Source organism: Ovis canadensis, chromosome 7 (genome assembly GCF_042477335.2).
Source record: "Ovis canadensis isolate MfBH-ARS-UI-01 breed Bighorn chromosome 7, ARS-UI_OviCan_v2, whole genome shotgun sequence".
NCBI classification, from domain to species: Eukaryota; Metazoa; Chordata; class Mammalia; order Artiodactyla; family Bovidae; genus Ovis; species Ovis canadensis.
In genome coordinates this window covers 28,299,727-28,443,905 of record NC_091251.1, presented here as the reverse complement: position 1 = coordinate 28,443,905, position 144,179 = coordinate 28,299,727, and the positions used below count along the sequence as shown (strand labels likewise).

The 144,179-nt window shown below is 44.6% G+C and overlaps 1 protein-coding gene across 19 annotated transcripts; it reads right to left on the bottom strand.

Annotated features, from left to right (window-relative positions):
- Window positions 1-39,874: 39,874 nt before the first annotated feature.
- On the bottom strand, window positions 39,875-112,342 carry NOX5 (NADPH oxidase 5). 19 transcript variants are annotated; one of them, XM_069595506.1, is made up of 19 exons: window positions 112,239-112,342; window positions 111,762-111,980; window positions 80,803-80,926; window positions 79,111-79,261; window positions 74,425-74,635; window positions 72,931-73,165; window positions 71,426-71,579; window positions 71,070-71,248; window positions 69,708-69,890; window positions 67,936-68,068; window positions 64,282-64,424; window positions 61,183-61,380; window positions 59,286-59,330; window positions 58,746-58,870; window positions 58,383-58,467; window positions 57,717-57,816; window positions 50,150-50,316; window positions 41,047-41,119; window positions 39,875-40,263 (listed from the first exon to the last, which is right to left on the bottom strand). In XM_069595506.1, exons 3-19 carry the CDS (start codon window positions 80,920-80,922, stop codon window positions 40,142-40,144), a joined length of 2,424 nt encoding a protein of 807 aa, XP_069451607.1. In that variant the 5' UTR covers window positions 80,923-80,926; window positions 111,762-111,980; window positions 112,239-112,342; the 3' UTR covers window positions 39,875-40,141. The 19 variants fall into 19 exon arrangements, 15 of the variants coding, with proteins under 15 accessions (XP_069451607.1, XP_069451591.1, XP_069451592.1 ...); XR_011258076.1 differs by lacking the exons at window positions 39,875-40,263; window positions 41,047-41,119; window positions 111,762-111,980; window positions 112,239-112,342 and adding exons at window positions 43,167-43,533; window positions 43,761-43,799; window positions 48,873-49,193; window positions 94,060-94,207 and having other exon boundaries at window positions 61,183-61,377; XM_069595490.1 differs by lacking the exon at window positions 112,239-112,342 and having other exon boundaries at window positions 111,762-112,058.
- Window positions 112,343-144,179: the final 31,837 nt, after the last annotated feature.

Below are 144,179 nucleotides of genomic sequence, written 5' to 3'. Positions count from 1 at the left end.
GAGTGAAAAAGCTGGCTTAAAACTCGGCATTCAAAAAATGAAAATCATGGCAACCCGTCCCATCACTTCATGGCATCCCGTCCCATCACTTCATGGCAAATAGATGGGGAAACAATGGAAACAGTGACAGACTTTATTTTCTTGGACTCCAAAATGACTGCAAATGTTGACTGCAGCCATGAAATTAAAACACACTTGCTTCTTGGAAGAAAAGCTATGACCAACCGAGACAGCATATTAAAAAGCAGAGATGTTACTTTGCCAACAAAGATTGATCTAGCCAAAGCTATGGTTTCCCCAGTAGTCATGTATGGATGTGAGAGTTGGATCATAGAGAAAGCTGAGCGCTGAAGAATTGATGCTTTTGAACTGTGGTGTTGGAGAAGACTCTTAAGAGTCCCTTGGATGGTAAGGAGATCCAACCAGTTCATCCTAAAGGAAATCAGTCCAGAATATTCATTGGAATAGGACTGATGCTGAAGCTGAAGCTCCAATACTTCGGCCACCTGATGTTGAAGAACTGACTCATTGGAAAAGTCACTTCCCCTGACCCTGGGGAAGACTGAAGGTAGGAGGAGATGGGGATGACAGAGGATGAGAAGGTTGGATTGCATCACCAACTTGACAGACATGAGTTTGAGCCATCTCCAGGAGTTCGTGATGAACAGTGAAGCCTGGCATGCTGCAGTCCGTGGGGTCACAAAGAGGCAGACATGACTGAGCAACTGAACTCAACTGAACTGATCAACCATGTGTGGGGCCTCCAGCAATTGAAACCCACCTCACACACGTTTAACACTAAGAGGGCTGCTCCCCACCATAGTCAGGACACTACAGAGGCACTTCTGGTGGGAGGTGGCCACTCTAGCAGAGGATCCCTAAAGACCCTTTGAATCCAAGAGCTCAGCTTTTCCTTTCAGCTCAGTACAGTTGGCCCCAGGTCCCACCTGGAGCAGCTATAAGTTGGACTGCTCCATTTCTGGTTTGAATTCGTCAGAAAACTAGCACATTGGCACAGGGGCCCTGGGAACAAAGTGGGCTTGTTTTTGCCCCACCTTGGTTACACACGGGGTGTGGGCAAATAAGCTAAAGACACCTAGGATTTCAGCTACTGCAGCGACAATAAAGTTTCATCAGGGAGAAAGCAAAATGTGCCTGCTTGGCTCTAAAGACGCACAATGTTTATGAACCTTCTGTGACTTGGCAGGGACGGCAAGCTGGCGGCAAACACACAAATGTGGAAATGTTAACGCGGCTTCGTGACTTGGTTTTCTCTACGAGGTTGCTGCACTTTTATAGGCAAAGACTTGCTCTCACCTCTCTCCTGTTAAACAAGGCCTCCTTCGGCCCTTGACAGCTTGGAAAGAAAGATAAGGAAGGAGAAGAAAACTTGATTTTGTTGTGTTCTTGCCTGGGGTGATCCCTGGGTATTCCTAAATATGATCTTATTATCATATTAACCCTCATCATAACCCCCAAGACAAGCATTTTCATCATCCCAGTTTTACAGATGAAGAGACAAAGGCCCAGAGAAGTCTCCTGCCTTGCCCAGAGGTTGAATGATTAGGGAGTCGCAATCTTGGCCATGCAGGCAGGCACGTGTACGTGCTCAGCTGCGTCCGACTCTGCGACCCCAAGGCCTGCAGCCCTCCAGGCTCCTCTGTCCATGGGATTTCCCAGGCAAGAAAACTGGAGTGGGGTGCCATTTCCTCCTCTAGAGGATCTTTTCTTCCCACACTTATTTTGCTGGTTGAACTCTTTTTTTTTTTTTTCAATACAAAGAGGTACCAAGAAGCAAACCAAAAATGAGTTAAAATCTCCTTGGTCAAATCAGCTTTCTTTGACATTAAAAAAATCATTAAATATACTTATTTCATCATTTTATAATATATATGTGTATCAAACCATTATGTTATACACCTAAAATGAATACAATGTTATATCAATTATACCTCAATAAAATTAGAAAAAAAAAATCTAAATTTAGAAAATGCAAGCAACAGGAAATTTTAAAAATTAAATGCTCTTCCCCTGTATTGCTCTCCCAAAGGCAATCTTTCCAACATTTTCTTGGGATTCCTTCCAGTAAAAAAGAACATATGTAATCTGATATGTATGACTCAATTTTGTTTTTACACAAATGGAGTCGCCTGACACTCCTGCAGCTTACTCTTTTTTTGTTTTATTGTTTTTTACCCAGTAACCCATCTGAGAGAATCTTTCCATTTCAGCACAAAGCCATCCACCTTTCTTTTCCTGAACATGTAGGTTTCATATACTTTGCTCTTTGGCAAATCTGATTTGGATCTCTTTCTTATCAGACTCTCTATAAATTGGCCAGTTCTTGGTCAACTTTATATGTTCCAAATATGTTTTCCTTGTTTTTTTACTGTTTAATTTCAAATCCATGGAGGTCTTTCTTGTTTCTAGAAGTAGTTTGAGCGATTGCCTCACATGGACTGCGGGCATGGCAGAGGGGAGCTGTATTGCTTTCTATTGCTGCTGCAACAAATCTCCACAGATTTAGTGGCTTCAAACAAATCAAATGTAGTGACTTACTCCAGTTCAGGAGTCTGGATGTCTAAATAGGGTCACAGGGGCTGTGTTCCTCCTTGAGGCTGGGGTAGAGGTGAAGAGCATGGGGAGAATCCACTCTTTCACCTTTTCCAACTTCCAGCTGCTGCTGCTGCTGCTGCTAAGTCACTTCAGTCGTGTCTGACTCTGTGCGACTCCAGAGACGGCAGCCCACCAGGCTCCCCCGTCCCTGGGATTCTCCAGGCAAAAACACTGGAGTGGGTTACCATTTCCTTCTCCAGTGCATGAGAGTGAAAAGTGAAAGTGAAGTCGCTCAGTTGTGTCCAACTCCTAGCGACCCCATGCACTGCAGCCTACCAGGCTCCTCCATCCATGGGATTTTCCAGGCAAGAGTACTGGAGTGGGGTGCCATTGCCTTCTCCACAACTTCCAGAGATCACCTTGTTTATGGTCCTTTCCTCCACCTTTGAACCCAGCAACATAGCATCTTCTTTCCTCTCAGGCTTCTGTTCCCCTCCTTTCATCTTTTCTCTTTCTGAGATGCTTATCGCCTCTTTATAAGGGTCCTTGTTATTGCATTGGGCCATCCAGATAATCCAGAGTAATCTCCCCATCTAAAAAACATAAATTTAATCACATATTCACAAATCTCAGGCATTAGGAGAATCTTTGGGATGGGGACAGGAGGAATTATTCAGAGAAAGGGAAGAGGGAGGAAGAAGCAATAGTATTGCTCCAGGGCAAAAGCATAGCTCTCCCTCCATCTCCAGAACCCAGGAACACTCTATACTTGGTGTGACCTAAGCCTCATCACAGACCTCTTCTTGCAACCCTACCTAAACGGAGACATCCTTACTCTTCAAGGCTTGTCACATTACCATGTCTGTTTCCTATTTGCCTCCTTGCCATAGGGCACAGGAACGGGTTATGGAAAGCAGACACCTGTGCTAGGAAATTAACTCCCCCAGCTGAGTTTTTCCCCCTTCACCAGGTTATAAGCTCCTGGAAGCCAGGGGTCAAAGCCTAGGCTTTTGTTCAGGGACTTCCCTGGTGGTCCAGTGACTAAAACTCCATTCTCCCAGTACAGGGGGCACGGGGTTCCATCCCTGGTCAGGAAACTAGATCCCACATTCCACAACTAAGAGTTCACTTGTTGTAACTAGGGCAACTAAAGATCCCATGTGCTGCAACTGAGACCTGGTACAGCTAAATAAATAAATAAATAATTTTAATATTCATTTTTAGGCTGTTGTTGCACCCCAGCACCTTGAATGCGATTGGAAAGAAAAGGAAGGAAAAAAGGAAACGGTATGGGGGGGTGTTGGGGGTGAGGGTGGGGGCAGCTGCTTCTCCCAGGCCCAGCAGCTCTCCCTGCTAAGTCCTGGGCCAACGCATTCTCTCCCTCCTCACTTGGGTTCCCCCTCCCCTGGGGCCCAGCTTGACTCCACTAGCCCCTTGGGTGACTGGGTCTTCTCAGAGGACGGGGCCCATAGGCAGGTCCTGGAGCCACCTGTGAGCAAAGACCTCGCAGGAAGATTGTGCCCTATTTTCTACTTAGGCGGATGATGGAAACAGGAGAGCAATAAAAACATTTACCATGCAGTTGAAGCTCTTCGGGGATTCTGCTGGGAGGAGGATGAGGGGAGCAATGGGCAGTTTCTGAGGTGGGGAGGAAGTTCTGCTATTGTGTCTTGTTCAGGTCCTTTATCTCAGAGGCAGGGGAGTTGACAGGATGACTTCTCAACATTTCTTCCAGCCTGACACGATCATAACCTCCACATCCCCACCCCTGTAAAGCTGCCTCAGGCCTCTTACTCTGAAACCTCCAGCCTTGAGACTCCTTGGGCAGATGGCCATGAATTTTTTACCCTGTGATTGTAAAAATAGCACATACCACTTAAAATAACATAAGCAGGAAAATATGATAGCCATAATCCAGATATTCAGCAGGAACCATAGTTTCCATTTAAGCCTATTTCCTTTTGTGAACTTGTAAGTCCTGTAAAAGGCTTCTTTCTGGGGTCTTCTGGGAGTTCAGTTCAGTTACTCAGTCATGTCCAAATCTTTGCAACCCCACTGATAGCAGCACACCAGGCCTCCCTGTTCATCACGAACTCCTGGAGTTTACGCGAACTCATGTCCATTGAGTCAGTGATGCCATCCAACCATCTCATCGTCTGTCATCCCCTTCTCCCACCTTCAATCTTTCCCAGCATCAGGGTCTTTTCAAATAAGTCAGCTCTTCGCATCAGGTGGCCAAAGTATTGGAGTTTCAGCTTCAGCATCAGTCCTTCCAATGAATATTCAGGACTAATTTCCTGTAGGATGGACTGGTTGGATCTCCTTGCAGTCCAGGGGATTCTCAAGAGTCTTCTCCAACACCACATATCAAAAGCAACAATTCTTTGGTGCTCAGCTTTCTTTGTGGTCCACCTCTCACATCCATACATGACCACTGGAAAAACCATAGCTTTGACTAGACAGACCTTTGTTGGCAAAGTAGTGTCTCTGCTTCTTACTATGCTGTCTAGGTTGGTCATAACTTTCCTGCCAAGGAGTAAGTGTCTTTTAATTTCATGGCTGCAGTCACCATCTGCAGTGATTTTGGAGCCCCCCAAAATAAAGTCTATCACGATTTCCACAGTTTCTCCATCTGTTTGCTATGAAGTGATGGGACCAGATGCCATGATCTTCCTTTTCTGAATGTTGAGATTTAAGCCAACTTTTTCACTCTCCTCTTTCACTTTCATCAAGAGGCTTTTTTGTTCCTCTTCACTTTCTGCCATAAGGGTGGTGTCATCTGCATATCTGAGGTTATCGATATTTCTCCCGGCAATCTTGATTCCAGCTTGTGCTTCTTCCAGCCCAGCGTTTCTCATGATGTACTCTGCATAGAAGTTAAATAAGCAGGGTGACAATATACAGCCTTGACATACTCCTTTTCCTATTTGGAACCAGTCTGTTGTTCCATGTCCAGATCTAACTGTTGCTTCCTGACCTGCATACAGATTTCTCAAGAAGCAGGTCAGGTGGTCTGGTATTCCCATCTCTTTCAGAATTTTCCAATTTGTTGTGATCCACACAGTCAAAGGCTTTGGCATAGTCAATAAAAGCCCAGTAGATGTTTTTCTGGAACTCTCTTGGTTTTTCTATGATGCAATGGATGTTGGCAATTTGATCTCTGGTTCCTCTGCCTTTTCTAAATCCAGCTTGAACATCTGGAAGTTCATGGTTCACATATTGTTGAAGCCTTGCTTGAAAAATTTTGAGCATTACTCTATGAGTGTGTGAGATGAGTACAATTGTGCGGTAGTTTGAGCATTCTTTGGCATTGCCCTTCTTTGGGATTGGAATGAAAACTGACCTTTTCCAGTCCTGTGGCCACTGCTGAGTTTTCCAAATTTGCTGGCATATTGAATGCAGCACTTTCACAGCATCATCTTTCAGGATTTGAAATAGCTCAACTGGAATTCCATCACCTCCACTAACTTTGTTCGTAGCGATGCTTTCTAAGGCCCACTTGGCTTTGCATTCCAGGATGTCTGGCTCTAGGTGAGTGAGCATATCATTGTGATTATCCAGAAGACCTGTGAGGAGATACCCAACGTGTCTTCTGGAAAGAGGGTGTCAATAGATCAGCTGGCTACCTCTGTGTGTCCCCAGTGACACATGCTACTTTTGTTCCATCCCCCACCACTCGGGATGGGCTTAGACAACCTTCCTCTGAGGTCTCCCTGGGCCCTTAGGGAAGATTTCAGCTCCATACTGAATGAGAACAGATCTGGGGTTCTATTTGGCAGGGATGGGAGGAAGGTGGGGTAGGCTATTGCATGAACCTCCCCAAAGTCTCCTACTTGGAGAGGAGAACTCGACCCCTTTCCTCTCTTCCTGTTGCCCCTCTGACTCTTCACCTCCTTCTGCTCATAAATCCAGCTTATCCCCTTCTGGGAACGACCTCTCTTCCTCAAATAAGGAATTCTTAAAACTACACCTATGCCTCCCACATTCCCAGCCTCTGGCTTCAAATGACCAAGTCTTTTCCCAAGCTGCCAGCTGTTCCTGGTCCAGAGAGGAAAAGCTGGTTTTCCTGGGAGGTAGTGTGCAGGGGGGCAAAGGGGAGCCCTGTGTTCTGGTGTGCAAGTGAGGCAGGCAGGGAATGGTCTTCCACATAGCTGCTTCACCCAACAGTGCATCTAAGAAAGAACCTACCTCCCTACACCAAGACTAATTTCTTCCAGGAAAAAACCCCACAACCATACAAATAATATTTGACCCACATAAGAAATTAATATTCTTCCCATTACGGTACTCGTAACTCTATTTCCTGTGAGCAAACACCCTGACCTTATTAGCCCAAGAGAACATTTACCTTCTCTCTGTCAAGGTTAGATGACAAGATATCCTTCATTAACTTGACAAAAAAGCATATGGCTTTAATTGCTTGGAAGAGAAATAGGGGTGGGTGTGGGGCGATGGCTAGAGCAGGGTGACACGTCTCCTTTCAATCTATCACACGTATCTTTAACAGACTTGAAATCATACAGTTTTGTAACATTCCACTGTAGAACAGAAAAAAGTGGAATTTTTAGGGGAAGAAAGTCAATGTTTCAGGATTATTCTTGCTAAAATAAATCCTTATGAGGCCTAATAAATAGCTTAGGAATGGCTGGAGACTTTCCAAAGAAATTGCTAATAGGAAACAGCCTTTTTAGATTGGGAGTGAGGCTCTAAGGTATCAAATGGTGTGCAGAAGGTGTTGATGCCAGCCCTACTGTAACCACATAAGCTGGGTCAAGGAACATATCATAGGAGGACCAAGGTAGAAGTGTTAACCAGATACAAAAGACTCATTACCTGCCTGATTGACAGCAGCCACCAATCTGTCCCCAGTGAGCAAAACTGGAGACATTTCATCTGGACACAGGCAGACAGTTGTATTACTGGATAGGAGTGGACAGGCCTGGGGCCAGCAAATTTCTTACTTTGAACTCTGACCACCTCTGAGACCGTGTAGCCCTTGGTTCTCAACCCTGACCGCATTAAGAGAAAAAAACAAAGAAAATCCCCAGGACTTATCACATTCTGATCAAAGAAAAAAAATTGATCTTTTTGCTCTGGAGAATCCTAGAGAAAGACAATGCTCTCTGTGTATTCCGCCCCCCCCCCCCCCCCCGCCCCAGGTTCATTACCCAAGAAAGCATTCCTGGAGGCAGGAGACAGGGGTGGGCTCTAAGACCTCTAATTGGCCCTCCCTTCCACCCCGGGGAAAATTAGGAATCTATGTTCCTTAGGCAGAGCTTGGCAGGGATATCAATAATTTTACAGAGCATTTTATGCCCAGGTTTTTTGTTTAATTGTTCTTAATCTTGCAAAGCCTGTTTTCAGGTCTCATCATCAGTGAGACTTGGTTAATGAGACAGGAATCTTGAAGTGGCAAGAACTCTGCTTCTGGTTGCCTCAGGTCTTCCTGGAGGTCTCCATCAGACTTTCATCCAGATACTTACAGAGGACCTTCCAGGGAAGCAGTAGGGAGCTAACTGTCCCATTAGGACCCCCTATGCCCTTCCCAGAAGGCCAGCCTAAACAGAGTTGGCTTGGACGCAGCAGCAAGCTGCAGAAGAAACCCAACTCCAAATTCAGTTCAGTTTAATCACTCAGTCATGTCCGACTCTTTGCGACCCCATGGACTGCAGCACGCCAGGCCTCCCTGTCCGTCACCAACTCCCAGAGTTTACCCAAACTCATGTCTATTGAGTCGGTGATGCCATCCAACCATCTCATCCTCTGTCATCCCTTTCTCCTCCTGCCTTCAATCTTTCCCAGCATCAGGGTCTTTTCAAATGAGTCAGTTCTTCGCATCAGGTGGCCAAAGTATTAGAGTTTCAGCTTCAGCGTCAGTCCTTCTAATGGTTACGTCACAGCTTCCCACAGCCTTCTCTGAAATAGTCCACCTCCTCCTGACCCTCCCCACCAACCCCCCGGCAACATCTAATCAGCCAGTAAAAGCTATCAACACACCCCCCAAGTTTGTCTCCGATCCACTTCTCTTGCTCCCTGGCACCAACTTCCCAGAGCTGGAGCAATCTCCTCACTGGTCTTGTTATTGTAGTTGTTCAGTCACTCAGTCATGTCCAACTCTTCCTGACCCCCTGGACTGCAGCACGCCAGGCTTCACTGTCCTTAACCACATCCTGGAGCTTGCTCAGATTCATGTCCATTGAATCAGTGATGCCATCCAACCATCTCATCCTCTGTTGCCCCCTTCTCCTTCTGCCTTCAATCTTGCCCAGTATCAGGGTCTTTTACAATGAGTCAGCTCTTCGCATCAGGTGGTCAAAGTATTGGGGCTTCAGATTCAGCATTAGTCCTTCCAGTGAATATTCAGGACTGATCTCCTTTAGGATTGACTGGTTTGATCTCCTTGCAGTCCAAGGGACTCTCAAGAGTCTTCTCCAATACCACAGTTCAAAAGCATCAATTCTTCAGTGCTCGGCCTTCTTTATGGTCCAACTCTCACATCCATACATGACTACTTGAATAACCATAGCTTTGACTATACAGACTTGTGTCAGCAAAGTAATGTCTCTGCTTTTTCATACAGTATCTAGGTTTGTCATGGCTTCTCTTCTAAGGAGCAAGTGTCTTATTTCGTGGCTGCAGTTATCATCCACAGTGATTCTGGAGCCTGAGAATCTAAAGTCTGTCACTGTGTTCATTGTTTCCCCATCTGTTTGCCATGAAGTGATGGGACCGGATGCCATGATCTTCATTTTTTGAATGCTGAGTTTTAAGCCAGCTTTTTCACTCTCCTCTTTCACCTTCATCAAGAGGCTCTTTAGTTCCTTGTTGCTTTCTGCCATAAGGGTGGTGTCACCTGCATATCTGAGGTTATTGATATTTCTCCAAGAAATCTTGATTTCAGGTTGTGCTTCATCCAGCCCAGAATTTTGCATGATGTACACTGTATATAAGTTAAATAAACAGGGTGACAATATACAGTCTTGATGAACTCCTTTCCCAATTTGGAACCAGTCCATTGTTCCATGTCCATTTTTAACTGTTGCTTCTTGACCTGCATACAGGTTTTGCAGGAGGCAGGTAAGGTGGTCTGGTATTCCCATCACATAAAATAACTTTCCACAGTTTGTTGTGATCTACACAGTCAAAGACCTTAGTATAGTCATTGAAGCAGAAGTAGATGTTTTTCTGGAATTCTCTTGCTTTTTTTATGATCGCTGGTCTACCAAACTGCAAGCTTTCTGCCTCAGTCTGTTTCGAGGCCACAGACAGCATAGTCTTTCTATGCTTAACTTCTGATTTGAAGATGGCATCCAGTTAGAAATCCCCCTTTCTATTACTGGAAATAATCTAAAAGTGAAAAGGAGCTGAGAAAGGAAAAACTCCATTTTGAGTGCAAGTAGGAGATGCTTAAAACACAAAATAGGTAGAAGAGCTGCCCCCAAATCAGAGGCACTCAGGTAATTCCTGGTGGTCCAGTGGTTAGGTCTCCATGCTTTTACCATGTTCAATTCCTGGTCAGGGAACTAGGATCTTGCAAGATGCATGGCACAGAGAAAAAAAAAAAAAAGCAGAGGAAGCGGAGTGAGGACAAGTTGCCGCAGAGTCTCAGGGACAACCTGCAAAACACTCATCAGAAGGCAAAGGGCACGCCTCGCGGTGCACTATGAAAGGCCTTGTTTGCAAGAGCAGGAAGCAGGTGCATATGCTGGTGGCTTGAGTTCTGCTGGACCAGGACTAAATGAGGCATCATGCAGGCAAGCTCTTTGTAGGAAGTGATCTGTCTCTGTGGCAATAGGGGAGCAGAGGCTTTACACTGGGAAAAGCATCACCACTGGCTGGAGACAATTCAGGCGACGGTTGCTAAGATTAACCCTGGGTCATAAGGAAAATTCAGACCACCTAGAAGGCAGCCTTGGCCACTCTCAGACAGAAGGTCCAAGGGAAAGGAAAAAGAAATTACCTGCTCTAATGATGAATCATCTAAACAAAGATTTGACAAGAAAAAAGGAGGGAGAAAAAAGAGAAAACAACAGCAAGGCAAAGGCGCATCAAAAAAATATTGCCACAGAGCATATGAAAATTCTAACCAGAAAATTAAGAAAACATAGTGAAGAGACCTCAGGAAAGAGATGGAAATGATAGGAGGAAATGAATCCTGAGCTGACAGAGCTCAGGGAAGAAGTGGAAGAAAAAAAAAAAGTGTAATCTTCATTCTGAAAAAGAAGTCTAAAATCTGAAGGAGAAAAAATTACTGTTAGAAGATCAGTAAGAGATTTCTGGTTCAAGATGTTGGAGTGGAAGGATGTGCACTCATCTCCTCCTCTGAGAGCACCAAAATCACAACTCGCTGTTGAACAGCCATCGGCAGAAGGAACCTACCAAAAAAGATACCCCATGTCCAAAGGCAAAGAAGAAGCCACAGCAAAAGTCAGAAAGAGAAAGCAAGAGAAAAAAGAGAAGTCAGAAAATTAAAAGAAAATAGAGAATTAGAGAGAAAAATGAGAGAAAGACAAGACAAAGAAGATCTGTTGTACGTGCATTCAACACCTCTGAAAGGACGCAGAAGAAACTGGCAACATGATTTGCTTTTAGGGAGGAAAATTAAGTCATGGGGGTCAGTGGATGGGTGGATGAAAGAAGGGCCAGGATGGAAGGGCGAATTCTCCATCTTTTAACCTTTTGACCTGTATGAATGTATTAGCGCCTCAAAAAAAATTCTCACTAAGCAATCCTTACAACCCCCCCAACACACACACACACACACACACACACACACACACACTCTCAAGTCTGATTGTATAACTCTCTTCACTTAAAACCCTACAATCGTTCTCATCAGTGTTAGGATAAAGAGCATACATTTCACAATAGTTTATTAGTAGGGCAACCGTAGAATCTACTGCCCAACAAGACATTACGAAAAACCACACCATAATTTATTTGGCTGTGCTGGGTCTTAGTTGCGGCATGCGGGATCTAGCTCCCTGACCAGGGATGGAATCCAGGCCCCCGGCATTGGGAGCATGGAGTCTTAACCGCTGAATCACCAGGGAAGTCCCAATAGTGCACTTTTGAGGTTGAAAGGAGATGAGACAGATGTAACCCAAGACTAAGGTCACTTATAAGGCAGGTCACGATGTGGCACTTACTGCCCTCTCCAGCCTCAGTTCTCACCCTAGCCATGCTCCAGACCTGCCCACACATGCGCTCTCCCTACCGTAGTGTCTCTCTTCCAGTCCCCCACTGTCTCAGGGATGAAGGGCGATCAAAATGAGGAACTTGCTGCCTCCAGGCTATCCGGCTCTGCCCAGGAATCGGGAACCAGGCTCTAGCACACAGCTGCCTGCCTGTGTTCAAGATGAAATGTCTTCAGATCTCCACCCAGGGACAGATTGATAGCTAGCTCAGGGATGTCTTTTCCCATCCGGACTTTGAAAAACTTAATTTATTGGGCTGTGCTGGATCTTAGCTGTGGCATAAGGAATCTTTAGTTGTGGCATGGAAACTCTTAGTTGTGGCATGTGGGAGTTCCCCGACCAGGGATTGAATCCACACCTCCTGCGCTGGGAGAACGGAGTCTTAACCCCCGGACCACCTGGGAAGTCCCTTTGCATCTGATTTTATACGTTTACCTTGGCTCCTCCTTGGCTCCACCTCCTGTGCAGAGCCAACTGCAAGAAGACCCTTCTGTACCGTTTCAGCCATGCCTGGCCTCTGTACCTTCTGTGCACAGCTGTGACAAGCCGGAGCCACACTCCCAACCTCCCAGCATGAGCACTCACTAAGCACTTGCTCTGGAAACTGTAATTCCCAGTGTGCAATTTGCATTAGCAACTTCATTTTAAAACCTCATCAAGCTACCAGGTGCTACCCCAGCACTCCAATAGGCAAACACCCTAAGAACTCCCCCATTAAAAGACAAGGAAATGTTTTCCTCCTTCAGCTCAAGATTTCCAAAATTGTTACATCCCTACATGTGGACTTGGAAAAGAACTGAAGAAGGAGGAGATTGGGGCCCTAGGACACCTGCGCAAGAGCACGGCTCTCTTCCTGTGACTGGACTCTGAAGCCCCACCCACTCTAAGAAGTTGAAGGGAAGACCCCCCAACTGGCCTCAGTGTTTTGCCGGAAAGTTTCGTCTCAGTTTCAAAGGATTTGTTAACGAAATAAGCCACTTTTACGTACAAATAAATAACACAGATATTTATTAGAGAATTATCTAGCTTCCTTTCAACATACTAACATTAAAAGAAAAGAGAAATAGAGCAGAGAATACATCACCAAACTGGGTTTTGACCAACATCCAGACTCAAACATCACTGGGAAGTCCTGTGTCACAGCACGTCTGAAGTCCCAATTGGAAAAGAGTCCCAGGCAGCATGTCCGCTCCGCGGGTGAGACTTCCAAGATTGCATTTCAGGGTTCCGGCTTCTAATCCCAGGACAGAGGCAAACTGATCGCATCATCAATCTGTCACCAAAATGCAAGCCTGGTTTCATGTTAATGCTGCTTGTTTTGTTGTGTAAAACTTGGAATGTAGTTAAGCCTGGGGATTGGTTGGCCAAGGCCCCTCCAGGGTCTCAACAATCTCAAGATTCCTCCCCTACTTTAACTTTGGTGCTGCCAGTCTTGCCCTAACAGCAGGCAGTCACTCCCAGTCAGGGCAGTGTCCAGGCAGGTTAGAAGCAAGGTCAGAGGCCTGCTCTGCTTTGTCTCTGAAGCCTAAACAAGACTATTCACTTAATGTCCCTAATACTCAGCTGGAGCTAGCCTCACCTCTCCCTCCATCAGCGTCTTCATAAGGATCAGAGGTGACATAATTGAAGTTGCGAGTCCTGTACGTTGCACGTAATAGGCAGCCATGATGGTTGTCCCCCACCTTCTGCCTTCTGGTATCCCTCATCTAGAGAATCTGATTGTGTCCTCAGGACTTCTCTATAGCATTACTCAATAAACTGGAATCGGCAGCCCTGCTGATTGGGACACTGGTTTGCTGGGAATGGAGCGGTAGTGTTGACATTTGCAGAAAGCTTTCTTGCTAAACTTTAAACACTGCTGGTCTAATTCAGCTAGCCTTGCCTGCTAGTGATATTCCTATAGCTATGATGGACACGCTGACTTCTATCAGACGCCCGGGGAGAGGGCAGGATAATTGGCTCCTTTTAGAGTTCCAGCAAAGTTAGATAGACACCAAGTCCATTTTACCAGGAGGGGAATTAACATATATTGAGTGTTATCTGTCTGGCACATAGGAGGAATTCAATAAATATCGACAACCTGAATAATGTGAAGGAATAAATTAATTAATTGCACAGGCCAGGATGAAGTATGCATTTTTACTTCATACTGTTTGTCTTGCTAGGTATGAAAGGCAAACTTCAAATGCTGTATTTATTTGGGTGCAGTGGTATGTCAGGCCCTTTGCTAGGTTCTGGGTACATAACTATATGCAAAACCAAGCCTCTCTGCTTTCTGAGACCTCTCAGTGAAGAGAGGGTGACAAAGAAGAAATGGGAGGATTACCTGTATTGGTCAGTCTCCTGAGGCTGCCATAACAAAATACTATAGGCTGAAAACCTTAAACAGCGGGCATTTATTTCCCCAGAGCTATGGAAGCTGGAAGGGATGAATTTAACTCAGATGACCATTATATCTACTACTGTGGGCAGGAATCCCTCAGAAGAAATGGAGTAGACATCACGGTCAACAAAAGAGTCCGAAATGCAGTACTTGGATGCAATCTCAAAAACGACAGAATGATCTTTGTTCATTTCCAAGGCAAAACATTCAATATCACGGTGATCCAAGCCTATGCTCCAACCAGTAACACTGAAGAAGCTGAAGTTGAACAGTTCTGTGAAGACATACAAGACCTTTTAGAGCTAAGACCCAAAAAAGATGTCCTTTTCATTATAGGGGACTGGAATGCAAAAGTAGGGAGTCAAGAATCACCTGGAGTAACAGGCAAATTTGGCCTTGGAATGCAGAATGAAGCAGGGCAAAGGCTGATAGAGTTTTGCCAAGAGAATGCACTGGTCATAGCAAACACCCTCTTCCAACAACACAAGAGAAGACTCTACACATGGACATCACCAGATGGTCAACACTGAAATCAGATTGATTATATCCTTTCCAGCCAAAGATGGAGAAGCTCTATACAGTCAGCAAAAACAAGACCAGGAGCTGACTATGGCTCAGATCATGAACTCCTTATTGCCAAATTCAGACTTAAATTGAAGAAAGTAGGGGAAACCACTAGACCATTTAGGTATGACCTAAATCAAATCCCTGATGATTATACAGTGGAAGTGAGAAATAGATTTAAGGGCCTAGATCTGATAGATAGAGTGCCTGATGAACTATGGATGGAGGTTTGTGACATTGTACAGGAGACAGGGATCAAGACCATCCCCTTGGAAAAGAAATGCAAAAAAGCCAAATGGCTGTCTGGGGAGGCCTTAGAAATAGCTGTGAAAAGAAGAGAAGCGAAAAGCAAAAGAGAAAAGGAAAGATATTCCCATTTGAATGCAGAGTTCCAAAGAATAGCAAGGAGATATAAGAAAGGCTTCCTCAGCAATCAATGCAGAGAAATAGAGGAAAACAACAGACTGGGAAAGACTAGAGATCTCTTCAAGAAAATTAGAGATACCAAGGGAACATTTCATGCAAAGATGGGCACAATAAAGGACAGAAATGGTATGGACCTAACAGAAGCGGAAGATATTAAGAAGAAGTGGCAAGAATACACAGGAGAACTGTACAAAAAAGATCTTCACAACCAAGATAATCACGATGGTGTGATCACTCACCTAGAGCCAGACATCCTGGAATGTGAAGTCAAGTGGCCTTAGAAAGCATCACTATGAACAAAGCTAGTGGAGGTGATGGAATTCCAGTTGAGCTATTTCAAATCCTAAAAGATGATGCTGTGAAAGTGCTGCACTCAATATGCCAGCAAATTTGGAAAACTCAGCAGTGGCCACAGGACTGGAAACGGACAGTTTTCATTCCAATCCCAAAGAAAGGCAATGCCAAAGAATGCTCAAACTACCACACAATTGCACTCATCTCACACGCTAGTAAGGTAATGCTCAAAATTCTCCAAGCCAGGCTTCAGCAATATGTGAACCGTGAATTCCCTGATGTTCAAGCTGGTTTTACAAAAGGCAGAGGAACCAGAGATCAAACTGCCAACATCTGCTGGATCATCAAAAAAGCAAGAGATTGCCGGGAAAACATCTATTTCTCCTTTATTAGCTATGCCAAAGCCTTTGACTTCGTGGATCACAATAAACTGTGGAAAATTCTAAAAGAGATGGGAATACCAGACCAGCTGACCTGTCTCTTGAGAAATCTGTATGCAGGTCAGGAAGCAACAGTTACAACTGGACATGGAACAACAGACTGGTTCCAAATAGGAAAAGGAGTACGTCAAGGCTGTATATTGTCACCCTGCTTATTTAACTTATATGCAGAGTACATCATGAGAAACCCTGGGCTGGAAGAAGCACAAGCTGGAATCAAGATTGCTGGGAGAAATATCAATAACCTCAGATATTCAGATGACACCACTCTTATGGCAGAAAGTGAAGAGGAACAAAAACACCTCTTGATGAAAGTGAAAAAGGAGAGTGAAAAAGTTGGCTTAAAGCTCAACACTCAGAAAACTAAGATCATGGCAGCCGGTCCCATCGCTTTGTTAGGTAGGTAGAATAGGGAAAAGGAGTCCAAAATGGTGGTAGCTAAAAGACAAGGAAGGGAAAAGCCCGCGAAAATAGAACAAAAGAAGGAGTGAGGACCTCAGGTAAAACAAACAACACTCCTGGCTGGCCCAATTTACATAGGACAGGCCCAGGGAGAGATAAACATATAAAAAGAGGAGCCAAAGCTAGCTCTCTCTCTCTCCTGCTTGCTGGGGTGCTCTTCTCCTCGTGTCTTTGGATCGACATGCCCTCACGCCTCGAAGATGGATTTTCCTGCTATCTTCCAAATAAAATAGAGCTGTAACACTGAGCTGAAACACTGATTTGTCTAAGAGCTATATCACGGTCCATTCGAGACCTGAGAGCTGTGACATACTGAGGGGGCTTTAATGTCCGTCACTCCAAATCTTTGTTGTGATGAGACAAAGAACCGAGGAACATACACTCACATGACAACTTCATGGGAAATAGATGGGGAAACAGTGGAAACAGTGTCAGACTTTATTTTTTGGGGCTCCAAAATCACTGCAGATGGTAATTGCAGCCATGAAATTAAAAGACGCGTACTCCTTGGAAGGAAAGTTATGACCAACCTAGATAGCATATTAAAAAGCAGAGATATTACTTTGTCAACAAAGGTCCGTCTAGTCAAGGCTATGGTTTTTCCAGTGGTCATGTATAGGATGTGAGAACTGGACTGTGAAGAAAGCTGAGCACCCAAGAATTGATGTTTTTGAATCGTAGTGTTGGAGAAGACTCTTGAGAGTCCCTTGGACTGCAAGGAGATCCAACCAGTCCATCCTAAAGGAGATCAGTCCTGGGTGTTCTTTGGAAGGACTGATGCTAAAGCTGAAACTCCAGCACTTTGGCCACCTCATGCGAAGAGCTGACTCATTGGAAAAGACTCTGATGCTGGGAGGGATTGGGGGCAGGAGAAGAAGGGGACGACAGAGGATGAGATGGCTGGATGGCATCACTGACTCGATGCACATTAGTCTGAGTGAACTCCGGGAGATGGTGATGGACAGGGAGGCCTGGTGTGCTGTGATTCATGGGGTCGCAAAGAGTCAGAAATGACTGAGAGACTGAACTGAACTGATGGAAGCTGGAAGTCCAAGGTCAAAGTTAAGCCATTTGGGTTTCTAGTGAGCACTCTCTCCCTGTCCTGTAGATGGCTGCCTTGTCACTACATCCTGATATGGCCTTTCCTCAGCATGTGCAAGAGAGAGAGTTCTCTGATTTCTCATCATCAGTCTTTCTCAAACTCTTACGAAATTTTGAGAAGGGAATACTTCCACACTCATTCTGTGAGGCCAAGATTACCTTGAAACCAAAGCCAGATAAGGACACCACAAGAAATGAAAACTATAGATCAATATCCTTAATGAATACAGGAACAGAAAGTTTCAACATAGTGTCAGCAAACTGAATTCAAGAATACTTAAGAAGGATTATAAACTACAACCAAGTGAGATTTATGCCTGTATGCAAGGATGGTTCAACATATGCATATCAGTAAATGTAACACATAGTAATGAAACAAAATATTTTATCACATGATCATCTCAACAGACGCAGAAAAACCACGTGACAAAATACAACATCCTTTCATGATAAAAACTCTTCGCAGACTGGGTACATAGGGAGTATAACTAAACATAATAAAGCTCGTACATAACAAATGCATAGCTAGCATTATACTCAATGGAGAAAGTTTTCCTTCGAAGATCAGGAATAAGACAAGGATGTCCATTTTCACCATTCTTACTCAATATAGTATTGGAAGCCCTGTTAGAGTAATTAACTAAGACAAATAAATAACAGCCATATAAATTGGGAAGAATAAGTAAAACTTATCCTTTCAGTAAGTATTACTTATACAGAAAGGCAGGTGACATGATCTTGTATATAGATAATCCCAAAGACTCTACGAAAACAACGGTTAAAACTAATCAACGATGCCAGTAAAGCTGCACCATACAACATCAATAAGCAGAAGTCAGTTTTATGTCTATTCACTAAGGATACAATATATGAAAAGAAATAAAAATATCCCTTTCACAATAGCATCAAAACAATAAAATACTTAGGAAAAAATTTAACCAAGGAAGTGAAAGATCTGCACAACGAAAACTATAAGACTACTGAAAAGAAATAAAAGACACAATAAATAGAAAAATATCTGTACTCACGGAGCAGAAGAATTAATATTACTAAAATGGCTATAGATTCAAAGCAGTCTCCATCAAAATATCAATAGTATTCTCCACAGAAATAGAAAAAAATCCTAACATTTATAGTGAACCACAAACGACCCCAAATAGCCAAAGTAATCCTAAGAAAAAAGAACAAAGCTGGAGGTATCACACACTTCCAGGCTTCCCTTATGACTCAGTGGGTAAAGAATCTGCCTGCAATGTGGGAGACCTAGGCTCAATCCCTGGGTTGGGAAGATTCCCTGGAGAAGGGAACAGCTACCCACTCCAGTATTCTGGCCTGGAGAATTCCATGGACTGTATAGCCCATGGGGTCGCAAACAGTCAGACACGACTGAGCAACTTTCACTCACTCACACACTTCCTGATTGCAAACTGTACTACAAAGCTACAGTAACAAAAGCAGTAGAGTACTGGCACAAAAACAGACACATATACTAAGAACAGAGCCCAAAATTAACTCCAGCTTACACTCTCAACTAGTATTTGACAAGGGAGCCAAAAGCATCCAATGTGGGTAAGACAGTTTCTCCAATAAATGGTATTGAGAACACCTGGATAAACACATATAGAGCAATGAAATTGGACTACTATCTTACACCACTCACAAAAAGTGAAGTGAAGTCACTCAGTCATGTCCAACTCTTTGCGACCCCATGGACTGCAGCCTACAAGGCTCCTCTGTCCATGTAATTTGCCGGGCAAGAGTACTGGAGTAGGTTGCCATTGCCTTCTCCAGGGGATCTTCTCAACCCAGGGATCGAACTCTGGTCTCCTGCATTGCAGGCAGACGCTTTACCGTCTGAGCCACCAGGGAAGTCCCTCCACTCACAAAAAGCAAACTCAAGATGGATTAAACACCTAAATGTAAGACACGACACCATAAAACTCTTAGAGGAAAACACAGACAGAGCACTCTGACATAAATAGCAGCAACATTTTTACTCTCCTCAGTTCAGCTCACTTCAGTCACTCAGTCGTGTCTGACTCTTTGCAAACCCATGAATCGCAGCACACCAGGCCTCCCTGTACATCATCATCTCCTGGAGTTCACTCAAACTCATGTCCATCAAGTCCGTGATGCCATCCAGCCATCTCATCCTCTGTTGTCCCCTTCTCCTCCTGCCCCCAATCCCTCCCAGTATCAAAGTCTTTTCCAATGAGTCAACTCTTCACATGAGGTGGCCAAAGTACTGGAGTTTCAGCTTTAGCATCAGTCCTTCCAATGAACACCCAGGACTGATCTCCTTTAGAATGGACTGGTTGGATCTCCTTGCAGTCCAAGGGACTCTCAAGAGTCTTCTCCAACATCACAGTTCAAAAGCATCAATTCTTTGGCACTCAGCCTTCTTCACAGTCCAACTCTCACATCCATACATGACCACTGGAAAAACCATAGCCTTGACTAGACGGACCTTTGTTGGCAAAGTAATGTCTCTGCTTTTCAATATGCTATCTAGGTTGGTCATAACTTTCCTTCCAAGGAGTAAGCGTCTTTTAATTTCATGGCTGCAATCACCATCTGCAGTGATTTTGGAGCCCAAAAAGATAAAGTCTGACACTGTTTCCACTGTTTCCCCATCTAATTCCCATGAAGTGATGGAACCAGATGCCATGATCTTAGTTTTTTGAATGTTGATCTTTAAGCCAACTTTTTCACTTTCCTCTTTCACTTTCATCAAGAGGCTTTTTACTCTCCTACAGTAATGGAAAAAACAACAAAAAAACAATTGGGACCTAATTAAACTGAAAAGCTTTTGCACATCAAAGAAAATCTAGAACAAAACAAAAACACAACCCACAGAATGGGAGATAATATTTGCAAATGATTTGACCAATAAGGAATTAATCTCCAAAATTTACTAACAGCTCATGCAGCTCAATATCAAAAAAAGACCAACCTAATCAAAAATGGGGAGAAGATATAAAGACATATGTCCAAAGAAATATACAGATGGCCAAGAAGCATGTGAAATGATGCTCAACATCACTAATTATTAGAGAAATGGAAATCAAAACTACAAAGGGATATCACCTCACACCTGTCAGAAGGGCCATCATCAAATAGTCTACAAACAGTAAATGCTGGCGATGGTGTGGAGAAAAGGGAACCTTCCTATACTGTTGGTGGAATGTAAATTGGTAGAGCCACTGTGGGAAACAGTATGGAGTTTCCTTAATAAACTAAAAGTCGAGCTATCATAGGATGCAAGAATCCCACTCCTGGGCATATATCCAGAGAAAACCATGATTCACAGGATACAGGCATGCCAAAGTTCATTGCAGCACTGTTCACAGTTTCCAAGACATGGAAACCACCTAAACGTCCATTAACAGATGAATGGATAAACATGTGCTACAATATAAAATAGACTATTACTCAGCCGTTACAAAGATGGGCCTGGAAATTAACATACTAAGTGAAGTAAGTTAGACAGAGAAAGACATATACCGTATAATATCACTTATATGGAGAATCTGGAGAATCAAAAAATTGAGAGTCAATTCTTAGATAGATTGATAAGAAGTCTAGGGTCCCCTAGAAGGAGAAAGAGGTCTGGGGCTTTCAAGGAGGAGATAAGGGTCTGGAGTTTTCAAGGAGGAGAGAAAGGATAAACTATTTTTTTTTACATTCCTTAGTCTCAGTCACATAAAACATTTTTCTCTTTAAGTCCAGAGCTGATGTTTACACAACAAAACATCTCAGCTTAAACTCTGTACTAAGGACTATATCCTGTCACCCTGTTTATTTAACTTAGATGCAGAGTACATCATGAGAAACGCTGGGCTGGAAGAAGCACAAGCTGGAAACAAGATTGCCAGGAGAAATATCAATAACCTTAGATATGCAGATGACACCACCCTTATGGCAGAAAGTGAAGAGGAACTAAAAAGCCTATTGATGAAAGTGAAAGAGGAGAGTGAAAAAGTTGGCTTAAAGCTCAACATTCAGAAAACGAAGATCTTACATGCTCAACTAGTATCTGACAAGGGAGCCAAAAGCATCCATTGTGGATAAGACAGTTTCTCCAATAAATGGTATTGAGAACACCTGGATAAACACATATAGAGCAATGAAATTGGACTACTACTATCTTACACCACTCACAAAAAGTGAAGTGAAGTCACTCAGTCATGTCCAACTCTTTGCGACCCCATGGACTATAGCCTACAAGGCTCCTCTGTACATCTGGTCCCATCACTTCATGGGAAATAGATGGGGAAACAGTGGAAACAGTGTCAGACTTTATTTTGGGGGGCTCTAAAATCACTGCAGATGGTAATTGCAGCCATGAAATTAAAAGACGCTTACTCCTTGGAAGGAAAGTTATGACCAACCTAAATAGCATTTTGAAAAGCAGAGACATTACTTTGCCAACAAATGTCCATCTAGTCAAGGCTATGGTTTTCCCAGTGGTCATGTATGGATGTGAGATTTGGACTGTGAAGAAAGCTGAATGCTGAAGAATTGATGCTTTTGAACTGTGGTGTTGGAGAAGACTCTTGAGAGTCTCTTGGACTGCAAGGAGGTCCAACCAGTCCATTCTGAAGGAGATCAGTCCTGGGTGTTCATTGGAAGGAATGATGCTAAAGCTGAAACTCCAGCACTTTGGCCACCTCTTGTGAAGAGTTGACTCATTGGAAAAGACTTTGATGCTGGGAGGGATTGGGGGCAGGAGGAGAAGGGGACAACAGAGGATGAGATGGCTGGATGGCATCACTGACTCGATGGACATGAGTCTGAGTGAACTCCAGGAGATGGTGATGGACAGGGAGGCCTGGCGTGCTGCGATTCATGGGATCGCAAAGAGTAGGACACAACTGAACAACTTTCGGACACGACTGAGCCACTGAACTGAAAATGAATGATTATATAAAAACAATGTATCCTGCTTGAGGACATGTTTCTCCTTCATAAGAAACTTCTCAGTTCAGTTCAGTTGCTCAGTTTTCACTGTCTTCTTTCACTTTCATCAATAGGCTCTTTAGTTCTTCTTCACTTTTTGCCATAAGGGTGGTGCCATCTGCATATCTGAGGTTATTGGTATTTCTCCCGGCAATCTTGATTCTAGCTTGTGATTCTTCCAGCCCAGTGTTTCTCATGATGTACTCTGCATAGCAGTTAAATAAGCAGGGTGACAATATACAGCCTTGACGTACTCCTTTCCCTATTTGGAACCAGTCTGTTGTTCCAAATAGGGTCTGGTAAGATCTTTCTATAGTTGATCCCTAATCTTGTTAATTTAAGATGCATATTGTGGGAGTGGGTCTGGTCAAAGTATATGAGGCCTTGCTAAGACTAGCGAGGGGTGCACTCTCTGCCCCCTTCCGATGTCTGTCAGAAGCATTCTCTGTCCTTTTTCACTGTAATAAAAATTCTGCCATACCGGAGCTCTGAGTGGTCAAGCCTGGTCCCTGATCCTGAAGCTGAATTTTCTTCTTCAGAAATCAGGAATCCAATCCTGTTCACTGTAAGCTATCAAAATCATGTAAGTAATCCTAATTCATAAAACAGACTCAGAGACTTAGAAAGCAAACCTATGGTTACCAAGGGTTAACCAAAGGGGGAAAGATAAATTGGGAGACCAGTACTGACATACATATACCACAATATTTAAAATAGATAACCAAAACAAACACTAAAGCAAAATAGATAACCTCCAAGGACCTACTCTATAGTACAGGGAACTCTGTTCTGTATTCAGTAAAAACCTAAATGGGAAAAGAATTTCAAAAAGAATAGATACACGTGTAAGTATTACTGAATCTCTTTGCATACACCTGAAACTAACACGATATTATTCATCAACTATGCTCTACCCAAGCATCCCTGAAGAAGGAGAGCACCCCCAGGCTGATTTAAGGGGATTGATTGAATCAAACGCAGTCACATGATTTAAGGGGTCTTTTTTTTTTTTTTTTTTAAGGTTGTTCAGGAGACTAAGAACACCTGCCGCTGCAGATTTTGCACGAATTCACAGTCGAGCACTCAACAGTGCAGTGATGAGCAGGCCCGTGCCACCCAGCAGACCACAGCCGATTCGGAGCTCGAGACTCTAAAAATGGCAGAGCAACTTTCCCAGGAAAGAGGACAAACCAGTTGTGAAAAAGATCTTTCTTTTCAAAATGCCTGGGAACTTGATCGGACACGAACTTGATGAGCGTCCCTGTGGCGTCTAAGAGGACGAAAACTAGGAAGCGGGAAGCGACCGGAAGGAAATACCATTCAAGTGTTTCCTCTGTCACCAGACCTTCCAAAACCCAGTTATCACCAAGTGAAGGCATTATTTCTGTGAGCTCTGGGCGCTGCAGCTTTTTCACACCACCCTTCGCTGCTATGGCTGTGACCAGCTGACCAATGGCGTTCAGAGAAAGAATTGATTATTAAACTGGAGAAACATTGAGCTGCAGAAGGGGGTAGTGCTTCTGATTTCCCAGAAGACCCCGATGAGAGTCCAATTCCCATTACTTAAAATTTCCCATTAGTCTCAAATCTCAAATGTTTTGTTGTTTTGGAAATCTTTAAAAAAGAAGACCCATTGACTTAACGGTGTACAGGAGAGCTAAGAAAGTAGAATGGCTCAATGGGTGTCTAGAGAGTTAAGAAGGCAGATGGATTTAATGGAGGTCAGGAAACCTAAGGGGTTTGATTGGTAAAATGGATGCCAGGAGATTTAAGAAGGATGATTGATTTATTGGGGGTCAGGATATTTAATGGAACTGATTTAATCAATGAGAGTCACATGTTTTAGGGGCTGGTTTAATATGTAGGTGTCACATGATACCAGCATGTTGATAAAATCAGTGAGGGTTACCTGTTTATGGGGACTGATTTAACAATAGGAGCCGTGTGACCTAGCAGCTGATTGAATCAGCCAAAGGGGACAGCACCTATATAAAAACTGTGTATATGTGTCCACAAAGGCACTTTGTGTATACAATATATATACACAGCTGTGTGTGTACTGTGTCCAGAAAGGCACTTTGGGTACACAACGCATATACACAACAGTGTACCAGAAGGGGTGCACATGGGGAGCCCAGACCCATGCCCACAGGCAACAGCACCCTCCCTAACCTCTCATCATTATTTCTGGTATTTCCGGTTTTTGCTACTACAAACAAGGAAGCAATATTATTGCTGCCTAACACATCATCCCAAAATTTTGTGACTTAAAACTATAATAAATATTCAACATGGCTCACAGTTTTTGCCAGACAGGAATTTGGGAGCTGCTTGGCTGGATGGCTTCTGGCTTCGTGGTTTTCACTGGGTTGCAGTCAGAATGTTGGCTGGGGCTACAGTCACTGAGGTTTGACTGTGCTGGAGGGTTGACTCCCTCCAGGGCTGGCAAGCGGGTGATGTCTGATGGTGCCATGCCATGTTAAGGTACTTAGCATGTTGTGTCTGACTATGACACTATGGACTGTAGCTTGCCAGGCTCCTCTGTCCATGGGATTCTTCAGACGAGAATACTGGAGTGTGCTGCTGGCTGTCTGATGGTGCAGAGCCCTAATTCCTAGCTCCCTAAGTGGCCCTCTCCACGAGGCTGATTGAAGGTCCTCACAGCATGGCAGCAGGTTCCCCCCAGAGTGAGTTATTCAAGAGAGAACGGAAGCAGCAATGCATTTTAAGACCTAGCCTCGTAAGTAAGTCACACATTGTCATCTCTGCCTCATTCTGTTCATTAGAAGTCAGTCACCAACTCCAGCCAGTTTGAAGGGAGGAGTGTCAAAGAGTTCGCAAACTTGTTTGAAAGCCATCAGTACTAGCCTTTTATATAATCTTTATGTACTTGTGTGAACACATCCTTATAACAGACTTTCTGAACTAGAATTGTTGGATCAAGTGACATGTTCACTTTTAATTCTGATAATTCCTCTATGTGTCTAAAGCTGCCCAGCAAATATTTGCTCTGTTATTCGTTTTAGCAATGAATCTCCCTAGTTTTATCTAGGCACAGCTTGAGAAGGTGTTTCCCACATTCCCTTGCTATGGACAAGGGAGACAGGTAACTGACTTCTGGCCAGTGGGACCTATTGTGTGAGATTTCTGAGTCATGCTTTTAAAAGTAGCCATTGGCCTATTTCCTCTTTCCCTGTTGAGAATGCTGCTTGGAGAGCAGATGTGGTGGTGGTGGGAGCCAGCTTCCACCAGGTGGTGAAGACGGTACCTTTGGGGATGGTGGAATGATGTATAGAAAGAATCTGGGCCTCTAGATAACCTCAAGGAGCCAAGCTACACTTCTTCTCAGGACATCCTGCCAGCTTAGACTTTTGTATGAAAGAAACATAAAATTTCTATTTTAAGCCACTGCTGTTTACTGATGATTTGCCTTCAAAAGAGAATTCACCCACAGCATATGCATATCCATTCCCCCATCCTTGCCCACACACAATATTCTCAACCTTTAAAAATTTACCACTCTGATGGACCCCCCCTCCCTGCACGTACAACTTCATCATCCCCCTCCTTTGCAGCTGAACCAAATACTAGGAATAAGAGGAGGGATGCTGACCAGAAAGCCTACCACAGTCAGGTTAATAGAAAATACAAAGGTAAAATGTTGCTGTTGAGCAAAGGAAACTATAAGCAAGGTGAGAATACACCCCTCAGAATGGGAGAAAATAATAGCAAATGAAACAACTGACAAAGGATTGATTTCCAAAATATACAAGCAGCTCATACAAGTCGATACCAGAAAAACAAACAACCCAATCAAAAAGTGGGAAAAAGACCTAAACAGAGATGGCTAACAAACACATGAAAAGACGCTCAACGTCACTCATTATTAGAGAAATGCAAATCAAAATTACAATGAGATATCACCTCACACTGGTCAGAATGGCCATCATCAAAAAGTCTACAAACAATAAATGCTGGAGAGGGTGTGGAGAAAAGGACATGCTCTTGCACTCTCGGTAGGAATGTAAGCTGATACAGCCACTTTGGAAGATGGTATGGAAATTCCTTTAAAAACTAGGAATATAACCACCATACAACCCAGCAATCCCACTGCTAGGCATATATCCTGAGGAAACCAAAATTGAAAAAGACTCATGTATCCCATTGTTCATTGCAGCACTATTTACAATAGCTAGAACATGGAAGCAACCTAGATGCCCATCAACAGATGAATAGATAAAGAAGCTGTGGTACATATACACAATGGAGTATTACTCAGCCATAAAAAGGAACACCTTTGAGTCAGTTCTAATGAGGTGGATGAACCTAGAAACTATTATACAGAGTAAAGTAAGTCAGAAAGAGAAAGATAAATATTGTATTATAATGCATATATATGGAACCTATAAAAATGACACTGAAGAATTTATTTTCAGGGCAGCAGTGGAGAAACAGACATAGAGAATAGACTTATGGACATGGGGAGAGGGGAGGAGAGGGTGAGACGTATGGAAAGAGTAACATGGAAACTTACATTACTGTATGTAAAATGGATAGCCAATGGGATTTGCTGTATGGCTCAGGAAACTCGAACAAAGGCTCCGTATCAACCTGGAGGGGTGGGATGGGGAGGGAGATAGGAAGGAGGTTCAAAAGGGAGGGGATATGCTGCGATTCATGGGGTCACAAAGAGTCGGACATGACTGAGCGACTGAACTGAACTGAACTGATGGCTGATTCAGGTTGAGGTTTGACAGAAAACAACAAAATTCTGTAAAGCAATTATCCTTCAATTAAAAAAAAAAGTCACTGTCAAGAAAGGTCCTCTTGCAACTCTAAAGTACATGTCCGTCACGGAAAGAGGCTCTGCAGAGATGCTGTGCCTGCCCTCAAAGGCATGACAGCTGAGCTGGGGACAGCAAATATCTGAAAAGACAACCAGCAGGGCAAAGTGGAAGGGTCTGGCTGTCCAGTTATCGGGGCTGAGCCAGGGCCCTGGAGAAGGGAGCAAAGATGGAGGACACTAGCCTCCCCAAGGCATGGTTCACGAATTTCTCATGCTACTCTGGCCAGAAGAGGGGCGGAGGGAGAGGCCCAGCTGGGAGAAAGCTACAGCAAATGGTGAATGGCACAGGTGCTGGTGTTAGCGAGCCCACACCACATTCCATCCACCACGCTTCACTCTGCGGACAGATGATGCACTGAGTGCCTCCTGGAGCCAGATGCTGCGGGCAGTGCTGGGAAACCCACTGGAAACTGCAGTGCCCAGAGCTTCCCTTCAGGGCGCTAAGATGGACAAGTCAAGGCTGGGCCACCGTGTCCTCACCTGCAGAGAGGGGCATCTGCTGGGAAGACGGAACGGAATAACACGTGCATGGGATGGTGCCCACGGCCCTAGGTAGCGAAGGCCCAGTACAGGCAGCTGCAATGATTAAGAAAAGCCATGAAATATCATGATACAACCTATATGTGGAATCTAAAAAAAGGATACAAGTGAACTTATTTCTGAACAAAACAGAAATAGATTCACAAACAAAAAACAAATTTATGCTTACCAAAGGGGAAAGCAGGGGGAGGGATAAATTAGGAGTTTGGGATTAGTATATACGCACTATTATATATAAAATAGTTAACCAACAAGGACCTATTACACAGCACAGAGAACTATACTCAATGTTTTGTAATAACCTATAGGGAAAATAATGTGTGTGTGTATGTATCTGAATCACCTTGCGTACACCTGAAGATAACACAACATTGTAAAACAACTAGAACCCCCAAATCTCCTCTCTGCCCTTTTATTCCTTCACTGGTGACTCCTTCAAACATTGGGTTAATGCCCATCCCTGCCTAGGGGAAAAAAAACTACAAAACTCTGCTTTTGTAAAAGAGCATTCTCCTTGAGAAACAGCTGATGTAGTTTTACGCCCTGATTCCGTTTCATTAACGCTTTAGTGGGGGACATACTGTGTTTGATTAAACCAGAGGAATGACAGTCTAATTGCGAAATTTTAGGCATCAGTCAAGCTAACTGCGGACACCTGGCCCAACTGCAGGTGCTTCTCTGATGCTGTTGAAACCATAACTTTTAGGAACTGGCCCAGGCCTCTCCTCCTCTCCTCCCCTCCCCTCCTCTCTCTTCTGTTCTCCTTCTCTCCTCTGTCTCCTGTCTTCTTCTTGCCTAAACAGCCATCCAAATCCCTGATGACTCAGTGTGGTCGCGTTTCCACAGGCAGGTGCGCATCTTGTTAAGTCACATTACAAATAAATCACTTGGCCACACATAGTCAATGCACCAATCTGTTACTTTTCTCTGCTCTTCAGGAACAGACTTCTCAAAAAGCACAAGACGGTTGGGTGAAATGCAAGCGAGGAAAAGAGTAAGATGGAGTGGGCAGAGCCCTTCTGAGCTGGCCATCTAACTTCACGTCTAATCAGAGAGAATCACTTATGTCTGCAATTATGTCAACAGCTCAGCATCGTGACTGCTGCCTGGAACCCATGATGGTGAGCTGTGGAAGAAATAGGTTTGGAGTGGAGAGGTGGTGCTTGTGTTTACTGAAAACCCATCATGTGCTAGGTCCTGTGTGTACTGGATACCTACTATGTGCCAGGCCCTATGCTTGCTTTTGCAACTGTTCTCTTCCAAGGCAGGGATCAGGATCCTGATTGGGGTACCCTGGTCAGTTTCACCTTTCAGGGTCTTGTTTCTGCAGACTAGAAACATTATACCATTCTCTAATGATTCTGTCTGGTATGATGGAAGAGTCTTGGGGTTGGAGAGACCTAGCTCCACCACTGTGGGCAGATGACATAACACCTCTGAGTCTCAGTGTCTTCATCTCTAAATAGGTATGAAGATTGGATCAGATGAAATAACGCATCTAAGTCATCTCATAAATAGCAGCTAAATATGATGGTGTTTAATCTCTCCTTCATAACATACAACTTCACCCTCTTGGAGATTTTTATAATTTTTACAGGTTAGGGTGGCAATGCTCCCAGAGCTCCGTGTGCATACATGTGTTTCTTATAGTTTTTTTTTTTCTTATAGTTGATTTTTAAAAAAGAAGTCTGAAGAGGAGAGAGCTGAGTCTTTTATAGAAATCTTGGTGCTTTAGAAAACCAGACAAACCTCAGTGAAATGCCACTGGGCATTCTGTCAGTGAACCAGGCCTCCCCATGGACACACCCTGCATGGTGTCCCTCCACACTGGATCTGGGCTGGTCTGTGATTTGTTTTGAATAATAAGGTGGAAGTGACCCTGGGCCTAAGCCTCAAGAATTTCTGGAAGTGTCTGCCTTTGTGTTTCAGGGAGGCCATGAGCCAGTGTCTAAGAAATCTGGTCTCTGTGATGTAGAGATGTTAGCACAGGTTCACATGCTGCATGGCCAAACAAATGGAAACGCTGGAGTTTGGAGCAGACAAATGTTTGTTTCAGGGCCATGCTACAAAATGGGTGGTTCGTGCTGTGGCTGGCTCACACCCAAAAAACCCCAAGTCCCCTGAAAGGGCTCCTTGAGGGGTTCCAGCAAAGTATTTTTTAAGGGCCAGGTGAGGGAGGGGATCACAAGGTGTGTGATCAGTTCACGCACAATTCTCTGACTGGCTGATGGTGCGGTAACAGGGCTGTGTCTCAGGGGTTAGCATTATCAGGCCTTAGGTTCCAGGAGGCCTGGGGCCACGAGCTCATGATCATCAATTAGTTAACATCTTCCATTTGAGGGACAGGTTCACACCTGTAAAACAACTCAGGAAATGCACATCAAATACTGATATCTAAGTATTTCAGAGAGGCGCCAAAGCAGAGGATATGGAGAAAGGCCTGTCTGCTTGCTTAGAGACAGTATAGAGAGAGTGCATGGAAAAAGAGAGGCCCTGAGAATCTATGGGAGGAGAGAGAGAGTCTCAACTTAGGCCAGCCCTCCAGCCACCCCTCTGTCAACTTAAAAAATGTGCGCAACCTAAAAGTTGAGAGTTACGTTTTACTGGAGGAAGGTTTTAGGATGTCAAGCAGCGAGGCAGCATCTCAGTTAATCCTGAGAGAACTTCTCCGAGGAGGTGAGGGGGGAGCCAGGATATATAGGAGTTTGGCAACAAACAGCAGGTGGTCAGACCGTCTAAAGATTATCATTAATTAAAGAAAGCCAGATTATCTCGAGGAATTTAATGCTTTTCTATATACGGGAAGATGCTCACTGAAATCATTCCTTTAATGCACACCTCAGCTATCTGGGGCCAGTATCCTGTGTTTTCATGGGGCTTCCAAGCTGGCGCTAGTGGTAAAGAACCCACTGGCCAATACAGGAGATGTAAGACACATGTGTGTGACCCCTGGGTCGGAAAGATCCCCTGGAGGAGGGCGTGGCAACCCACTGCAGTGTTCTTGCCTGGAGAAGTCCATGCACAGAGGAATCTAGCAGGCTAGAGTCCAAAGATGGAGAAGCTCTATATAGTCAGCAAAAACAGGCCAGGAGCTGACTGTGGCTCAGATCATGAACTCCTTATTGCCAAATTCAGACTTAAATTGAAGAAAGTAGGGAAAACCGCTAGACCATTCAGGTATGACCTAAATCAAATCCCTTATGACTATACAGTGGAAGTGAGAAATAGATTTAAGGACTAGATCTGATAGATAGAGTGCCTGATGAACTATGGAATGAGGTTTGTGACATTGTACAGGAGACAGGGATCAAGACCATCCCCATGGAAAAGAAATGCAAAAAAGCAAAATGGCTGTCTGGGGAGGCCTTACAAATAGCTGTGAAAAGAAGAGAAGTGAAAAGCAAAGGAGAAAAGGAAAGATATAAGCATCTGAATGCAGAGTTCCAAAGAATAGCAAGAAGAGATAAGAAACCTTCTTCAGCGATCAATGCAAAGAAATAGAGGAAAACAACAGACTGGGAAAGACTAGAGATCTCTTCAAGAAAATTAGAGATACCAAGGGAACATGTCATGCAAAGATGGGCTCGATAAAGGACAGAAATGGTATGGACCTAACAGAAGCGGAAGATATTAAGAAGAGGTCACAAGAATACACGGAACGGTACAAAAAAGATCTTCATGACCCAGATAATCATGATGATGTGATCACTAATCTAGAGCCAGACATCTTGGAATGTGAAGTCAAGTGGGCCTTAGAAATTATAACTACGAACAAAGCTAGTGGAGGTGATGGAATTCCAGTTGAGCTATTTCAAATCCTGAAAGATGATGCTGTGAAAGTGTTGCACTCAATATGCCAGCAAATTTGGAAAACTCAGCAGTGGCCACAGGACTGGAAAAGGTCAGTTTTCATTCCAATCCCAAAGAAAGGCAATGCCAAAGAATGCTCAAACTACCGCATAATCGCACTCATCTCACATGCTAGTAAAGTAATGCTCAAAATTCTCCAAGCCAGGCTTCAGCAATATGTGAACCGTGAACTCCCTGATGTTCAAGCTGGTTTTAGAAAAGGAAAGGAACCAGAGATCAAATTGCCAACATATGCTGGATCATGAAAAAAGCAGGAGAGTTCCAGAAAAACATCTATTTCTGCTTTATTGACTATGCCAAAGCCTTTGACTGTGTTCATCACAATAAACTGTGGAAAATTCTGAAAGAGATGGGAATACCAGACCATCTGACCTGCCTCTTGAGAAATCTGTATGCAGGTCAGGAAGCAACAGTCAGAACTGGACATGGAACAACAGACTGGTTCCAAATAGGAAAAGGAGTACATCAAGGCTGTATATTGTCACCCTGCTTATTTAACTTCTGTGCAGGGTACATCATGAGAAACGCTGGACTGGAAGAAACACAAGCTGGAATTAAGATTGCCAGGAGAAATATCAATAACCTCAGATATGCAGATGACACCACCCTTATGGCAGAAAGTGAAGAGGAGCTAAAAAGCCTCTTGATGAAAGTGAAAGAGGAGAGTGAAAAAGTTGGCTTAAAGCTCAACATTCAGAAAGTGAAGATCATGGCATCTAGTCCCTTCACTTCATGGGAAATAGACGGGGAAACAGTGGAAACAGTGTCAGACTTTATTTTTGGGGGTTCCAAAATCAGTGCAGATGGTGACTGTAGCCATGAAATTAAAAGACACTTACTCCTGGGAAGAAAAGTTATGACCAACCTAGATAGCATATTCAAAAGCAGAGACATTACTTTGCCGACTAAGGTCCATCTAGTCAAGGGTATGGTTTTCCTGTGGTTATGTATGGATGTGAGAGTTGGACTGTGAAGAAGGCTGAGTGTTGAAGAATTGATGCGTTTGAACTGTGGTGTTGGAGAAGACTCTTGAGGGTCCCTTGGACTGCAAGGAAATCCAACCAGTCCATTCTGAAGGAGATCAGCCCTGGGACTTCTTTGGAAGGAATGATGCTGAAGCTGAAACTCCAGTACTTTGGCCACCTCATGCGAAGAGTTGACTCATTGGTAAAGACTCTGATGCTTGGAGGGATTGGGGGCAGGAGGAGAAGGGGACGACCCAGGATGAGATGGCTGGATGGCATCACGGACTCGATGGACGTGAGTCTGAGTGAACTCCGGGGGATGGTGATGGACAGGGAGGCCTGGCGTGCTGCGATTCATGGGGTCACAAAGAGCTGGACACGACTGAGCGACTGAACTGAACTGAACTGAGAGTAATGGGGTCACAAAGAGTTGGGAACAAGCTGAGTGACTAGCATACACATACTCCATAGACTGTGGGCCATCTCAGAAGTCAAGAGGCCCTGAAATATGGGGTTGTTAGTTTTTATGGTCTGAGTAATTCCTTAGGCTAATGACTGAGAGGATTATTCCAACTATTTCAGGAAAGCAGCAGGATTTCTAGAAATTGGACCACTGCCCACTTTCTGACCTCTTATGGTCAATGTCAGAACTGTCACAGCACTGGAGGTTGGTCACTTAGATGCTAATGTATTACAATGAGTGTATAATGAGGTTCCAGGTCTCCTGAAAATCATATTCCGCCATCTTGAACCTAGCTAGTCGTAACCAGTTTTGGGCATGTCCTATGGCTATGTCATTCTTTTAAAGGTTGTGCCCTGCCCGCTTCCCTCCTGTTTCAGCTGGATGTAAAAATAATGGGACTATTACAAAGTCAGGTTTCAGGTCTGCAGGGGGGACCTCAGAAAAGCTGGTCATTTCATGATCTTTACTTTCTCCATCCCATTTGGTAGAAATAATACAACTCACTTCCCTGCTGACTTACATGCACTCGTGACTGTGGAGCCTCCTGGGGGAGGAGGGGGTGCCAGAGTATGTGTAGGACCTGTGTGCAGAGAGACTTTTTAGGTCCCCATCAAAGGTAGCTTGGGGGGTAGGGGTGGGGAATTGAGGTTGTCAGGCCTTTTGTGTACTGAGGAGAAAGGTTTAAAAGATTAGAAGTGTAGCTTCAGCAGAGGTAACTGGCTGGTAATCAGCAGGTTAATGACTCACGGCAGGGATAATGCAAGGCTGGAGCCAGGGGGCAGAAAATGACTTGGAAGTCTCCCTCTCTCTGCTCCCCACCCCCTAGTGTTTGGTGGGGCTTTGCAGTCTCCTACCTAGGAAGGGCTGAATCCTATTTGTCTCCTTAGTTCTGGGAGTCAGGGCCAGGCCAGAAGCTGACGGGTGGCGCCAAAAAAATACTGACTTGTAAAAAATAATGAGCCAAAACAAAAAATAATAATAATAATGAGCAACCTTGCCCTTCCCTTGAGGAATAAGAAGGGGTATAAGTGCAAATTGAAGGGGATAGAAGGGCAAGTGATCCCCACTCTATGCAGAGGAAGGCTGAGGGCCAGGGGCATCTTTTTTCAAACTTTTAGGATGCCACCTGAGCTTGTGGGTCCACCCAGCCTACTACACTTAGAATCTTAGCATACACAGATTTTTACAGATACTGAATCAGTTAGGAATATGTTTAGTTGTAAGTAACACAACTCCCCTGATAGCTCAGTTGGTAAAGAATCTGCCTCAATGCAGGAGACCCTGGTTTGATTTCTGGGTCAGGAAGATCTGCTGGAGAAGGGATAGTCTATCCACTCCAGTATTCTTGGGCTTCCATTGTGGCTCAGCTGCTAAAGAATCCACCTGCAATACGGGAGACCTGGGTTCCATCCTTGGGTTGGGAAGATCCCCTGGAGAAGGAAACAGCTACCCACTCCAGTATTCTGGCTTGGAGAATTCCATGGACTGTATAGTCTATGGGGTCTCAAAGAGTTGGACATGACTGAGCGACTTTCACTTTCAACACAGCTCCTAACGGTGGTCTAAACAATAAAGACATTCCCTCAATCCACAGAGAACTACTGAGAGGTGACTTCGTGCCTGGCACTGTTCTGGGAGCTAGGGACAGAGCAGAGAAAAGAAACTTCCTGTCCTAGAACAAGAAGGCAAGCCCTGGTGCAGGCAGAGGCTCCACACAGCCTGGAGTGCCCGGGCCTTTCTACCTTTGTCCTCCACTCACCCGGTGTACTGGTTTCTGCCTCCTGGTCCTAGGATCACTTGGGATGGCCAGGAATCTCAACCAAGACAGGAAGCACAAGAGAGAGGTGGCACCAGCCTCTCCTGCTCCTTTTATCAGGAAAAGGAAACTTTCCCAGGATCCCCAGCGGATTCTCACCATCACCTGAGAGAAGAGGCACGTGGCTGCATCAGCGTCCTCAGGACTAATTAATCTGGTCATATCACCTGGGGTTGCCCAGCACAAAGTCAGGGGTCAGCTTGCAGAGGAGAAGAGGGAAGGATTTTGGGGTCAGGTTATCTTGCTCCTTACTGTTCACAGGGTGAGGCCCTGACAAAGAGACAACTATCCTATTGCAAATCTTAAGTAAATAGTAAAGCAATTAAAAATAATACTGGAGGGACTTCCCTGGTGGTCCAGTGGTTAAGACGGCCTTCCAATGCAAGGGGGTGTGGGTTCCATCCCCAGTCAGAGAACTAAGGTCCCACATGCTGTGGAGTGCAGCCAAAAAATTTTTTTTCATGTTAAAAAAAAATGACATTTCTTTCTTTAATACAACCCAAGATGGGGCAAAAAGTCTTTATGCTTACTAAGCTCTTTTCCAAGGGCTCTGTAGGAAATGTGAGGGTGGTGGAGGAAGGATCCAGTCTTGGGGAGCTCTCAGGCTAGCTGGAAATGACGCACACACAGCTGAACCACCTGGGACCACGAGAGAGTGAAAAGGCTTTGGCAGGATCTGAACACACGGTATCAAATAGAGGCACAGGTAAAGGCCGTCATGGCCCAAGGCTCGCTCACAGCCTGCCCTGCCCGCACCCCTCTGGGGAGCATGTCACGGCTCCTAACCCTGTGATCCTATAAGCACCAGGCCTCTCCCCAACCCCAGCCATGGCTGATGGGATCAGACGTGGACCCTGAGCCCAAGGCAGCCAATCCATACCTGGCAGGAAGGACGTGAGCTGGGCCACTCAAGTGCTCTGTCTTGAGAATCTGAAGAGACACAGAGACTACTGCTCAGGGTGAGAGGTCCTGATACCTCGTGGTAAGAGATGTGTCAAGAGACCACACAGATCCTCAAGAAGGAAAGGACAAGGATTTCCCTGGTAGTCCAGTGGTTAGGACTCTCTGCGTCCACTACAGGTTTGATCCCTGGTCGGGGAACTAAGATCTTGCATGCCTTGCTTCACAACCAAAAAAAAAAAAAAAAAACCCACCTTTTTTAAAAAAGAAGGAAAGGGCAGCCTCACTCCTAACTTGACCCATCCTGAACTGGGGTTGGGGTTGCCATTCCATCCTGACCACCAATGTTCCTTTTATGAGGGCTGGTTTGAACAGGTTTTGTGCCTCAGCTTGAATGGTATGGTGGGGGAAGACTTCGAGCTCACCCCTCAGCCCTGTATCCACCGCTCTCCCGTTCCCCAGTTCATCCCCGCCTCTGCCTTAGGCCAAGTTCTCTTCCACCAGCTGCTCGGCTTGCATGTGTTCTCCCCTTCATTTCGTTCACTGCAGACACTGGTCTTTCTAGCATGACCCTGCCAGGCCCTTGCTGTACATCTTTGAGTAGCTCCTCATAGCCCAGCCTCCAGTGATATCTGACTCCCTCCCTACCTATGCTCCTGACCTGCCATCCAGTCACCCTAAGATTAAACAGTCACACCTTTATGCCTTTGAACATGCCTGGACTTTTGTGTACAAATACACCCTCCACCCATTTCCCATGCCTCCTTCAAGATCAAGGTCAGGGGACATCTCTCTCCAACCCTAACTTTGATTCCCCTCTGCTTTGGCCACCACAGCAGCTCATGAGGCCCTGTGCTGGCATTTACTCCCTTGCATTGGCACCATACTTGTTTGTTACCTGGCGCTATACCTGTGGAGTGAATGAATGAATGCGCCTCAGCTCACTTGACCGGGTTCTGTTGGGAGAGTGGAGTGTGAGGAGGGGACTTTCCTTTCTGGGAGATTAGCCTCAGTCCAGCCTAGACAGGGGTGTCAGGTACTTTCTGAGGCCCTCCTGCCTCATGTCCCAAAAGACCACCCATCTGCTTGCTCCCCTGGTGACACAGGGACAGCCTCATTGAAACTGGCCTTCTTGTCCTCAACACTGGATGGAAATCCCCCAAGAGCACTCCTGTTTCCCTCTTCTAGAGAAGAGGCGCACAGACAGAGCTAAAGAGCCAAGGGCAGTGAAGCACTCAGATTTGATAAACAGGCAGGAGATTTCAGGAGCAATCAGGGGAGAAAAGAAGATACATTATCCCCGGAATTCACAACGCAGAGCTGAAGAGCTGGAGGGGCTGTGATTCCATCTTCCCGTCTTCCCGGGCCTCCTGCAGCCTGGGGAGATTTGCTGCTTTGGGAAACGATGCACTGATGTCCACATAGCCGGTCAAGGCTTCCCCGGGGACATGGTGGGTGGCGGGCAGTGTTTACGGACTCCTGGGAGCCTGCTAGTCCTCCCTGGGAAGGAAGGTTGTTTATCAGGCTCACAAATGTGTTTAGTGATAATAAACCTGAAGACAGAGGGCTGCAGACCCCTCCTGATGGTAGAGGGGCAACTTGGAAGAGGGTCCTTATCAGAACCGGACCATGCTGGGACCCTGATCTCTGACTCCAGCCTCCTGAACTGTGAGAAATAAATTCTGTAGTTTATAAGACCTCCAGGTTATGGTATTGTGCTATAGCAGTCCAAACAGACTAAGACAGAAATAACCAGCACTTGTTAAAACTTACTACCTGCCAAGCACCTTATACACATTAATTTATTTAATCATTTTACCATTTCCCTATCTGACAGGTACCATTATTATTGTTGTCTCCATTTTACAGATGAGGAAACTGAGAGCAGACCTTGAAACCTTTTGTCTACTTTGTTCAACTCCAGCACCTAGAACCTAGGAATGCGACAAACTCATCCAGTAAGCAGCACCGAAATGTCCTCTAACGCAGAGCCTGGGGCCAACAATGGCCCAGATGGTGGCACAGTGGGGCCATGGGGATGCGTGGAGGCTTAGATGCCATCGAGAAGTTCTGCCTCTCCCTCCTGTCCTTTTTCCTTCCCTACATATTTTCCAGGGGCTTCCTATTTGTGGAACGTGTGCACAGAGAGGAATCAGATTTCCCTTCTGCCCCAAGTGGGTTATAATTATAATGTAATAAGCAGTGACAACCTATGCAGAAAAACTACAGTAAAGTAATTTTTTAAAAACCCAAACAGGAGCAAACAGTGTGCTGGAAAAAGTTTGCCATCCTCAAATCGGCTCACTCATCCAAGGAGCCTGCATGGGGCTAAGCCCTGGGATGCAGGGATGAGTGTGAACTGGGCCCCCTTCTGGTGGGACAAGGCTTCCTCCCTCAGGGTAGCAAAGGCTTGGGGAGAGCAGCTGAGCGGAAGAGGCTCTAAACTTGAGGCCTGCCGCCCGCATCCCTCTTCCCTCTGCTCCAAAGGGTGCTTTCCCCAGAGCTGGCCCAGTCCAGTCCAGAGGGCAGGCTCCAGGGCTCCGGCCTGTTGAGGAAAGCAGGTCAGTAAGCCTTGCCCCAGGCCTTGGGGCTGCTGGTCCCCTTTCAGTGCCCCTCTGGCCTCCCTCCCGCCCTCCGCGGTGCCTGGCAGCGGGCCCCAGCTTCCCCGGGCTGGCTGCTCACTCGCACACAGGGCCCAGAGCTGTCCACAGACAGCGCGGCCACCTCCCCGCACCCCAGCCCCAGAGCTCTGCGCTGTGATGGATGGCGCTGCTCTGCTCCTGGTCCCAGAGAGCTCCTTTGAATAATAACTTGGCAAAATTACTCTTTTTTTTTTTTTTTTGCTTTCCCTATTTCTGATTCATTGGCTCTTTCTGAGTCATTCATCTCTTTTGAGTTAGAGGAAGAAAGAAGAAGAATGAGGAAGAGGAAGAGGAAGTATCGCAGGGTTACAAGGGACCCTGAGTCCCACCTCCTTATTCTACAGGGGGAGCTGGAGGCGGAGCGTGGATTCCTATAGGAATCCTGACCTCCACTCATAGAAGAGAAGCAACTGTGGGAGGGATGGGAGACCGGGAGGCAGGGAGGCAGGGATCTTTCTAGGGACTCTTCAGTTGCACCTTGAAGGCAGCTGCCTACTGTATCCACATGCAAGGCTGGTCCAGTCTGCCGGCAGAGATCTTGGAGTTTCTTTATCCTTGAAGGGGCAGAGCAGAGCAGGGAAAGGGAGTAGAGACAGACGGGGCTTCCAGTGAGTTGTGGCAGCTCACCAACACCAACACATGATCACCTACTATGTGCCAGGCATGGAGGAGACAAAGATGCATAGACACTGTTCCTACCCTCAAGGGGTTCACAGACAGGTACAGGTAAAGCTGATGCCTGCGGCAGGCGCTGTAGGGGAAGTAGTCCCGATGCGATCACACAGAGGAGGTTGTTCTGCGCCGGGAGGGAGCAGCAACCAGGTCTTCACAGATGAGCTGATAAAATGTTCTGAGATCTCAATCTGAAGGTGGGGAAGAATGCTCCAAATGTCAGGCACTGCAGAAGCAAAGGCGTGAAGGTGTGAAATGGCATAGTGTTCCGGGCAACGCTGAGTTCTACCTCATTTTTAGAATATGCAGGTGAAATGGATGTTGGCCAGACAGAGGAAGAAGGGCCAGTCTGCAGAACTGAATCAAGTGCTCGTGCAGGAAGGCCTGTGTGCCAGTCTTGGCAGTCTGATGACTGTGACAGGACAATTATCCAACAGGAAGGGGTCTAATCAGATCTGCAACAGTGTGGAGGATGGATCAGGCCTGGAGAGGCTGGAGAAAGGAAGACCAACCAGGAGATCATATAATACTCCAGGCAACAGTCTATGGAAGGACTGAACCGAGGCAGGACCGACACAGGAGGGAATGGATGTGAGAAACACGTTGGCAGCGCCTGGTGGCTGGCTGAGGGATGAAGATGGGGAGACAGAGGAATCAAGGGTACCTGGCTGATGCCACCAGCTGAAACAGGGATCACAGTGCAGAAGCTTTCACGAACCACTGCCAAGCACCTGGTAGATGGTAGTGCTATTCCAGACACAGAGACAGAGACAAATAATTCATTTCCCTTGGATGTACTTCTCTATTCTTTAAAGACAAGCTTAATCTGTATACACATATGTCCAAACAAGTTTGGGAGAATCTCAGAACTTTGTTCTTTTACCAAAAAAAAAAAAAAAAACAAACCCATTCCCTCCCTCACTTCCTCCTGCCCCCTCTCCGCCCCCCACCCCCACTGAAACCCACTCCCTGATTTATTTTGTTTTCTCCAGGAGGCAACACTCATGCAACTGGGGTGATTCCAGGTGGTGTAGGATTAGGGCAGCTAATTTGGGGCCACTATCACAGAGCTAATGTTGGGAGGCGGGAAGCTTCCTTGAGAGTGGTCTTTCTCCAGCCATCTCTGCCTTTCTGCTGGAGTCTTCTTCCCCCCTGGGATGGATTTCCCTGTAAAAAAAATGTCTTGTCTGAATTAATCTTATTTTTAAAAGGAGAGAGTCATCATGTTGTAAAGACAGATCATAAAAAGATGCATCAATCTGTCAGGAAGACTGGTTAATGTGAGTATTTGTTTAGCAGAGTCAGTGCCCCCGAAGCAGTCTTTCTGGACCAGCCCTGGGCCTGGAAGGGCCTTTAATTTGAATACTTAGAGCACATTTGGCCGGCAGCTTTGCATTCTGAGTCTGGGCACTGGCGCAGCCTTACTCTGTAGAAGAGGGGAGAGCGCCCCCAGTGTAAGGGGCCCATTCCCAGGGCGAGCAGTGCCCCAGACACTCCTGTTGGAGAACTAATCAATATGAGGGGTCTTTAGAAGACACTTCAGATGCTGTCTCCATTCTGCATTATTCTTTTTGGGCTTCTTTTATTCCTATCAGGCTTCCCTGGTGGCTCAGCTGGTAAAGAATCCACCTGTAATGCAGGAGACCTGGGTTTGATCCCTGGGTTGGGAAGATCCCCCGGAGAAGGGAAAGGCTACCCACTCCAGTATTCTGGCCTAGAGAATGCCATGGATTATATAGTCCATGGGGTTGCAAAGAGTCAGACACAATTAAGTGACTTTCACTTCAGACGCTCTCTCCATTCTGCTTTATTCTTTTAAAAAGGACGCAGATAAAAACCGAGTAATATATGAAGTGCATGGTATAAAAATTCTATGCTGTGAAACATTCCATGGGTAATACAGAAATACATGAAATAGAACAGAGAGCACTGCTCAAAGTGCTCCTTTACCTCCTTCCAGTTGACCACTGGGCACTGTTAGGTGTGTGTCCTTCTTACCCTCTTCCAACACATTTCTATTTACCTGCCTGATACACAGACACTGTTTGTTTTTTGTTAGATGGAATGGGAACACATCAAAACATGGCATTTGAATTTTTAATTAACCTTCTATTTTGGATTTTTTTAATACAGCTATAAAACTAATTCACGTTTGTCATAAAAATTTCCAAATTGATAGAGGGGTAGAATATAAAATGGTGAAAAAAACCAACAACCTAACACCGTCCTTTCCACTCAGAGCAGATATAACACATCTCTGTGTAACTTTTTGGAAAGACCATGCATGTAGAAGCGTTTAAATGCGCACACGTTCATCTGTTCATTGAGGGAGGGAGGGCTCCGAGAGGTCGCAGGGCAGATCAAGGTCACAGAGCAAATGCAGAGGCCGCCTCCTAGATCTCAGAGGGCAAAAGCCTTTCCACACTGCACAGTTCTCGGGAGTTTGCCCGCAACTGGTCTCAACTGGAGTGCCTAATCTCTCCAAGCTTCAATACTTTGGCCACCTGATGCAAAGAGCTGACTCATTAGAAAAGACCCTGATGGTGGGAAAGATTGAAAGCAGAAGGAGCAACATCACTCATTATCAGAGAAATGCAAATCAAGACCACAGTGAGGTACCATTTCACACCAGTCAGAATGGCTGCGATCCAAAAGTCTACAAGCAATAAATGCTGGAGAGGATGTGGAGAAAAGGGAACCCTCTTACACTGTTGGTGGGAATGCAAACTAGTACAGCCACTATGGAAAACAGTGTGGAGATTCCTTAAAAAATTGCAAATAGAACTACCTTATGACCCAGCAATCCCACTGCTGGGCATACACACCGAGGAAACCAGAATTGAAAGAGACACATGTACCCCAATGTTCATCGCAGCACTGTTTACAATAGCCAGGACACGGAAACAACCTAGATGTCCATCAGCAGATGAATGGATAAGAAAGCTGTGGTACATATACACAATGGAGTATTACTCAGCCATTGAAAAGAATACATTTGAATCAGTTCTAATCAGATGGATGAAATTGGAGCCGATTATACAGAGTGAAGTAAGCCAGAAAGAAAACCACCAATACAGTATCAGTTCAGTTCAGTTCAGTTCAGTCACTCAGTCGTGTCCGACTCTTTGAGACCCCATGAATCGCAGCACTCCAGGCCTCCCTGTTCATCACCAACTCCCGGAGTTCACTCAGACTCATGTCCATCCAGTCCATGATGCCATCTAGCCATCTCATCCTGGGTCGTCCCTTTCTCCTACTGCCCCCAATCCTTCCCAGCATCAGAGTCTTTTCCAATGAGTCAACTCTTCGCATGAGGTGGCCAAAGTACTGGAGTTTCGGCTTTAGCATCATTCCTTCCAAAGAAATCCCAGGGCTGATCTCCTTCAGAATGGACTAGTTGGATCTCCTTGCAGTCCAAGGGACTCTCAAGAGTCTTCTCCAACACCACAGTTCAAAAACATCAATTCTTCGGTGCTCAGCCTTCTTCACAGTCCAACTCTCACATCCATACATGACCACAGGAAAAACCATAGCCTTGATGAGACGGACCTAAGTTGGCAAAGTAATGTCTCTGCTTTTGAATATGCTATCTAGGTTGGTCATAACTTTTCTTCCAAGGAGTAAGCGTCTTTTAATTTCATGGCTGCAGTCACCATCTGCGGTGATTTTGGAGCCCAAAATACTAACACATATATATAGAATATAGAAAGATGGTAGCGATAACCCTGTATGCGAGACAGCAAAAGAGACACAGATGTATAGAATGGACTTTTGGACTCTGAGGGAGAGGGAGAAGGTGGGATGATTTGGGAGAATGGCATTGAAACATGTATACTATCATGTAAGAAACGAAGCGCCAGTCTATGTTTGATACAGGATACAGGATGCTTGGGGCTGGTGCACGGGGATGATCCAGAGAGATGGTATGGGGTGGGAGGTGGGAGCGGGGTTCAGGATTGGGAGCTCATATACACCCGTGGTGGATTCATGTCAATGTATGGCAAAACCAATACAGTATTGTAAAGTAAAATAAAGTAAAAATAAAATAAAAAAGAAACACCAATATCGATAAACATATGAAAAAATAACCTTTAATAAAGAAATACAAATCAAAAAAAAAGAAAGCAGAAGGAGAAGGGGAGGACAGAGAACGAGACGGTTGGATGGCATCACGGACTCAGTGGACATGAATTTGAGTAAGCTCGTGGAGACGGTGGACAGGGAAGCCTGGTGTGCTGCAGTCCATGGGGTCACAGAGTCGGACGCAACTGAGTGACTGAGCAACCTCCACCTTGTCTGCAAGGCGGCTACACTCCTCAGCACCGTCGGCTCTCAGTGTATAACAGGCTGCACGTGCGGGGGCTGTCAGGCGGTTTGTGTCTCTGATGCTGCTGTCCCCTCCAGAGCTGGCGTCACAGCAGAGCAGCGTCGTGGAGGCTGACAAGGCGATTCGTTCAGTGGGCTTGTGTTCTCGCTTTTGTTTCCCAGATTACCGTGACAGTTACACGAGGAGAAGCGGCCCCTCCCCTGGGGGGGGCTATATCCCCGTGAGGCCCCTCCCCTCTACAGGAGGCCCTGGGGCCACAGGCCTGACCTCTGGAAGCTCCCAACTTGATGGAGTGGGTGGTACACACCCTAATAACCTGCCCTGATCTCGAGCTCACCTGCAGTCCCTTTCTGTTCACGTAGAGGACTGCCAACACCTGGGTGGAAGGAGAAAAGTCAGCCAGTCGCGGGGATGTGCTTGTTTCTGGTTAACTGCAGGTTAGCCCCGATCTGAGCATCTAGGAAATATCCAGGTGGACGGCCCGGCTAATCTGTACACCCACATATTCGATCCTGTCACCTATGATGATGTGAGGTGGCAGAGCCTGGGCCAATGAACTCCCCCCACCCTCCAGCCAGCCGCCCCAGACCTGCTCTGACCTTGCAACTGGAAAAGAGGAAAGCCCAGAACTTGTACACTGGGTGCAGGGATGGGAGGGGTGTGGTGTGGGTGTGTAGCAGAGGGTGGGGAGGTGGAGGGCCGTGTGTGTGTGTGTGTGTGTGTGTGTGTGGTGTGGTGTGGGTGTATAGCAGAGGGTGGGGAGGTGGAGGGCTGTGTGTGCATTTGTGTGTTTGTGTGTTGGGGTAAGAGGCTGGCAGCTGGAGAAATTGATTTTTTTTCTTTGCCATGCCTCACGACACGTGGAAGTTCCCGACCAGGGATGGAACCCATGCACCCTGTGCATAAGACTCTGAAGGTGTGTAAGACTCTGAAGCACAGAGTCTTAACCACTGGACCACCACCAAGTCCCAAGAAACTCTAATCTTGAAAATGAAGTTTCTTGGCTTCATGGTTCTGTCTGAGGGAGAGTTGCCTCTAGCAGAGAGCTTTGGGGGGCTTTCTTCCCTGGCTCTTTTGGATTCACTACCATTCAGAAACCAGTCTCCCTCCCAGCAAAACAAACCCTCTTGAGATCGCTGGTTCCGCAGTGCCCTCCAGTGGGTAACTAGAATATGTCTGGAGAGAAAGCCTTGGACACACATGGTCACAAGTCATGCCTGTGGATCCTTCAAGGATTTTAGAATCTAGGTGCAAGTTCCTCCACATGCTCCCACGCCCTTTGGAAGATAAAATTCTATATGAAGAGTTGGCTGTTTGCATACAGTGGCAGATCAGTGGAAATCTGTAATGAGAGAGCAAAGGACTGCACTCTGGGGGACCAGTGTTTCAGGAATATGAACAGTTGTCCTGGGCAAGCTGTAAGATAGTGGTGACTGTGAGTGTGTATGTGTGTGTGTGTGTATATGTGAAGTCCTGTTAGCACACACTAGAATGCTCTGCCAACTCTTGCCACATGACTTTGCTATATTCTCTTTACCAGCCCCCCATCAGGACACCCTCCTAGCTTACATCTACACTCCACTGAGTGACAGTTGTTTTTTTCCCCGAGCTTTCCCAAGTCTGATGATAAGGCGAAAACACAGACTCAACAGGAAGAAATGGGCTCCAAGAGTGTGACCCCAGGCTAGTAAGTTAACTGTTCTTGGTCCGAGTTTCTCCATGGGAGTTAGATGTCCACCGGGGTCCAGCCCCCGCAGGATCCAGGGAAATCCGAAGGAGAAATGGCGTCGGCAATTGATTTAGAGAGAAATAAGGAAAGAATGTTGAAGATAAGAAAATAGAGGAGAGAAAGAGGCTGATATTCCTTGGTTTACATAGAAAGCCAATAAAACTCTGAGACAAGAAGTTTGCCCTGTTCACAGAGGCCACAGGTGCCCTCCCGGTCTCCCCAGGGAGTGAAGACGCAGAACGTCTTCCCGTTCAGGTCTTAGAAACCTGGGCAGATAAGTGAACGCAGGGAGCCTCTATGCTCCAAGGGATCAGCCTGAAAAAGAGAAGGAGGGAGAGGGAGAGAGAGAGAGAAAATGATTGATGCGGGGTGACCAAGCTTCTTTGAGTGAGGCCCAATAGCTTTATTTTTAAAAGGTTACTTTGCCTTATACATAGAGGGAAATGAAAGATGCAAGGTCATACAGAGTCAGCCAAAACATTCCAGCAGTTTTGCCCTTATTGAAACCAGGTTTTTTTCTGCATACCTTTACCACGAATGATGTTGTGTACAGTATCTTTTGGCCTTGGAGGCCTGTGAACATTTTATGACCCTCTTTTGATGCTGCTCAACCAGAAAACTTATTTTCCTTCAAAGTGTTTTTTCTTTATATTTCTAATCTATGTCAGCCTCAGAAAATGCTAAACAGAGTTACATTTTTTTACAGAGCAAAGGTGCAGTGAGTTACAAAAAAGAACCAATTAGCTCAAAGTTCTGATGTGGTTAATTTCAAGGCTATATTTGTTTTTCTTACATTCTCACTATGTTAACTAATGTACTCCCAGGTGCACAGTGGATAAGAGATATGGGAACTTAGCAACAAGCATTGGCCCAATAATGAAATCCTACACCAGCACTAGCACTACTCTAATAACTTTTAACTCTTTGAAAGGCTCTATGATTTAGGCTTTCCATGCCTCTCACAGTTGGGAGGCTGTAAATAATCATATGTGTAGCTGCAAGAGTCTGGATATACCTGCCAAGCAAGCTAGAACGCTAAGAGGGGGTTTGATTTGAAATATTCCTCTCATGTCCAGGAGACTTATTAGCTATAGCCCTAAGTTGATTTTCTCCAGAGAAAGGTGGTCAGGGTTAGCCCCTGTTAATGTCAGAGGAGTTGGTGAAAGTCATGAAACAGTAAAACAGACAGATTCTGGTTTTGGGGTAGATGCTCGAGAAAGCCTAGGGAGCCCCTTGAGTCCTGAAGCCTTGCTTAACAGTTCTCTTCCACATGACCTTGTCATGGGTGGGATCTCCTGTGGTGGCTCCTGGCAGATATCTATCCCAGGCTTGTTGGAAATTAAACACAATCGTGCACAGAGACGCCAACACAAGGCCTCACAGATATGCTGACGCCCACCCCCAGGAGAGGCCCTGTGAACCTGGTGGCCTTCCTTCCTGCCCTCCGTGCGGCTCGCGTGGCCGCCTCCTCCACCTCCAGGCTGCCAGCGGGGTCCCCCTCTCCCTCGCACCCTTCCTCCTGCTCCTCCTGCATCTGGAATACGACGTCCTGGGTCCCATCTTTTCTCTGTCTCAGTCCTCCTGCTGTGCTCTGCCCTCTGCCCCAAGCTGTGCTTCAGCATCCTTATCCACCAGTCCTGTGTTCTTGCTGCTGCTGCTTTTTTCTTTTTTTTAAATATTTGGTTGTGCTGGGTTTTAGTGGTGGCATGTGGGATATCTTAGTTGTGGAATGGGAACTTTTCGTTGTGGCGTGTGGGATTTAGTTCCCTGGCCAGGGATCACACCTGGACCCCTGGCATTGGGAGTACAGAGTCTTAGCCACAGGGCCACCAGGGAGGTCCCCTTTTGCTGCTGCTGTTTGAAAAGCACTTCTCTCACCCATGCCGTTTCATTGTCGCCCACAAGATGACTCCAGAGTCCTCCAAACTCCCCTCACCTGCTGTGTCCCAGGTTCCTCTCTGATGCCCAGCCCTTTATAAGAGGTGTCACCATCACGGTCGTCACCTTTACCTGTTCTGTGCCCAGGACTTCTAACCCACAGAAAAGAAAGGTATATTCTACAGTCCCATTGGAAAGTGCCTGATTCCAACTCCCAGAAAGCTGCTCTGGGGAGGAGAGTTTAGACTGTCACAGAAGAGATGGAACACAGCAAGACCAGCTGCCAAGGCGGAGGACATGCAGCAACTGTGAAGTCCCCAGAGGCTTGCAGTGTGGGGCAGAGAGAAAACACCCAGCTCAGATCTGAGGGGTGAGGCCAGCCCTTCTGCCCCTGCCTACCACCCAGGACATCTCCTCCCCAAAGAGTCTCCCAGGGGAGCGTCTGTATTTGCTGTCCTTGCCATCGACTCCTGTCTGGACAGTGAAAGAAACAAACAGAGGCTCCAACACAGACATAAAGGAAGCTATGAAGTAGAGAATGGGCTTCCCTGATAGCTCAGTTGGTAAAGAATCCGCCTGCAATGCAGGAGACTCTGGTTCGATTTTTGGGTCAGGAAGATCCCCTTGAGAAGGAACAGGCTGCCCACTGCAGTATTCTTGGGCTTCCCTTGTGGCTCAGCTGGTAAAGAGTCCGCCTGCAATGTGGGAGACCTGGGTTTCATCCCTGGGTTGGGAAGATCCCCTGGAGAAGGGAAAGGCTACCCACTCCAGTATTCTGGCCTGGAGAATTCCATGGACTGTATAGTCTATGGGGTCGCAAAGGGTTGGATACGACGGAGTGACTTTCACTTTCACGAAGTAGAGAGAAGATGCAGAGACTCAGATGCTGGAGCAATAAAGAGCCACCCAGGGACAGAGGATGAACGTCCTGAGCACTACTGGTAATGTCTCATTTCACCCCCAGCAACTGTGATCAGGCAGGTGGGGCATCAGGCCCATCCTTCAGATGAAGAAACAAGCTTGGGGAGGTTTCCAGGGCCACACCACTGGGGCACAGCAGAACTGAGCTACAAGTTGCAACCTGCCAGATTCCCAGGCACAGGACTTCTCTGTGACCCCCATGGAGAGACACACACAGAGACTCTGTCTCCATCCCACTTCTCTAATGACTCAGTGTGTGGAGAGAAGGGAAAAGCATCATGCTGAGCAAGGAAGGGACACACACAGGGGAGAGATACAAAGAGATAGGCAGAGAGAAGAAAAAGGACACAATATACAGAGAGATGGGAAGACAACAACATAAAGAGAAGGGAAAATTAGCTGCTCATCGCTCCCTATGGACATGGATTCTGGATAAAACACACATTCCAGGTCTCAACCCCAGATCTGCAGAATCAGAATTTCTGGGCATGGGTCCCAGGAATCTACCTTTAAAGAAAGTTCCTTTGAGTAGTAAGGTGTGCTTTGAAATGCATCAGAAAAACAGGATAGCCTGGATGAACAGAGGGAAGGGGAGATGGAAAATACGTACTAAGCCAAACACAGCAAAATGTTAACTGAGGATATCCAGACAGTGGGTAACACTGTTCCCTGGACAAGTCTTTAAATTTCTGTATGTTTGAAAATTTTCATAATAAAATGCTGTGTGTGTGTGTAAGTTCCAGAATGACTGTGATGATCAGGTGGGTCTGGGACAACTGTAGGAGGAGGGAAGATGTCCTCAGAGGACTTCTGGAGAAGGGGTTGGTCTGGGAAGGCCCCCTGTGCCCCTCAACCATGTCACCTCCACCCCTCTACCCCCCAGCCAAGTCTGCCCAGCCTCACAGCAATTCCCAAACTCACAGCAGCACCCCACAAGGCCCTGCCCTCTCCCTGGGCTCTCAAGGAAGTCCGTCTGCCTCCTAGGGCCTCCTGTTCTGCACGTGAAGCTGGATTCACTGGGTCCTCTTGAGGCTGGTCCCTGCAAGGCACTAGCAGCAGTCTGATCAGGCTGGCAGGCAGTGGGTTGGGGCAGAGCTGGGAGGGGCAGGGCTAGAAGTTCTCTTGGAAAAACTTGAAGCTGAACTGCTCACAGTGGCCCTTGAGGATCTTGGCCAGAGCTGGGGAGCCACAGAAGAAGACCTGCACTTTGCCTTTCTTCTCAGCAGCCACCTTCTGGAACACCTAGAGTCCACAGAATTGGGGAAGGGCAGAGGGAGAAGAGGGGGACTTCGGACCCACCCAGTGACTCACCTAGTGGGGCTGAGGATATAATGGGCCAGGATGGCTGTCCTCCCCATGAGGAGCTCCAGGGCATAGCTGCTTGGTTTTGGCCATTAGTTTAGAGGCCATATGCTCAATGCATAACCTGATCCAGACCCCAGGGAGGGCTGGACCAGAAGCAGATAAGACCCAGGCCCTCCACTCAAGGAGTTGCATCCACGGGGGAGACATGTACTAACCAGCTGCAGTGCTGGGGGGCAATGGCAGAGTCCAGCAGGCACACTGATCTCCAATGCCCCAACTTCACGCCAGCTCACAGGCCTCCACTGAAATGCCTCTGTCCTGAAGTCAGGCTTTCTCCCTCAGGGAGGACCATTTTTAACCCCAGGTTCCGCTTAAGAATTGCCTTGCCTAAAGTTTTCTTGGAGTTCAAGGCCTGCTGGCATCCCTTCCCCATCAGCTCTTACCATCTAAACATGGATCACCACAGTAGTTTGAAGTGCAATACAGTCTGGTCATTTCAGGCAAACACTACACCCCAGTTGGTAAGTGCTCAGGGAGGAAAAATAATAATAAAACCAATCTGAGGAATATAATAGACTGGGATAAGGCCTGATATCTCCTCAGAACTCTGTCCACTAGGGCCTTTGGACTCTGGTCTGCAGGGTATTTGCAGGCTGGGAGGGGCCTTGGAGGTCCTATGGACTAACTTCCTCTGTGATCAGATGGGGAAACAGAGGCTAGTGGTAGAACAAAGTGAGGTAGTGATGGAGCCAGAATGTAGGTACCCTGCCTCCCATTCCAGCCCTGAGGTCCTAGCTGGACTCTGGCTGCTTGGCCCAAATCTCCCTAGCCAGTGCCTTAGGCTCTCAGCCCCACTAGTCCCTGCAGGCTTCAGGACTCCAGGCGGCCTTTACCTTGTTCCAATCAGGCCGCCCAGGCTGGGTGCGTGCCTGGAGGCCCGTGATGGAATCCTTCTTCTCCTTCTTGGCCAGGAGGTCGAGGGCCATCTGCAGACCAATGGCCTTTATGTCGTTCTTGCTCAGCGCAGAGGTCATGTACATGTGCAGCTCCAGAAATCGGCCTACATGGTGGGAGCAGAGGGCAGGGCTGAGGGGCCAGCACCTGTGACAGGGAACAGGGCAGGACGCCAGCCACTCTGCCCCAGGGCTCATACAAATATTATCAGCTAACGTGATCATCCAGTACCTCCGTCTGACCAACACCACAGAAGGGAAAGATGGCCACCTTGGGCTGCTTGAGCTGGGCAGGCCCTAGGCACAGCATACGCGAGTTACCTTATCGCCACTGTCCAACGTAAGCCTTACAACCACCCCAGGAGCGAGACCTCATATTTGAGTGTGTGCATGCGTACTAAGTCACTTTAGTCATGTCCAACTCCTTGCGACCCTATGGACTGTAGCCTGTCAGGCTCCTCTGTCCGTGGGATTCTTCAGGCAAGAATACTGGAGTGGGTTACCATTCCCTTCTCCAGGGAATCTTCCCGACCCAGAGATCAAACCTGTGTCTCTTATGTCTCCTGCACTGGCAGGTGGGTTCTTTACCACTAGTGCCTCCTGGGAGGCTCTCTGACATATATCCACTACTATGTATAAAATAGATTTGAACTGTGGTGTTGGAGAAGACTCTTGAGAGTCCCTTGGACTGCAAGGAGATCCAACCAGTCCATCCTAAAGGAGATCAGTCCTGGGTGTTCTTTGGAAGGACTGATGTTGAAGCTGAAACTCCAATACTTTGGCCACCTGATGCAAAGAGCTGACTCATTTGAAAAGACCCTGATGCTGGGAAAGATTGAGGGCAGGAGGAGGAGGGGATGACAGAGGATGAGATGGCTGGATGGTATCACCGACTCGATGGACATGAGTTTGAGTGAACTCCGGGAGTTGGTGATGGACAGGGAGGCCTGGCGTGCTGCGGTTCATGGGGTCGCAAAGAGTCGGACACGACTGAGCGACTAAACTGAACTGAACTGAATGAGAAGCTACTGTACAGCTCAGGGAGCTCTACCCAGTGCTCTGTGGGGACCTAAATGGGAAAGAAATCCAAAAAAGACGGGATATATGTTCACATATAGCTGACTTACTTTGCTATACAGTAGAAACGAACACAATATTGTAAAGCAACTATACTCCAATTTAAAAAATTTAATGCAAATGACCCTAAGAGGGACACACTGTATTTCACACATCACTGAACTTGAACAGTGCTGGTGGCGCAGGAGGGAAAGAGATGCACCATAAGGGATGCCCACCCGAAAGAACCCTGATCCTTCCCCCTCCTGCACAGTCACTACCCCCCACATGGGGGTGAAAAAGGAGATGAGGAGACACCAGGGTGGGAGGGAGAAGGAGGTGCTGTGGAGGTCTTCACTCTCTCCAAGACACTTGTGTTCAAGACAGTCTTCCCATTTCTGGGACACTCCCTTAAGGAAATCATCCAAAGAAAGGGGGGTGGGAAATCTATGTGCACATGTATATTAATTGCAGCTTTACTTGTGATAATAAAGAATTAGGCATAAATAAAATGTTCCGTAGTAGGGGCATGGTTGAATAATTTATGGCAAACCATTAACTGTACTATTCATTAGATAAGTCATTAAATACTACTAGGAGAAGGCAATGGCACCCCACTCCAGTACTCTCGTCTGGAAAATCCCATGGATGGAGGAGGCTGGTAGGCTGTAGTCCATGGGGTCGCTAAGAGTCGGACATGACTAAGCGACTTCACTTTCACTTTTCACTTTCATGCATTGGAGAAGGAAATGGCAACCCACTCCAGCGTTCTTGCCTGGAGAATCCCAGGGACAGGGCAGCCTGGTGGGCTGCCGTCCATGGGGTCACACAGAGTTGGACACGACTGAAGTGACTTAGCAGCAGCAGCAGCAGCAGCAGCACTGATACATTACTACTATTAAATTTATGGGGCAATTACTATGACTATTATTACTTCTAATATCAAATTTATTGAGCAGTTACTACTACTGCTGCTACTAATCTTAGTACTATTTCTGCTACCGCTAACTTTACTGAGCAGGTATTAAGTTCCAGCCCCTGTTCTAGGTGCTATACAGATGATCTCTCATCCAGTCCTCATGACAATCCTATGAGGTAGGGACTTAGTATCCATATTTTTCAGATCAGGAAGTAGAGGCAAAACAAGGTGCTCAAGGTTCTAGAGTTATTTGGGGTTAGAGTAGAAGATTCAAGTCAAACAAAATGACTGAAGCTTAAGCTATAGACATTAAAAATTATAAGCCACAAATTCTTTAACCCAAACCTTGGTATATAATTAAAGTTGAAATCAGAGGCCATGTGCTTCAGCTGCAATGAATAAGAAACCTTGCAAAAAATTTGAGGTAGCAAAGCTGTTGACTCAAGTGACTTTGAGAATGCAAAGCAGTGGGTTCACTGTTACCCTTTGCTTACATAGATTAGGAAGAAGCAAACAGTAAATATTTATATACCAGCAACCAGAAAATTTAAATTAAATCTAAACTTCCCCTGAGGCTATCATCATAAAAGTAAGTTTCTTATGAATTAAAATACTTAAGCATTTAGAACAAAGTCAATGCTATATAAATATTTGCTTTAATTATTATTTACAAGAAAGGGCAAGAAGCTTTACTGCAACATCTAGGGTTTAATTGTCATCTTCCAAAGACTGTTGACTTGTGCTTTAAGGCTTTGGATGTTTGTTATAGTAAACTACATGTGTTGGAATGTTTTTGTAGAAAACTATGTTTAATTACTTGAGCTTATAAACTATGTTTATCATAGGACTTTGAATTTACTCATGGCAACCCTGTGATAATTAAACAGCCAAGTAATATCTAGTTCCAGTGAACTCAACAATATAAAAAAACCTCACCAATTCTCTTGAAGTTAGAAACATATCTAAAAATGTTCCTTCTTCTATAAGATTTTCCACAAGTAAAGCATAACAAAACAAAATAATGACTAACAGATTAACTTTAAGTACAGTACAAAACCTCAGTATCCACAAAAATGTCCCAAGAGGACTACTGTGTATCCCAGAGAAACATGTTATCATACAGTGCTCAGTAAAAAACGTGGGGTACAACACTTGCTGGGTGGGAGACTGTAGGGGCTGGAGGAGGACTTTAAACACTCCAATTTAACAAACATATAAAAAAAAGGACCATCCACAGAAGAATCTGTACATGCCAAGCAAGATAGTCTTTATCTTAGACCACTTTCTGAACTTTTTGATTGCCACCTCATCAGGAAAAATATTGAGCACACACCACAAATAAATATATATGTTCATCTCTACTTACAGATTACATCTATTAAAAATCAGTATTGGAGCGAGTTCCCTGGTGGTCCAGTGGTTAAAAACCTGCCTTCCAGTACAGAGGACGTGGGTTTGATCCCTGGTCAAGGAACTAAGATCCTGCATTCTGTGGGGTGACTAAGCCTGCACTCGTGTTTACTGAGCCCGCACACTCTAGAGCTGGGGCTCCACAACAAGAGAAGCCTGCCTACCACAACTAGAGAAAAGACCCCATGCACAGCTAAGACCCAGTACAATCAAATACATAATTAATTTAAAAAAATTTAAAAAAACATATTTGAGTAAAAGGAATCATAACACTCTCCTTGAACAACCAGAAATATGAGCAAGATATATAAAACAATGGTTTCCAGACACTGATCAACAAGTTGTGCAGAACTGTCTTTGCTGAGAGAGGAAATAATGAAGTGTGCCTTACGACCGACTGGTGTCAGCCTCACTGAGTTGAGGAGACCGATACTGGAGTTCAGAGAGGCCAAGAAAGCTAGACCGTGCCAGGCACAAAACTAGAAGAAAGGCACCCGCAGACAAACAGAGAGAGAAAAGGAAGAAGAGAAAGAGGAAGAGGACGGGGACTCACTCACTTTAGAAAACTGCATCAAGTTCCCCCTCAGTCTTCCGCAGAGTGTTAGTCTATTACACACGTGAAAGAAAGCTACCAGGGAACAAGAGGCGCCACAGTGCCTGGAGCTCAAACAGAGCTGGGAATAATCTGCATTCCACCATCAGGGATGCAGAGAGCTTGTAATATACAAGGCAGTAGAATGAGTCCTCAGAGATGTAGCACCTTAGCTCTGGGGCTGAATTAGACCCACAGTAAAGGCTGCTCTGGACTCACCCTAACAGAAGTTAAAAGCAAGGCTTGAGAGTATCCAAATCATCCTAAATAATGTAACTGTATACCAGAACACAGTATAGTACTATTTAGAGAAATACACAAAATCCAGAATAGGACAACATATGATTCACAATGCGTGACATCCAGTAACAAATTATCAAGCATGCAAAAAACCAGAATACAATTCATAACCTGGAGAAAATTAGTGATTAGAAACAGATCCAGAAATGTCAGAGATGATGGACTTAGACAAAGATGTTACAACATGTATTATAAACACGCTTGAGAATGTAAAGACAAAACAAAGGGCCGTGATGAGGAGAGCAGCAGGAGACATAAAAGATACCCAAATACCAGTTCTGTGGAAGAAAAACACAATCACAGAAATGAAAAACACAGTGGTTAGGACGCATAGCTATTCTAGGTCTTTTGGTTTTTACATATTAATTTGAGAATCAGCTTCTCGAAACCTACTTTTAAAAACCTGCTGGGACTTTTACTAGAATTAGAAGGATCTCAGGTGGCTCAGTGGTAAAGAATCTGCCTGCCGATGCAGGAGACGCCAGAGACATCCAATTCGATCCCTGGGTCAGGAAGATCCCCTGGAGAAGGAAATGGCAACCCACTTCAGTATTCTTGCCTGGAAAATCCCATGGACAGGGGAGCCTGGAGGGCTATAGTCCATGGGGTCATAAAGCGTCAGACAGGACTGAGCACCGCACTGTACTGTACTATACTGCCGAAGAAAAATGTACTTGAAACCACAGCAATAGAAACTATCTAAAATGCGGCATAGGCTGAGCGGAAAAAACCAACAACCAGATTCCCAATAGCCTGTGAGATATCAGTATAACACCTGTGTAATTGACGTGACAGGAAGGGGCAGGGGAGACAGAAAAAAATATGCAAAGAAAGAATGGCTGAAATTGATCCAAACTTGATGAAAACTCTAAGTCCACACGGCCGAGAAGTTCAATAAACTCCAAGTACAAGAAATATATATTTAAAAAATTTCTTGGAAATGTTTTATAGTTTTTAGTGTTCAGACCTTGCTTGTATTTTGCTAAGTTTATCCATAAGCATTTCATGCTTTTACTATTTTAAAGATTTTCAAATACTAATTATTTGTTGTTGGAAAAGATCCTGATGCTGGGAAAGATTGAAGGCAGGAGGAGAAGGGGGTATCAGAGGATGAGATGGTTGGATAGTATCATGGACTCAATGGACATGAGTTTAAGCAAACTCCAGGAGACAGTGAAGGACAGGGAAGCCTGGCGTGCAGCAGTCCATGGGGTCACGAAGAGTTGAACACGACTGAGTAACTGAACAACAACGACAAATAAAAATAGAATTGACTTTCGCATGTTGACCTTATATCCTGGACCTTGTTGAACTCATTATAAAACTAATCTAAATAAAGAGCTAAAACTATAAAACTCCTGGGAGAAAACATAAAAGAAAATACTTGTGACCTCACGTAAGGCAAAGATTTTAGATAAGACACAAAACGTATGAATTCTACAAGAAAAAAAAATCTGATAAATTGGACATCATTAAAATTTCAAAATTTTGTTCTTCAAAAGAGAGTTTAAGAAAATGAAAAGACAAACCACAGACTGGGAGACTGTATTTATAAAATGCACACCTGGTTATGGACCTGTTTCCAGAATATATAAATGACTCCCAGAGCTTAATAAAAAGAAGAAAAACATTGGATTTAAAGAGCAAACAAAATATTTGAACAGACACTTTATAAAGAAGGCATGCACAGCAAGACCATGAAGATATCTTCAACATTATTAGTAATTAAGGAAATGCAAATTAAGAGTATATTGAACCTAAAATAAAAAATAAATTAAAAAAGTTTTTTTAAGTATTTTGAACCTAGAGGGGTGGGATGGGCAGGGAAGGGAGGCCCAAGAAGGAGGGGATATATGGATATTTATGGCTCATTCACACTGTTGTACAGCAGAAACGAACACAACATTGGAAAGCAATTACCCTCCAATTTCAAAAAATTAAAAACAAAACAGACAAAAAAGAGCATATTGAGACACCCCTATACACCCACTAGATGAGCTAAAATGAAAAAGACTGCCAACATCAAATAAGGCTGTAGCTGATGAGGTTGTAGAGCAGCTGGAACTCCATTACTGATGGAGATACAATATGTACAGCCACTTGGGAAAAACAATTTGACAGTTTCTTATAAAGTAAAACTGAGCACATTCCATACTACCCAGCAATCCCAATTCTAAGTATCGACCCAAGAGAAATGGAAATCATATGTCCACACAAAAACTTTCATAGTCAAAAATGGCTAAAAAGTGGAAATAACTCTAATATCCACCAACAACTGAATGGAAAAACAGATTGTGGTATGTCCACAAACTGGAACACTTCTCAACAACAAAAAGGAATTAACTACTTACTGAAAGATGCATTGTTATGAAATTCTAGAAAAGGCAAAACTATAGAGACTGAAAGCAGATCGCTGGTTCCCAAGGGCTGTTAATTGGAGAGAGGGTGTTGATGCAGAGTGAGACAAGGGAGCTTTGGGGGGTAAAAGAAATGGTCCATGTTTTGACGGTGTTCCCTAGGCTCCCTCATGTGACCACCCTGCTTGTAAGGTTATACAACTGGACGCATTTGTCAAAGTGCCATTATATTTATTGGACACTTAAATTGATGAATCTAACTGTACATAAATTATCCCTCAAAAAATTTTAAAGAAGTGTGAATAGGAATCATCTGAGAAGCATGTTAAAATGTAACTTCTCTAGCCCTACTTCCAGAGAATCTGATTTGGAAGGTCTGGAATGAGGGCTGGGAATCTAACTTTTTAATAAGTGCTCATTTTGAACAAAAAGAAATGTCATTTAAAAAAGAGAAATGGGTGGAAAGTGAAAGTCGTTCAGTTGTGTCCAACTCTTTGTGACCCCACGGACTATACAGTCCATGGAATTCTCCAGGCCAGAATACTGGAGTGGGTAGTCTTTCCCTTCTCCAGGGGATCTTCCCAACCCATGGAATGAACCCAGGTCTCCTGCATTGCAGGCGGATTCTTTATCAGTCGAGCTACCAGGGAAAACAGGCTATGCATTTTTATAAAATGTGAATAAGACAAAAATATCAGAAGGAAATCCTTCATGGGTTTTTTTTCGCCCCTCTCTTAAGTTTCGCAAATTATGATGTTTTATCGGGGGAAAAAAGCAGCTCCCTCTCCCCTACATTTCTGATAGAATAAACACTTTCTTACAGAGACCCTCCACTCCCCACCCCCGCACCCCGTCATTCTCCACCTCTCCTACCCTCCTGTGGCTCCTCCGCCTGGTCCATCTCCAGTTTGGTCAGCAGGCTCACAAACCACTCGAAAGACTGCTGGTCTCGGTTAATCCAGATGAAGTCCACCTAGGGAGAAGGGCCCAGATCAGGGTGGGGGGTTACCTCATTCACTCTTATCTGTGCTCATGTGACCACCCTGCTTTTAGCACAGCACACACTGTCCACTATCATTCCCATTTAACTGGGGTGGTGGGAGGGGAGTGGGATGGGGGTGTAAACCGAGGCTCACAGAGGGGAAGAATGAGGCTACAGAGCAGCATGGGACCAGAACTTGGGTTCTAGACTGCCAGGTCAGGATTTTCTCTAATAATCTATTGCTCACAGCAAGCAGTGTTCTGAGCTCTTAAGCTTATTAAGCCAGAAGAACTCTTTTTTAAAGAAACTCTTTTAAGTGGCTTACACAGAACAATGAATTTTCAAATGGCGAACATTTTCATTTTTAAAACCACCATCAGGTCACAGCTAGCAAGCATCATGGCTGTGACTGCATCCCGGCTGCCTGACCTTCAGGCTCTGTGTTCTCTAATGACATGCCTGCCTTGGTGGGGCGGGGGCGGTGGCGGGCAGGAACTAGCTCTGGTGTCTGGGGAGAAGCTCTGGAGTCCTGCCTGTAGGAGGCAATGCTCACTCACCTTGTGGAGTTTCATGTCCTCGTCCTGAGCACTATCCATCCAGGAGTGCTGGCAATTGGGACAAACGTGCTTTCTCTTCTGGTGTCTGAGGGGAGGGGATTTTGAGTTTGGGGTGAGTATGAGATTTCTCAGGACCCCAGAGAACAGTGCAGGGGACAGGGAGGGAGGGTGGGGTGGCAGGGGGAGGGATGAGCCCATGAGGAGGGGGAGGGATGAGACCCAAAAAAAAGAGCAGGAGGAGGAATAGAAGAGGAAAAGAGGTCAAACGGGAGATGGAGACAGGTAACAAGGGAGCGGGGAGGGGCGGGCATCTCTCAGGATTCTGCCCCAGGATACAGGTAGGACCACAGCCTGCCCACCCACCTGTATAAGATGCTCTGCAGGATGGAGGCAAAGGGCGTGATGCCAATGCCTGCACCAATGAGCACAGCATGCTCGGAGGCAAAGATCCTGCGAGTGGGGGTCCCATAAGGGCCATCGATGTAGCACTGCACACAGAAGGGGTTAGAAGAGAGGGGCGGGAGGTGTGGGGGGGTGGGAAATGGGCCCCAACACATTAGACCCCCTGTATATGTAGGCAGTTGCCTCCTGGGCTGGAACCCAGGAGTAAGTGGCTCCTGCTCAGAGCACTGTTCACACACTGCACTCTGAGCTCGAGTCTGGGGGCACCCTAGAACTCCCACGTGCAGATGTGGTGAGAGCAGGGTCCAACCAGCACAGCCGTGTACCCTGCGAGGGTGGGCAGGGATCTGATTCCCATTATCTGGAGACCTAGCAGTCAGGCTGTGGGGACTGAAGAGCCCAGGAACTGAGCGCCCCAGCAAGCCCTCCCCGTGGGCAGAGGCTTTGCTTCCTCTGCTTGGGGCAGCGGTTTTGGTCACGGCCACCCCCGGAACCTCTCACCTTGATGTTACAGAACTGGTGGTTCTCAGAGGACATCTCGCAGACCTGCAGAGCACAGAGCAGAGAGAGTGGGTGGGCCAGGCATTTCTCAGAGGTTTACTCGCCCTTGCAGTCTGAGAAACCTTACAAAAAGGGGATTGCCTTTTCCCCGCAAACCATTCCAAGGAGCATGGGGTGCTTTTGAGGGAAAACATCAGTGATGTGCTGGTAAACTGCCTCCTCAGAAGAAAGGACCACCAGAACCAAAGTCCTGCTCGTTAGTGTCGAGATTTCTGCTGTAAATGCTGTCATCGTGGCTCCCACCAATGGCTGGTTTTAATAACTGGCTCCCCCCGACCCACCTCATGCTCTAGAGCCCTTGAGCCCCAATTACTGAGCTGGCACGCTGGAACTACTGAGCCCGTAAGCCCATGCTCCACAACAAGAGAAGCCACTTCAATGAGAAGTCCCGGCAGCGCAACTAGAGAAAGCCCAAGCAAAGCAATGAATACCCAACAATAAAAAATAAATAATAACAACAATTTTTTTTTAAAAAAAAAGGCTCTCAAAATTCCCGAAAATTTAACATCGCTCTTGTGGTCCAATACAAGTCAGCTTCAGCTGTGACAGAACACTCAGCCCAGCCTGCCTCGTGGGCTCAGCTACATCCGCTTGCTTTCATGTTTCTAGACACACCCCTGGCCTTGAACATGCTTCCCCTGTGCCTAGAGCACACACTTTCCTTTTCCTCAGCTGGCAAATTCCTGCGCATCCCTCAGTGTGCACCTGGCTTAGAGTGGCCACCTTCCTAGAGTCTTTGCCCAGCGGCTCTGGGCAGAAAAACCAGGTGCTGGCCTGGCTCACAGCTCACCCCTGCCCTGGGGACCCTGCTCTGGGCTCACTGATGGGGAGCCACCTGAGGACAGGGAGCAGCCTCCTCTGTCTACTCTGCCTGACTCCTCCAGCCCTGAGCACAGGTAGGCCAGAGTCCCTGAGGTTCATGTGCTTCCTTCCTGAAGATGAAGAAAACAGACCCGCAAAAGGGCTTCAGAGGCCTGTGAGAGCTTCTCTCTGGTTAGGAGTCACCTTCACAGTCATCCAGGCAAACCCCTCCTTTCACAGAAGAGCAGCTGAATCTGGGAGTGTGACAATGACTCACTCAAGTTCCCATAGAGCTGGGGTGGAACCTGGGTCCCTGTCTGCCTGTCCTGCGCTCACCACGTCACACCACGTCTCTCCTTCATCCAGCGGCAACTGAATTTTGTGTCCTGCACGGTGCTGGCCTTGCACTACATAACTACGTGATGGTTATTTTAGGAGGTGCACTGTGAGAGGACTACTCCTCTGACAGTTTTTAAAAAATCCTTCCTATTGCAAGGAGAAAGCCTTACAAGATGGTTATTATATCCTCTTAACTTCTAACACTTACTATTCCCTCTTCTTTTTTTTTCCTTTTAACAAAGTGAGAAAGAAAGAAATGGAGAGCATGACAGAGACAGAGAAGGAACAAGCCGAAGAGAGCAGCTTCAGGCTCAAAGCCTCATTTAACAGGCAGAAACATCTGGCAAGAATTTAATAACATTGTTTTTGCTTTTAGACTTATCTTTTTCTATGGCACATGACATTTATTTTCCATTAAACATGCTAATCTAAAGAGAACTTTTAAAATACAATTAAGTTTAAAGTAATGTTGGGATGTAAGAAGAAATACTCAGTGGGAAATATTACCTATGGGAAGTAAATATGGTAAAAGTTACAAAGGTGCCTGCCATACAGGTGAGAGGCTGCAGAAACACCATGAGGCGTGGGGTCCCTCCTGACTGTGGCCCTCTCTTCCAGGTTCCAAGGACCCACCCGCCATTCCTGGGAGAAAAATCTTTGGCTCTCCAACCTCCAGCCCCAGCTTCTTCAGCCTTACCAGGGCCGGGTCCTGGGCTGTAGCTTCCCTCTGTGCCTGAGTCCTGTCCTTTGTCCCCGTGTTCACCAGGCCTTCGTGTCCCTGCCATGGAGCTCCCCGCGGCCGGTAGGATGTCAGCTCCACAATCACCTCCTTGTTGGAGGCTACTGCATCCTGTGCTGAGGCTCCGAAATCGATGGGCTGGCGCTGCAAGTCCTGCTTGGTTTCAAAACAAATATTGCTTTATTATTTAAGTCATGTGTGTGTTAGTCACTCTCGTGTCCGACTCTTTGCGACCCCATGGACTGTAACCCACCAGGCTTCTCTGTCCATGGAATTCTCCAGGCAAGAATACTGGAGTGGATTGCCATTCCCTTCTCCAGAGGAACTTCCCAACTCAGGAATCAAACCCTGGTCTCCTGCATGGCAGGCAGATTCTCTACTGTTTGAGGTACTAGGAAGTCTATTTAAATCATAAATCATATATATGTGTTAGTATACAATACAGTATATAACACATATATAACATATATATGATTTATGATTTAAATAGACTTCCTATACAGTATACTAACACATATATATGGAATTTAGAAAGATGGTAATGATAACTCTCTATGCGAGATAGCAAAAGAGATACAGATGTATAGAACGGACTTTTAGACTCTGGCAGAGGGAGAGGGTGGGATGATTTGGGAGAATGGCATTGAAACATGTATACTATCAGGTAAGATACGAATCTCCAGTCTATGTTCGATACAGGATACAGGATGCTTGGGGCTGGTGCACGGGGATGATCCAGAGAGATGATATGGGGTGGGAGATGGGAAGGGATTTCAGGATTGGGAACTCATGTACACCCGTGGCAGATTTATGTCAATGTATGGCAAAACCAATACAGTATTGTAAAGCAAAATAAAGTAAAAATAAAAAATTTTTTAAATAATAAATCATAAATCAATACAATTTTTTTTAAAACTCAGAAACTACAGAATTTTAAAGGATAAAGTAAAAAAGCACCCTGAATCAGAAACACAACTTCTCTAACCATTTTCTCTGTCCTTCCAGACTTACACACACACGCTTTTACATAAACAGAACATACTGCTTTGTAACTCGGCGTTTCCCACTTACTACATCTTGGCTAGCTTTACATCCTAATGCATACAAATTTACATAATCTTTTTTAGGCAACTTACTCTTCCATTAGAAGGGTGATTGGTAATTTTTTAAACTGCTTCCCTATTGTTGGGCATTTTGATTATACTCATTTTCTCATTACTGTTAACAACCATGGTGTATAAAACAGCTCTTTCTCTTGACTCGGACTTATTTTCTTCACGGCCTTTATTACCATGCGACACATTATGCATCTATTGTGTAATGTACTGTCCACCACCCCCTCCAGACTGGAAGCAGTGACAATGGGTATTTTGCTTATTGATGAATCTCCAGCATTTAGGATAGTACTTGGAAAACAGTAGATCCTGCGCTCAATAAGTGAAGTGAAAGCTGCTCAGTCGTGTCTGACTCTTTGCAACCCCATGGAGTCCATGGAATTCTCCAGGCCAGAATACTGGAGTGGGTAGCCTTTCCCTTCTCCAGGAGAACTTCCCGATCCAGGGATCAAACTGAGGTCTCCTGCATTGTAGGTGGATTCTTTACCAGTTGAGCTACCAGGGAAGCCCTAAATATTTGCTAAGTGAATGAAGGAATGAAGTGGTTAAGGAGCTTGCATACATGTCCAAATAGCTTTTTAGGATTAAACTCCTAAAAATGGTATTACTAAGCCTGGGTAGGAAGGCTTCCCTGGTAGCTCAGATGGTAAAGAATCTGCCTGCAATGCGGGAGACCCAGGTTCCATCCCTGGGTGGGGAAGAGCCCCTGGCGAAGTGAATGTCTACCCACTCTAGTATTCTGGCCTGGAGAATTCCAAGGACAGAGGAGCCTGGTGGGCTGCAGTACACGGGGTCACAAAGAGTCAGATCCGATTGAGCAACCAACACTTTCACTTTTAAGTCACTGTGTTTAGATATTTAAAATGCAGACACATATAGCCAGACTGTCCGCCAGAGAGTCTGTGCCAATTTACTCTTTGGCAGTGGTGCCTAAGACCCCAAGGAAACACAGCTTTTAGTATATTTGCCCACCAATTCTCAGCGTGCCAGGACTCGCCTGATTTTGAAAATCAGCTTCCTCCTGCAGATTTCCCCTGATTAACAGGAAAGAACACCCTGTCTGTTTCTACCTACCTCTCCATTTCCCCAAGTTCTGCTCTTGGCACTGTTCTAGAAGGGCCCTCTGGTCTGGCCAGGCAGGATTCCACGTGGTTTTCTTCTCTGGACTTTATATTCCACAAGGGCAAGGCAGGGCTGGGTCAGGCCTGGGGGAATCTCTTCCTTTGACCTTCAGCAGGGTTTCCACGTATTAACCTGATTCCAGGCCTGGTGGCTCAGCCTACTAGTGTTCAGACACCCTCAGCCTTCTACATTGATTCCTGCTTCTTCAAGTGCTGCTCTGATCTTTCTGCATTCCTCCCAAACCTCTCAGAGCCTGTATCCAATGGCAGCTTGTCAATTGTATGGGTTTCATCAGGGCTCAAAAGATAGTTAAACTCGTGGTGGTGATGATGATGGCGGGGGTGGTAGTGCTGATGGGGATAATGAATGGTCCACTTGGACCACGCTGCCCAGTTCATGCAATACTTTACATGCATACATTCCATGGGTCCTTAAAACAATCATGTTAGAAAGGAGAGCCAAGGACAGGAACCACCTCTATTTCATAGGTGAACAACTTGAGGCTAGTAAGGCTAAAGGGTGTGCCCAAGTCCATACAGTTAGAAAGTATTAGAGCAGAGAAGTAGACATGGATTTTTCTCATCTCAATTTCTCCCTCTTTGCCTTGTCCCCTGCCTTCTAACGGAGCACACTGGACCAGGAAGGATCAGGTGTGGTCCAGCTTCAGGGAGGCTCTTGGACCACACATTCTGAATTGACCTACCTTCTGTGCAGTCCCAGCCAGTGTTCACAACTGCTCAGGGCTTGCCAGCTACAAAGGCAACTTGGTCCCCATGGGTTTGTCACCATGGTGGACCCTTTCTCCCCTTCGGTCACTTACCCGGGGCTTCTTCTGACTCCTCTTCATCTCCAAGCTCCTTGAGAGCCTCTTGGGACCACATAACACTGGGTCTGATTTCTTGAAGGACTCAAACAACCTGTTGGTCCACTGACCCTCCGACCGGATGTGTAGCCAGATGGTATCTGAGCAAGAGACAGGGCAGGAGGAAAGGGGTCAGTGCTGGCCTCCAGCAGGGACAGGCCTGTCTCACTGGAGGGACTGGGACTTGGCATCAACCCCTTACGCTCTCCTCTGAACGCCCTTCCTCAGGTCCAAACTAGCAGCCACAGCCATGAGACTGGGAGAGATGGCCTCTCTGATGCAGACCTTGCAATCTTTCTCAGTGAAGTCAACTAAGGGCTCAGTTTCCTCTGCCAAGGCAGGGGTCCGAGTGGCCCTGAGCACACTGGGGGCTCCCTAGAGGTGGGGGCCCTGCCTCCTCCATCAAGCCAGGGTCTCACCAAGGTTGGGAACCATCTCTCTCCCACATTCTATGAGATGCCTGTCAATGGTTCTGCACACATTAGGTGCTCAATCAATAGCGGGACCAATAGCTTTCACTGCCCTCAGTGTCTGGGAGACAGTGGGTGTTTGCTTAGGTTCCCTATTAAGGGGATGACTGGTAGAAGGCTGTTGAGGGGTACCAGAAAGAACACACGTTAGAGCAAGGAGGCCCCTAAGAGACTTCCTGGTCTGCAGTGCTCATCCTTTTTATTTAAATCATGAACTCTTTCGGCAGTCCTGTGAAGGCAAGGATAAACTCCTTCTCAGAATAAGGTTTTTAAATACTTTGAATAATATATGTAGAAATTATGAATGAAACCAATTATAATGAGACAGTTACCAAAATAAATTTTTTTTAAATTTTGATTTAAAAATACATGTGTTTTTTTGTTAACACATGAAATAATGAGATGCAGCAGGAATTGCCTGGTCACTGGCAATGTGAATTAGCGATGAGCATGAATGGCATGTCAAAGTATGGACAACAACCATAACACGATATGAAGAAGAATCCATGGTTTTCATTTCGAAAAAGTCACAGGGGTCGGTAATGCTACTGTGATTTGTAACCTGTATTTATAACAGAAGAAAATGGTAAAGCTCAGTCAGAGGTTGGTAAAAACAAATGTGTCCCATTTTTTTTGCCCATCTGCATTCCTGAATGAGGTGAGGCATGCTCTCATAGCGCTTCCCTTGTGGCTCAGCTGGTAAGGAATCCGCCTGCAATGCTGGAGACCTGGGTTCGATCCCTGGATTGGGAAGATCCCCTGGAGAAGGGAAAGGCTACCCACTCCACTATTAGTGGAGAATTCCATGGACTGTATAGTCCATGGGGTCTCAGAGAGTCAGACATGACTGAGCCACTTTCACTTTCACGCTCTCACAGCTTTGTGAGGAGGGGACTGAAAAAGTCAGGTCCTGGGACCCGGGCTCCCAGGAGCCTCCCTGGCACTTCCTCCCTCTTCAAGGTGCAAAGCAGCAGGAGGGCTGCGCTGTGCCCTGTCTGCACAGATGCACCCTGAACTGCCTCACACAGTGACTCATATGGAGGAGGACTCGTAAATGTCAGCTGAATTCAGTCAGCCAGAGTTGCCAGCCTAAGTCCCACTCCTGATCCTGGAAACCAGCTCTACAAAATCAGAGGATTTATTTACGTGGACTCATTTACTGCAGGGGACTCAGGACTAAGAGATTCCAAGCAGAGACCCTAAAGAAACCCTTCAAGAACTGGTCAAATAGAGACTTCCCAAGAGAGGTCCAGTGGCTAAGACTCCCAACGCAGGGGCCCCAGATTTGACCCCTGGTCAGGGAACTAGATCCCACATGCCACAGCTAAGACTGAGTGCAGCCACATAAATAAATAAATACTTTAAAAAACTGGTCAAATAAATTACACATCTACATTATAATCCTGTTACTATTAATACACTGGAATAGCATGCAGCCACGAAAAGGAAAAGTTCTTCTTTTAAAAGAACTGACATGCAAAGATCTTCATAACATATTATTCATGGAGAAAAAGTGGATGGCAAAACAGTGTAATCTCTTATATGCAAAACCATAATCCCTTATATGCAGAATTATCTCTATATCTGATTATTCATAGAGATACATCAAGATCTGGAAAGCTATTCACCAAATGATTGACAATAGTTTTCCTTGGGTAGAATTATTTGAGGGATTTTAAGTTTCTTTGGCACCTATTTCTATACTGTCTGAATTTTCTGGGAGCATATCTGTCCTTTATGAAACAGCAAAAAAAAAGGGGGGGCGGAAATAAAAATAGGAAGAAAATAATCCACCCTCTCTAATCCTCACCCCCAACCCATTGTAAATCCAGGCTACCACTCATGTGATTCCAGGGCCGGTGGGTACAGCGTCTTGTGGGAACCCTGGCCTTGGGTCTGTGCCCTGAGCTGTGAGAGCTGGGCCAGGGATGGGGCCTGGGCTGGGGTGGGAGGCATCCTGAATGGAGCTACAGTTTTTCATGGAGGAGGGTCAGAGAACCCTGGCAACCAGAAACCTTTACCTCTCATGAAGCCAAGCAAGGGTCTGGCTGCAATAGGCCATACAAGGCCTCCCGGGTCAGAAGCACTTCTTGAGGGACTTCCTGGTGGCCCAGTGCATTCCATGTTCCCAATGCAGGGGCCTGGGTTCAGTCCCTGGTCAGGGAGCTAGATCTCATGTGCCACAACTAAGAGTTCCCATCCCACAACTATGATTCAGTACAACCAAACAGATAAATAAAAATAAATATTAAAAAAAAAAAGCAGCACTTGAGATGGGAAGGCCAATCCTTGGCCTGGCCTGGAGATCAGAGTTCCAGGTTGTGGCCCCACCAACAGCCCAGGACCAGAAGGCGGGCACGCAGGCACATGCATGGGCGGGGGTCAGAGGACAGCTGGGCAAAGAAAGGTTGGCTGAGTAGTTCTGTGAGTGCTGGGCACAGAGGATGGTCAGGGATGGGGGAAAAGGATGCGACGGATTCTGTTGCCTTGGGGCTCCCCAGATCTCATGCCCACATGGAGTGGGAAAGGCTGGCTTCCTGTCACAGCCCTCTGGAAATGCCCTGGTGCCCCTTCATCTGAGCCACTACTCCTTTGCTTAAGACCCTTGCAGGCTCCCACCTGCCTGCACCATTCCACTTTTCACTCTGCATTCGAAGACCTTCCTGACCCCACACTCCTCTTACCAATTTTGCTGGCTACTTTGGTCCTCTCTCTGACCTTCTCTTCCTCCCTCACCTCTGCTTCCTTCCTCCCTACTCCACCTGACCTTCAGCCCAAACGACATCAGACCCTTCTACGTTTGCAGGTTTCATGCTTCCCCTTTAGCCTCCACCCCAATGCCCTTCCCTACCTAGTAAATTCCTACAAACCCTTCAAGATTCAGCTGAAATGCCACCCTGCCCACTTCCCCAACCAGATCAGGCCCTCCCCGGTGACCCTCACAGAAGCCAGTATAGCCCCAATCACCCCATTTAGTCAGCATCTGCACATCTGCCCCCGTGTTCCAGAGGGAGATCTGGGAGGCCGAATTTGTGTCTCGGATCTTGTTTGCCTCTGTGTTCCTGGTTCACAGCCTTGCTTGGCACATAGCAAGGACGCAGTAATACCCCCCAAGGGACTGGTGGAGTTGGTGCAGGCCTACCTTTTTGCTCAGGAGCACTGCTGATGGTGAAGGGATGCCACTCATAGCGTGCGATGCTGGGGATGTTCAGATACAAGTAGTCACCAGGTCTGTAGTGGAAAAGAGGGGGCCTCTTGATGAGGAGATGAGTGACCTGCGGAGAGAAAGAGACCAGGGTCATCCGTGCAGACCCAGAGCTGCCAGGGGCCCCAGGACCACAGGCTGGGCCATCTTCCACCATCACCCAGGCCAGCCTGGCATGAGACCTTCTGTGTCCCTGAGTGGCACTCACCCTACTGCACGTGGGTAGTAGGTGGCCACTGGAGAAGGGGAGGCAGGCTGTGTCTGAAGCGGGGCTCATGGTGTGATCCCACTTCTTCTGGTGTAAATACTGCTTCTGAGTGTCCCCCCTCCTCTGTGAAGCCCCCTGACTGCTCCAGCCCCTTTTCTGGAACTGCTGTGGCATTTGGCTGGCGTTCCAACCAGGAACAGGCATTTCTCCCAGGATACAACAGCCTCCTGGAGAGTAACTTTGGTTTACTGAGCACTTACAGGCGCCAGAGCTGTGTGGAGCGCTTTAAGTGTTACCTCTAGTTGTCCTAAGGGCAACTGCAAGTGCTGTCTCTAGTCCTTACAACAGCTCCCTGGGACGAACCTTTCTCCACTCTACAGAGGAGAGGCTGAATTAGAGAGGTTAAATAACTTGCTCAAGAGCACCAGCTAAGAAACCGTGGGATCTGAAGCTAACCACCCTGTCTGATGCCAGGGCCTAGACACAAACCTCAGTTTCTTACCCAGCTTCCATGTCCTCACTTTCAAGTTGTCCAGAGTCAAGCCCTCCAAAGCTGCCTGTCCTTTCTCCAAAAATGCCCCCAATTACTCAGACACCTGCAAGACAGCCTAGACTCCTCCCCCTACCCCCCCCCACCCCAAATGCAGCCAGCTACCTCTTGAGCGTTTCTGTGATATGCCCCTCCCCACGCTGGTCAAGGTCAAGGCTCTCATGAGCTCTCTCATGAGCATATGTGCAACAGCCTCCCCAGTGGTCCCCTCTAAGCCATCTTCCACAGAGCAACTGAAGAAATCCAGCTGGAGTATACACCAGCTCAACACTACCATCCTTTTCCCACCCTGCTCAAGGTTCCCACGGTCTGCAGAGTGAGGCCACTCACCATTAGGCCCTGCCCACCCCTCCAGCTTCTCCCTGGCACCTTGGCTCCAAATTACTTACAGTCCCTTCAGTACAGTATGCCCTTTCATTATTCTCTGCCTTTGCCCATGCTGTTCCTTCTCCCAGCAATACCCTTCCCTGTCTTGTCTATCCAACAAACTTCTATTCATCTCTCAAAACCCTGATATGACAGCTCCCCTCTCATTCTGAAGCTTCTCTGATCTCTCAAAGAGTTTAACGCCCCCTGAGATTTTCTTCTCTTGCCAAAACAGCCTTGCACTGATGAAAGGGCTGCCTCTCCTGTTACCCTGTGTGTCTGTGGAGAGTAGAAGAGTGCCTCCGTTTTCTCTGCATCTCTGTCACCAAGCGCAGGGCCTGCCCCTTGCAGACATGTAATATATACTTACTGAAGGTGTTCTACGCATGCCTGGCCTTTAGTAGTGCCCTGCCTACCCGCCATTCCCCTTCCAGAAGTGTCACTCTTGCAGGGCTGGACCACGTCTTGCACTTGTCTCCTCCACTGTGCTCCCTATTTCCTGGGGGTGGAGGTCTAACAGAGCACCCAGCTGCTGCACCCCACCACCTGGGACACCTCTTGGCTGACCTCAGGCCCCCTTTGTACCTTGGAAGGGAGGAGATTGACTTCCACGATGTGCAGGGCTGCCATGCGGGACGCTGCCAGGCTGATGGTTTTCTCCAGGAAGAACAACGTGCCAGGGACCAGCAGCCACTTCCAGAAGTTGGGCCCATGCAGGATGAGCAGGAGCCACATGGGGAGGTAGGACAGGTGGGTCCAGTAGAACACCTGTGGGAGATGGGGGAGTAAAGGTTTCAGGGCATGGGGGTGGGACAGAGCCAAGGTTCATGGTCACCTTCAAAGCCAGGACTGTGCCCAGAGCCTTGGCTATACACACCCTCTCCTGGGAACAGGCTTGTGTAGAAGATTGGGGGTGGGAAGCTTTGTTGCCTCTTTGTTCTGAGGGCCTGGCTCAGAGAGTCTGTAAGTAAAGACTCTTGGCGCTAGTGACAAACACCTGGAACATCTGCCTGGATGTGTTATGGGCAGGGTGAACTGTCCCCTCTGATGGGCTCATCAACACCAGTGTCCCAACCCACTGACCCTTTCTCAGGGGGAAGGAAGGAAAGAGAGCAATGATGTTCTGGCAGTAGAGAAGAAAGAGCAAAGCCCTGAGTTTTAATACCTGCTCTGCTACTAGCTGTGTGGCCTCGGCCTGGTAAGTTACTTCTATGAGTCAGATTCCTCGTGGGTCAAGTGAGGATGCTGATTATGACTTCAATGGATCATTGCTGGCTCAGAGTAGGTGATTGTGTATATATATATATATATGTATGTCTATTTCTGCTATGACCAAATCAGTCCAGGGGACACACTCTCCAAATAGATCCTTTGGGACCTTTTATATCTCCAGGAGGCTAGAGAGAGGGAAGCAAGGCTAGACCTAACACCTGTAGAGCACCCACGTGCCAGGTGTGTATCGTTATTGACTTCACCTATATTATCTCATTTAATTTCTAAAATAACTGCAAAGGTAGAGAATCACAGCTCCGCTTTACTGATGAGGGCAGTGGAATGACCAACAAGGAGTGGGGTGGGGATTAGAGCTCTCAAGAGCTTGTTTCTTGCCCTCTCTGTGCCATCTTGAGCCTAGTTTAATCCAATTAGAGCAAGAGGATAAGCCAGAAAAAAAGGTAGAATCTTCTAGAGCAGAACATTTTCACTCGCCAGACATACATCACAGTTCAGTGGCAGAACCCAAGTCACATGTCCACAGTATGCAAACCACCTGGAACTTCCTGGGCTCTATAAGTTGGAGGAGGCACAGCATGAAATGAAGGTGGGTGACTCACTTTGCTGAACAACAGAAACCAACTATACTCCAATAAAAATTAATTTTTTTAAAAAAAGGAAGAAAGGAAGGTGGGAGCCCAAGATAGGCCAGGCAAAGGGGAAAGGCTGGGGCACCTCAAAGTGGCCACTCCTGCGGACACAGGAGCTGGAGCAGGCGAACATGAGGAGCAGCAGCAGGAGCAGAGCCACGCCAGTCGGGGAGGCCAAGCCATGGACCCAGCCGATGCCAGGCCTGGTGGTGAGCAGGAGTTCCCAAAACTGGAAGGGCATGGCCTCAGACTGAGCCCGGAGCGCTGGGGATGAGCACAAGACAAGCTCGGCCCACTGCACCTTCCTGCTGGGGTTCCCACTTCTCCCCATCCAGCTTATCCAGGACACCCTTCTCTGCCCACCGGGACACATGGGTGGGATAAATTAGTGGTTTGTGGAAAGCCCAGATTCCTCCCCAACCCCAGCCCCAGGCTACTCACCGAAGTTCACTACGTGGGCCACGGTGTGCACGAGGGAGAGCCCAACCACCACGTAGCCCATAAGCTGGTGGAACTGGATGTTGCGGTCCAGCGGCAGGACCTGAGCCAGCCACGTGGCCCGGAGCCACGTGAGGCAGCGCCTGAGCATCAGCACCTGGCCGAGCAAAGCGGTAGAGAGCCCATCTGTCTCGCTCTCTAGCCTGAGGCCCTCCCCTTCGCAGCAGCGTCTCCCTGCCTCCCCCTGAGACGGCTGTGCTTACGGGTGGGCGGGGCTGGAGGCGGGGCGGGGCTGGAGGCGGGGGGGGCTAGGGGACATCACCACCTCCCCTGCCCTCAAGTCTTCGATTGCTGCCCTAGATTCATAGCTGGGGTCCCAAAGTAGGACCTCCAGAACTGGGCAGGGAAGAAGAAAATCTTAGGAATGTCTGTTTGTATTCCTTTTATCTCAACACGTGGGAAGCACATAAGCTTTTACTAATATTTAGGCTCAGTGTAGACATGGAGTCCTCATTTAGTCATAGGTCAGACAGGCACCATGTCCCATGTAGTTCTTGAGATGTCCTGAGGGGAGATGGCACTTTTCAAGGGGCTTATGGCGAGGGCCCTCTCCCTTACTCATTTGCTTTAATTTATGCCTGTCCTATTGTGTGAATTTGCAGATTACATTAACTGCTTTTAATTTAAGTAAGCTAACTACCCCTCAGAAAGGACAAGTAGCTTAAAAAGATTCCCCACAGAGAAAATGCAGATTGAAAATAGTGTTAATAAGGGAAGAGCAAGTGACCACAAAAATGAGTCATGTGTGTCCCATTCCTGGTGTGAATTCTTTGTAGCCAGTTATGAGGTTAAAAATAAAACCCACTCTAGTAAGAAGATGATAGTGTCAAAAGGAGTATTTGAACTAGAGATGTACATCTCTGATCATTAAAGATGAACCTTGCCTTATATTGTGCCTAAACCTATTGGCTAACAATAACAGGGCATGCATACAATTATAAGTGAGCATATATTGGGTAATTGGAAGGGGTTTTTGTTTTTTGCTTATTTTTGTTGTGTTTTGTTTCATTCCAGTTGTAGAAGCGTGTTATCAAATACACTTGGAGACCTCAGGCTCTGGTCCAGAGGATCACGTTCTGGCATTCAAGGCCTCTTGAAGTATTCTCTTTCTGGCTGGAGCCCTGCACAGGACCTAGCCTGACCTCCTCTGGGTCTACCATAGGGTTATTGGGAGAGTCAGTAACCCTATGGAAAGTGCTTAGCACTGTGACTGCTACATAGCAAGCACACAAAAATGCCAGCTGTATTATTTACCTGCTGTGTGACAACAGACCACTCGCTGCTCCTCCCTGAGCCTTAGTCCCCACCGCTGAGTGTTGGCCCAGTGGATTTCTAAGGTGCCATCCTGCGCTGCCAATGCAGGTGTCCATGTGTGGGTCATTTAGTCTGAGAGGAGCCTACATCAGTCCCCCTGCTTGCTTCCCTGTGTTGTGCCCGCAGAGCCCTACCGCGATGAAGCTGCAGTCAAAGTTGAGGCACTGGCCGCAGCCCTTGGCCACCATGATGCTGGCTCCCAAGCCCTGGTGGGCATGAGCTGCCAGAGCAAACAGCAGCACGTGGAGGCCCACAAAGACGGCCAGGCAGAGCGCGTGGCTGCGGTGGTTGTGCCAGTAGGCAGAGGTCAGCGGGCGAGGTTGGCGCCGGTGTCGCTGGGGAGCTGGAGGCGTTAGCCAGTGAGCAGCGCTGTAAGAGAGGACTCCACTCAGGGGGACGCGGGGCGGCGGGGACCACCAGAGTGGGGACCTGGAGACGCGCTCCCTCTGCAGCCGCTAACTCTTGGGAGCCTCGGGGCAAACAGGCCGGCTTGCTTTCACATCAGGAAAGGGAGGTCAAGTGACTTGCTTACAGTCACTCAGCGAGGTAGAACTGGGATCAATCTCCTGTCTGTCTGATACCACACCCACCACATTTTTTTTTTTTTTTTACTATCTGGAGTGGGGAGACAATCATAATGGATGGAAGAATCTGAGAAATTTTTGAACTTAATACACAGAAAGAATGAAGTACAAAAGCGGCACTATTCCGAACTTGGAGGTCTGTTGTTATACTTTTTCTATATTATTTTCTCCACAGCGCCTATCAAATTTGTGCTTGTCTAGTTTATGTACTTGTTTATTGGTATAAATTACCTGTCTCAGCCTGGAATGCAGCCCCAGCAGAGCTCTGCCATTACTGAGAACAAGGCTTGGTACAGAGTAGCTGCTCGAACAAGTTGAATAAATAACTGTCTTTGCTAATTATTTGTGTGCTCCTAGGCGGGTTACTTGGAGAAGGCAATGGCACCCCACTCCAGTACTCTTGCCTGGAAAATCCTATGGATGGAGGAGCCTGGTGGGTAGCAGTCCATGGGGTTGCTAAGAGTCGGACACGACTGAGCAACTTCACTATCCCTTTTCACTTTCATGCATTGGAGAAGGAAATGGCAACCCACTCCAGTGTTCTTGCCTGGACAATCCCAGGGACGGCGGAGCCTGGTGGGCTGCCGTCTATGGGGTCGCACAGAGTTGGACACGACTGAAGTGACGCAGCAGCAGCAGCAGCAGCAGGCGTGTTACTTCAGGTGAAATAACTTTAACGTCTTTTTGTTACTTCATTCTTTGTGTAACCTCAATTTCCTTTTCCATGCTTGCAATGATACACTTGTAAAAATGCCCAGCACATAGTTGGTGCTTAATATCGAGTTGATTCTTAAGGAACCCTGTAGAAAATGCACGCATGACAACAGCTGCCCAGCAGAGGGCAGGACAGACCTTTGGCCCCAAGAGAAAGCGGGCAGAGGAGCTAAGCTGGGCCAGGGAGGGAACCCGAGGGGCGGGGCTGGGTGGTGCCGACCAGGGCGGGGCGGGGCCAGGCCGAGGGATCATCCTTGTGCTCAGGCCACACTTCGCACCTGGCGTCTAATCCCGGCACGGGCTGAGTCCCTGCACCAGACAGGGCGGTACCTGATGGTCAGGTTCTCCATGACCTCGGGGAAGCGCTGCAACTCGTCTCGGAGCTCCTCGAAGGTGATGGTGCCGCTGCAGTCCTTGTCGGCTGACTCGAAGAGCGCCAGCGTCAGCTGGTCTAGCTTCTCCTCGGGCAGCGAGATGGCGCTCTCGTACAGGCACGACTGCAGCACGGTGCGCAGCTCGTCAGGGTCGATGGAGCCGCTGCCTGTTTCAGGTGAAGTGAAGCCTAGTGGGGACCTGCACCCACCCGCCTCCCGCCTCACTCGGTACTTGCAAACTCCCCCTGCCTTGCACAACCCCGCATTGTGGGGTTAACTTCCTGTTCGTTCAGGGTTTTGCCAACCTGATGTCTTTAGGAGTAAAGACCAGGCAATCAAAGGACACATGGCACCTCCAGCTCACAAACCTTCCATGGCTCCCTACTTCTGGGCTCAACAGAGGCAAACACCTTCCCAAGCATGGAGAATCTTTGGCCTCAGTGCATGCCTTCCTCTAGAATCTGCAGCCTCCTCTCTAAGTACCACTCAATTTTCCAAGACCATCTGCCCAGAAGATACACTTGCTTACTTAATCTATAAGGAGCTATGTGCCCAGAGCCCCAGTTATTCAGAGGCAGATTGTATATGAGGTGGTGGTGAAGAGGTTTCCCTTTGTTCCCCAATGTGTAGCAGATTCTGCTCATCCCTCCATGTTGTCCTGAGAGGCCACAGCTGGTCCCTCAAGTCAGCATTGTGACCTTATGTAAACATGAGTGGCTAAGAGTGATGTGAAAAGGAAGCCAAAAGTACAGTTGCCTCTCAGTATAGACAGGTTCCTCATCTGCAAATCTGATCACAGTTGGTTGAATCTGTGGATGCATGAACCCACAGGTTATCAAGAGTCAACTGTATGTCTACATTTGATATAAAGGACTTGAACATCCATGGGTTTGGGTATCCACAGGGATCCTGGGATTAACTTGAGAAACAACTGTATCAACTGAGATGGGATCTGAGGCATTTTTTTTCTGTATATATTTTTATTCTTCATAAGTAGTAGGACACTTGATTAGAAATTTCTTGACTTATTTTGGATATAGACACACATGAGGTAGCAATAACACATGAGGTAGCAATAACACATGAGGGTAAGCTTCTGCCCCTTACTGTGTGATGGTGGGCTATAAGTCCTTTAGAGTCTTGTGACTTTGTTCATCTCTAAAATGGGGCTTGCCTGGAAAATCCCATGGACAGAGGAGCCTGGTAGTCTGCAGTCCATGGGGTCGCTGAGAGTCGGACACGACTAAGCGACTTCACTTTCACTTTTCACTTTCATGCATTGGAGAAGGAAATGGCAACCCACTCCAGTGTTCTTGCCTGGAGAATCCCAGGGACGGCAGAGCCTGGTGGGCTGCCGTCTATGGGGTCGCACAGAGTTGGACACGACTGAAGCGACTTAGCAGCAGTAGCAGCAGCATTCCTCCCTTTCAGTGTTGGTTCAAGGATAATAGATAATTATAAAGCAGAAAGGACTGATGCTGAAACTGAAGCTCTGGTATTTTGGTCATCTGATGCGAATAGCCAACTCATTGGTAAAGTCCCTGATGCGGGAAAGATTGAGGAAAAGAGGGGGTCAGAGCATGAGATGGCTGGATGGCATCTCCAATGCAATGGACATGAACTTAGCAAACTTCAGGAGATGATGAGGGACAGGGAGGCCTGGTATGTTGCAGTCCATGGGGTCACAAAGAGTTAGACACAACTGGGTGACCGAACAACAACAACAATGCAGTATTTGGAAGAAAGCAGCTACACATAAATGAAAGTCTTTTTGGTACTGTGATCAATACTTGGGCCAAAGTCAAAGCCTGTAATCACAGTACAATGCAGAGTCTAACACACCACTCTCCAGTCACACCTCCTGTCCTTCAGCTCAGGCAAGAGCCCAAGCCAAGAGCCATCATGGACCATACTTTAAAGAAAACCTTAGTAAAGCTCTGCCAAGAAACTCGTGAACCCTGGACGAACTTGTTTCCTATCGCACTCCTCAGGGTCCATGTAGCCCCCAGGAGGAGTCTGAGATTTAGCTCGTTTGAAATGATCTATGGAGGCCTTTTCTTACTACTGACGAATTCTAAGGGATGAGGGTGTGAACCAAGGTGTGTCCAGATATTATTAATCTTGGACACATTCAGAAGGCGATCCATGACTATGCCCAAAAGGCACTGTAAGCTCCCACTAAAAATGCAAAGGAAGGAGCCGTTCCTTCACAAATAAATCCAAGGACCAGGTTCTTAAAACCTGGAAAGAGGGAGCCCCCCAACCCCAAGGCCAACTATTGCACAGGATGGGTTGAAGCCTTCCCTATCTGATCCAAAAAGGCTATGGATGTCTGTATGTCTCTTTTAAAAGAAACAGTTCCTTTATTTGGACTCCCAAAGCCCTTCCAAAGTGATAACAGGCCTTTTTTCGTAGCCAAAATCATACAGGAGCTAGAGAAACCCCATAGGCCAGAGGGCCGTGCCCAGGAGCACAACAGCAGCTGCGTTGAGCTTTTCCGGGTGCAAATCCAGCCCTGTGACTCCTCTCAGTGCTCGTCAGTGGCTCCCTACTTACTCATTGTACTGAGATCCAAACCATGGCCTCTGGGACCTGCCCAGTCTGGCTTTACCAACCACCCCAGTCTCACTGGGTGCCTTTTTCCCACTCAGACTCCCTTCCTTTGATGATTCTGGGCTTTCAGAGACTCTTTAAGCCACAAAGTTGCCAATGATGTAAGAACCAGGATAATTATTGCAGTGTCATTTATAATGCCAAAGTAAGGACGGAGAACAATGGAAGTCTCCATTTTGGAAATGGTGTTTGAGTAAATAAGCAACAACTGACCCCTGTAAAGGTGTGTCCTGAGCTAGGCATTGTTTTGAGTTTACATAACTAATTTAATCCTATCAACCTCACAAGTACGTACTATTATGATGATCATTATTTTCATGTGATACATGGGGAAATTAAAGCATGGAAAAGTTAAGCACTTTGTCTAGGGTCAACAACTGGTAGAGCTGAGATTTGAACCTGGGTAACTTGGTCTCAGAGTCAGAGATCTTAACTACTAGGCTGTGCTTCATGGAATCAGTGGGTCAAAGTCACACAGTAGCATATAACACAGTCACTACAAATGCTGCTATAACTCCATTGAGTTTCCCCTTCACACCTGTTAGATAGCTGTTGTCAAAAAAAGAAAAACAGAAAAAAGAAAAGTATAAGTATTGGAGAAATTGGAACCTTTATGCATTGCTGGTGTGAATGTAAAATGGTGCAACCACTGTGGAAAACAATCAGGTAGTTCCTCAAAAAAACAAAAAGAATTGTCCTGTGATCCAGTGATTCCATTTTTGGGTACATGCCCAAAAGAACCGAAAGCAGGGTCTTGAAGAGATATTTGTGCTCCCATATTTATAGCAGCATTATTCACAATAGCCAAAAGGTAGAAGCAACCCAAGTGTCCATTGACAAATGAATGGATAAACAAAATGTAGTATATGCATTCAACAGGTCATATTCAGTCTTAAAAAAATAATGAAGGCCTGTCACATGGTACAACATGGGTGAACCTTGGGAACATTATGCTAAGTTAAATAAGCCAGTTACAAAAGGACAGCTATTATACAATTTCATTTATATAAGGTGGCTGCTGCTGCTGCTGCTGCTAAGTTGCATCAATCGTGTCGACTCCGTGTGACCCCATGGACGGTACCCCACCAGGCTCCCCCGTCCCTGGGAGTCTCCAGGCAAGAACACGGGACTGGGTTGCCATTTCCTTCTCCAATGCATCAAAGTGAAAAGTGAAGGTGAAGTCGCTCAGTCGTGTCTGATTCTTAGCCACCTCATGAACTGTAGACTACCAGGCTCCTCCATCCATGAGATTTCCCAGGCGAGAGTACTGGAGTGGGGTGCCATTGCCTCTGATAAGGTAGCTAGAATAGTCAAATTCTTGGAGAAGGGGGCAGTAAGGAGTTATTGTTTAGTTGGTACAGTGTCGGTCTGGAAAAATGAACAAGTTCTGCAGATGGATGGTGGCGATGGTTGCACAACAATGTGAATTTAGGTAATGCTTCTGAACTATACACTTAGAAATGATTAAAGTGATAAATTTAATATTATGACTATTTTACTATAAAAAATGACATTGTAAAGCAATACAGTCTTATATGAACAATTGTTTATATTGTTGAGTGAAGAAAGGCAGTGTATATAGTATTATAATCCCATTTTGTTTTTAAAAAACGTGTGATGAATATGTATATGCGATCAGTTATAAGGCAGTATAGAAAAATGCAATGGGTGATTTTTGCTTTCTTTTTAAAACCATTCTATATTGCCTAAAATGTTCATAGTGGGCTATTACTATTATTAAAAAGCAACAAACCAATTTCTTTTTTCAAACATGGAAAATAACAAAGGAAAGTTCTGGCTTCTCGTGAGTTGAATCAAGGGCATTTGTCTGCCTGCCAGTGTCCCACCCTCTCCCCCAACAAAAGGGGGATGAGGACCAGAAACTGGGCAGGGAACCCACAGAGAGAGGGAGAGGAAGCTGTTGGCGTCCCCTGGAGACATTAGCCCAGTGCTGGGTAGTCACTGAGATGGGCCCGCTCCCTTTGTCCCTCCCTCTGAGTCCTCCTCCCATCCCACAAAGGATGCTTACCGTCGACGTCATACACCTGGAAGAGGAATTTGAGTTTGTCCATGGGGCTGCCGTGGATGAGCAGGGTCAGTGCCTTCTGCAGCTCCTGAAGTGTGATGGTGCCACTTCCATCCGAGTCAAACAGGATGAAGAATCTCTCAGCAAAGAAAGACTGTGGCCAGAGGAGGATGGGAGATGGGTACAAATGTGGCCATGGAGCCTAGGCTTTGAATTCATTCACTCTGTGTGTGTGTGTGTGTGTGTGTGTGTGTGTGTGTGTGTGTACATGCCATGGGGTGGCGGGATTCAGGGAGGACTCAAGTGACTGAAAATAGCCTGCGATCTGCCCAATGAAGCCACACTAGGGGACAGTGTCCATGGCCCATCCTGTCGGCTGAGAACAATTCTGGGCTCTGGTAGGAGAACTGTTCAGATCCCTGTAGCGAGGCTAGGCTTGTGTCTAGGTGCTGGGCCCCCTTCTGGCTCTCCGGCCTGGTAATTTGCAAAGGCTCTCTGTCTCCACAACCCACCGCTCTCATCAGCCTTGCAGTCCAGACCTCTGGTGGCCCCTTACTCAACATGGGGAAAAGGTCAGATTGAGTGTCCCCCTGCAGGCTCCTCCCAGGTCCTGTCTTTTTCCCCTTAAGGTGACCCCGGTGACAGTGAAGCCAGGAAGGATTTATAAAGAAGGTGCCACTTGAATACCTTTGTCATTGCCTCATTTGGGCTGCCTATAGCCTACAGTTAAATGTTTTTAATGTAGAGTTGTTCTTAACAGCACTTGTTCTCAGTTGCTGGTACACTCACTCCACTCATCATTCAACCATTCATTCATTCAAGAATCATATCAGCACAAGCCCTGGCTTGCCAGGCAGGCTTTGTGTTAGGCACTGAAAACACTGAAATTAAGAAGACAGGCGGGGTCAGTGTCAGATATGCCAGGCCGAGATCCACTCCTTGAGGCAGGGAGAGGAGCCTGAGGGCTTTAGTGTCTGATCTAATTCACAAGCATGAGGTCTACTGTGGCCAGTCAACCCTGCCTTGGCTTCACTCTTTTTCACTGGGTCCCTTTAGTAATGCCTTTATCACTCTCCCGATATTCTACCATCCTGAATGGCCTTCATCTTAAGATATCTTACAGCCCCTATTAGGCAGAAGGCCTTTTTTCCCTTCCCCATATTGACTATGAAAGGAGACAGTGTTTAGGGTTCAAAGCAGTGCCCCTGGTACCACCAGCAAGTGAGGGGCCCTCCTATCCAAACAGGGGCATTCAAATGTTATGGGGATGGGCAGAGGACACCAAGAGAGAGGACTAGGGATGGTGTGGCAGTGCCAACAGGACTTTAATGGATACAAGCCGTGGAAAATTTTGTTTTTTTGGCAGGAAACTTAAGCCTTGGCATCACCTCTGCCCATGAGGCTGGCGGTAAATGTAAGGTCAATAATATTTCTTAAGATTTGACAAGCTACTGATTTCCAACTTCATGTGTTGTTTGGAAGATCCCAGGAGGCCATGGCTACCACCATGGATGAAGGGCCCTGGTAACAGAGACAGAAATATCCTCTGGCCCTGCTAAGGAGTAGAGCCTCAAGCCCAAAGGAATCTGAGAAGCAACTTTTCCTTCCTTGTGAGGTACTGTGTCCTGCAAACCAGCTTGCTCCTCCTCTACAAAATATGAGCACAGGGCACCCACTTCTGGAGCAGACACTTGCCTCTTTCACCTTCAGGGCTTTTTTGAAGTCTTGCAGGTTGATTTCCCCATCTTCTCCTGCAATGGTCTTAAACTGGTGCGTCACCCACTGAAGCCACTTGGCGTCCTCCTCGGCATTCATGGTGCTGGAAGACAAAGGAGACAGGTGTGTGGGTTTGGGGTGTTCAAGGGCTCAGGAGGCCTCACGGTGGCCCAGGACCTCTGTCTTCCTACAGCTGGGGTCTCGGGCTTCCCATGTGGTTGAACTAGCTTCAGGGTGGGAGCAGTGCTTCCCCACAGCTGCTTCTTGATGTCTTTAAGTCTCTTCCTTCTATCTAGGGCATTGGCTGACCCAGGCTTAAGTCTCTTTAGGTTCTGGGGTGACAGGGCCCCAGTGAACTGGGCCGCAGACTATGGGCTTAAGTTCAGAGAATGGCTCGCTCCATGGGTGTTATTAGCATGGTGACAGTGACATCCCACCTCACATTTGCCCGGCTCTTTACTGTGTTCTGAATCCTTCCCACTCACTCTTTGCTTTGGTCCTTGTTACCGAATGCAAAATATTCGGCTGCTCTGAGCTTCCTTCCTCCCTAAGACATTTTACAGGGAGGAAACAGGCTCAGAGCACTTCAGCTATTTAGCAGACTTTATTCAGCAGGTCAGCTCCAAGGCCAGTGCTTTTCCCATCAGACCCAAGAACCTCCACCCTCTGCCTGAACATTTCAAGTATAAGCCATGCAAGGGCTGAGACCGAGAGCTTGACTCTCCAGGTCCAGGATGTATCAGCAATGTCACAAGGGCATCAGTCATCTTAAACCCTCACAGATGGGCTAACTATACTGTGATGAGAATGGAGATTAACACTTTCTGTGGCATCAGAACCCAGCAATCCAAACTTGAGTCAATGATGAGTCAGTGAGTGAGAATTTATGTCATCTTATTCTCTAAACTTCCTTTGTGAGAATGGCTTTTGTCTATATCTCATGAGTTTAATATAACTTTAAATCAATCTTCATTATCTGCAGATTCCATATATGGAAATAAGCCTACTTGCTAAATTTATTTGTAACCCCAAATCGATACTTGCAGCATTTCTGAGGTCACCGTGGACATGGGTAAGGTGGGAATGCATTTGAGTCGCTCAATGTGCATGTTTCCTATTGAGGTCAACACAAGCAACAGTCTGCCTACTTGTCTCAGCTCTCAGACTATAAACAAATGGCTTTCCCACAATCTATTTAGCATTGTGTGTTTCACATCTTTGCACTCTTCATTGGTGATTTCGCTCTTTAAAGTGGCCCCCAGGAGTAATACAAAGCACTGTCTAGTGTTCCTCAGCACAAAAGGCTGTGATCTGCCTTATGCAGAAATTACATTGTTAGATAAGCTTTGTTCAGACGCGAGTTCTAGTGCTGTTGACCGCAAAGTCTATGTTAACGAGTCAACAATTTCTGCTTTTAAAGGAGTCTTTAACCAGAAACACACATAAAGCAAAATCATATATTGATCATTATATGAAACTTTGTGCTCATCAGCTGGTAGGAATCAAATCCTGTATTTATTTCCCCTAGGAATAAAGGTACAGAATTTCCTCATTCATGGTTTGTGGTGACTTTACAGAATACAACTACCACAAAAAATGAGAATTAATTGTATATACAAATAAGATTAAAAATAAATGAGTTAAAGTGAAATGAGTCAGAGAAAGACAAATGTTTTATGATACCACTTATATGTGGAATGTAAAAACTAAAACATACTATGAACATAATGGAAAAGAAACAGATCCGCAGATATAGAGAGCAAACTAGTGTTTACCCATAGAGAGAGGACAGGTGGAGAGGAAAGATAGAGGTAAGGGGTTAAGAGGTACAAACAATGTATAAAATAAGCTACAAGGATATATTGTACAACACAGGGAATGTAGCCAATATTTTTAACTATAAATGGAGTATAACCTTTAGAAAAATGAAATAAATGGGCTTTCACTTAAGAAACTAGAAAAAGAATAAAACACATACATACACAAATAGAAGGATAGACTCAAGTATAAAATCTGAAATTAAGAAACTAGAATACTGGAAAAAAAAAAGGTCAAAATGATAAACTGATTTTGGTTACAGCAATGGTTTTACAGATGCATGCATATGTCAATACTCATCAAATTGTTCATTTTAATAATTGTACATCAATTATGCCTCAGTATAATGAAAAAAGGGCTTCTTCCCTAGTGGCTCAGGTGATAAAGAATCTGCCTGCAATGCAGGTGAACCAGGTTTGATCCCTGGGTTAGCAAGATCCTCTAAAGAAGGGAATGGCTACCCACTCCAGTATTCTTGCCTGGAGAATCCCATGAACAGAGGAGCCCAGAAGGCTACAGTCCATGGAGTAACAAACAGTCGGACATGACTGAGTGACTAAGCATGCATGCACATAGTGAAAAAACAAGTTGGTTCTATGATAATACTAAGTAAAAAAAGCATGATTAGAGAAAGTGAAAAAATAAAATATTAATATTGAGAAAGGCAATAGAATCCAGAAAACAGCTACAGAAATATGAGTATTATGTGCAACCAATTGGTGAACATAGAGAAATGAATTAATTTCAAGAAATAACACTCTGAACAGACCAATAATCATTTAAATAGTAAGGGGGTTAAATGTTAACATTTAAAATAATGTCAGGAAGATGGTGGAGGACTAGGACGGGGAGACCACTTTCTCCCTCACAAATTCATCAAAAGAACATTTCAACGCTGAGTAAATTCCACAAAACAACTTCTGAATGCTGGCAGAGGACATCAAGCACCCAGAAAAGCAGATCATTGTCTTCAAAAAAAGGTAGGAAAAAATATAAAAGACAAAAACAGAGACAAAGGAGGTAGGGCGGGAGCTCCGTCCCGGGAAGGGAGTCCTGTCCTGGGAAGGGAGTCTTAAAAAGAGAGAAGTTTCCAAACACCAGGAAACACTCTCACTGCCGAGTTTGTGGCGAGCCTTGGAAGCACAGAGGGCAACATAACAGGGAAGAAAAATAAATAAATAATTAAAACCAACAGATTATGAGCCCAACGGTAACTCCCCCAGTGGAGAAGCAGCGCAGATGCCTGCATCCATCACTAGCAAGTGGGGGCTGGGCAGGGAGGCGCGAGCTGCAGTGCTTTTTAAGAATCGGGCCAGAATGCCGCGAGTGTAACCAGAGCGAACTAACTTGGGCTAGCATACCAGATGGTGGGATAGCTACCACGTGAAAAGCTCTAACATAAGACACCACCAGGACCGCGCACAGAACAAAGGACAGAACAGAAATAGCTGGCTGCAGACCATCCCCCTCCGGTGACAGGCAACCAGAACCGTAAGGGCTGGAAGGGAGCAATCACAGCCCCAGAGAGACATCTCCTACTAAACTGTAAGCAGGCTTCTTTGCTAAGACTTCTTGGGGTTCTGGACAGTCACCATCTGCCTCAGAAGGGGCGCCAGCGGTACACCCAGAAAGCTGAGCAGCAGGCACAGGAAAGGCGATAAGTCGCAGCGACCACACTCGCCAAACACCTGAGCTACTTGGACCTGGGAAAGGCCCAAAACGCAGGCCCAACCGAATCTGCGCCTCTGAGGGCTACCTGAGAGCCAAACCTGAGCAGCTTAGACCAGGGAGGTGCATGCAGCCTAGGGCTGGCCTCAGACGGTTCTTGGCGGAGCAAAGTAGAGCCTGAGCGGTGTGCACTGTGAGCATGTGTGGCTGAAACACTGCGAGCACACGCCAGTGTTATTTGTTTGTAGTATCCCTCCCTCCCAACAGCGCGACTGAACAAGTGAGCCTGAAAAAAAAAAAAAATGTCCACCACCATCCCTCTTGTGTCAGGGTGGAAATCAGATACTGAAGAGACCAGCAAACAAGAAGAAGCTAAGCAGAGGAACCACTTTGGAAGTGACCCCACACTGCCCACAACACCAGAGAAAGTCCCAGATATATCTTTACTATTTTTACGATCATTCTTTTTTTTAAAATTGATGTTGCTGTTTGATTGTTTTTTCTTCTTTTCTTTTTCTTCTTTTTTTAATCTAACTTTAAAAAAATTTTAAGGCCTCCATTTCTCCTTTAATTTTTATTTCTTTAACCTAAACGCTGGACTGGAAGAAGCACAAGCTGGAATCAAGATGGCCGGGAGAAATATCAATAATCTCAGATATGCAGATAACACCACCCTTACGGCAGAAAGTGAAGAGGAGCTAAAAAGCCTCTTGATGAAAGTGAAAGAGGAGAGTGAAAAAGTTGACTTAAAGTTCAACATTCAGAAAACGAAGATCATGGCATCTGGTCCCATCACTTCATGGAAAACAGATGGGGAAACAGTGGAAACAGTGTCAGACTTTATGTTTTGGGGGCTCCAAAATCACTGCAGATGGTGACAGCAGCCATGAAATTAAAAGACGCTTATTCCTTGGAAGAAAAGTTATGACCAACCTAGATAGCATATTCAAAAGCAGAGACATTACTTTGACGTCTAAGGTCCATCTAGTCAAGGCTATGGTTTTTCCTGTGGTCATGTATGGATGTGAGAGTTGGATTGTGAAGAAGGCTGAGTGCCAAAGAATTGATGCTTTTGAACTGTGGTGTTGGAGAAGACTCTTGAGAGTCCCTTGGACTGCAAGGAGATCCAACCAGTCCATTCTGAAGGAGATCAACCCTGGGACTTCTTTGGAAGGAATGATGCTAAAGCTGAAACTCCAGTACTTGGGCCACCTCATGTGATGAGTTGACTCACTGGAAAAGACTCTGATGCTGGGAGGGATTGGGGGCAGGAGGAGAAGGGGACAACCGAGGATGAGATGGCTGGATGGCATCACAGACTCGATGGACGTGAGTCTGAGTGAACTCCGGGAGATGGTGATGAACAGGGAGGCCTGGCGTGCTGGGGTCGCAAAGAGTCGGACACGACTGAGTGACTGAGCGACTGACTGACAGACTGGCTATTACTTAAAAAAAAGAAAAGACCCTATTTTTAAAGCAAATGCTATATATATATTTTTTTGTGTGGTTGTTGTTGTTGTTTTTTTAATAATTCTTGTGACTTAGTGTTTTCCTTCTTCTTCTTTTCTTTAATACGGTATTTTTGAAAATCCAACCTTTACTCTAGATTTTCAATCTTTGCTTTTTGGTATTTGTTGTCAATTTTGTACATTTAAAAACCCAATCTTCAGTACCCAATTTTACCTGAGAGCGAGATTACTGACTTGACCACTCTCTCCTCCTTTGGACTCTCCGTTTTCTCCACCAGGTTGTCTCTGTCTCCTCCCTCCCCCTTCTCTTCTCTAAACAACTCTGAATCTCTGTGTGTTCCAGACGATGGAGAACACCTAGGGAACTGGTTACTGGCTGGATCTGTCTCTCTCCTTTTCATTTCTCTCTTTTATCCTACTGGCCACCTCTGTCTACTTCCTCCCTCTCCTCTTCCCTGTATAAATCCGAGAACATCTCTGAGCTGTCCAGACTGTGGAGCACACATAAGGAAGTGATTACTGGCTAGCTTGCTCTCTCCTCTTTTGATTCCACCTCATCTCATTCAGGTCACCTCTAACTCCTTCCTCCCTCTTCTCTTCTCCATGTAACTCTGTGAAACTCTTTGGGCGTCCCTCAATGTGGAGAAACTTTCATCTCTAACCTAGATGTTTTATCATCAGTGCTGTATAGATGGAGAAGTCTTGAAGCTACTGTAAAAATAAGACTGAAAACCAGAAGCAGGAGGTTTAAGTCCAAATCCTGAGAACATCAGAGAACTCCTGACTCCAGGGAACATTAATTGATAGGAGCTCATCAAACGCCTCCATATCTACACTGAAACCAAGCACCACCCAAGGGCCAACAAGTTCCAGAGCAAGACATACCAGGCAAATTCTCCAGCAACACAGGAACACACCCCTGAGCTTCAATATACAGGCAGCTCAAAGTTACTCCAAAACCATTGACATCACATAACTCATTATTGAACACCTCATCACACTCCAGAGAGAATAAATCCAGTTCCACCCACCAGAACTCCGACACAAGCTTCCCTAACCAAGAAACCATGACAAGCCACTGATACAACCCCACCCACAGCGAGGAAACTCCATAATAAAGAGAACTCCACAAATTCCCAGAATACAGAAAGGCCACCCCAAACGCAGCAATATAAACAAGATGAAGAGACATAGGAATACTCAGCAGGTAAAGGAACAGGAGAAATGCCCACCAAACCAAACAAAAGAGGAAGAGATAGGGAATCTACCTGAGAAAGAATTCTGAATAATGATAGTGAAAATGATCCAAAATCTTGAAATCAAAATGGAATCACAGATAAATAGCCTGGAGACAAAGATTGAGAAGATGCAAGAAAGGTTTAACAAGGACCTAGAAGAAATAAAAAAGAGTCAATATATAATGAATAATGCAATAAATGAGATCAGAAACACTCTGGAGGCAACAAATAGTAGGATAACGGGGGCAGAAGATAGGATTAGTGAAGTAGAAGATAGAATGGTAGAAATAAATGAATCAGAGAGGAAAAAAGAAAAATGAATTAAAAGAAATGAGGACAATCTCAGAGACCTCCAGGACAATATGAAATGCTCCAACATTCGAATTACAGGAGTCCTAGAAGAAGAAGACAAAAAGAAAGACCATGAGAAAATCCTTGAGGAGATAATAGTTGAAAACTTCCCTAAAATGGGGAAGGAAATAATCACCCACGTCCAAGAAACCCAGAGAGTTCCAAACAGGATGAACCCAAGAAGAAACACCCCAAGAAACATATTAATCAAATTAACAAAGTTCAAACACAAAGAATAACTATTAAAAACAGCAAGGAAAAACAACAAATAACACACAAGGGGATTCCCATAAGGATAACTGCAGATCTTTCAATAGAAACTCTTCAGGCCAGGAGGGAATGGCAAGACATACTTAAAAGTGATGAAAGAAAATAACCTACAGCCCAGATTACTGTACCCAGCAAGGATCTCATTTCAATATGAAGGAGAAATCAAAAGCTTTACAGACAATCAAAAGCTGAGAGAATTCAGCACCACCAAACCAGCTCTCCAAGAAACGCTAAAGGATATTCTCTAGGCAGGAAACACGAAAAGGGTGTATAAACCCGAACCCAAAACAGTAAACTAAATGGCAACAGGATCATACTTATCAATAATTACCTTAAATGTAAATGGGTTGAATGCCCCAACCAAAAGGCAAAGACTGGCTGAATGGATACAAAAACAAGACTCCTATATATGCTGCCTACAAGAGACCCACCTCAAAAGAAGGGACACATACAGACTGAAAGTGAAGGACTGGAAAAAGATATTCCACGCAAATAGAGACCAAAAGAAAGCAGGAGTAGCAATACTCATATCCGATAAAATAGACTTTAAAACAAAGGCTGTGAAAAGAGACAAAGAAGGACACTACATAATGATCAAAGGATCAATCCAAGAAGAAGATATAACAATTATAAATATATATGCACCCAACATAGGAGGACCGCAATATGTAAGGCAAATGCTAACAAGTATGAAAGGGGAAATTAACAATAACACAATAATAGTGGGAGACTTTAATACCCCACTCACACCTATGGACAGATCAACTAAACAGAAAATTAACAAAGAAACACAAACTTTAAATGATACAATAGACTAGTTAGACCTAATTGATATCTATAGGACATTTCACCCCAAAACAATGAATTTCACCTTTTTCTCAAGTGCTCATGGAACCTTCTCCAGGATAGATCACATCCTGGGCCATAAATATAACCTTGATAAATTCAAAAAAATCGAAATCATTCCAAGCATCTTTTCTGACCATAATGCATTAAGATTAGATCTCAATTACAGGAGAAAAACTATTAAAAATGCCAACATATGGAGGCTGAACAACAGGCTTCTGAATAACCAACAAATCACAGAAGAAATGAAAAAAGAAATCAAAATGTGCATAGAAACGAATGAAAATGAAAACACAACAACCCCAAACCTGTGGGACACTATAAAAGCAGTGCTAAGAGGAAAGTTCATAGCAATACAGGCATACCTCAAGAAATAAGAAAAAAGTCAAATAAATAACCTAACTGTACACCTGAAGCAACTAGAAAAGGAAGAAATGGAGAACCCCAGAGTTAGTAGAAGGAAAGAAATCTTAAAAATTTAGGGCAGAAATAAATGCAAAAGAAACAAAAGAGACCATAGGAAAAATCAGCAAAGCCAAAAGCTGGTTCTTTGAAAGGATAAACAAAATTCACAAACCATTAGCCAGACTCATCAAGAAACAAAGTGAGAAAAATCAAATCAATAAAATTAGAAATGAAAATAGAGAGATCACAACAGACAACACAGAAATACAAAGGATCAGAAAAGACTACTATCGGCAATTATATCCCAATAAAATGGACAACGTGGAAGAAATGGACAAATTCTTAGAAAAGTACAACTTTCCAAAACTGAACCAGGAAGAAATAGAAAATCTTAACAGACCCATCACAAGCACGGAAATTGAAACTGTAATCAGAAATCTTCCAGCAAACAAAAGCCCAGGTCCAGACGGCTTCACAGCTGAATTCTATCAAAAATTTAGAGAAGAGCTAACACCTATCCTCCTCAAACTCTTCCAGAAAATTGCAGGGGAAGGTAAAGTTCCAAACTCATTCTGTGAGGCCACCATCACCCTAATACCAAAACCTGACAAAGATGCCACACAAAAAAAGAAAACTACAGGCCAATATCACTAATGAACATAGATGCAAAAATTCTTAACAAAATTCTAGCAATCAGAATCCAACAATACATTAAAAAGATCATACACCATGACCAAGTGGGCTTTATCCCAGGGATGCAAGGATTCTTCAATATCCGCAAATCAATCAATGTAATTCACCACATTAACAAATTGAAAAATAAAAGCCATATGATTATCTCAATAGATGCAGAGAAGGCCTTTGACAAAATTCAACATCCATTTACGATAAAAACTCTCCAGAAAGCAGGAATAGAAGGAACATACCTCAACATAATAAAAGCTATCTATGACAAACCCACAACAAACATTATCCTCAATGGTGAAAAATTGAAAGCATTTCCCCTAAAGTCAGGAACAAGACAAGGGTGTCCACTTTCACTGCTACTATTCAACATAGTTCTGGAAGTTTTGGCCACAGCAATCAGAGCAGAAAAAGAAATAAAAGAAATCCAAATTGGAAAAGAAGAAGTAAAACTCTCACTGTTTGCAGATGACATGATCCTCTACGTAGGAAACCCTAAAGACTCCACCAGAAAATTACTAGAGCTAATCAATGAATATAGTAAAGTTGCAGGATATAAAATCAACACACAGAAATCCCTTGCATTCCTATACACTAATAATGAGAAACTAGAAAAAGAAATTAAGGAAACAATTCCATTCACCATTGCAATGTAAAGAATAAAATACTTAGGAATGTATCTACCTAAAGAAACTAAAGACCTATATATAGAAAACTATAAAACACTGATGAAAGAAATCAAAGAGGACACTAATAGATGGAGAAATATACCATGTTCCTGGATTGGAAGAATCACTGTAGTGAAAATGAGGATACTACCCAAAGCAATCTACAGATTCAATGCAATCCCTATCAAGCTACCAGCGGTATTTTTCACAGAGCTAGAACAAATAATTTCACAATTTGTATGGAAATACAAAAAAACCTCAAATAGCCAAAGCAATCTTGAGAAAGAAGAGTGGAACTGGAGGAATCAACCTGCCTGACTTCAGGCTCTACTACAAAGCCACAGTCATCAAGACAGTATGGTACTGGCACAAAGAGAGAAATATAGATCAATGGAACAAAATAGAAAGCCCAGAGAAAAATCCACACACCTATGGACACCTTATCTTCGATGAAGGAGGCAAGAATATACAATGGAGTGAAGACAATCTCTTTAACAAGTGCTCCTGGGAAAACTGGTCAACCACTTGTGAAAGAATGAAACTAGATCACTTTCTAACACCACACACAAAAATAAACTCAAATAAAGATCTAAACATAAGACAAGTAACTATAAAACTCCTAGAGGAGAACATAGGCAAAACACTCTCCGAGAGCAGGATCCTCTATAACCCACTTCTCAGAATAGTGGAAATCAAAGCAAAAATAAACAAATGGGATCTAACTAAAATTAAAAGCTTCTGCACAACAAAGGAAACTATAAGCAAGGAGAAAAGACAGCCTTCAGAATGGGAGAAAATAATAGCAAATGAAGCAACTGACAAACAACTAATCTCAAAAATATACAAGCAACTTATGCAGCTCAATTCCAGAAAAATAAACGACCCAATTAAAAAATGGGCCTAAGAACTAAATAGACATTTCTCCAAAGAAGACATACGGATGGCTAACAAACACATGAAAAGATGCTCAACATCACTCATTATCAGAGAAATGCAAATCAAAACCACAATGAGGTACCATTTCACACCAGTCAGAATGGCTGCGATCCAAAAGTCTACAAGAATTGCCTAGGAAATCCCATGGACAGAGGAGCCTTGTGGGCTACAGTCCATGAGGTGGCAAAGAGCTGGACATGATTGAATGACTGAACAACCGCAAAAAGTACCAAGTGTACAGTCCTAACTAGCTAGCTGATCATTTAGAAGATGAGTGTGTCAAAGCCACAGAGAACCTGTCTGTTAGAGCTCATTCAGTTAGTAACCTTTATCAAGTCCCATGTATGTTTGTTAAAAATAAAATAAAATTGAAAGCCTTTGTATAAAAAAAAAAAAAAGTCTACAAGCAATAAGTGCTGGAGAGGGTGTGGAGTAAAGGGAACCTTCTTACACTGTTGGTGGGACTGCAAACTAGTACAGCCACTATGGAGAACAGTGTGGAGATTCCTTAAAAAATTGCAAATAGAACTGCCTGATGACCCAGCAATCCCACTGCCGGGCATACACACCAAGGAAACCAGAATTGAAAGAGACACATGTACCCCAATGTTCATTGCAGCACTGTTTATAATAGCCAGGACATGGAAACAATCTAGATGTCCATCAGCAGATGAATGGATAAGAAAGCTGTGGTACATATACACAATGGAGTATTACTCAGCTATTAAAAAGAATACATTTGAATCAGTTCTAATGAGATGGATGAAACTGGAGTCGATTATACAGAGTGAAGTAAGCCAGAAAGAAAAACAGCAATACGGTATACTAACACATATATATGGAATTTAGAAAGATGGTAATGATAACCCTGTATGCGAGATAGCAAAAGAGACACAGATGTATAGAATGGACTTTTGGACTCTGTGGGAGAGGGAGAGGGTGGGATGATTTGGGAGAATGGCATTGTAACATGTATACTATCATGTAAGAAACGAATTGCCAGTCTATGTTCAATACAGGATACAGGAGGCTTGGGGCTGGTGCATGGGGATGATCCAGAGAGATGATATGGGGTGGGAGGTGGGAGGGAGGTTCAGAATTGGGAACTCATGTACACCCATGGTGGATTCATGTCAATGTAAGGCAAAACCAATACAGTATTGTAAAGCAAAATAAAGTAAAAATTAAAATTAAAAAAATAAATAAATAAAATAAAATAATGTCAGGCCCAGCTTGTTTTCACAGTTGAGCTTTCTCTAATCTTCAGAAAATAAGTCCAATGTCAAACCATCTCAGATTGTAGAAAATGACGGTAAGATCCCTAGTTTATAAGCTATCATTACCCAATCCCACTGAAGACAGCATGCAAAAAGAGAAAATTCTGGACAAGTTTCACTTACAGAGATGCAAAACTCTAAAATATAACCTAGTTAAATCTTAAAGTTTACTTTAAAAATTAGGGACTTCTCTGGTGGTCCAGCGGTTAAGACTCCAAGCTTCCACTACAGGGGGTTCTCACCCCTGATCGAGGAACTAAGATCTCACATGCCACATGGCATGGCCAGGAAGTAAAAATCAATTATCATCATCATCAGGAAGGACTTACTTCAGTAATATAAGTGTGGTTCACTTCTAAGAAGTCTATCAACAGCCCTCTGCAGCCCAACAAGGCAGTCTCCTAAGAGCATGGTTCTCAGACCCTGGTTAGTGCTTGTCAGAAACAGGGGAAGCTGGTGAAATGCCCATTCTGACTCACCAAATTTGGGGCAGGGCCCAGGAATCTGCATATTAACCAACTTTGGGGTGAGGCCCAGGAATCTGCATATGTAAGCAGCACCCTGACTGTCTGTGACCCACACAACAGGGCCCAGGCTCACACCTGGAGAAGCATGGCCCTAAAGATTAAACAGCCTCACCTACTACTTCTCTTGGGACCCCACAGGAAGACATTCCACAAAGCAGAGCGAATTCTAGGAAACAGGCTGCACACAACTGCTAACCCAGGGAGCATGGGGGCAGGGTATCAAATACTAACCTCCCTCGTCTCAGAAATATTAGTGTGCCTGGCCTGCAGGATGAGAAAGGAAACTCTGCAAAGGGGCTGGGGAAGAGACAACTGGTGGGAAGTAAAGAGTGAGAGAGGGTGGGGAAAATGAGGTGGTCCTTGACAAGAAACCGGGAATCTTCAGGTTTCAGAGCTCAAGGGGAAGCTGGTGCTGACGAGAGCCCAGAACTGTCCCCAGGAGACCCGGTTCTTAGGTCCACTGGCCCCAGTGTGTAATAGTTTCCTCATCTGTGTGTTCGTGTGTGCTAAGTCACTTCAGTTGTGTCCAACCCTTGGCAAACCCATGGACTGTAGCCTGCCAGGCTCCTCTGTTCATGGGGTTCTCCAGGCAAGAATATTGGAGTGGGTTGCTATTTCCTTCTCCTGCGGATCTTCCCACCCCAGGAATTGAACCCATGTCTCTTACATCTTCTGCATTGGCAGGTGGGTTTTTTTTTTTTTTTATCACTAGTGCCACCTGGGAAGCCCTCTTCACCTGTAAATGTGACAGTCAATCCTTCAACCAAGTGTTGCCACGGGGACCCAATGAAGTTCTATTTCAAAAGTGAAACTGGTGAACACTGCACAAATGTTAGGTATGGTTATTAGTCTGGTTATTAGACTTGGCCAATTCCTTATTTTATAGATGAGAAAACAGGCCCAGAGAGGGCAGGTGACTTGCTCAAGACTGTACAGCTTGCTAGTAACCAGATAAGAGCATGCTCGGGTCTACTTACTTCTGCCACAGGTAGTCTACCCTTTGTGGACCCCCAAAGGAATAAGCACTCCTGCCTTTCCCTTGTCCCTGGCATGGAATGTGAGACAAATGAGCCACTCACCCTCTGAAGCCTTCAGAGTCTGTCCAGGCTGTGTCTCCCAGCGCGCTCATCTTCTTCGCTATCTTTTAGACCACTGGTCCCGGAAAGGCTGCTGTCCGTACAGCAGCCCGCGTCCTGAAGCCCACAGTTTATCTCTCCCCAGCTACTCTTCCTGCCTTTCCTACAAAGCTGCTCACGCCCACAGCTGCTCACTGAGCCATGTGCTGGCTGGTGGCCAGCTTGTTTCAGAGAAATTTAAGAAGGAGTACAGAGTGGGGCAAGTGGTTCAAGTGGTTCAAGTGGTACAGAGTAGGGCAAGCCTTTTCCTGGGAATGTGGGGTGAGTGGTTCAAGTGGTACAGAGTGGGGCAAGCCCTTTCCTAGGAATGATGTTGGCTATGTTCCATCTAGTCCAGTACCTTCCACCTTCCCTCCCTCAAGGAGACTGGACAGGCAGGAGATCTAGAAAAGTACCATGAAAAAAAGTGCTCCATGAGACTTCATGGCCCACAGTCCCATCACTTACCAACAAAAATGCTGAGGACTTCACACATGGTGCCTGATTGAATATGTAACCCAGCCCTACTTGGGGGTGTTAGCATCATCACTCTGCAGATGTGGAAAGTGAAGCTCAGAGAAGTGAGGTAACATGCCCAGGCGGCTCGGCAAGAATTCGATCTGGAGACTGCATTTAACCATGTGGGGAGTGCAACTTGGACCCAGTGTTGGAACAGTCATCTGTAAGGGGTTTCTGTCCAAGGGGTCTGGGGGAAATTGGTGGTCTGTAAGCTCTGTTTGTTAAAACACAGAAAGAAATTGTGCAGTCATTTAGATAAGGCCACCCTGCAATTAAAATGCCAAGTGCTTTTCACTTTTTCTCCTGTCTGTAAGATGTCAGCTCAGGCTGATATTCCTAGACATCTGTTGAGCATTAGGACCTCCTATTGGTTATTTCAGATGTTCCTGGTTCATTTCCAAAATGAGGGAAATAATTATTGCTTTGTTTTAAAGAAGTTTCTCCAATTGTTTGGCCCCTGGCGGGATATTTAAAGGGCTCATTGAGTGACAGTCAAGGTAGCCTCTGAACCTAAAATGCTCCCTCAAATCCCTCTGCTGTCGCCCACATGCTCCTCTGCTCACAGGCTCAGCAGGTCTCATTTGACTAAGTCCCAAGGGAAGACGAGTTCTGTGGAACTTATCTGGTGACCTCGGCAAGTGCTTCCCTTCCAATGTGACAAGAGATCAAATCTATTGGGTCCAAATGGTTTAAGACAGAGTATCAGAAAGGATAAAGAGCATCTGTTTTTCCTTCAGGGGGAACTGTCCAGGTTTTATGATGTGATGACAACAATCTAGGAGTTCAGTCTTTTGGTTTTAGCTTATTAGATTTGATTTGCTTTTCTTAAACTCAGGACTGGAGAGACTTCAGGGTCATAGAGTTCACTCAATTTAAAAAAGTAAGTTTTACTGAAATATTTGAGCTTTTTTGTTATTCAGTTGCTCAGTTGTGACCCTGTGGCCTGCAGCACGCCAGGCTTCCCTGTCCCTCACCATCTCCCAGAGTTTGCTCAAACTCATGTCCACTGAGTCGGTGATGCCATCCAACTATCTCATCTCTGTCATCCCCTTCTCCTGCCTTCAATCTTTCCCAGCATCAGGGTCTTTTCCAATGAGTTGGCTCTTCACATCAGCCAACGTATTGGCGCTTCAGCTTCAGAATCAGTCCTTCCAATGAATATTCAGGATTGATTTCCTTTAGGATTGACTGGCTTGATCTTCCTGCTGTCCAAGGGACTCTCAAGAGTCTTCTCCAACACCACAGTTCAAAAGCATCAATTAATTCTGCAGTGCTCAGCCTTCCCTATGGCCCAACTCTCACACCCATATATGACTACTGGAAAAACCATAGCTTTGCCTGTATAGACCTTTGTTGGCAAAGTAATGTCTCTGCTTTTTAATATACTGTCTATGTTTGTCATTCCTTTTCTTCCAAGGTTCAAGCATCTTTTAATTTCAAGGCTGCAGTCACCATCTGCAGTAATTTTGGAGCCCTTAAAATCTGTCACTGTTTCCGTTGTTTCCCCATCTATTTCCCATGAAGTGGTGGGACTGGATGCCATGATCTTCATTTTTTGAATGTTGAGTTTTAAGCCAACTTTTTCACTCTCCTCTTTCACCTTCATCAAGAAGTTCTTCACTTTCTGCCATAAGGGTGGTGTCATCTGCGTATCTGAGGTTATTGATATTTCTCTTGGCAATCTTGATTCTAGCTTGTGCTTCATACAGCCCAGTACATTTCATATCATGTACTCTGCATATAGGTTAAATAAGCAGGGTGACAATATACAGCCTTGATGTACTTCCTTTCCAATTTGGAACCAGTCTGTTGTTCCATGTCCAGTTCTAACTGTTGCTTCTTGACTTGCATACAGGTTTCGCAGGAGGCAGGTAAGATGGTTTGGTATTCCCATCTCTTTCAGAATTTCCCACAGTTTGTTGTAATCTACAAAGTTGAAGGCTTTAGCATAGTCAATAAAGCAGAAGTAGATGTTTTTCTGGAATTCTCTAGCTTTTTCTATGATGCAATGGATGTTGACAATTTTATCTCTGGTTCCTCTGCCTTTTCTAAATCCAGCTCGAACATCTGCAAGTTCTTGTTTCATATACTGTTGAAGCCTGGATTGAAGGCTTGAAGGATTTAAGGATTTTGAGCATTACTTTGCTATCATGTGAAATGAGTGCAATTGTGCAGTAGTTTGAACATTCTTTGGCATTGCGCTTCTTTGGGATTGGAATGAAAACTGACCTTTTCCAGTCCTGTGGCCACTGCTGAGTTTTCCAAATTTGCTAGCATATTGAGTGCAGCACTTTCACAGCATCATCTTTCAGGATTTGAAATAGCTCAACTGGAATGCCATCACCTCCACTAGCTTTGTTCACAGTGATGCTTCCTAAGGCCCACTTGGCTTAACATTCCGGGATGTCTGGCTATCAGTATAATAATACTTACTTCTTGTTTACTTAAGTGCAGAGTGGTGTTTTGCTGATGAATCCTCTTAACCTAAAACCAAAAGTAAGTCTTTTGGCAAAGCACTGTACTAAAAAGACAGCCAATCAAACCAACAGTAGGGGGATTTCATTCTATAAGAAGTGAAAATAATAGATGTTATGCATATTTAGAATCCTCAAAGAAAGGAAAGAAAAACATCCATTAGAAAACGCAACTAGAAATGTGGAGAAGAATATAGTTGTTAAAATTTTAAATAATTCAATAAATAAGATAATTTTTAGTCTATACATAATTGAAGAGTAGATGTACAATTCCTAAGATAGTATTGAATAATTCACTTGGAATAATTTTGTAACTTCTTTTCACTTACCAGCATTTACATTTCTCCATACCATTAAACATGACCATGTCAAAATGTTGTAAACTAGTTTTCTGTGTTTGGACAGTTAACGTTCATATTTTTATTCCATTACTATAAACAAATTTGTGAGAAATCTTGTTATTAAATCTTTGTCCAAATTTCAATCACTTCTCTAGATTGCATTCCCAAAAGAGGAAGTACTGACATATGAAACTGTCTAAGTATTTTGGTTACAGCCAATAGCCAGATTGCTTCTCAAAGATCTGAAACCAATTTTTCACTCCCACCCATATTTGAAGAAAATGTCTATTTTACCAAACACTTTTGAGTACTAAGAATTATTCTTTAAAATATTTGTCCATTTGGCAAAAAAATACTGCTTTCAATTTTTATTTGCCTTAGTCTGATTAGTAACAAAGTGAAACACCATCATGGAAGGAAAAATATGAAAACTTCTATGCCTCATTTTTCTGAGTAAAGTAGGACATGATTTCCTGTAGAGGGGACACAGCACTTCATTACACGCCATGCTCCCAACTGGTTGCTTTTTGCCAGAAAGCATTTTTCTTCTACATTTTTTGTCAAAGGCATGATGTCTTCACTCCAGCCCTATAACATATGATTTAATTTTTGGGGCTGATGTTAAGTTCTGTAGCACCTGGATTTTCTCTGCTTGCTGTAGAGTGGGAACGCTGCTTCCTCCGCCTGAATGAGTCAGGAAAAGCAGTTGACACACTGACAAGCTGTGGGGAAGGCAATAGGTCATGTGCTGGTTGGTACTCCTCCCTGTGGCCCCCTGTGCCCTGGAGCCTGCATTGCCTCGCCCATTCGAGGATGGCGACCCCGTGCTTTCTGCAGCGTTTTCCCCTTCTCGGCTAGATCGTTCTTTCTCCAGCTAGTGCCCAGTTTCTCCTTAATAGCAAAGCTTCTTGAAAGAGTTGCTTATACTCAGTCTCATTTTCCCCCCTCTTTTGGAACCCATTCCAATCAGATTTCTGTCCCTCCAAGCCCAGGGCTCACAGCAGCATTTGATGAAGGTGAGTTCCTTTCTTGAACCTCTGTCCTCTTTTGACTTCCTGAATCCCACCCTCTTCTGGTTTCTCACTCACTGTCTCCCTTTCAGTATCCTAACTTATTGATATACCCTGCTTTTTAAAAAATATATATTTATTTGGCCCTGCCTGGTCTTAGTTGCGGCATGTGAGATCTTTAGTTGCAGTATGTGGGATCTAGTTCCCTGACTTAAGGATCAAACCCAGGCCCCCTGCACTGGCAGTGTGGAGTCTTAACCACTGGACCACAGGGGAAGTCCCTAGATTCTGCTCTTTTATGTGGCCTTTGTAAGTTGGGTTTAGCCTATCTTTTCTATCTAAACTAATAACTTCTTTGTTAAGTTAACTAGCTCATCTACAAGAGCATGTCTCCAGCCCCAACCTTGGCCCTGAACTATGGTCCAGTAATTCCAGCTGCCAGTTACTATCTCCTCTTGGCTGTCAATCTACATCTAAAACTTAACACATCCAAAACTGGATTCACAGTTCCTAACTCCAAGCCAGCTGGTATTCCCATCTCAGTAAATGACCCCTCCCCCATTCCCCTCAGCACTATGGAGTACTCATCTATTCCTTCCCTTCCTACGTGTCTGACATCTAACCCGCAAGCCAATCTTGTAGCTTATACTTCTACATTAGAAATAGATACAGAATCTCACTGCTTCTCCCCAGGTCCCAGCCTAGCCAGAGGCACCATCACTGCTCACCTGGACCATGCTGACAGCCTTCTAACTCACCCTCTGTTCCACCATCATTGCCTTTGAGTCTATTCTCTATTTGGCTGCCCTGGGGATCCTGTTCAAATGCAAGTTAGATGAGTACTCAACTGCTCTTATCCCACTTAGAATAACCACAAAGCCCTCCATAACCCCCACCATGACATGACCCCATGACCCATGTGCCCTCATCTCAGGCTCTCCCCTTGCTCACTCAGCTCCAGCCACACTGGCCTCCTCAGTATCTCTTGAACATACCAGGCACACTTCTGCCCCAGGGCCATTACACTGACCATTCCCTGTGCCCAGAACGTTCTTCCAGAGATCTACCTGGCTAACTCACTCACCTCCTTCAAGCCTTTACTCATCTCACATCTTCTTAATGACGTCTACCCTGAGCATCCTGTCTTAAAGTTGAACCTCACCCACCCCAAACTACTGGTTCCCATTACCCTGATCTACCCTCTTCTTCCCATGACATGTATCATCTTCCAGTGCGCTATATAATGTGCTTTCTTATTGTTTCTTGTGTGCCTCCCCCCACACTAGAATTTAAGCTCCATGAGGGTAGGGACTTGTGTCTGTTTCATTCTTGAACGAATCTCAACACTAGAGCAGTGCTTGGACTGTAACAGTCAGTCAGTCCATATTTAGTGAATGACTTAGCAAGCCTGAGCTTCACCAACGGCTCAAGCAGTAAAGAATCCGCCTGCAATGCAGGAGACTTGGGGTTGATCTCTGGGTCAGGAAGATCCCCTGGAGAAGGGAATGGCTACCAACTCCAGTATTCTTGCCTGGAGAACCCCACGGTCAGAGGAACCTGGCAGGCTACAGTCCATGGGGTCGGAAAGATTCGGACATGACTAAGCAAGCATGCAGCTTAGTGAGCTAGCCACATCAGCATCCCACAGAGGAATCCTCCAACTTCAGTCAACCATTCCCAATGCCCAACTCAGTTCTAACCAGGGCCAGCAGGCACCGAACCAGCTCCAGGCATTAATCAGGAGAAGGGGCTTCCATAGCCAGCTTAACTCACTTTCTGGCCTGGGAAAGTCACATCCCCTGTTCCAGATCCAGTCCCTCATCTGCTCAGTGGAGATGTTCTCCTGTTCTCCCTGCCTTGAGACACACTGTTAGAGCAGTCACAGGGATATACACATTTAAAGCCATTAAAACTGACCTCATCCACACTGGGCTTCCCTGGTAACTCAGATGGTAAAAAATCCACTTGCAATGCAGACCACCCAGGTTCAATTCCTGGGTCAGGAAGATCCCCTGGAGGAGGAAATGGCAACCCACTCTAGTATTCTTGCCTAGAGAATCCCATGGACAGAGGAGCCTGGCAGGCCACAGTCTATGGAGTCGCTAAGAGTTGGACACGACTGAGTGACTAACACTCTATTTCATCCACATTGTGCACTTGTGTTTGGGAGAGAGGCTAACGAGGTGCTGTTCCTGGGGCCAAGAGAAGTAAACAGAGGCTCTGTTTCCCTGCTAATGTCACTAGGTCTCTTTTTAATGAGATTGAATATGGCTTATCACCCCCACCCTAGTCTCACCCCTCTGGAGTTGAAATGACCTCATAGAAAACAGGGCAGTTAAGTTGACCTAATATCATTCCAGCAAGTTCTATCATTCTTTTAAACTGATAAACAAAATCTCAGAGGATATTAAGTTTTCACCAGCTTTTCTTATCTCCTCTTTAAGCTCTGGAAGGGTGGGACCTATTTCCTTCCTCTCGTATACAACCATGGGGCTCCACGAGCTGGTTACCGATTTGGTCAGCATTTGGGACCTTGAGTAGCTGCCCTCAGCCTGAGGGAAATGTGGAGAGAGCCAACAGTGTGCCTGCCTCAGGCGACAGGTTTCCCCTTGGGGTTACAATGGGTATTTATGAAACATTTCCCAGCGCAAAATGCTTGTGCAAATACATCCCAGGAAATCCCAACAAGATCCCAGTGGAGCAGATATTCTGAGATCCATCTATTAGACAAACTAAGGGGCAGAGTCTGGAACAGAATACTCTAAGCTCCATCAGTCCTGCCCAGTATCCCAACTCTTGAAGCAGAGACACAGCCTCTGTTGGAAAACTTGAGCATGTTTTGCTCATTTTCAACACAGAACCTTTGCAGGAACTGCCTGGTCTTCTGGGCAAGCATCTGGAGACACCACACCCCTCAAACTGGGCTCATCCCTCAAGAGCTGGCCCAAAGTCCACCTTCTTCTGGAGACTCTTCCTTCTGTCCCCAACCCAGAGTTAATTACACTGTGTTCCTGCCCATAGATTTGGCTGAACACATGCTGTCTTGCAACATCTCATACCATTGCTTTGTATGGGTGGGGGGTTGGGGGAGGATTTGGTCCTTAGGTCATTATTTAACTTTTCATGTATATATCTCTTCTCTCCCCAACATGCCTATCAGCTGTAGGTAGGAATCACCTCCACTCATTCACTAGTACACTCAAGTTTTTCCTTTAAGAAATATTCTGTGCCATCCTTGCGATAGATGATCCACGATTGCTGCCCTCGCAGAACTCATATTCCTTATTCTTTCATCGCGACAGTGTTAGTTGCTCAGTTGTGTCTGACTCTTTGTGACCCCATGGTCTGTCCATGGAATTCTCCAGGCAAGAATACTGGAGTGGGTTGCCGTTTCCTACTCCAGGCAATCTTCCCAACCCATGGTTTGAACCCGAGTCTCCTGCATTGCAGGCTTCACCATCTGAGCTACTAGGGAAGCCCATTTATTCTTTATGTGCCTGCTCTGGCTCCCCGTGGGACCTGCTATAATCCATCTGTAACCAGCAGGCAGGAGTTAATAGTGACACTCTCTGGCCAGCGAGTTCCAGCTCTGTGCATCTCTTTTATCTGGTCATAGCCTAGTGAAGACTATTTTTAAGTAGAAAAGCAGGAAGGACCACAGAGATGGGGCCTGAGCAGGGCTGCCTCTGGACGGCAAGCCTAGAAGGGAATTCCTTCTGGGAGAGACTGGAAGCTCCAACCACAAAAGAGTCAGTGCTGTGTGTTCTGAAGAGGCCTTTAGGCATACCAAAGGCACTCTCGTGGCCCAGATGGGAAAACTGAGGCACCCGGCAGGCTTATGGCTGATCCAGTGCAGGACTCCCAGCACAATGCTCTTTTCCTAGGACCCCCTGAGGTATAATTTCCTGCAAAAGGGAAAGAGTTATTTTCCCACTTAGCTATTGGAAGTCACTCTGGCACACTCTGGCAGGTGGAAAGAGGCATGAGGAGACCAATTCACAACAGTGGCTTCCATTACTTTTAAATAGGCTGGAAAACACTTGTGCTCTGATTCTGAGCGTCTCCTCCATACCCAGCACTGGGCATGGGATGGGGGGCAGGCTGACTGTACTCCAGGAAATCACACAGGATGATCAGCTGTTTGGCAGCTGTGGCCAGTGGGCCCCTTGATAGGAGCGAGACCTGTGAGTGAGAGGGGCTGAGATTGACTGGAGTTCTGCCCTCCCTGGAAGCCCTCTGACCCTCTCTGAGGGTTCTGTGTAGTGCGGGTGGAGGTGTGTCTGCCCTGCCTACCAGATCACGTGGTTGAGGACTAAATGAAGCACCATAAGAGGAAGCACCTGTCCCGGAACAGACACTCAGTTCATTTTCACTCGTTCAGAAGGCTGTTTTCATTATTCCCAACCACCTCCTTTGTTTCCTAACTCCCGGAAAAAGCATCCTGGCTAGTCGTTCTGAAGCAGGAATCGGTGAGTGCATGTGACCCCAACTGCCTCCTCCAGGGGTCATGGTCCTGATGCTCCTGCTCATCCAGCCACCCTCAGAATGGGTATTTTGGGCTCACCATTTGATGCCTGAAGCCAACATGCTTCCTTTCCCTGTTCCTCATTTTTCTTACCTGTAGAAAGGGACTGCTCATGAGATAGGGAAAAACAAATCTGACTCCATATTGGATGTTTCTTTCACTTTAACCTTTGCGTTGTATTGCTTTTGCTATTAAAGGGATGTTGCCTGTAGCTTAAAGTATACATAACTGCCCATCTCTAGGAACCCTGTGGGCTTCCCTGGTAGCTCAGTGGTTAAAAAAAAAATCTACCTGTTAATGCAGGGGACACGGGTTCAATCCCTGAATAGGGAAGATCCCATTGGAGAAGGAAATGGCTATCCACTCCAATATTCCTGCCTGGGAAATCCCATAGACAGAGGATCTTGGCAGGCTAGAGTCCATGGGGGTCAGGGTCAGAATCAGACACAACTTAGCCAGTAAATAACAACAAGGAACTCTGCCAAGGAACACTTGAGCATTAAACTAAAATACCTTTGCTTAGCTCACAGGAAACCCCCTGACCAGACCCACCTGTGAATGGCTGCAGGCAAGAAGAAACAACACATTCCCTCTGGAGTCTGGCCAGAACCAGGAAATATATGCAACAACTTACCACCGTCTTTTTACTTTACCTCCTTACCTCCCCTTCTTTGTTCTATTTAAGAAAAAAACAAACAACAAACAAACCAGCACCCAAACCTGGGCCAGGTGGTTCTTTGTGACACCAGTCCACCATCTTCTTGTCTGCTGTCTTTCTGAATAAAATTGCTATTCTTGGTCCTAACAACTCATCTCTCTATTGATTGGCCCGTTGTGCAGTAAGCAGGACGAGCTTGGACTCAGTAACACCAGACTTACTCCTGTGAGGTTATATGGCTTGAGACCCTGCAAGTACACATTCCAGTGGGTCCCACAGGTTACATGCTCCTGATTCCCTTCCTTCTCCTTTCTGGAGGGGGCTGTTCTTCAGGGAGGGTGGGGAAGGACCTAGAGGCTGGGCGAGAACCTCTTGTCCTCGGCTACCCCACTCTCTTCCCACCCCTTAGCACAGGAAATGCCTTCACTGCTCCAGCCATCAGAAATACATGCAACAAGGGCCAGCTGCTGCTACCACCACCACTCCAGCCCAAGAGACAGAAGACATGTGTGAGACACTCTCCTTTCATAAAAGAGGGCAATGGTGGAAGGGTTGCTGTGGGGACCCGGCTGTGGAAGACAAGCCACCTCCCTCCTCCCCACTCTGCTTCCACTTTTGAGGGTGGAGAAGTCTAAAGACATAGAGAAGTTAGATCTGGATATAGCCTTGAAGGGGTTTCCCTGGTAGCTCAGCTGGTGAAGAATCTGTCTGGCAGTGCAGGAGACCTCAGTTTGATTCCTGGATCGAGAAGTTCCCCTGGAGAACTGAAGGGATACCCACTCCAGTATTCTTGGCCTTCCCTAGTGACTCAGATGGTAAAGAATCCACCTCCAATGCGGGAGACCAGGGTTCGATCCCTGGTCTGGTTGGGAAGAGCCCCTGGAGGAGGGCATGACAATCCATTCCAGTGTTCTTGCCTGGAGAATCCCCATGGACAGAGGAGTCTGGTGGGCTACAGTCCATGGAGTTGCAAAGAGTCGGACACAACTGAGCGACTCAACATGGCACAGCACATAGCCTTGAAGATGATTTGTTCCATGACTTCCAAACACCTAAAATTAATTTTTACTTACTTGGGTAAATTTTTAACCAACTCACCTCCCTAAAATTGTGTATGCAGAATTTTTTCTATGAAAGATCTAGCGTAAACTTTTCTTTTTTAAAAAAAATCATGCATTTCTTTATCCGGCTGCCTCGGGTCTTGGCCGCAGCACACAGGATCTTCGCTGTGGGGCACAGACTCTCTAGCTGTGGCACATGCGTTTAGTTGCTCCATCGCTTGTGGAATCTTAGTTCCCTGACCAGGGATCAAATCCATGTGCCCTGCATTGCAAGGCACAGTCTCAACCACTAGAACATCAAGGAAGTACCGACCTTTCTTTTCTAGATGGGGAAACAGAGTCCTCGGAGTGGATGTGGCCTCTTGGCAGTCACTCAGGAGTTGGTGGAGATGGAACTAGAGTCCTAGTCCCCTAACGCAGACTCTTCCCACCAGGCTCCATGCTAAGGGGGTGATTGCAAACCCTGACGTTGGGCTCTGTATCTCAGACACAGGCAGGAAAAAGGCAGAGTGGAGCACATGTGGCCGAAGTGGGAAAAGAATCCAGGAACTCAGTTAATTTATGTCTTAATCCCATTTCCTAAGAATTGGTTCTTGGAACAAGATCAGTATTTATAACTCAAACTTTTGTTGGAGGAAATTAAAACATTATTTTTGCCTTTTGTTTGTGAGAGGTGCCAAGAACCATTAGGCTTTGGGAATCCCAGAGGGAAGAAATGTGGGCCTCAAACAACAGGCCTTGAAGGATGTTTGTCCGGTTCCTACTGTGAGTCATGGCTTGAGACCTTCCGCAGAGTAGATTTGCCTGGCCTTCCCTGATTTCTCCACCTTGCCTTGCCTTTCTTGTCTTCCCTCCCTCTCCTTCCTTTAACCCTATCTAGTTTGCACCCACAGAAATCACAGCATGAATGACAAAGCCTTACTTCAGGGCAGCAGCCCCAGCCTGTCCCCAGGACACTGGTTCCACTAGAGATGAAGTGGAGTCTGGCAATTCAGTGCACATTGGCGTATTGCAGGCTCCATCTGGACTGAATATATCCTGGTCAGGTGACAAGAACGCATTGCCTCTCTCCAGGCTTTATGTTCACCTGAACCTATGCCTTTGATCCTTGAGATGAAGAGGGCTCAGGGCCATGGAGGCATGACATAGTTTGGAAAATCTCTGGACAGACTCAGGACCCTAGTTTTAGCACCAAGGATGTGATAGCTCTCCTCCTTATATCTCCACCTGGCGAAATCCTACCCCACCTCAAGGGCCACCACAAATGCTCCCCTCCCCAGCCCACTCCTCCCCAAGAGAAGAGCTTACTTGGTTCTCTCCTCCAGGTCTCACTGAACTTTACTTTTGTTCTGTCAACACACAATGTTGAATGGCACATTCTGGGGTGTGTGTGTGTGTGTGTGTGTGAGAGAGAGAGAGTTCTGTAATCAGATATCATGTGTACACACACAAATACCACTAACCGTGTCACCTATGAAAAGCAAGACCTTTCTGTTATTGAAGGAGAAGAATTTCATGGGAATTTAATATCCCACAATCATTTATTAAGAAGTCAGCTTACGTCATATATTGCTCTTACTGACTTACCGGGAAAGAACAATAACTATCTTGATGCATCCCACCCACTGGAAGTTAACCCAGTTTTCTTCCTGTGGTCAGCAAGCACTCTCCCATCCCTTAAGAAGCAATAAACAATTCTTCCTGTTTCTGGGTCTGAGAGGAAGTTGAGTGTGCTGGGAGGGAACCCTGGTGTGAGAATGGGCTGCCCTTCTACAACCTCTAAACAGGACTCTTATATTTAGCTGGAGGCAGTTAAACCAGATTAGCCTGGAGGGGAGGAGAATGGCTCTGGTGCTCTAAGATAGAGGTAAATGTGTTTTTAGGTGAGGAGCATTTGTCTTTAGAAAGAGTACACCACGCAGCACAGATCACTGAACACAATGTCTTCCTGAAATGACACAGCTGACTCATTCCCACACTAGCATTGATAGAGACATCTTTTAAACATCTGGGACCCAGGGTGATGTGGGGGTGCTATCGTCCCTGGGTGGGGATTCCAAGCTCCCTGCACAGAGGGCCAGGAGGGCCAGGCCTGCCTCTTGTGTCACCAGGAGCAACAGCTACCATGGCAACTGGAGGCTGCAAAACCCCCTTTTAAGAATGCAAAGTCCCTAGAGGGCCTTCTGTAAACCCGGGGGAGAGGAAAAAGCAAGGATATGACTATATAAGGATATGAGGATATGACTATACAGGATGCACTCCTCCGACTTAAGGAGGGTCCAAAATAATTCCATTTCCTTTTAATAAAAGCAAGCCATGCATTTAGCGAAAACTGCAAAAGCACAAGAGAATAAGCAAGGAGAGGATCATCTCTCCCACCTCAGCTGCTGCCTCACTTCCCGCAGGGGATGCCGTGAGTGGTGTTGGTGGTATACACATGACAGCTGCCACACACACACACACACCCCTGTGTGCCAGAATGTACTGTTCTGTACTTTGCCTTCTGTCATCTGCTTTGAAGATTGTTCTACGTCAGCTCACTCAGTGCCACTTGTTCTTTTTAGTGACTGAAATTTCTGGTCCCCTTTCAATGGATTCAACCTGACTCAGACACCATCAGGAGTGTGACGTTAATTGCAGCTGAGTGCCATGGTACAACTTCATTCCTAGACTTACGCAGGTATTTAATATTCCATGCATTACCAAGACTTGTATCTGCATCTCTATCCCTCCTAAGGAGTGAGCCCACCAACAGCAAGAGCTGAGATGGAAAGTGGTTTAGCAGTGGCCCAGGAATGTGGGGGTGGGGGTGGGTAGGGACAACTATAAAGCGGACTCAGAGAGAGCTCCTTTGCAGTGATACAAAAGCTCCGTATCACAATTGTCATGATGGGCATGACATCACGACACGTAGTTCTGTGTATCACAGAACACACACACACACCCCTACAGACACACCATAAACACACACAGATGAACATGTACATGTGAACACTGTGTGGCTGTGCCTATGTGCTTCTTTGATTTAATATTATCCTGTGGTTTTCAGCCCAGATATTGCCACTGGGGAAAGCTGTGTGAAGGGCACATGGGGCCTTTCTGTACCATAGTTGCAACTTCCCGTGAATCTATAATTATTTCAAGGTGAACAGCCAAAAGGCTGGGGTCTATGACATCCTGGCATTCTATTCCCAGGTTCTGGTACAAGCCCCGGCACAGAGAGGCACTGAAGGAGTAGACAGCCTCTCCTTTCTGGGCCTCTGTACAGTGAGGCCCCTGAACTAAACGATCCTCACATTTCCAGTCTCCATGTCCTGTTCTGTGCAGGCAGCATATGGTCCTGCCTTGCGATCAGTCAACAGAGCCTCTCTGAGCACTGACCCCCACACTCCCCCTGCCCTCCCTCTCACCCCACAGCCCCCTTGGGCAGAGACCCTGTACATCTCCAGAAGAACACAGAGTGACTAAAACAGAAGGTGTAGCACTTCTTGAAAGCTGATATTCCTGAATACCTCTGACATGAGCAGTGGAAGAATGTGTCAGACGTGTGTAGCTAAGCCTGCTTTGCTCTATCGGCTGAAAACACACAGCCAAGTAAAAGAACTGTGTGATAATTAAGTCTAGGGTCTCTGGGCTCTCAGGCTCACCTTCCTCCAAATGAGGTTGCCTTTCCATCACCTCTATCAACCACGCTGGACTTGCTGGGATTTAAAGGAGACGCTGGCATGTCGTGGACAGTGTTGGTGCTGCGCTTTGACCACCTGGCCTCATTCCCGGGCCCCTGCCCTCCTCCCACGGTAGACCCTCACCTCTCCTGGGGGAAACTGTCTTCGGCTGCTGAAGTGGCCCCATGCTAAAGTGAAGAATTCAGGGCATTCCTGGAAGTAGGTGTCCTCCTCCTCTTCTCCCAGTGAGTGGTGGGCAGCAGCATGAGAGCCCAGCCCAGTCTAGGGCATCTGAAGTGTTCTTCACACTCCAGGCTACCCTGTGGGATTGGCAGAAGCTGCCCTCATAGGCCTTTATCAGAAGGTCCCCAAGCTTTGTCCTGCTTCCCTTACCTGTGTCCCCTGGGAACTTAATACAAATTCATGCCTCACTATCTGCTTTGGGACAACCCATCTGAGCAATGCCATCCCTCAACAGTTCTAGCCATTGAGACCTGTCTCAGTGCTGCTTCTAAAGGAAGGGAGGTTGTCCCTCCCAGGCTGAAGTTTGGTGAGGAAAAGATGGTTAGAGGAGCTGAAAACAAGGCCTAAGAAGGAAGAAATAGTAGTTATTCTATCAAAGCTGACATCAACTGCAAATTTAACTTGCTATTGACAAACGATGACCCAGTAAGAGATCTGGGACACTCTAGAAGACCGAGGAAGAGAAACCATAGTTTGCCTGTCTTCATGAAGCTGGCCTGTCAGCCTTTGCCCCTCATTCTCCATTTTATCTTCCACTTCCCTCCCTGCCACCCCCCCAGCTCTAGGCACCAGGGCTGTCTTCAGACTCCATGATTTAAAAAGTGCTATTAAGGCAACATACAATAAACTACAAATATTTCAAATGTGCAATATGTTTTGACCTGTATATATATCCATGAAACTGTTACCACTGTGAAGAAAGTGAGCATATCCATCACCCCCCAAAGTGCCCACTGATGGTGATTCTTAAATCAGTGTCAGGAAGACACAGCAATGTGGGAGTAGCCACAGTGAGTGTGTGGGAACACAGGCCCCAGGTGGCATCCTGATCACACTGTTCCTGAAGGTGAATTTGCTGTGTTCTAGCCACCAGTTTCCTTTTGGTGTGTGATGATTCTTACACCAGTTTTCTAACTTCTCTATTGATTCTGTTAATGTACCAATAGTCTTCTGATCAGTGTCACTTAAGTTACCCAGAGCTGGTATCTTTTGCTCATAATCTAAAACCTCCTTGACTGACAGATGGTGGGGGTAGAGGGTGATTGTAAACAGATCACTGGACGAGTGATCCTTTCAAATCCATCAAGACAGGATGCCCCAGAAGGTTGCCTCCCACCTAGTACCCAGCTCCTCTATGGGCCTTTTAAAGCTCTCAAGAGGGGCCACTTAGGACCAGAACCAGATACAAAGCTCAGTTCTCCCAACTGACCTCTGCTCTGACTACCCTGCACCTGCCTGCTAATGTAATATTAAGACAGCTACTCAATAATGATTGAGGCAGATCAGAGGGGAAGTTGGGAGTACAGCCTTTCAGATTGGCATGCCTGATTTCTTAATCCTGGCTCTGTTATTTTAATTGTATGTACTCAGGTCTCCATTTCCTCATCTGCAAAATATAATAAAACCCACCTCAACTGCCTGGAGAATTCCATGGACCGAGGAACCCAGTCCATGGGGTCGCAGAGTCGGACACGTCTGAGCGACTAATGCACACACACACACAAACTGTGCTGAGGTTTAATGAGATGATCCATGCACCGTGAGTGTTTGGATGTGTGCCTGATTGTAACGAAAGTACCTGTTGCTTTGGCAGGTAGGGTATGACATGCAGAAACAGAAACAACTTTCACAAGGGAAGAAGTGTGCAATGCTCACAGATCCCTAGAAACAGGAGGTCCACACGGGGAGATACCAGAGCCCAGTCAGAAGGCAGAGACAGCAGAGGAAACTGGGTAGGAACCTTTATTGCAGCTTCCATGGGAAAGATGGGTAAGGCAGGGTATGCAGGCTTAGGACTGGTTTTTAAAATAATTCTAGCAGGCTCTGGGGCACAGGAGCTATCCTGAGCTGTCTGGTACCTGACCCTGGAATGATAAGGGCAGGAGAATAGAGGCAGCAATCCCTCAGGCAACATTAGGGACATCTGGGAGGCCAGGGAGGCTGTTAGCACTGAAAGTCATTGCCCAAGAGTATCAGCTCTCTTTGTGGATCCGGAAGCACAGCGGGGGCCATGGCCTAGATACAGAAGCAGCATGAGTCAAAGGACCTGCAAGGATGTGTAAGGGGGAAAGAAGGTGGCCGTGTGTGTGCATATGCGTGTGTGTGTGCATATGCGTGTGCGTGTGTGTGCACATGCCTCTGTGTGTTAAGAGGTGGTAGGTGGGCAGGAAGCTTTGGAAGCAGTTGAATTATATTGTCAAGAACACATTTTTAAATCCTTCCCCCACTGTATTTGCCTGAAGAAAATGTCTGATTTGTATATTCTGCAGGACCCCACACATGGGCATTATTGGTCAACAGCAAACTTAGCTGATAATGATCAGCATCATTATTTCCTGGGGTTTCTCTTGTCTTGATGGAGGCTTACCACCTGAACTAAAATAGATGTGCTCTTTCTCTGTTCTTCCCGTGAGCCTCACTTCCCACATCATCAAGCAGGCTGCTGGGGGCCAACATGGGCTTGCCCAGACCTGCCTTTTATCACCATTCATCTGGACTGGGACAGAGGTTTCAGGCTCAGGCAAAACCACTGCTTACATCCTCATCGACTGAGCAAAATCAATGAAGGGGTCTTGAAGCCAAATAGGAAGTGAGAAGTGAAACATTTCCTACATATCAGTAAACAGGAATGTCACAGTCATTGGTGATTCCAATCCTCCACCATGAGCTGGTGAGCCCTGAGAAAAATCAGGATGTGAAAACACAGGATACTGGCCCCGGATAGCTGAGAAATCAAAGGAACAGTTTCAGTGAGCCCAGACTCTTGCATCTTCCCACACATTTGAAAAAGTGCTAAATTCCTTAACTTGGGATATCTAGTTTTCTTTAACTAACAGTAATCTTTTGATGTTCTGACTACCTGCCCTTTGTTGCAAAACTCCTTTATATCCTGACTCCTTCCCTCACCTCCTTGGAGCAGCATCTCAGATCTATCTGAAACACTGTCTCTCGGGGTACAGTTGTCATTTTGCCCCAGATAGAACTTAATTCACAGCTCTCATGTTCTGTATTTTTTTTAATTTAACAGAAGTGAAAGGACCCCTTTTGGCCTCTTGAGGCTGAACTGTCCCAACTATAAGGAGACCAGGACTTTCTCAGTTTAGCACTGAATGTTTTGTGCCCTGCAAAACCCCTGGCCCCAAGCAACCTGGGTCAGTTGGTCCCCTTACCTGGACAGTGGTGGTACTTGCCCTCCAACCTTCTGCACGGGGCTTCTGAGGGTGACTGGCGGGGAGCAGAACCTCCTGTGGGGCCTGCCGGGACTGTACCAGGTGTCCCAGGCACAAGGCCTACTCACAGCACCCCGTCTGTTAGCTCTTGGTTCCAACAGCAGGTTTGATTTCTCAGAAGTCTGGGTTAGATCCCACCAGTTGGAGAGACTGAAAGGGCTACCAAGAGACCAGAAGATCATCCGGGTGGAACAACATGATGTCAGTAAGAAAACAAACTGAATGAGGTTCTGTTGAAAGGCAAGATCTTGGCTTGAGACAAGCAATGTGACAGGATGCTCCAGGAGACAGGAGGCTTGTATGTGTGTAATAAAGGAAGACAGGAACAGACTCCCTCCCCCCAATGGCTAGGAGCTCATCAGACAGCTGCATGCTCAGGCAGTGGTCCATGAGCCAAGACTGCCAAATAACACTTACCAGCAGACACAGGGCACTGCTAAAGTAAGACGGGAATGCTGGAAAGATTCTGGTTCCTGTAGAAAAATGAAAATGTCAGTTAAGAATTTGAAAGCAAGGGGACAAGGATAAGGAAGATGTGTCTGAAAGGGATTCAGAAGCAAGTGAGGAAAGCCCAGCCTGGTTTGATCTAAGTGAGCAGAGGAGCAGGAAGAGAGAACAATGAGAAGGCAAGGCCCTGAGTCTTGGAGAGGGACGTCCCCACCAAGGGGAGGGGAGACTCACCAAGAACCAGATGCCCACCTGACTGAAGCATAGCCCCAGTACAAAACTTTACAGTTAGCAAAAAGCCTCCACTAGCATGTGGTTACTTGACCTGATCTTCACCGTGACCTTGTGATGCATCAAAGCAGTGGTCACCCCACTTTACGGGGTCAAGAGATGTACTCCCATTGCAGCAGCAATAAGCCTTCTGAGAACTCAAATGCAGACAGATGAGGTGGAGAGATCACCGGTCACCTTGGCCACCAGCATGTCAGCTCACATCTTACCTTACACTGTGATGAAGGCTGGTCCAAACTGCCCGGATTTTCCATCCTCTTCTGCAAGTCTCAAAAATCCACCCTGTGCTGTCCTTATCCCTAAAGTAAAAACATAATCACTTGAAGCATGCATAGCTCGGGTTTGTGGAAGAATAGGGACTAGTTGGAAGAAAATGGAAAGCAAGAGGCTCACCTCAGCCAAAAAAGTCAATAAGGGTCTGGAAGCCAAGCAGAGGACACACTCTCAGCCTTCATGTCAACAGATATCTACAGATTAACTGGAAGCTGGCTATGAGACTGATCCTGTTCAGACACAGAAATGAGTGAGACACGTGTTATAACTGTGAGAATCTTCCTGTTCAGAGGGGAGGCAGACCCAAAAGGGATGAAGAGCAATAATCGTGGCTAAGATGATATCTATTTGTCTGCTGAGTGTGAACTCATACTGGCTCAATGCTTGGTGTTGTCTCACTTACCTGCCTCTACAACTTTGTGGGACAGCAGCGTGATCGGATGAAACTGTGCGTGTGAGGCACTGGGTCTGGACAACAGTGAGCAGATGATAAATGCTAGCTGTGGTTTAAAATGCTAGCTAACACCCCTGTTTTAGAGGAGACAGAAATGAGGCTTAAAAGGGTTAAAGTGACAGGCCCAGGATCCCACACTCTGTGTTGTTTGATTCCTTAATCTTGACCATTGATCCCAGTAGTTCCTTTTTGAAAACTTTTTATTTTATATTGGTATATAGTTATTAACAGTGTATTAGTTTCAGGCGGACAGCAAAGTGATTTAGTTAGGCATATACATGTATCTATACTTTTTCAAATTCTTTTCCCATTTAGATTGTTACATGATACTGAGCAGAGACCTGCTATACAGTAGGTCCTTGTTGGTTATCTATTTTTAAATATAGCAGTCCTGATATCAGTGATTCTTAAGTTTGCTTGTTAAAAACACAGCTTCTTGGGCCCTCCTGTTGGAGGTTTAGATTTTGTCAGGTTGATGGTGGCAGGGAGGTCATGATGACAAGAAGGAACTATAACTGGTGTTTAAGAGCCAGAGCTTTGGTTTGAGAACAAACTCTGCTCCTTACTAGCTTTGTGACCTTGCTTAATCTCACCAAGACGCAGTTTCTTGGTCTGTAAAATGGGGTCTGTAATACAGGAGTCTGAAATGTTATCCATTATGCTAATATACACTCAAGGCACTTTAATAAAACGGTTAAGAGCATAAACTCCAGAGTCAAACTGCTCAAATTCAAATCTGGCTTCACCACTTAACCACCATCTCTGTTGTTTATTTGCTAAGTCGTGTCTGATTCTTCTGCAACACCATGGACTGTAGCCCACCAGGCTCCTCTGTCCATGGGATTTCCCAGGCAGGAATACTGGAGTGGGTTGCTATTTCCTTCTCCAGGGAATCTTCCCAACCCAAGGATTGAACCCACATCTCCTGTGTTGGCAGGCAGATTCTTTACCACTGAGCCACTAGGGAAGCCCACCTCATGCTTTTCTGTGCCTCAGTTTCTTCATCTATGAGATCAAAGTGATATTATTATCTCCTTCAAGGGGCTGTTCAGTTTTAAAGCATTCATACTTGTGAAGTTTAGAACAGGGCCCAGTGAGCAGGAAGGACTCATCCAGTGTAAGCTGCTATCATTAATATTGTTTTCACCATCATCACCATCCTGGCAAGAGGAAAGAGACTTTAATTAAGGCATTGGTAGTAGGACTAGATAAGAAAGAACATGGGCACAGAATTCAAAAGATGAGCTTCAAGGAGCAGCAAGAATAAGAAAAGGAGAATGTGCTGACCTTCATTCCCAAACTGGTGGTGGGGCAGTGGGTGGACTTGGGGCAGTCCTGGTTGTGCCATTGGCTTGCAGGGTGATCCTGAGCAAGGTCTCCCCTCTCATGATGTCTTGTCTTATCATCTGTAAAATGAGGGGCCAGAGTCAGCCTAGCTTGTAGATCTCCTCCAATTTTAACACATTGAGAGTCTAGGAGATTTCATGCTGATGTTTTTTAAAAACAACCTTGTGGGCTGGTGGGTTAGGGTATCCTATGATCCCAAGTTGTCATATTATAGGCATTCTGAAGGTTGTGTTGGTTTTCAGCACTCCATGGGCACAGATCTATGAAGCTTGGCCAGGGAAAGCTATTTTGTGCCTGAAAGTGAAGCCCAGAGGCTACTGGTTGACATATCCCCCACGTCCCATCTAGGTGACCCAGACCAGAAAGCTCATCTGACAACCCCTGCCTTCTTTAAGAAGCATCAGTGGCCCCTGGGAAATATGTAAGAAATATGGCCCTATCCTCGTCTCCTGCCACCTACATGGGGATCAAGTACTGAGCGTTGAGGAATCCCAGTCAATGGGAACTGGCCACCAAGGTTAGTTGCCTGCTCAGCTCAGCCTGCAGAGTAAGGATGGGAGGAACCCCAACCCACTCTAGCAGAGACAAATCCAGAAGCCTGCCTCCAGACTCCTAGCCATTCCTTCAAAGCAAGAGCAGAGATGTCCATAGCAGCCAGGATATTTGGCAATAACCTCTTCCTTTGCCCCTGAGTGGGTTAATTTAGTATTAGATTTCCAGCTGACATTGAAATGGCGAAGTCTCTCACTCCTGCTAAAGTTAGTGATACAAATGGGAGACCAAGCCCTCCCCAAGACTCATGGAAGTCTTCTCCACAGAGAAGGAGTCTTTCCACAGTGACAGAGGTACTCTGCCTAAAAGAATTATATATATATATAAACACCTGTTCTTCTCAAGTGCACAGAGAACACTCACTAAATTAGACGATAGATCAGTTCACAAAAAAGTCTCAGTAAATTTTAAAAGATTGAGATCAAAGTATTATCTCCAAACATAATAGAAAAAAAAAGAAATCAATAACAGAAGTAAAACTGGAAAATTTACAAATATGACAAAATTAATACTATGCACTTTCAAACAACCAATGGATCAAAGAAGAAATTACAAGGGAAGTTAAAAATACTTAGAGACAAATGAAAATGAAAACATAATATATGAAAATGGAAACAAGATGGCGGAGGAATAGGTGGATGTGGAGTACATCGCTCTCCACTGATATATCAGGAATACACCTTCAGACACAGAAGCGCACGCAGAACACCAGCTGAGAGCGGACAGGAGTACCTGACCAGTAGAAAGAATACATAGAACCATGTAAAACTCGGTAGGATGAAGGAACTAGGGGAAAAAACAAGAGTGTTAGTAGGACTGGATGTGCCCTGGGTGGGTGGGGGAACTGAAGCAGGGGTCTGATCCCCACATGGGGCAACTGTCTGAGTCAGAGGAGAAACATTCAAGGCTGAGAGTGAAACAGCTGATCTGTGGCAGCCTAAATGGAATGAGAATCAGACAGTCCTTGCCGCAGTCATTCATACCCTGGACAGGGACACAGGTCCCCTAGAAGGTGCAGCGGCTGGGAGCTGGAGTTTAGGGATTGTGGAGCAATCCCAAGGCAAGCGCTGCTCTTACCTGAGGAGAGACTGATTGAGGGGATGTGAGGGAGGAGACTGCTGTAGGCTATGCCTGTGGAAGAAAGCCAGGCAGCCATGAAGCAAGGCGATACTGCTGAGTCACAAGAAGCGGTAGAGCCACCACCATAGCCTCTCTCTCCCCACATGCCACCACTGGCAGCTGAACAACAGAGAGGCTGGTCCATCAAACATCTGACGTACTGAACTACAGAGTAGGACCCCAGCCATGGGGGCCCCTCTATGTGCCTGACTCCAAACAACAGAGAAGGATCCCAGGCAAGGGAGCCTTCTAAGTGCCTGAATGGGCAGAGCTACAGAGAAAGACTGGCCAAAGAGGCCTTCTGATCACCAGCTACCAGAGGCTCAAAAAAAAAAAAAAAAGACTCTGATAGGGCCACAACTCCTGGGGCAGAGGCAACTATGTCCCTGCACAATTGGCGCTGCCAGGGTCCCCACAAGCCAAGCAGCTGCACCACCTTCATGCTCAACCCTCATGGAGCAGAGCTGCCACAGGCAAAAACATCTTGCATCTATGCATGCAGGGTCACTTGGGTCATCCCAACTCTTTGCAATCTTGTGGACTGTGGCCTCCCAGGCTTCTCTGTCAGGGCGGTTCTCCAGGCAAGAATATTGGAGTGTATTGGTCAGTAGTGGTTGCATACCCTTCTAGAGCACTATATTTCCTGCTGCCCTAGCCACCAACTCCCCTGAGTACCTGGCGCTGCCAGAACCCCAGCGACCCAAGCAGCTGCACCACCTCCACACCTGGCCCTCACAGGGGCAAACCCAAGTCCTCCAGGGCAGCCTCAGGAGCAAACCCCAGTGGATGACCCACATGTAGAGGTGGAAATAAAACCACAGTTGAAACCCAGGGGGCAATGTGGCTAAGGAAGAAGACCCAAATCCTTCCCACCAGCTGTACAAGCTGCAAATTAAATCCACACGATCAACTAGGCAGACTCTGTGTCTATGGAATATATAAAAGATTACTGAGAGCTCCCACGAAAGAAAACACACTTGTTCCGATAGCTGTGGACATTGGAGGCAAGAACACACAGGAGTAGGACCAGGTTAGAATCTGAGCTGCCCCCACAGCAGGTCCAGAGATCAGCACAGTGTTGGAGGGCATCCTAGGGAGGTGAGGTAGACTGTGACTCCCAGCATGGGAAAGGACAGTGACAGCAGTGACTCAAGAAAAACATTTATTATTCTTATATTTTGACTTGTTCCATAGATTCTTTTGGATTTTTTTACTTTTTTACTTTTCTTCCCCCCTGCCCCCACGCTCTGTTGTTGTCGATTTTATTGGCACTATGAAATCTAATTAAGCTTTTGAGGTTTTCTATTTCTTTTCTTAAGTAACATTTCTTATTGTCATTATAAACCTCTGGCTCTGCATTGGGCTTTTGCAGTTCTGTGGAGTTTTTCTTTTTTTTTCTTCTTCCCATTTATTTTTCTTTTCTCAATTTTACTTTTTTTAAACCTATTAATATTTTTTCTACATTTATTCCTTTGTTTGCTTTTCCTACTGTTCTTTTCCCCTTGCAGTTAATCTTTAATGTATATGAATCTTCATCTACGTCTATTTAACTCTGCATATCTATTCTTTCTTTCTTTCCTTTCCTCTCAACATATTTGTTACTTTTGATTTCATTGCTTTATTCCCCACTTGGCACTGTGCTTTAGTTTTGTATTACAGTTTTTGTTTTAGTTAGTTTTTTTCTTAACTGGCAGATATAATTTTTGGATTCATTTGTTCGCTGGGCTAATCTATTGTATTTTATTTTATCTGGACTGTTGTGATTTTGCTTATGGGTGTATATAGATATATTTAGTCACATTTTTTATTGTTGTTATAAACCTCTGCCATTACATTGGGCTTTTGCAGTTCTATGGAGTTTTCCTTTTGTTTTTTTTTCTTTCTTCTTCCTTTTCTCTTTAATTTTTTTAAACCTATTATATTTTGTCTACATTTATTTCTTTTTTTTAATTTTTATTTTTACTTTATTTTACTTTACAATACTATATTGGTTTTGCCATACATTGACATGAATCCACCACGGGTGTATATGAGCTCCCAATCCTGAACTCCCCTCCCACCTCCCACCTCCCACCTCCCACCCCATACCATCTCTCTGGATCATCCCCGTGCACCAGTCCCAAGCACGCTGTATCCTGCATCGGACATAGACTGGTGATTCGATTCTTACATGATAGTATACATGTTTCAATGCCATTCTCCCAAATCATCCCACCCTCTCCCTCTCCCTCTGAGTCCAAAAGTCCGCTATACACATCTGTGTCTTTTTGGCTGTCTTGCATACAGGGTCATCATTGCCATCTTTCTAAATTCCATGTATATGTGTTAGTATACTGTATTGGTGCTTTTCTTTCTGGCTTACTTCACTCTGTATAATCGGCTCCAGTTTCATCGATCTCTTCAGAACTGACTCAAATGTATTCTTTTTAACGGCTGAGTAATACTCCATTGTGTATATGTACCACAGCTTTCTTATCCATTCATCTGCTGATGGACATCTAGGTTGTTTCCATGTCCTGGCTATTATAAACAGTGCTGCAATGAACATTGGGGTACATGTGTCTCTTTCAGTTCTGGTTTCCTTGGTGTGTATGCCCAGCTGTGGGATTGCTGGGTCATAAGGCAGTTCTATTTGCAATTTTTTAAGGAATCTCCACACTGTTCTCCATAGTGGCTGTACTAGTTTGCATTCCCACCAACAGTGTAAGAGGGTTCCCTTTTCTCCACACCCTCTCCAGCATTTATTGCTTGCAGATTTTTGGATCGCAGACATTCTGATTGGTGTGAAGTGATACCTCATTGTGGTTTTGATTTGCATTTCTCTAATAATGAGTGATGTTGAGCATCTTTTCATATGTTTGTTAGCCATCTGTATGTCTTCTTTGGAGAAATGTCTATTTAGTTCTTTGGCCCATTTTTTGATTGGGTCATTTATTTTTCTGGAATTGAGCTGCAGGAGTTGCTTGTATATTTTTGAGATCAGTTGTTTGTCAGTTGCTTCATTTGCTATTATTTTCTCCCACTCAGAAGGCTGTCTTTTCACCTTGCTTATATTTTCCTTTGTTGTGCAGAAGCTTTTAATTTTAATTAGATCCCATTTGTTTATTTTTGCTTTTATTTCCAGAATTCTGGGAGGCAGATCATAGAGGATCCTACTGTGATTTATGTCGGAGAGTGTTTTGCCTGTGTTCTCCTCTAGGAGTTTTATAGTTTCTGGTCTTACATTTAGATCTTTAATCCATTTTGAGTTTATTTTTGTGTGTGGTGTTAGAAAGTGATCTAGTTTCATGCTTTTACAAGTGGTTGACCAGTTTTCCCAGCACCACTTGTTAAAGAGATTGTCTTTACTCCATTGTATATTCTTGCCTCCTTCGTCGAAGATAAGGTGTCCATAGGTGTGTGGATTTTTCTCTGGGCTTTCTATTTTGTTCCATTGATCTATATATCTCTCTTTGTGCCAGTACCATACTGTCTTGATGACTGTGGCTTTGTAGTAGAGCCTGAAGTCAGGCAGGTTGATTCCTCCAGTTCCATTCTTCTTTCTCAAGATTGCTTTGGCTATTCTAGGTTTGTTGTATTTCCATGCAAATCTTGAAATTGTTTGTTCTAGTTCTGTGAAAAATATGGCTGGTAGCTTGATAGGGATTGCATTGAATTTGTAAATTGCTTTGGGTAGTATCCTCATTTTCACTATATTGATTCTTCCGATCCATGAACATGGTATATTTCTCCATCTATTAGTGTCCTCTTTGATTCCTTTCATCAGTATTTTATAGTTTTCTATATAGAGGTCTTTAGTTTCTTTAGGTAGAAATATTCCTAAGTATTTTATTCTTTTCATTGCAATGGTAAATGGAATTGTTTCCTTAATTTCTTTTTCTAATTTCTCATTATTAGTGTATAGGAATGCAAGGGATTTCTCTGTGTTGATTTTATTTCCTGCAACTTTACTATATTCATTGATTAGCTCTAGTAATTTTCTGGTGGAGTCTTTAGGGTTTTCTGTGTAGAGGATCATGTCATCTGCAAACAGTGAGAATTTACTTCTTTTCCAATTTGGATTTCTTTTTCTGCTCTGATTGCTGTGGCCAAAACTTCCAGAACTATGTTGAATAGTAGCGGTGAAAGTGGACACCCTTGTCTTGTTCCTGACTTTAGGGGAAATGCTTTCAATTTTTCATCATTGAGGATAATGTTTGCTGTGGGTTTGTCATAGATAGCTTTTATTATGTTGAGGTATGTTCCTTCTATTCCTGCTTTCTGGAGAGTTTTTATCATAAATGGATGTTGAATTTTGTCAAAGGCCTTCTCTGCATCTATTGAGATAATCATATGGCTTTTATCTTTCAATTTGTTAATGTGGTGAATTACATTGATTGATTTGCGGATATTGAAGAATCCCTTGCATCCCTGGGATAAAGCCCACTTGGTCATGGTGTATGATCTTTTTAATGTATTGTTGGATTCTGATTGCTAGAATTTTGTTGAGGATTTTTGCATCTATGTTCATTAGTGATATTGGCCTGTAGTTTTCTTTTTTGGTGGCATCTCTGTCAGGTTTTGGTATTAAGGTGATGGTGGCCTCATAGAATGAGTTTGGAAGTTTACCTTCCTCTTCAATTTTCTGGAAGAGTTTGAGGAGGATAGGGGTTAGCTCCTCTCTAAATTTTTGGTAGAATTCAGCTGTGAAGCCATTTGGACCTGGGCTTTTGTTTGCTGGAAGATTTCTGATTACAGTTTCAATTTCCGTGATTGTGATGGGTTTGTTAAAATTTTCTATTTCTTCCTGGTTCAGTTTTGGAAAGTTGTACTTTTCTAAGAATTTGTCCATTTCTTCCACGTTGTCTATTTTATTGGGATATAATTGCTGATTGTAGTCTCTTATGATCCTTTGTATTTCTGTGTTGTCTGTTGTGATCTCTCCATTTTCATTTCTAATTTTGTGGATTTGATTTTTCTCTCTTTGCTTCTTGATGAGTCTGGCTAATGGTTTGTCAATTTTGTTTATCCTTTCAAAGAACCAGCTTTTGGCTTTCCTGACTTTTGCTATGGTCTGTTTCTTTTGCATTTATTTCTGCCCTAATTTTTAAGATTTCTTTCCTTCTACTAACTCTGGGGTTCTCCATTTCTTCCTTTTCTAGTTGCTTTAGGTGTAGAGGTACGTTATTTATTTGACTTTTTCCTTGTTTCTTGAGGTATGCCTGTATTGCTATGAACTTTCCTCTTAGCACTGCTTTTATAGTGTCCCACAGGTTTGGGGTTGTTGTGTTTTCATTTTCATTAGTTTCTATGCATATTTTGATTTCTTTTTTGATTTCTTCTGTGATTTGTTGGTTATTCAGAAGCGTGTTGTTTAGCCTTCATATGTTGGCATTTTAAATAGTTTTTCTCCTGTATTTGAGATCTAATCTTAATGCATTATGGTCAGAAAAGATGCTTGGAATGATTTCGATTTTTTTACATTTATCAAGGTTACATTTACGGCCCAGGATGTGAACTATCCTGGAGAAGGTTCCATGAGCACTTGAGAGAAAGGTGAAATTCATTGGTTTTGGGTGAAATGTCCTATAGATATCAATTAGGTCTAACTGGTCTAATGTATCATTTAAAGTTTGCATTTCTTTGTTAATTTTCTATTTAGTTGATCTGTCCATAGGTGTGAGTGGGGTATTAAAGTCTCCCACTATTATTGTGTTATTGTTAATTTCCCCTTTCATACTTGTTAGCATTTGTCTAAATATTGTGGTGCTCCTATATTGGGTACATATATATTTATAATTGTTATATCTTCTTCTTGGATTGATCCTTTGATCATTATGTAGTGGCCTTCTTTGTCTCTTTTCACAGCCTTTGTTTTAAAGTCTATTTTATCGGATATGAGTATTGCTACTCCTGCTTTCTTTTGGTCTCTATTTGCGTGGAATATCTTTTTCCAGTCCTTCACTTTCAGTCTGTATGTGTCCCTTGTTTTGAGATGGGTCTCTTGTAAGCAGCATATAGAGGGGTCTTGTTTTTGTATCCATTCGGCCAGTCTTTGCCTTTTGGTTGGGGCATTCAACCCATTTATGTTGAAGGTAATTATTGATAAATATGATCCCGATACCATTTACTTTATTGTTTTGGGTTCGGGTTTATACACCCTTTTTGTGTTTCCTGTCTAGAGAATATCCTTTAGTGTTTGTTGGAGAGCTGGTTTGGTGGTGCTGAATTCTCTCAGCTTTTGCTTGTCTGTAAAGCTTCATATTTGAATGAGATCCTTGCTGGGTACAGTAATCTGGGCTGCAGGTTATTTTCTTTCATCACTTTCAGTATGTCTTGCCATTCCCTCCTGGCCTGAAGAGTTTCTATTGAAAGATCTGCAGTTATCCTTATGGGAATCCCCTTGTGTGTTATTTGTTGTTTTTCCCTTGCTGTTTTTAATATTTGTTCTTTGTGTTTGATCTTTGTTAATTTGATTAATATGTGTCTTGGGGTGTTTCGCCTTGGGTTTATCCTATTTGGAACTCTCTGGGTTTCTTGGACTTGGATGATTATTTCCTTCCCCATTTTAGGGAAGTTTTCAACTATTATCTCCTCAAGGATTTTCTCATGGTCTTTCTTTTTGTCTTCTTCTTCTGGGACTCCTATAATTCGAATGTTGGAGCATTTCATATTGTCCTGGAGGTCTCTGAGATTGTCCTCATTTCTTTTAATTCGTTTTTCTTTTTTCCTCTCTGATTCATTTATTTCTACCATTCTATCTTCTATTTCACTAATCCTATCTTCTGCCTCCGTTATTCTACTATTTGTTGCCTCCAGAGTGTTTCTGATCTCATTTATTGCATTATTCATCATATATTGACTCTTTTTTATTTCTTCTAGGTCCTTGTTAAACCTTTCTTGCATCTTCTCAATCCTTGTCTCCAGACTATTTATCTGTGATTCCATTTTGATTTCAAGATTTTGGATCATTTTCACTATCAATATTCGGAATTCTTTCTCAGTTAGATTCCCTATCTCTTCCTCTTTTGTTTGGTTTGGTGGGCATTTCTCCTGTTCCTTTACCTGCTGGGTATTCCTATGTCTCTTCATCTTGTTTATATTGCTGTGTTTGGGGTGGCCTTTTTATATTCTGGTAATTTGTGGAGTTCTCTTTATTATGGAGCTTCCTCACTGTGGGTGGGGTTGTATCAGTGGCTTGTCAAGGTTTCCTGGTTAGGGAGGCTTGTGTTGGAGTTCTGGTGGGTGGAGCTGGGTTTCTTCTCTCTGGAGTGCAGTGGAGTGACCAGTAATGGGTTATGAGACATCAAAGGTTTTGGAGTAACTTTGAGCTGCCTGTATATTGAAGCTCAGGGGTGTGTTCCTGTGTTGCTGGAGAATTTGCGTGGTAGGTCTTGCTCTGGAACTTGTTGGCCTTTGGGTGGAGCTTGGTTTCAGTGTAGGTATGGAGGCATTTGATGAGCTCCTATTGTTTAATGTTCCCTGAATTCATGAATTCTCTGATGTTCTCAGGCTTTGGACTTAAGCCTCCTGCTTCTGGTTTTCAGTTTTATTTTTACAGTAGCCTCTAGACTTCTCCATCTATACAGCACCGATGATAAAACATCTAGGTTAAAGATGAAAAGTTTCTCCACATTGAGGGACACCCAGAGAGGTTCACTGAGTTATGTGGAGAAGAGAAGAGGGAGGGGGTAGTTAGAGGTGACTGGAATGAGATGCGGTGAGATCAAAAGAGGAGAGAGCAAGCTAGCCAGTAGTCACTTCCTTATGTGCGCCGCATAGTCTGGACCACTCAGAGGTATTCACGGAGTTATACAGGGAAGAGGAGAGGGAGGAAGTAGACAGAAGTGGCCAGGAGGATAAGAGAGAGGAATGAAAAAGAGAGAGACAAATCCTGCCAGTAACCAGTTCCTTAGGTGTTCTCCACCATCTGGAACACACAGAGATTCATAGAGTTGGATAGAGAAGAGATGGGGGAAGGAAAGAGACAGAGGCCACCTGGTGGAGAAAAAGGAGAGTCCAAAGGAGGAGAGAGTGGTCAAGCCAGTAATCTCGCTCTCAGGTAAAATTGGGTAGTGAAGTTTGGGTTTTTATTTATTTTATTTTATTTTTTCAAATATAATTCCTAACTGAGTTTGGGTTTTTAAATGTACAAAATTGACAACAAAAACCAAAAAGCAAAGATTAAAAATCTAGAGTAGACGTTGGATTTTCAAAAATACAATATTAAAGAAAAGAAGCAGAAGGAAAAAAGAAAAGAGAAAAAAAAAACGCCAAGAAAAAAAAAAGCCACAAGAATTATTAAAAAAACACCAACAACAACCACACAAAGACAATATATGGTGTTTGCCTTAAAAAAATAGTCTTTTTTTTGAAAAGTAATAGTAGGTTATAGAAATAAAAATTATAGGAGAAATAGAAGACTTAACAATTAAAAACAAGTTAGAAAAAAAGAAGAAAAAAAGGAATGATTGTAAAAATAGTAAAGATAGATCTGGCCCTTCTCTGATGTTGTGGGCAGTATGGGGTCACTTCCAAGGTGGTTCCCTCTGTTTACCTTTTGTTTCCTGGTCTCTTCAGTGTCTGAATTCCATCCTGACACAGGGGGGCGGTGGTGGACACTTTTTGTTTGTTTGTTTAGGCTCACTAGTTCAGTCGCGCTGTGGGGAGGGGGTGATGCTGCAAACAAATAGCACTGTCGTGTGCACACAGTGTCTCAGCCCCACTAGACCTGTCCCTTCTCACGGTGCACAACCCGCTCCAGCTCTACAATGCTCAGCTGGGAACTGTCTGAGGCCGTCCCTAGGCTGCGTGCACCTCCCCGGTCTAAGCCGCTCAGGTTCGGTGCTCAGGTAGCCCTCAGAGGCGCAGATTCCGTTGGGAATGCGTTTTGTGCCCTTCCCAGGTCCGAGTAGCTCAGGAGTTTGGCGAGCGTGGTCGCTGCGACTTGTCACCTTTTCTGTCTCTGCTGCTCAGTTTTCTGGGTGTACCACTGGCGCCCCTTGTGAGGCAGATGGTGACTGTCCAGCACCCCCAGAAGTCTTAGCAAAGAAGCCTGCTTGCAGTTTGGTAGGTAAAGTCTCTCCGGCACCCCAATTGCCCTTTTCCAGCCCTTATGGCTCCGGCTGCCTGTCCCCGGCGGGGGATGGTCTGCAGCCGGTTATTTCCGTTCCGTCCTTTGTTCTGTGCGCGGTCCTGGCAGTGTTTTATGTTCAAGCTTTTCTCCTGGTAGCTATCCCACAGTCTGGTTTGCTAGCCCAAGTTAGATCATTCTGGTTATGCATGGGGCGTTCCTGCCCGATTCTTACAAAGCACTGTAGCCCGCGCCTCCCGCGCTTCCCTGACCTGCCTCCACTTGCTAGTGGCGGATGCAGGCATCTGTGCTGCTTTTCCGCTGGGGGAGTTACTGTGGGGCTTGTAATCTGTTGGTTTTAATTATTTATTTATTTTTCCTTCCTGTTATGTTGCCCTCTGTGTTTCCAAGGCTCGCCACAGACTCGGCAGGGAGACTGTTTCCTGGTGTTTGGAAACCTCTCTTCTTAAAATTCCCTTCCCAGGACGGCCTTCCCGTCCTGGGACGGAGCTCCCTCCCCACCTCCTTTGTCTCTTTGTTCGTCTTTTATATTTTTTCCTACCTGTTTTTGAAGACAATGATCTGCTTATCTGGTTGCCTGATGTCCTCTGCCAGCATTCAGAAGTTGTTTTGTGGAGTTTGCTCAGCGTTGAAATGTTCTTTTGAGGAATTTGTGAGGGAGAAAGTGGTCTTCCTGTCCTATTTCTCCGCCATCTTAGGACCACCCCCCTACATTTATTTCTTTGTTTGCTTTTCCTACTGTTCTTTCCCCCTTGCAGTTAATCTTTAATGTATATAAATCTTCTTCATCTACCTCTATTTAACTTTGCATATCTATTCTTTCTTTCTTTCCTTTCCTCTCAACATATTTGTTAGCTTTGTTTTCATTGCTTTATTCCCCACTTGGCAACTTGCTTTAGTTTTGTTTTATAGTTTGTGCTTTAGTATTTTTCTTAACTGGTAGATATAATTTTTTATTTCCTTTGCTTGTTGGGTCAACTACTGTACTTCATTTAGTTGGACTGCTTATGGGTGAATATGTATATGTGTATATTTCATTAATTTAATTATTACTTGCCTAATTTTGTAGCAACCATTTGTCTGGGGTTCATCTTTGGTTTCTTGTTTTGGGGTATTTGTTTTAATCTGATTTAATCCCATAGCAAACCATTTGTGGAATCTTCATTCCTGACCAGAGAAGAAGTCCTGAACCTTTGGAGTGGGAGCACTGACTCCAAGACCCTAGACTACCAGAGAACAAAGAGCAATATTGCATAGGAACCTGGATTGTCAGGTCCATGAATCAAGGCAAATTGGAAGTGGTCAAACAAGAGATGGCAAGGGTGAACATCGACATTCTAGGAATCAGCGAACTAAAATGGACTGGAATGGGTGAATTTAACTCAGATGACCATTACATCTACTACTGTGGGTAGGAATCGCTCAGAAGAAATGGAGTAGCCATCATGGTCAGCAAAAGAGTCTGAAATGCATTCTTGGATGCAATCTCAAAAACGACAGAATGATCTCTGTTCATCTCCAAGGCAAACCATTCAATATCACAGTTATCCAAGTCTATGCCCCAATCAGTAATGCTGAAGAAACTGAAGTTGAACAGTTTTATGAAGACCTACAAGATCTTTTAGAACTAACACCAAAAAAAGATGTCCTTTTCATTATAGGGGACTGGAATGCAAAAGTAGGAAGTCAAGAAACACCTGGAGTAACAGGCAAATTTGGCCTTGGAATGTGGAATGAAGCAGGGCAAAGACTAATAGAGTTTTGCCAAGAAAATGCACTGGTCATAGCAAACACCCTCTTCCAAGAACACAAGAGAAGACTCTACACATGGGCATCACCAGATGGTCAACACCGAAAGCAGATTGATTATATTCTTGGCAGCCAAAGATGGAGAAGTTCTATACAGTCAACAAAAACAAGACCGAAAGCTGGTTGTAGCTCAGATCATGAACTCCTTATTACCAAATTCAGACTGAAATTGAAGAAAGTAGGGAAAACCGCTAGACCATTCAGGTATGACCTAAGTCAAATCCCTTATGATTATACAGTGGAAGTGAGAAATAGATTTAAGGGCCTAGATCTGATAGACAGAGTGCCTGATGAACTGTGGAAATAGGTTCGTGCCATGGTACAGGAGACAGGAATCAAGACCATCCCCATGGAAAAGAAATGCAAAAAAGCAAAATGGCTGTCTGGGGAGGCCTTACAAATAGCTGTGAAAGGAAGAGAGGTGAAAAGCAAAGGAGAAAAGGAAAGATATAAGCATCTGAATGCAGAGTTCCAAAGAATAGCAAGAAGAGATAAGAAACCTTCTTCAGCGATCAATGCAAAGAAATAGAGGAAAACAACAGACTGGGAAAGACTAGAGATCTCTTCAAGAAAATTATAGATACCAAGGGAACATTTCATGCAAAGATGGGCTCGATAAAGGACAGAAATGGTATGGACCTAACAGAAGCAGAAGATATTAAGAAGAGGTGGCAAGAATACACAGAAGAACTGTACAAAAAAGATCTTCACGACCCAGATAATCATGATGATGTGATCACTGACCTAGAGCCAGACATCTTGGAATGTGAAGTCAAGTGGGCCTTAGAAAGCATCACTACGAACAAAGATAGTGGAGGTGATGGAATTCCAGTTGAGCTATTTCAAATCCTGAAAGATGATGCTGTGAAAGTGCTGCACTCAATATGCCAGCAAGTTTGGAAAACTCAGCAGTGGCCACAGGACTGGAAAAGGTCAGTTTTTATTCCAATCCAAAAGAAAGACAATGCCAAAGAATGCTCAAACTACTGCACAATTGCACTCATCTCACATGCTAGTAAAGTAATGCTCAAAATTCTCCAAGCCAGACTTCAGCAATACATGAACCATGAACTCCCTGATGTTCAAGCTGGTTTTAGAAAAGGCAGAGGAACCAGAGATCAAATTGCCAACATCCGCTGGATCATGGAAAAAGCAAGAGAGTTCCAGAAAAACATCTATTTCTGCTTTATTGACTATGCCAAAGCCTTTGACTGTGTGGATCACAATAAACTGTGGAAAATTCTGAAAGAGATGAGAATACCAGACCACCTGACCTGCCTCTTGAGAAATCTGTATGCAGGTCAGGAAGCAACAGTCAGAACTAGACATGGAACAACAGACTGGTTCCAAATAGGAAAAGGAGTATGTCAAGGCTGTATACTGTCACCCTGCTTATTTAACTTCTGTGCAGAGTACATCATGAGAAACGCTGGACTGGAAAAAACACAAGCTGGAATCAAGATTGCCAGGAGAAATATCAATAACCTCAGATATGCAGATGACACCACCCTTATGGCCTCCTGATGAAAGTGAAAAAGGAGAGCAAAAAAGTTGACTTAAAGCTCAACATTCAGAAAAAGAAGATCATGGCATCCGGTCCCATCACTTCATGGGAAATAGATGGGGAAACAGTGGAAACAGTGTCAGACTTTATTTTGGGGGGCTCCAAAATCACTGCAGATGGTGACTGCAGCCATGAAATTAAAAGACACTTACTCCTTGGAAAAAAAGTTATGACCAACCTAGATAGTACATTCAAAAGCAGAGACATTACTTTGCCGACTAAGGTCCGTCTAGTCAAGGCTATGGTTTTTCCTGTGGTCATGTATGGATGTGAGAGTTGGACTGTGAAGAAGGCTAAGCGCCTAAGAATTGATGCTTTTGAACTGTGGTGTTGGAGAAGACTCTTGAGAGTCCCTTAGACTGCAAGGAGATCCAACCAGTCCATTCTGAAGGAGATCAACCCTGGGATTTCTTTGGAAGGAATTATGCTAAAGCTGAAGCTCCAGTACTTTGGCCACCTCATGCGAAGAGTTGACTCATTGGAAAAGACTCTGATGCTGGGAGAGATTGGGGGCAGAAGGAGAAGGGGATGACCCAGGATGAGATGGCTGGATGTCATCATGGACTCGATGGACTTGAGTCTGAGTGAACTCCGGGAGATGGTGATGGACAGGGAGGCCTGGCGTGCTGTGATTCATGGGGTCACAAAGAGTTGGTCACGACTGAGCGACTGAAGTGAACTGAACTGAATCCTAGAGGGTATCAAATAGTGAGAACTCACACAAAGGAAACCACTTGAGTACAAGACCTGGCATCACCCAACCACCAGTAGCACTCTGTGCAGGATGCCTCATCTAAACAACAAATAAAGCAAAAATTCAAACCCATTCAGAAGCAGACAGGATTACCATCTCACTCAGCCTTGTCCATCAGAGGAAAAACAAAACAAAAACTCAGCACAAATCTCACCCTATATGAAGCTTACGCAAACCACTGGACCAAACTTAGGAGTGCAGAAACCAAAAGGAAGAAAGAATTCAACCTTGACACCTGGGAAAAGGAGACCTCAAACACAATAAGTTGAAAAAATAATAATGAAAAGGCAGATAAATACTACACAAATGAAGGAACTAACTAGAAACACAGAAATCCAAATAAATGAAGAGGAAATAGGCAAACTACCTGAAAAAGAATTCAGAATAATGATAGTAAAGATGATAAGAAAAAAAAAAAAAAAACCTTGGAAACAGAATGGAGAAAATGCAAGAATCAATTAACAAAGACTTAGAAGAATTAAGGAGAAGGAAATGGCAACTCCAATATTCTTGCCTGGAGAATCCCATGGACAGAGGAGCCTGGTGGGCTGCCATCCATAATGTTGCAAAGAGTCGGACACAACTGAAGATATTTAGAAGCAGCAGAAGAAGAAGAATTAAAGAATAAACATACAGAGACAAACAACACAATTACTGAAAGTAAAAATACTCTAGAAGGAATCAATAGCAGAAAATCAGAGACAGAAGAATGAATCAGTGAGCTGGAAGATAAAATGTTGGAAATAACTTCTGAAGAGCAGAATAAAGTAAAAAGAATGAAAAGAACTGAGGACAATCTCAGAGACCTCTGGGACAATATCAAGTGCACTAGCATTCAAATTCTAGGGGTCCCAGAAGAAGAAGAGAAAAAGAAAGGGTATAAGAAAATTTTTGAAGAGATTATAGTTGGAAATTTCCCCAACATTGAAAAGGAAATAGTCAATTAAGTCCAAGAGGAGCAGAGAGTCCCATACAGGATAAACCCAAGGAGAAACATGCCAAGACACATACTAATCAAACTAACAAAGACTAAACACAAAGAAAGAATATTAAAAGCAGCAAGGAAAAAGCAACAAGTAACATACAAGGGAAATCCCATATGTTTAACAGCTGATCTTTCAGCAGAAACACTGCAGGCCAGAAGGGAATGGCAGCATATATTTAAAGTACTGGAAGGGAAAAATCTACAACCAAGATTACTGTACCTGGAAAGGATCTTATTGAGAATTGATGGAGAAATCAAAAGCTTTTCAGAGAAGCAAAAGTTAAGAGAATTCAGTACCACCAAACCAGCTTTACAACAAATGTTAAAGGGACTTATATAGTCAAGAAATACAAGAGAAGAAAAAGATTTACAAAATCAACCCCAAACAACTAAGAAAATGGCAATAGGAACAAATATATCAATAATTACTTTAAATGTAAATGGATTAAATGCTCCAACCAAAAGAAATAGACTGGCTGAATGGATAAAAAAACAAGACGCATATATATGCTGTCTACAAGAAACCCACTTCAGACCTAAAAACACATATAGACTGAAAGTGAGAGGATGGAAAAATATATTCCCTGCTAATGGGAACCAAAAGAAAGCTGGAGTAGCAATCCTCATATCAGACAAAATAGACCTTAAAGATTACAAAAGATAAGGAAGGACATTACATAATGATCAAGAGATCAATCCAAGAGGAAGACATAACAATTGTAAATATCTATGCACCCAAGATAGCAGCACATCAATACATAAGACAAACACTAACAGACATAAAAGGAGAAATTGACAGTAACACAATAATAGTAGGAGGCTTTTAACACCCCACTCACACCAATGGACAGATCATCAAAACAGAAAATTAATAAGGAAACACAAGTCTTAAGTGATACATTAATTATTAGATGACATGGATCTCATTGATATCTTCAGGATATTCCATCCAAATGCAGAAGAATATACCTTCTTCTCAAGTGCACATGGAACATTCTCCAGGATAGATCACAACTTGGATCACAAAGCAAACCTCAGTTAATTTAAGAAAATTGAAATCATATCAAGCAACTTCTCTGACCACACTGCTATGAGACTAGATATCAACTACAAGAAAATAAATATAAGAAACACAAACACATAGAGATTAAACAACACGTTTCTAAATAACCAACAGGTTACTGAAGAAATCAAAAGGGAAATAAAAAAATTTCTAGAAACAAATGAGAATGAAAACACAACTCAAATGGGATGCAGCAAAAGCAGTCCTAAGATTTAAGTTCATAGCAATATAATCCTACCTTAAGAAAAAAGAAAACATTGAATAGACAACCTAACTTTACACTTAAAACAACGGGGAAAAAAAGAACCAAAAAACACCAAAATTAGTAGAAAGAAAGAAATCATAAAGATCCAAGCAGAAATAAAACAAAAAGAAATAAACAATAGTAAAGATTAATAAAACTAAAAACCGTTTCTTTGAGAACATAAACAAAATTGACACACCTTTGGCCAGACTCATCAAGAAAAAGAGAGAGAAGAATCAAATCAATAAAATCAGAAATGAAAAAGGAGAAGTTACAACAAACAATGCAGAAATATGAAGGAGTATAAGAGCCTATTATGAACAACTATATGGCACTAAAATGGACAACCTGGAAGAAATGGACATGTTTTTAGAAAAGTTCAATCTTTCAAGACTGAACCAGGAAGAAACAGAAATTATGAACAACCCAATTACAAGCACTGAAATTGTAGCTGTGATGAAAAATCTCCCCCCCAAAAAAATGCCCAGGACCAGGTGGCTTCACAGGAGAATTCTATCAAACATTTAGAGAAGAGCTAATGCCTATCCTTCTAAAACTCTTTCAAAAAATTGCAGAGGAGGAACACTTCCAAACTCATTCTACAAGGCCACCATCACCCTGATACAAAAACCAGATGATGACAACACAAAAAAAGAAAAAGAAAACTATAGGCCAAAATCACTGGTGAACATAGATGCAAAAATCCTTAACAAAATTTTAGCAAACAGAATTCAGCAACACATCAAAAAGCTCATACACCATGATCAGTGCAGTTCAGTCACTCAGTTGTGTCCGACACTTTGTGACCCCATGAATCACAGCATGCCAGGCCTCCCTGTCCATCATCAACACCCAGAGTTCACCCAAAATCATGTGCATCAAGTCGGTGATGCAATCCAGCCATCTCATCCTCTGTCGTCCCCTTTTCCTCCTGCCCCCAATCCCTCCCAGCATCAGGGTCTTTTCCAATGAGTCAACTCTTTGCATGATGTGGCCCAAGTATTGGAATTTCAGCCTCAGCATTAGTCCTTCCAATGAACACCCAGGACTGGTCTCCTTTAGGATGGACTGGTTGGATCTCCTGCAGTTCAAGGGACTCGCAAGAGTCTTCTCCAACACCACAGTTCAAAAGCATCAATTCTTTGGCACTCAGCTTTCTTCACAGTCCAACTCTTACATCCATACATGAGCACTGGAAAAACCACAGCCTTGACTAGACGGACCTTTGTTGGCAAAGTAATATCTCTGCTTTTTAATATGCTGTCTCAGTTCAGTTCAGTCGCTCAGTCGTGTCCGACTCTTTGTGACCCCATGAATCATAGCACGCCAGGCCTCCCTGTCCATCACCAACTCCCAGAGTTCACTCAGAATCACATCCATCGAGTCAGTGATGCCATCCAGCCATCTCATCCTCTGTCGTCCCCTTCTTCTCCTGCCCTCAATCCCTCCCAGCATCAAAGTTTTTTCCAATGAGTCAACTCTTCGCATGAGGTGGTCAAAGTACTGGAGTTTCAGCGTTAGCATCATTCCTTCCAAAGATATCCCAGGATTGATCTCCTTCAGAATGGACTGGTTGGATCTCCTTGCAGTCCAAGGGATTCTCAAGAGTCTTCTCCAACACCACAGTTCAAACGCATCAATTCTTCAGCGCTCAGCCTTCTTCACAGTCCAACTCTCACATCCATACATGACTCCTGGAAAAACCATAGCCTTGACTAGATGGACCTTTGTCGGCAAAGTAATGTCTCTGCTTTTGAATATGCTATCTAGGTTGGTCATAACTTTTCTTCCCAGGAGTAAGCGTCTTTTAATTTCATGGCTGCAGTCACCATCCGCAGTGATTTTGGAGCCCACAAAAATAAAGTCTGAAACTGTTTCCACTGTTTCCCCATCTATTTTCCATGAAGTGATGGGACCAGATGCCATGATATTCATTTTCTGAATGTTGAGCTTTAAGCTAACTTTTTCACTCTCTTCTTTCACTTTCAACGAGAGGCTTTTTAGTTCCTCTTCACTTTCTGCCATAAGGGTAGTGTCATCTGCATATCTGAGGTTATTGATATTTCTTCTGGCAATCTTGATTCCAGCTTGTGTTTTTTCCAGTCCAGCGTTTCTCATGATGTACTCTGCACAGAAGTTAAATAAGCAGGGTGACAGTATACAGCCTTGACATACTCCTTTTCCTATTTGGAACCAGTCTGTTGTTCCATGTCCAATTTGAACTGTTGCTTCCTGACCTGCATACAGATTTCTCAAGAGGCAGGTCAGGTGGTCTGGTATTCCCATCTCTTTCAGAATTTTCCACAGTTTATTGTGATCCACATAATCAAAGGCTTTGGCATAGTCAATAAAGCAGAAATAGATGTTTTTCTGGAACTCTCTTGCTTTTTCCATGATCCAGCAGATGTTGGCAATTTGATCTCTGGTTCCTCTGCCTTTTCTAAAACCAGCTTGAACATCAGGAAATTCATGGTTCATGTATTGCTGAAGTCTGGCTTGGAGAATTTTGAGCATTACTTTACTAGCATGTGAGATGAGTGCAATTGTGTGGTAGTTTGAGCATTCTTTGGCATTGCCTTTCTTTGGGATTGGAATGAAAACTGACCTTTTCCAGTCCTGTGGCCACTGCTGAGTTTTCCAAACTTGCTGGCATATTGAGTGCAGCACTTTCACAGCATCATCTTTCAGGATTTGAAACAGCTCAGCTGGTATTCCATCACCTCCACTATCTTTGTTCGTAGTGATGCTTTCTAAGGCCCACTTGACTTCACATTCCAAGATGTCTGGCTCTAGAAAGTGATCACACCATCATGATTATCCGGGTCGTGAAGATCTTTTTTGTACAGTTCTTCTGTGTATTCTTGCCACCTCTTCTTAATGTCTTCTGCTTCTGTTAGGTCCATACCATTTCTGTCCTTTATTGTGCCCATCTTTGCATGAAATGTTCCCTTGGTATCTCTAATTTTCTTGAAGAGATCTCTAGTCTTTCCCAGTCTGTTGTTTGCCTCTATTTCTTTGCATTGATCGCTGAAGAAGGATTTCTTATCTCTCCTTTCTATTCTTTGGAACTCTGCATTCAGATGCTTATATCTTTCCTTTTCTCCTTTGTTTTTCACTTCTCTTCTTTTAACAGCTATTTGTAAGGCCTCCCCGGACAGCCATTTTGCTTTTTTGCATTTCTTTTCCATGGGGATGGTCTTGATTCCTGTCTCCTCTATCGTGGCACGAACCTCATTCCATAGTTCATCAGGCACTCTGTCTTTCAGATCTAGGCCCTTAAATCTATTTCTCACTTCCACTGTATAATCATAAAGTATTTGACTTAGGTCATACCTGAATGGTCTAGTGGTTTTCCCTACTTTCTTCAATTTAAGTCTGAATTTGGTAATAAGGAGTTCATGATCTGAGCCACAGTCAGCTCCTGGTCTTGTTTTTGTTGACTGTATAGAACTTCTCCATCTTTGGCTGCAAAGAATATAATCAATCTGATTTCGGTGTTGACCATCTGGTGGTGTCCATGTGTAGAGTCTTCTCTTGTGTTTGGAAGAGGGTGTTTGCTATGACCAGTGCATTTTCTTGGCAAAACTCTATTAGTCTTTACCCTGCTTCATGCTGTACTCCAAGGCCAAATTTGCTGTACTCCAACTCCAACGCCTGTTACTCCAGGCGTTTCTTGACTCCCTACTTTTGCATTCCAGTCCTCTATAATGAAAAGGACATCTTTTTTGGGTGTTAGTTCTAAAAGGTCTCGTAGATCTTCATAGAACGGTTCAACTTCAGTTTCTTCAGCATTACTGGTTGGGGCATAGACTTGGATAACTGTGATATTGAATGGTTTGCCTTGGAAACAAACAGAGATCATTCTGTTGTTTTTGAGATTGCATCCAAGACTGCATTTCAGACTCTTTTGTTGACCATGATGGCTACTCCATTTCTTCTGAGGGATTCCTGCCTGCAGTGGTAGATATAATGGTCATCTGAGTTACATTCACCCATTCCAGTCCATTTTAGTTTGCTGATTCCTAGAGTGTCGATGTTCACTCTTACCATCTCTTGTTTGACCACTTTCAATTTGCCTTGATTCATGGACCTGACATTCCAGGTTCCTATGCAATATTGCTCTTTACAGCATTGGACCTTGCTTCTATTACCAGTCACATCCACAGCTGGGTATTGTTTTTGCTTTGGCTCCATCCCTTCATTCTTTCTAGAGTTATTTCTCCACTGATCTCCAGTAGCATATTGGGCACCTACTGACCTGGGGAGTTCCTCTTTCAGTATCCTATCATTTTGCCTTTTCATACTGTTCATGGGGTTCTCAAGGCAAGAATACTGAAGTGGTTTTCCATTCCTTTCTCCAGTGGACCACATTCTGTCAGACCTCTCCACCATGACCTGCCCATCCTGGGTTGCCCCGTGGGCATGGCTTAGTTTCATTGAGTTAGACAAGGCTGTGGTCCTAGTGTGATTAGATTGACTAGCTTTCTGTGAGTATGGTTTCAGTGTGTCTGCCCTCTGATGCCCTCTTGCAACACCTACCATCTTACTTGGGTTTCTCTTACTTTGGGCGCGGGGTATCTCTTCACGGCTGCTCCAGCAAAGTGCAGCTGTTGCTCCTTACCTTGGATGAGCGGTATCTCCTCACTGCCGCCCTTCCTGACCTTCAACGTGGGATGGTTCCTCTAGGCTCTCCTGCGCCCATGCAGCCACCACTCCTTAGACGTGGGATTGCTCCTCCCAGCCGCCGCCCCTGGCCTCAGGCGCGGGGGGCTCCTCTCAGCCATCACCCTTTGGGCATGGGGTCCTCCAGGCTTCTGCCCCGACCTCGGACTGGGGTAGTTCCTCTCAGCCGCACTTAGTGCGCTGGTCGCAGCCACCTGCGCTTAGTGCGGTTGGTCATAATTTTCCTGCCAAGGAGTAAGAGACTTTTAATTCCATGGCTGCAATCACCATCTGCAGTGATTTTGGAGCCCCCCAAAATAAAGTCTGACAGTTTCCACTGTTTCCCCATCTACTTCCCATGAAGCGATGGGCAATGCCAAAGAATGCTCAAACTACCGCACAGTTGCACTCATCGCACACCATGACCAAGCTGGGTTTATTCCAGGAAAGCAGTATTCTTAAATATATGCAAATCAATCAATGTGATATACCATATTAACAAATGGAAAGATAAAAACCAGATGATAATTTCAATAGATGCAGAAAAAGCCTTTGACAAAATTCAGCACCCATTTATGTTTAAAACTCTTTAAAAAAAATGGGCATAGAAGGAACCTACCTCAACATAGTAAAGGCCATATATGATAAGCCTACAGCAAACATTATTCTCAATGGTGAAAAACTGAAAGCGTTCCTGCTAAGATCAGGAACAAGACAAGGGTGTCCAGTTTCACCACTATTATTCAACATAGTTCTGGAAGGCCTAGCTAGAGCAATCAGAAAAGAAAAAGAAATGAAAGGAATCCAGATTGGAAAAGAAGTAAAGCTCTCACTGTTTGCAGATGACATGATACTGTACATAGCAAACCCTAAAGATAATATCAGAAAATTACTAGAGCTAATCAGTGAATTTAGCAAGGTTGCAGGTTACAAAATCAAAACACAGAAATCACTTGCATTTTTATATACTAACAGTGAAAAATCAGAAAGAGAAACTAAGGAATCAATAACATACCACTACAACAAAATTAAATATCTAGGAATAAACTTACCTAAGGAGACAAAAGAACTGTACACAGAAAATTATAAGACACTAATGAAAGAAATCAAAGATGACACAAACAGATAGAGAGATATTCCATGTTCCTGGGTAGGAAGAATCAATATTGTGAAAATGACTATACTACTAAATGCAATGTGCAGTTTAAATGTGATCCATATCAAATTACAATGGCGTTGTTGTTTTTTTTTTTTTTCACAGAACCAGAACAAAAAATTTCACAGCTCATATGGAAACACAAAAGACCCTGAATAGCCAAAGCAGTCTTGAGAAAGAAGAATGGAGCTGGAGGAATCAACCTTCCTGACTTCAGGTTATATTACAAGGCTACAGTCATTAGGATAGTATGGTACTGGCACAACAACAGAAATATAGACCAATGGAACAAGATAGAAAGCCCAGAAATAAACCCATGCACCTATGCGTACCTTATTTTTGACAAAGGTGGCAAGACAGCCTCTTCAATAAATGGGGCAAAGACAGCCTTTTCAATAAATGGTGCTGGGAAAACTGGACAGCTACATGTAAAAGAATGAAATTAGAACACTTCCTAACACCATACACGAAGATAAACTCAAAATGGATTAAAGACCTAAATGTAAGACCAGAAACTATAAATCTCTTAGAGGAAAACATAGGCAGAAAGAACATTCAATGACATAAATCAAAGCGAGATCCTCTATGACCCATCACCTAAAGTAATGGAAATAAAAACAAAAGTAAACAAGTGGGACCTGATTAAACTTAAAAGGTTTTGCAGAGCAAAAGAAGCTATAAGCAAGGTGAAAAGACAACCCTTAGAATGGGAGAAAATAACAGCAAATGAAACAACTGACAAAGGATTAATTTCCAAAATATACAAGCAGGTCAGATAACTCAATACCGGAAAAACATACAACCCAATCAAAAAGTAGGAAAAAGACCTAAACAGACATTTCTCCAAAGAAGACATACAAATGACTAACAAACACATGAAAAGATGCTCAACATCGCTCATTATTAGACAAATGCAAATCAAAACCACAATGAGATATCACCTCACACTGGTCAGAATGGCCATCAACAAAAAGTCTACAAACAACAAATGCTGGAGAGGCTGTGGAGAAAAGGGGACGCTCTTGCACTGTTGATGGAAATGTAAATTGATACAGCCACTATGGACAACATTATGGTGACTCCTTAAAAAACTAGGAATAAAACCATCATATGACCCAGCAATCCCACACCTAGGCATATACCCTGAGGAAACCAAATTGAAAAAAACACACGTAACCCATTGTTCATTGCAACACTATTTACTATAGCTAGAACATGGAAGCAACCTAGATGTCCAGGATAAAGAAGCAGTGGTACATATACACAATAGAGTATTACTCAGCCATAAAAAGGAATGCATTTGAGTCAGTTCTAATGAGGTGGATGAACCTAGAGCCTATTATACAGAGTGAAGTAAGTTAGAGAATGATAAATATCATATTCTAACACATATAGTTGGAATCTAGAAAAATGGTACTGAAGAATTTGTTTACAGGGCAGCAATGGATAAACATACATAGAGAATAGACTTACAGACATGGGGAGCGGGAGGAGAGAGTGAGATGTATGGAGAGAGTATCATGGAAACTTACATTACTATATGTAAAATAGATAGCCAACAGGAATTTGCTATATGGCTCACGAAACTCAAAAAGGGGCTCTGTATCAACCTAGAGGGGTGGGATGGGAAGGGAGATGGGAGGGAGGTTCAAAAGGGAGAGGATATATGTACACCTACCCTGCTTATTTAACTTCTATGCAGAGTACATCATGAGAAACGCTGGACTGGAAAAAACACAAGCTGGAATCAAGATTGCCGGGAGAAATATCAATAACCTCAGATATGCAGATGACACCACCCTTATGGCAGAAAGTGAAGAGGAACTGAAAAGCCTCTCATTGAAAGTGAAAGAGGAGAGTGAAAAAGTTGGCTTAAAGCTCAACATTCAGAAAATGAAGATCATGGCATCCGGTCCCATCACTTCATGGGAAATAGATGGGGAAACAGTGGAAACAGTGTCAGACTTTATTTTTGCGGGCTCCAAAATCACTGCAGATGGTGATTGCAGCCATGAAATTAAAAGACGCTTACTCCTTGGAAGAAAAGTTATGACCAACCTAGATAGCATATTCAAAAGCAGAGATATTACTTTGCTGACTAAGGTCCATCTAGTCAAGGCTATGGTTTTCCTAGGAGTCATGTATGGATGTGAGAGCTGGACTGTGAAGAAGGCTGAGCGCCGAAGAATTGATGCTTTTGAACTGTGGTGTTGGAGAAGACTCTTGAGAGTCCCTTGGACTGCAAGGAGATCCAACTAGTCCATTCTGAAGGAGATCAACCCTGGGATTTCTTTGGAAGGAATGATGCTAAAGCTGAAACTCCAGTACTTTGGCCACCTCATGCGAAGCGTTGACTCATTGGAAAAGACTTTGATGCTGGGAGGGATTGAGGGCAGGAGGAGAAGGGGACGACCGAGCATGAGATGGCTGGATGGCATCACTGACTCGATGGATGTGAATCTGAGTGAACTCCGGGAGTTGGTGATGACAGGGAGGCCTGGCGTGCTGTGATTCATGGGGTCACAAAGAGTCGGACACGACTGAGCGACTGAACTGAACTGAACTGATGGCTGATTCATGTTGAGGTTTGACAGAAAACAACAAAATTCTGTAAGGCAATTATCCTTCAATATAAAAAATAAATTAATTAAAATAAAAAATATATGAAAATGTGTTGGATGCCATGAAAGCAGTACTCAGAGGGAAACTTATAGCAGTAAATGGCTATGTTAAAACAAATAAATATTTTAAATGAACAATTTAGGGACTTCCCTAGTGGTCCAGTGGTTAAAACTCTGTGCTTCCAGTACAGGCAGCACAGATTCCATCTCTGGTCAGGGAACTAGGGTCCCACATGCTGCACAGCCAAAAAATAAAATAATAATAATTTAGCTTTACACCTTAAAGAACTAGAAAAAGAGGAACACAATAAACACAAAGCTAGAAGGTGGAAGAAAATAATAAATATTAGAATGAAGACAACAAAGTTAGAGCATAGGAAAACAAAATAAGTGAAAATAAAGTTACTTCTTTGAAAAGACCAACAAAATTGACTAATTTTTAGCTAGAATAACACAGAAAGAGAAAGAGGAGACTCAAATAACTAAAATCAGAAATGAAAATGAGGACATTACTACCTACTTTACAGTAATAAAAATAACTATAAGAGAATACTATAAACCATTGCATGACAAAAAATTAGATCTAGATGAAATGTGCAAGTTCCCAGAAATACAGATATCAAAAACAGACTCAAGAAGAAATAGAAATAGAAAATCTTGATAGACCTATAGCAGTAAAGATTGAGTCAGTAATCAAAAACCTCCTTCCCAAGAAGAAAAGTTCATGATTAGATGGTGTCACCAGTGAATCTACCAAACATCAAAGAAAATTTAACATCAATTCTTCACAATTCTTCCAAAAGACAGAAGAGGAGGGAATACCTGCTAATTCATTCTATGAGGTCAGATAAACACATCTCAAGAAAAATTACAGCTCAATATCCTTTACGAATATAGATACAAAATTCTTTAAGAAAATACTAGGAAACAGAATCCATTGGCATATTAAAAAGAACAGACTCTATGTTCAAGCAGGATTTATCCCAAGAATGCAAGTGTGAATCAGTATGAGAAAATCAATCAGCGTGATACACCACATTAATAAAATAAATGAAAAAAATGTATTATTTTCTCAACTGATGCAGAAAAATCATTTGACAAAACTCAACACCCTTTCATGTTAAAAAAATAAATTCAGAAAAGTAGAATTGATTGGCATTTTCTCAACATGATAAAGGGCATTTATAAAAAAAAGAACCCACAACTAGCATCATACTCAGTACTGAAAGACTAAAAACTTTCCCCCTAAGATCAGGAACTAGATAAAGATGATCACTTTCTCCCCTGCTATTCAACATTTGCTGGAAATTCTAACCAGGGCAGTAAGGCAAGAAAAAGAAATGAAATGCACCCAAAAGGAAAAGAAGTCAATCTATCTCTGTTTGTAGATGACATGATCATATATAGAGAAATTCCAAATAATCCACAGAGCTACAATAACTATATAGTACTATATAGTAACTGCACACTATAATAAATTCAGAAAAGTTGCATAGAAGACAAAATCAGTTATGTTTCTATACATCAACAATGACCAAGCTGAAAACAATTCCATTTACAATAGCATTCAAAACAATCAAGTACCTGAGAATAAATTTCCCCAAAGAGGTGAAAGATTTTTACACTAAAAATATAAAACATTGTTAAAAGGCATTAAAGAAGACCTAAATGAACAAACAAAAAAAATCCTTTGTTGATGGAATATTTCTATTTTAAGGCCCAAGGATATCTACAGATTTAATGCAATCCCGTTTAAAATTCAAGCAGTCTTTTTTTTTTTCCAGGAATGGAAAAGCTAGTTCTCAAATTCATATGGAATTGCAAGTTGCCCTGAATGAGCAAAAGCAATCTTAAAAAAGAAAAACAGAGGTGGGGAACTCACACTCCCTCATTTCAAAACTTATTACAAATCTACAGTAACCAAAATAGTGTCATAATAGCACAGGGATAAACATGTAGATCAACGGAGTAGAGTTCAGAGTTCAGAAATAAACTCATTTATCTATTGCCAGTTGATTTGCAACACTGGTGCAACAGCATTAATTGGGGAAAAATAATCTCTTCAACAAATGGTGCTGGGACAACTGGATATTCAAATACAAAAGAGTAAAGTTCAACTCCTACCCACATCACATACAAAAATTAATACAAAATGGATCAATGACCTAAATATTAATATAAGAGTTCATACTACAAAACTCATAATAAAATATACACTATCATATGTATCTTAGAAAGCAAGGACTAAAGAACATTCATTTTCAAATGAATGTTTCAAGAACTTTGCCAGATTATAGAGGAGATATTTTGAATATTCTCAAATCATGCTATACAGCTTTGACCCTGCATAAGCATAGAAAACCTCTTTAAAGCTGCAAGTAACAAAAAGCTATCATTTATTAAGCACTTAGTATGTACCAGTCCCTTCACATATACTATTCTTTTTAAACTTTTTAATTCACCCAATATCAACAGGTATTCTCCATCATTGAAAAAAAAAAATAGAAGCTACAATCTGGAATTCCCTCAATTTTTTGCTACAGAACCTATAATCTCACCATTATCTGAGCCCATTCTTTCTCCTTCCCTCCTACTGCAATAAAGGAGATGTTAATCTTTTCATCTATCAGTTCAGTCGCTCAGTCATGTCCAACTCTGCGACCCCATGAATCGCAGCATGCCAGGCCTCCCTGTTCACCACCATCTCCCGGAGTTCACTCAGACTCATGTCCATCGAGTCGGTGATGCCATCCAGCCATCTCATGCTCGGTCGTCCCCTTCTCCTCCTGCCCCCAATCCCTCCCACCATCAGAGTCTTTTCCAATGAGTCAACTCTTCGCCTGAGGTGGCCAAAGTACTGGAGCTTCAGCTTTAGCATCACTCCTTCCAAAGAAATCCCAGGGTTGATCTCCTTCAGAATGGACTGGTTGGATCTCCTTGCAGTCCAAGGGACTCTCAAGAGTCTTCTCCAACACCACAGTTCAAAAGCATCAATTCTTAGGCGCTTAGCCTTCTTCACAGTCCAACTCTCACATCCATACATGACCACAGGAAAAACCATAGCCTTGACTAGACAGACCTTAGTCGGCAAAGTAATGTCTCTGCTTATGAATATACTATCTAGATTGGTCATAACTTTTCTTCCAAGGAGAAAGCATCTTTTAATTTCATGGCTGCAATCACCATCTGCAGTGATTTTGGAGCCCACAAAAATAAAGTCTGACACTGTTTCCACTGTTTCCCCATATATTTCCCATGAAGTGATGGGACTGGATGCCATGATCTTCATTTTCTGAATGTTGAGCTTTAAGCCAACTTTTTCACTCTCCTCTTTCACTTTCAGCAAGAAGCTTTTCAGTTCCTCTTCACTTTCTGCCATAAGGGTGGTGTCATCTGCATATCTGAGGTTATTGATATTTCTCCCAGCAATCTTGATTCCAGCTTGTGTTTCTCGTGATGTACTCTGCACAGAAGTTAAATAAGCAGGGTGACAATATATAGCCTTGACATACTCCTTTTCCTATTTGGAACCAGTCTGTTGTTCCATGTCCAGTTCTAACTGTTGCTTCCTGACCTGCATACAGATTTCTCAAGAGGCAGGTTAGGTGGTCTGGTATTCCCATCTCTTTCAGAATTTTCCACAGTTTATTGTGATCCACACAGTTCCTCTACCAGAACTCTGGATCTTGTTTGCTCCATTTCACCCTCCTACCCATCTTCAGGCTCTCCTTGTCTTCTGGCTCCTTCTCATCAGCTTCTAAACATGAGTCTCACCTATCTCAAAATAACTAATATTTTCCCTAGGCTTTACTTTCCCCTCCAGATAATCATCTTTTCCTCTCATCCTAGGCAGTTAAGTATCTCAAGAATTGTCTACATTTTATATCTCTATTTTCTTATCTCAGCTTATTTGTCCAGTATGCCTTCCTCATCAACACCTCTAT

Coding starts and splice junctions, on each gene's coding strand:
- NOX5 (XM_069595490.1), bottom strand. CDS start 112,003: ATGATCTTCTGGTCTCTTGGTAGCCCTTTCAGTCTCTCCAACTGGTGG. Junction 69,891..71,069: donor GCAGGAGTGGCCACTTTGAG/GTGCCCCAGCCT, acceptor CATCTCCCACAG/GTGTTCTACTGGACCCACCT. Junction 58,871..59,285: donor ACCAGTTCTGTAACATCAAG/GTGAGAGGTTCC, acceptor TTCTGTGTGCAG/TGCTACATCGATGGCCCTTA.